The 111,784-nt window shown below is 53.6% G+C and overlaps 1 protein-coding gene across 5 annotated transcripts; it reads right to left on the bottom strand.

Moving 5' to 3' along the window:
• Positions 1–1,856: 1,856 nt before the first annotated feature.
• LOC138805062 (transcription factor ETV6) lies at positions 1,857–103,638 on the bottom strand. 5 transcript variants are annotated; one of them, XM_069989612.1, is made up of 8 exons: positions 103,302–103,638; positions 51,584–51,713; positions 17,962–18,126; positions 15,278–15,412; positions 10,402–10,941; positions 6,206–6,348; positions 5,267–5,367; positions 1,857–3,790 (listed from the first exon to the last, which is right to left on the bottom strand). In XM_069989612.1, the coding sequence occupies exons 1-8, from the start codon at positions 103,332–103,334 to the stop codon at positions 3,685–3,687; spliced, it is 1,353 nt and encodes a 450-aa protein (XP_069845713.1). In that variant the 5' UTR covers positions 103,335–103,638; the 3' UTR covers positions 1,857–3,684. The 5 variants fall into 5 exon arrangements, with proteins under 5 accessions (XP_069845713.1, XP_069845714.1, XP_069845715.1 ...); XM_069989613.1 differs by lacking the exon at positions 103,302–103,638 and adding an exon at positions 84,865–84,888; XM_069989614.1 differs by lacking the exon at positions 103,302–103,638 and adding an exon at positions 76,582–76,623.
• Between the last annotated feature and the right edge of the window lie 8,146 nt (positions 103,639–111,784).

Here is a 111,784-nt window from a genome sequence, read left to right as displayed (position 1 = left end):
TTCTCAGACACTGTCTTGCCTGAGACCCTGTTTCAGACCGCTTGCTAAAAACCCATGTAATCTTCCTTCTCCAGCTCTGGGCTGGCTGGTGTGGCTGAGAGGTGAGACATGGAACACTGGGCGGATTCCGGCTGTGCGGTGGCCTCCAGGCCTGGGGTCCTGGTCCCCCCCCCCCCGCCTGGTTCTCACATCTCGGGCCTGAGGGCTGATGCCCAATAGCAGCCTGGACCCCATCTCCGTTCAGAGGAGCCAGGACTGGCCTTCTTGTCACTAGACAGACACTTGGGACCTTGCACTTTTTTTTTTTTTATAAAAAATTTATTGAGATGATGTAATTATAGGCTTTTCTTTAAAAATTATTTGCAACTCACTGGCCCTGAGAAAAGGCATTTTTTTTTGTTTTTGTTTTTGTTACATTCATTTGATTCAGTCCCTTATAAACCCCACACCTCATAAACAAGAGATTAGAAACTAAACCAAAAAAAAAAAAGAAAGAACAAAAGAGCCTTTGAGATTCGTCCTGGCTTGCCGGTGGGCACGGAGAGAAATCTTCAAGAATGTTCTCTCGGCATAGTGAGATCAGGAGCTTACAGTGGCACAGCGTTGATGCAGACAGGCCGAGGGTGGGGGTGGCCCTTGGGGGCGCTAGATGGGTGGGATTATGGGGGCCCCGTGCCCCTCCCCAGGCCTCTGTCAGAGGAGGAGCGGCTGGCTGAGTGGACGGCAGGTCTAACTAGCACCGAATGCTTGGGCAAAGAGATTGCTTTTGTTTTCCTCTACTTCCCGAATCTTTTATCTTGGGTCCGGGCGGGCTGCGTCGGGTGCGGCTGCTGGGTAAGGTTTCACAGGTGTGCACGTGGGGTGGGCCCGGCCTGGGCAGAGGGCGGTGGGCAGGGGTGGCTGCCACATCTTCCCGCAAATTCCAACCGAAGCAGTGTTCTCATCTGTGCAATATGTAAAGGGCGTGCATCGAGGATTCTAAAGTACTCTTCTAAAAACCCATTGGCCCGTGGCTCCTCTTTTCCAGTGGGGACCCTCAAAGGTTGTGGGTTTTAGGGGTGCTGCTTTATGGGAGGCTCCCTAGTCTGGGGTCAAGATTGAGAGAGTGGTGTTACTCTGCACACCCCGTCTGCCAACCGCCACCAGCATCACTGGATCCAGCCCCGGCTCAGGGGAGCTGAGGCCGGCAGGCACCCCAGCCGCAGAGCAGGCTTGGCCCTGCTTCTTTCGCCCGCCTGCAGTCTGAGAGTCGCCATTCTCCTGATTGCCATGGCTGACGCCTTCGATGCGGTCCGGGGCAGACGCGTCGCCCCCTCTCTGCTCAGTGAGAGGATCCTGTAGGGAAAACGCGGGGGCCGTCCTCCAGTCCCTCAGGGTGGTGGGCGCGTGTGGCTATGAACTCGTCAGGGTCTGCAGAGGGCAGGCCCTGTGCCCCGGGGTGGCATGGGCGGAGGGGTGTCCATAGCGAAGAGGGGCTGGGACATCTCTACAGGGCCTGAAGATGGCCCTCGGCCTCACGTCCTCAGAGGATGCTTCAAGTCAGAACTCCCCGGCGAGGGATGTCCCCCCAGAACGCACTTGCGGTGCCGAGTGTCAGAGGCCCAGCCTTCTATGTGGCGAAGGGCAAGAATGAGCCTTGGCTTGCAGGAAGAGCAGCGTGGCGCCTGCTCTTGACTCCAGGGGCCTCGGAGAAGCTCCTGGCCTCTACCCACCATGTGACTCGGTGCCCTGGCCATCTTAGAGGCTGGACGTGGATCACCACCACACTTTTCTCTCTCTGCAGTTCTGGGGTTGAACCCAAGGCCTTGTGTGCACTAGGCAAGCACCTGACCACACTTGAGCTGTGTCTCCATCCCTTTTGCTTTTTTTTTTTTTTTTGCACGAATCTACTTATTCTGAGCTAGTCCTGAGCTCTTGATCTTCCTGCCTCTGCCTCCCAATACCCATGCCCAGTTCCCTGAACACTCTGGAAAGGCTGGGATCTGCTGGAATACAATCACCAAAACCCTTCACACAGAAAGCAGCGTCCTGTCCTCCTGAGGGTGGATCGGGGAAGCACGGGGTGCAGGAGTGGGCTGGCCACGTGCGTCTACCTGTGTCTGGTGGCCAGCCTGGGCAGAGCAGGCTCGAGAACCCCAGTTGGCTCAAGTCCAGTCTCTGGACCACCGTGCATCTCCCTGCAGCGGGGCTGGTGGCCGCTGTCAGTGAGCACAGCCCGGGCTCTGCCAACCGTTGCTCGTGGAACTCAAGTGAGCCCCGGGTGTCACGGAGGGAGCGGGGGAGGGGGGGGGATGGGTGAGGGGGGTGCTGTAAGGCAGATCTGGATTTAGAGACGACGCTCCATACACTGCTTCGCTGACCTCGCCCAGAGAGTAGCCACAGGCGGTGAAGCCGGGAAGAGAAAAGATCTGCAGCTGCTGCAGGCCTGGCTGCAGGAGGTGCTGCCCACCGACAGACAGGAAGAAGCGAGCGCATGGCCCTCTGGAGTGCAGCATGCGAGGGAGCAAAGAGCAAGGCCGTTGGGGAACTTCCTGTCTGCACCAGCTCGACAAACCCCAAAGTGGGAATGGACTCCAGGGTCCCCCTGCCCCCCAACAAGACACACTGTGATCAGTGGCTCCCAGAAAGCTTTAAAGAAGGCTGGGAACTGAAGTAAGGGGGAAAAAAAATCCACAAGGCCATGGAAAGTGACACCGGGCAGCCTTTGGAATGAACTGGAGGGGCTTTTCTTCCCACTAACCTGAATAATCTGTTTCAGGAAAATTCTGCCCAGTTTCTGGACTGCTAGGCCTGTGTGGCCTTTCTCTATTTCTCCTCTGCGGTCTCTGCGCGCTAAGGCCTGGGGCCCGGGCCTTCCAGACAGCCTGGGCGGGCGCAGATGGGCGCTGATCTTCCCCGGCCATGGTGGCCTCCCTGTGCCGCCTCCCTCTGATGAGACATCCAAGTCACTGGTCTGTTTAGGTGGCAACAAACTCCACGATTCTCTAACGAGCTGAGCTCTGTGGAGAGGTATAGAGTACAGCAGCAGGGGGGAGGGGGAGAGGGCGCAGGAAGGAAGGAGAGAGAGAGCAAGGCAGAGAGAGAAATGGCTTTTCCTTCCACGAGATCCTTGTTAAAAGCCTCTCTCCCCGTCTCCACCAGGACCCGCTGGGTCTTTGTCCCAGCAGGGCAGACCTAAACCACAAGCGGGAAGAGGAGGAAGTCACTCCTTCGGCAGTATTCTCTTTTCTGACCAGCTAAGCTGGCCGTACTCTAAGATTTGCAAAAATAATATATATAGATATATATAAAATCAATATATATTTCCATAGGAAAACAAGATCTGATGTCTTCCCCTGTATGAACGATGAGAATTCATGTCGCAAGTTCTTAAAAAATAAAAACCGGAAAGAAAAAAGAACACCACCGGAGAAGACGGGTCAGGGAGTCGTAGACGGAGGCTGCGGGGAAGGCGAGGCTGGCGGGCACCGCCCTCGGGAGGCCCGGCCGCTCCGCCGGGGGACCCGGGTGCCCGGGGCCTCCTGCTTGGAGGTGGAGGCGTTCCCGCCACGCTGGGTCTTTCCCTGCTGGCTGTGCCAGCGGGCCACTGTGCCGGAGCTCTGGTCGGGGCGGGCGGCGGCCTGGCCCAGCTGGGGCCTGGCGGCCCCGTTAGCGGTCGCTTCTGTGGCCTGGCCTGCGGCCCCCTCAGCAGTCATCTTCCTGGAACATCTGCTCATCCAGCTCCTGGGACTCCAGGTGCTCCAGCCGGTCCGTCCGGCCACTCATGATTTCGTCTGGCGTTTTCATGAACCTGGGATGAGGACACAGGAGTGAGGGGATTCCCGAGCCATCACCCGGAAGGCGGGGCCGGGCCACCGCTGCCACGGCCACCCAGCCACCTCGGCACAGAGCCGGTGATGCACACCTTCCTGCTGCCACGGCATGGCGATCAGCCGGGGTCAGCCCAGCACCGTGACCGGCGTGGCTAGGAGTCACAGAAAACTAGTTGCAAGATGGCTGGAGACAGGGCGGGAGGCGAGGCCCAAGCCCACGAACACTGGACCAGCAAGCTCGAGGGCTTGAGTTCAAACCCCAGTACCACCCAAAAAACCCCAGCGGCCATTCACCAGGACCGAGGTGCGGGGGGTGGGAGGGGGAGGCACAGGAACGGAGGGTCCCTGCCTTGTTCTATGCTAGGAATAACTGTGTCTACACACGCACCCATACGGCTTAAGTCTTCGTGTGTCAGCACGCCCACTCCTTTTGTGTTTTTCTTTTTTGCCAGTCCCTGGGCTTGAACTCAAGAACTCACGGCGTGGCGCTGTCTCTGAGCTCCTCTTGCTCAAGGCTATAGCGCTCCACCACTTGGGCCCCAGCTCTTCCTATGGTACAGTCTGATACCTCCAACCACATCCTTCCCGGTCTCTCTTTACAGAGTCCGTGCTAGCGCGGTGAATCTGCTCGGCGCTCAGCTCCTGGGTGGGTGACCTGCACGGGCGTGTTTAGCCTCCCCGCTGAGGTGCCCTGCTAACCACCATCAGGGTGCAATCTGCTTAGCTTTGGCTTCACTCAAGTTCACACATGAGTAGGAAACAAGTGTATGTTTCTCAAATCCTCACCAAGCAGCACTGGTATCCAGTTTGCAGTATGTACAGTCACACTGCTGCGTCTCCGAACAGCAGAGGAGGAGGAGGAGGAAGAGGAGGAGGAAGAGGAAGAGGTGGAGGAAGGGTAGAGGAGGGGAGGGGAAAGAGGAGGAAGGGAAGAGGAGAGGATGAGGGGGAGGAGGAGAGGAGGGGAAGGGAGAGGGGTAGAGTAGAGGAAGAGCAGAGGAGAAGGGAGAGGGGGAAGTGGAGGAAGGGAGAGGGAGAAGGAAGGGAGGAGGGTTGTGGGAGGTGGAGGAGGGGAGGGAGAGGGGGAAGTAGAGAAAGGGAGGGGGAAAGGGAAGGAGAGGGAGGAAAGGGGGAGGTGGAAGAGGAAGGGGAGAGGAGCAGGGGAGGAGGGGAGGAGGAAGAGGAAGATGGAGAAGTGGAGGAAGAGCGGAGGAGGAAGAGGAGGGGGAGTAGGGAGAGGAGGGGAGGAGGGGGAGGAATAGGGGAAGAATAACAGTAGGGAGAGGAGAGGGAGAGGGAAGGGGGGAGGAGGAGGGGGGAGGATGAGGAAGAAGAATAGGAGGAAGGAAGAGGAGGAGGGGAGGAGAGGGAGAGGATGAGGAAGAGAAGAGGAAGAGGTGGTGGAGGGAGAGAAGGAAGAGTGGGAGGAGGAGGAGAGGAAGGGGAGCACTTACCTGAACAGGAGCCTCTGGCCTGGCTCCTTCTTGATAATGTTGAGCTTGTAGTAATGGCGCAGGGCTCTGGACATTTTCTCGTAGGTCATGTTTGTTCTGTTCTGTTTGTTAGGAGGAGGAAGAGAGGAAGACATGATGAAGTAAACTCCGAAAGGCACTGGGGCAGCCATTACAGCCAAGCTCCTGCGGTCTCGGCGTGCCCGGTGTTGCACGCGGCCTGTGCCCTGCTCATCCTCCACGCTTCTCCGTGGGCCCTGGGCTTTCTCATGCGGGGCCATGTTCGGCCACCGCACCCCTTTGTCTGGAGGGCTGGGAGCTTTAGTGAACGCGGCCCAGCCCAGAGCGGCCTCCGGAGATGTCCCGCATCCTCTAACCACGCAGCAGCCGCAGCAGCGCTCATTCTCAGGCTTGTCTGTGGCTGTTGGGTTACGGACGGGTTAAGTCCAGGTTGGGCAGCAGAAACACAGTGGCTCTGAGCTCTGGGCTTTGGCGTGGCGAGGGAGCGGGCGCGGCGGAGCTGAGGCACCTGGCGGGGGCCTGGCCGTGCGGTCTGCCTGCCCCGGCCTCCCGCCTCGCCTGCCTCCCTGGCTCTCACTCGGCTGGGCCCCTGGGATGGGCTCTTCTGCGAGTCTGAACTACGGAAGACGTTGTTTTCAATTCTGATTCTTCAGAGCTCTCGCACTGTTTGTTGGGAAAGGGACTGATGTCTTGCAGACAGAATGGAGGTGACTGTCCTGACACCCCCTGTGGGTCACAGGACTCATGGGGGGAGGGCAGGGACCTGGTCCACGGAAGTGGCACAGGAGGGACACTGAGGCAGACCACCCGACGGCCCGGATGCACACACCTCCCTCTTCTGCACCATCTGTCCTGCGAGGAATCAGGCAGCGGCGGGCCCACCCCGGCCCCCTGGCTGAGGGACCCTGTGGCCCCTCTTACCTTATGGTTCCCCCAGAGTCGAGCCAGGCCGTTAGGATCCACGATGCGGAATATTTTGGACTCTTTGTCCTCCCATCGGATGAAGTTTTCGTACCGGCTGTCGGAGAGCAACTGGTAGACGTAATCCCAGAGCAGCCTGCAGTCTGTGGAGAAGGGGGTTGCTCACACCGGGGCCACGGCTTCTCATCCGTCACCAGGACCGGAGTGTCTTGGGCGACAGGCAGCGCACGGAGCCCTAGACGAACGGGCTCTGACGGCAGCCGAAGGCCTGGGGGGAGGGCAGGGGGGGGAGGGGGACAAGGCCTCCCTGCAGTTCAGACAGGGGCGGGGTCGCAGATGAGGCTGGAAGACAGCTGTGGCACTGGTGGGCGGCACCGTGGACGGGGACTGGGTGGCTGAAAGTGGCCAAGGAGAATGGGGGGGGGGCGTGTGGGAGTTGCAGCTAGTGTGGTTTTAATGAGACAATCTTCCCGTTTGATCACAGCCTGATGGGTGCTGAGGCAGACAGACTAGGCGTTCTAACCGGTGCACGGCAGGCCCCATTTGTGGGGTTCCTGGCTTGGTGGCTGGTAAGGGACCTCTGACAGACCAAGGACATGCTCAGCTGCGGCCCTGAGGATCTGGGGGTCCAACTCTGGGCTCCTGCACTTCAGTGTGCTGGGTTAGGCTGGGTTGGCGAGCTGGGAAGGGTGGCCCGTCCGGACTAGGAAAACTCTTTTGTTGGAGACAGGGTCTCACTACGCAGCGCAGGCTGGCCTTGAGCTCCCCACCCTCCCGCCACCGCCCACCCAACGCTGGCATTGTAAGCAGGTGCCAGCCACCGCACCCGGGTGAGACCCGGACTTTCCCACAGCCAACACAGCAAACCCCCCACACCCCCAGAGGCAAGCGCCCTTCTCTGTGGTCTACACCTAAGAGGGCGGCTCTTCCTTCTCTTTGGAACAATTCAAGGGACAGGAGATGCAGGAGGTGGGGTCCGAGGGCGCCATGCCGTCAGCTCCCAGCTTTCCATGCCCCGCCCAGTTTGGTAAGTCATGTCGGGCGCGCGCACACACACACACACACACACACACACACACACACACACACACGTGCCATGAGACTCAAGGTCTGTGTGACCTAATGTGGTCTGTGTTCTCAGAGAAGGGCACACACACACACACACACACACGTGCCACAAGACACACACACACACACACACACACACACACACACACACACACACACACACACACACGTGCCACGAGACTCAAGGTCTGTGTGACCTAATGTGGTCTGTGTTCTCAGAGAAGGGCACACACACACACACACACACACACACACACACACACACGTGCCACAAGACACACACACACACACACACACACACACACACACACACACACACACACACACGCCACGAGACTCAAGGTCTGTGTGACCTAATGTGGTCTGTGTTCTCAGAGAAGCCAGGAGCAGGAGGGCAGTCTCTGGAAAACCTTAAGACTGGCTGGAAAAATAAGATTCTACTTGACTCCTGCACTGTGAAATCCCTCTGTGAACAGTGTGAGGAGGAAGAAGAGAATGTGGTGCTGTCACCAGCTGAGCCTGAGCGCCAGCCACAGCCTTCCGCGTCCCTGCAGCCAGGTCTCCTTTCTTCGACCTGGGCCTGGGCCATGTGATGTCAGGACGATGGAGCGTCAGCCCCTCTGCCCTCAGAGCTGGCCCCTCTGTGTCCACCCATCCCGTGGTGGAGGGAGGGTGGGGGCAATCCAAGCCTCAGGACAGACCTGCCAATGTCGCCCTGGTGCAGACAGAACCACCTAGGCCACTGTCAAAGCCCTAGGAGGTGACGAGTTCCTCGGCCGCAGAGGACCTGGCAAACGCTCACAGCCTGGACACTGCCAGCCCTGTGGCGAGGCTCATGCTTTACTACTTGAGCCACATCTCCACTTCTGGCTTTTTTGGTGGTTAATTGGGGACCAGAGTCTTACAAACTTTCCTGCCTGTGATCTTCAGATTTGGCCTCCTGAGTGACTATTACTATTAAGGCGTGACCATCGGCTCCTGGCTCTACTTTGGTTTTAAAGCCCATTCTATTAGATAAAAGGCCCATCTTCCTTCTGTTCCTAGAGGCTCTGTAGACTGTTAGAGCTCACCTCGAATCTTCAGGCTTTGTCAATAAGATAACCTAGGAAATGATGGTCACCTCACTGGGCCCCGCCCAGCTGTGGACATGCTGAAGCAGAGGTGGGCATTTTAGAGAGATACTCCTTCCTCCAATGGTCTCTTCCATGAGGGGATGATTATGAAAGGCTGTAGCTTAGACAGAATGCTGTTTTGGGCTGCAGAAAGCGAGTTCTTGCTGTTTCCTGCCAGGTGAGGTTCCCCCCTCTCCCCGCTAACAGGTCCTGTAAAAACCCTTCTTGTGGCTGAGGGGGAAACGCTTCCCAGCCTGCCTGTGCCTCCTGCCAGGGGCCGAGTGAGTGTGTACACACTGGACAGGGACTACAAATAGGCGTGCAAGTCCCACATAACCAACAGCTTCCACGCCAGGTGGCTGATGCTAAGAATTCTGGGTAGGCAGGTTGAGTCATGGTGCCAGGGGATGCACGCAGAAGAGCGCACTTTGCGGTCGTTCGGTGTTGTTTTAACACTCAAATGCAGGACTTCAGGCACCAGGACAAGGACGCCAAGGGACTGTTTTTAGTCATCTGACCCTGGGTTCCAGCTACGAAGCAGGCAGAAGGCGACCTGCGACGAGGCTGCTCTGGTGGCAGCAGGCACTGGCCACGTGTGGATTTTCTGACTGTGATACTGGGGTGAGGCCGGGCGTCTGCCCAGCGTCTGACGATGTGCGGGCTGGTTCCCCGCCGGGCATGTGACCACACGGCTCACCCCCTTAGGCAAACTGGAGTTTCCAATCTTCCCAAGCCCTTCTCCTGTTTCCCACAGCCAGGCCTGGCAGGGTGGCTGCTGTGTGTCATCTTTTAGAAATACTGCCCTCACTGCCTTCTTTTCAGGGCACTTTGATTTCTGAAAATGAGTGCAGAACCGGCCCCCACCCCGAGGGACGAAATCCCCAGGATCAACAGCCCCGCAATCCCCTACCCCGCCCTCCAGGGCACACAGGCTGAGTGTGTGCAGGTGTGTGAGGTGTGGACCCCTTGCACCAAGGCCTTGCCCTGCCCTATACAGCATGCAGGCGAGTGTGTACACATTCCAGAAGGTGCTGGTATTTGACAAATAAGGTTAAAAAGTAGTAGTGAGGGACTGTGAGGAAAGAACACTCTGGAAGGTGTTGGTGTAGGAAGGGTCTGGAAGGTTTCTGACAAGTCTAAGTATAGGTGTAGAAAGGGCCAGGAAGGCTTCCCGATGGACAGGTGTAGGTGTAGGTATAGTAAGGCTCTCTGATGAACAGGTGTAGGAAGGCTCCCTGCTGGACAGGTGTAGGTGTAGGAAGGCTCCCTGATGGACAGGTGTAGGTATAGTAAGGCTTCCTGATGGACAGGTGTAGGTGTAGGTAGGCTTCCTGATGGACAGGTGTAGGTGTAGGAAGGCTTCCTGATGGACAGGTGTAGGTGTAGGTAGGCTTCCTGATGGACAGGTGTAGGTATAGTAAGGCTCTCTGATGGACAGGTGTAGGTATAGTAAGGCTCTCTGATGGACAGGTGTAGGTGTAGGTATAGTAAGGCTCTCTGATGGACAGGTGTAGGTGTAGGTAGGCTCCCTGATGGACAGGTGTAGGTGTAGGAAGGCTCCCTGATGGACAGGTGTAGGTGTAGGAAGGCTCTCTGATGGACAGGTGTAGGTGTAGGAAGGCTCTCTGATGGACAGGTGTAGGTGTAGGAAGGCTCCCTGATGGACAGGTGTAGGTATAGGAAGGCTCTCTGATGGACAGGTGTAGGTGTAGGAAGGCTCCCCGATGGACAGGTGCAGGTGTAGGTGGGCTCCCCGATGGACAGGTGCAGGTGTAGGAAGGCTTCCTGATGGACAGGGGTAGGTATAGGAAGGCTCTCTGATGGACAGGTGTAGGTGTAGGTGGGCTCCCCGATGGACAGGTGCAGGTATAGGAAGGCTCTCTAGACAGGTGCAGGTGTAGGTGGGCTCCTTCATAGACAGGTGTAGGCGCAGGAGGGCTCCCAATGGACAGGTTCAAGAATGCTCCAATGGATGCCCCTCCTGCTACCACAGCCCTGGGGCTGGTCCGCACTCACCTGCTATTCTCCCGATTGGCATGGCGTGCTCCTCTGGCGGGGACACAGACACCATGATGTGGTTCATGTACGCCAGGTCCTCGCGGTGTGACAGGTTGATGGGCTTCCCTTCCCTGTGCAGCCCGTCCTCGGACAGCCGCGACTGTTTGAAGTCCACCGTGTGCCGGGGGTTGAGGATCAGGGGGTGCATGATGGGGCTGGGCATCAGCTGGATGACGCGGGCGTTCTCGGGCCGGGGGCTGCCGGGCTTGGCGAGGGCCTCAGAGGGCGGCGAGCGGTGGTTGCTGTCCGCGGGTGACACCGACAGGGGGTAGGCCTCCTGGTGGTGGTTGTCCTGCTGCAGCCGCGGCCCCGGCGCCCGCTCGGCTGGGGACAGGCGGCGGAGCATGTTGTCCAGCGGGGACCGGAGCGGCCGCGGCTCGGGGTCGGGAGAAGGCCGGTGGTTGGTGGTGATGGGTGAGCGGTGCAGTAGCTCGATGGTGGGGGGGTTGTGGTGCAGGCTCTCCACGGTCGGCCGCGGCGTCCTCTGCACGCAGTTATCTGTGCGGTACAGGAGAGGGTGCTGGGTGCGTGCATGCTGGGGAGACCCTGTGTGGCACCAGGCTCCAGGCCCGGCCTACAGACGCTCTGCCCTGCAATCCCGGCGGCCTCTTCTGCTCCTTCCCATGCCTTCCCTTGGCTCTGCCTGTGGGCACCAAGTTCCTAAGGAATGTCTGCAGTCTCCCCCACCCTGGTGCTCTACCGCCTGGGCCATGCCCCTTGCCCTTTCTGCTTTAATTTCCACGTGGGGGTCTTGCAGTTTTGCAAGCCCCAGTGGCCCTCCAACCTACAGCTGGGAAGAAAGGTGTCCACTACCACGCCTGGTGTGTTGGCTGCAATAGGGTTTTGCTAACATTTTGCCCAGAATGGCCTTGATTTGTTAATTTTTCTGCATCTCTGCCTTGTGAGTAGCTGGGATTATAGGCATTACCATCCCACCTGGCCTATAAATACTCTGGTTGACTTACACTTCCATAACCAGATTTTTATATTCTCTACCTCTAGTTGTTGCTGCTAATAATAACAATGGTTAACGATGACTACATCCTACGCATCGGATCCTCCTGTTCAAGTCTTTGGACACTCAAGCCGGATGTGCGCTGCTCCTATTTCTGGATGAGGAAACTGAGGGGCAGGCAAATAAATGCACCCCAGGCAGAGTTGGGGATGAGAACCCCATGTCACTCTGTCACATGGAAACGGCTCATGCCAAGATGTGCTCAAAGCACCACAGTGGCCGCTGTTCACCGAATGGCAATGGTTTTGATTAGAGAAAGCCAGTCACCAGCCATGGGACAATGTCTGCACACAGAGCTCATCGTCACAGACATTGCTCTTGTTCACTGAGCAGAGAAATCTAGAGAAAGCCAGAGACGTCGGCCTCCTCGCTGTCCACAGAAAGAACTCACAAAGGAGACTGGAGAACACACCAGGGGATAAATGGAGACAGGGGTGGTAGTTCCTTTAACTTTCGTAATAAGAAAATGGAGATCTCTCTCACGTTCTCTCTCTCCTCCTGGGGCTTGAACGCAGGGCCTGGGCACTGTCCCTAGCTCCAGGTTAACACTGTGCCACGTGAGCTACTGCTCCACTTCTGGCTTTTTGGTGATTAATCTAAGAGTCCCAGGGATTTTCCTGGCTGGCTTTGAACTGCAATCCTCAGATCTCAGCCACCTGAGAGCCTGGGATGACGGGAGTGGACCCTAATCAACAAGACAGTGGACAAAAGAAATATTGCTTGTGACGTTAAAACAGCATCTTTTGCCACCAGTGCATATTCTTTGCTGCCAACTCCACACGAGTTCTTCATCACTGGGGTAGCTATCAGTAGGAAACTTGCTTGACACATCACAGATCTCAAAGTAATGGTAAGTAGCTAAGACAGGTTTATTCCGAACGTCTAAGCATTTTCTTCTAAATGCCACTCACAGAATCCTGATCTAAAAACTGAAGGTAAGGACAACGAAGGCCAGCTATTTCCTGGATCCATTTCCTGCCTTACAAATTTCACCTGTGGGCTCTCTCAGAAGTCCTGGCCAAGCGTATGCGCTCCGGGAGGCCGAGGAGGGGAACTCTCACGCCAAGGGCAAAAGAGGAACTGATGTCATGTCCTGGGGAAATTTCACTCTCTCCTGCCCAGATCTGTGGGAACAATGAGGGCAGGAGACAGCGCTCCAGATAATTCAGAGTCTACTTGTGACTCAGGATCCGGCCAGCAACAGGACTTGGAAGAACTTGATTTATTTATTTCTCCGCAGACCTGGCTGGAGGAGGAAGTACTTGATGAGGCTGATAGCATTAGAGTGGAGAAGTGGATCTGAGCGCATTTAATTCCAGGCTCCCGCTGGTCTGGGCACCGCCCTGGTTGAGGCTGAAAGGCTGGTCTGCAACGAGACCTTCCAAGCTTTGTTCTGGTTGGCAGAGCTGGCGCCCTGCACCGAGTGGGTGCTGGGGCTGCTACTCAGCCTGTTGTGGGGAGCTGGCAGCAGGGTTCGGAAATGCCCGAGACCAGAGGCGGCAGGCAGAGCAACTCTGGACGCCGGGGTGCACTACCCGGGGGGTGGTGCATCACCCCCCTCCCCCACCCCGCCCTGATATAGAAGCCTTCTGTTTAAATAAAACAAGGAGACTGTTCCTGACCAGCTTCCGTGTCTGTCTGCTCTTGGGAAACTGTCCCCAGATTCGGGGCACTCACGGGAAGAGGGAGGGAAAGAGGAATCAGCCCCCGGCTGGAGTCTCCATCTCTGAAGCTTGCCGTCTGCCCACTCCAAGCCGCTCTCCCTGGACCTCTGGGAGACGCCGGGCTCCTCCTCATGAAACAACCCTGGACTTCTGGAAGGTGCCCGCAGTTCCCACTTTCAGCTTAACTAGCACAGTCTCTTGTCTCTCTCTACTTGGAATTCCTGGAAATTCCATGCAACCAACTCATGTCCTAAGTAATGAATGCTTAGTGAATCTAAAACAAAAACTGCCTGTCTGTGGTCGAAGTCATGGGCGCTGACGGGGACGTGGGCACCGGGCAAGGCCCGGAGGTGTCCGTGTGGCACTCCTGGCTTCGTGGCTCCCGCCTGGGCGCCTCCTCCCAGCACCCCGGGTAGATGAGCGCAGACTCTGAAGGGCGCAGAGCCCCAGTCCTCATCTCCAGGGAACGGCCTCCCGCCAGAGATCCCAGGGCTTCTGGAGCCCTCGTTCCCACTCTTCTTATTCACCAGAGGCCCGCTGTCCAACCCCCGCTCTGCACAGCAAACCAAGCCGCTGGGACAGAGGTCATACTGCCCTGGGCCAGGAAACAGGAAGAAGAGCCTCTACTTCCCCATCGTTAAGAGTGGAAACAGGAAGCTGGGCAGGAAGAAGAGGCTTTGCTCCCTCGGCCCTTGGGTGGAGGCAGGAAGTGAGGACGGGTCTGTCCCGCAGTGGGGCGGCTCCGCCCGCTGCTGCCGCCATGTTCAAGGGCTGGTGAGGTTCCTGTCATCCTGGGTCCCCCCCACCCCCACCACGCCACCAGGCTGTGTTGCCCACAGTGGGCTCTGTTCTGCGAGTACTGAATGTTAGGTCTGCCTGAGAGCAATGGCCCCTTCCCTTGGCTTTCTCCCTGTGCACCACGTAAGTCCCTGCCCAGCACCTGTAACACGGAACTGGCAGGCCTGGGGGCAGTGGGAGCTCCCCAGGCTCGAGGTCACCGCTGCGGCGCGGCTGGAGGCTTGCTCTCTCCCTCTCAATAAACCTTCTTCCCTTGAACCGCGTGTGAGTCTCCTTTCAGCACCCCTTCTACTGCGGACGGGCCGGCCCTTCCAATGCAGCTCTGCAGGTGGTGCCAGCTCACCGAGCCCGAGGGGGAGGGGGTGACGATGGTGGAGGGGGCACAGGCCTTGGCCACGCATGTCCGTTCAGACATCTGAAGTGGAGGTAGGGAAAACCCCGCTATCATAGGGCACGACTCACAAGGGCAAAGGACAGGGACACCTGCTCATCACCAGAGGTGGCTGAAAGTCAAGCAGTGTAAGAACCACCAAAGAGTGGCAATGGCTAATGGCTCTCTGCTTGCTATCAGATGGGGTCATCCCAGCGGCCTTGGGCTCGGGACAGGAAAGCCTGTCCGTATGTGGAGTATGGCACACTCCACCTGCACATATACGACCTACATGGATACACGTGCAGTCATGCATGCACACATCGACATGGATATGTGAATACGCATGTGTGCGCACACAGATCTGGATATGCACACATGATCTGCACGGATATGCGTGCATGCCAGTATAAACACACCACTGCATACGTATTCGTGTTCTCAGGCAAGTCAATAGCAACACAAGCAGACCTGTGCCAGCACACTTTTCTGTGTCTCTCCATAATGGAGATAGGAATCTCATGTGCTTTCCCTTTCTAGGCTGTGATCTTCAGAGCCTAGCCTCCTCAGCAGCTTGGACTGCAGGTGTGAGCCACGGTGCCTGACTCGCTGGGAGCTGGGTGTGAGATGGAGCTGCCTGGTCCGCAGGTTAACCTGACCCTGGTCGGTCCCTCACACCAACACCCCCTGCTCGCTGCAGCACTTGCGTACTCGGTCTGTGAGGAGCTCTTAGAGCGAGACAGCGTTCCTGAATGGATGGGTCTACTCACGAGTGAAGTCAGGCTTCACCTATACGGTGACTGCTACCAGAGCCCGTTTTCCCATGCTCGTGGCCGTCTCTCCCTGCTTCACACCATGTCGTGAAACATCGTCTGCTCTATGCTACCGGGACTGTCCAGCCATCTCTCCTGTCTTACCGCAGGCCTCGACGTCACAGCCGGATGTGCACGGGAGGGGCGTGGGGGAGTCTGGTGGGCACAGGCCTACCTTCCTCATGGTTCTGGTGCAGCAGTGTGTCCGGCTGGGTGTGCATCGCGTTTCCCGGGTGGAAGTAGGGGGAGAAGAGGAACCGGGGCTTCCGCTGCTTCAGAATGTGCTGTAGGAGTTCGTACAGCACATCGCCTGCACAGGCAAAGAAAGGCATGGTGTTAGGAGCAGCATGGCGGCCCTGGGGCCACCTGGCGCGATGGAGAGGAAACCAGTGCAAAGCAGGGCCAGAGGCGGGGCTCAAGGGGTGGAGCGCCAGCCTGGCAATCTCAAACCTTAGCATGGGAAGAAACAGCCAGGTTTAAAAAAGGTGCAAACCAGAAAGAAAACTTAATCCACCCACAAACCTAGGTCTAAGAGAGAGATCGGTCTTGGTAATGCCACGTGGGGCTGGAGCTAAGGGTCCTAACAGTTCAGCGCCTCTTCTTGGCGCAATGAGGCGCCGCTGGTTCTCAGTGTGACTTACCATCTGCCTAAGAATGAGCATCAGAGCTTTAGAGGGAAGTTACATTGTCCTGGCTTTGTGCGGCTGGCTCTGCCTGCACTTCAGGCTGTGCTAATGATGAAGTCGTTAGGGAAGAGGATCTTTCTGCTCTAATCCAACTCGAGGTTCTTCACAGAAAATGTTCTTCCATGGAGGTTTCTCTACAGAGAGGGAAGCAGGCCTTTCTGACCCAGGCCAGCTCCAGCCGGAAACAAAGGAGAAGAGAACACTTCACCACCGAGGGCAGTGATGCGGATCATGCTCTAGAAGAACTGGTACATTCTGGAACGCTTCCCTTCCAAAAATACATCTGTCAGCCCCTGGCGGAGGGCCGGGGCTGGCTGGAGCTTTGGCCCTTCAAGGGTGGCTGAGTAGCTGATTAGCAAAAACACAGGGGGCCACCCCCACCCCCAGGCCTAGAGCCAAGGGTACAGGTGGAGGCTCTGGGGCTCTAGGACAATCAGGAAAAAGCCTCAAGCCTCTGACATCCCTCTGTGTGTCAACAACACCCCCAACAATGGGCGTTTGTCTCTAATTTTAGCTGCTTTTAAACAGATACTTTAATTAACAACTTAATTTAACTGCATATTTTGGGCTGTAGATACTGCTATACTTTCCCTCTCCAAACCTGGGAAACTGGCCATACTGATTCCTTTCTGGCTTTCCTTCCCTCCCTCCTCTGCCCCTTTGTCCCAGATGAAGCCCCTGACTTCTCTCTCCCTCCTCCTCCCCTCCAGAACACTGCCCCTGGCTGTTCCTTCCTCTTTCTCCACCTCTGACCTTTGGGAGCTGGGTATAACCACTGCTTCTGCTTTGCTATGATTCGACGGAGACTCAAGAACCCTGGACAGCACAGCTCTGGGGGTTTTGCTGGGAGGAGATGGGCAGGGGGCAGTGGGCAGGGAACAGGGGGCAGGCAGCGACCACGATTTTGGGAAGGTGGCTGCCCAGGTAGAACCTGTAGGAGACCAGGGGACCCCCGGCCTGCTGGGGACGCTGAGACTTGTCGTCATGGTGACGGCTCTGAGGAGAAGGGGACTCGGAGCCCGAAATACAGTCCTATTTTAATGGCTCGTATTTTCATCTCAAACAAAAATAAGTCCCTAATCAACACTTTTGGTTTTTGAGTTTTGGGCTCTGTGGAAGGATCATCTTCCTAAACTTTTCCTAATTGACTTTGCCTCATGCGTGCTGGATCTGATCAATGTTTTATTTCGGTAATACGCAGACTAGAAAACAAAAAAAAATTTAAAAATACATCTTGATGATTACTACTACTAAAAAAGAATGGTGGGTAATTAGCAGGCCCATTTTGGAGGGGGAGGTCAGGAAATGTAAATTTAGTGTCTGAGAGTGTCAGAGCTCCTCGCAGCCAGCCCGGGCACCTTGAAGTCCCCAGCCCTCCGCAGAACAGATGCCGCTGTGTGGGCTAGATGAACAGGGCGAATGAAGAGAGGGCTGGAGCAACGGGAGCCACATTCTCACCTATGTTTGTAGCTCTCTCTGTGTCAGCGGGAAGCGGGCCACACAGTGGTGTGGTCTGTGCAGGAGCTGGAATCAGCAGCAAGCACTTGTCCTTTGACAACTCTAGACCTGTCCCTTCATGTACAAAAAGGCAAGGTAGGGGTTGGAGGCATGGCTCGGTCGAGTGCCAGCCAGGGAGCGAAAGCATCAGGTGCCAAGCTTGAGTCCCAGTCTTGGACCAAAAAAAAAAAAAAGAAAAAAGAAAAAGAAAAAGAAAAAAGAAAGAAGAAAAAAAAAAAGATGGGGGCTGGGAAGGTGGCTCAGTGGTAGAGTGCTTGCCTTGCATGCCTGAGGCCCTGGGTTCGATTCCTCAGCACCACATAAGCAAAAAGTAAAAAGTCGGAAGTGGTGCTGTGGCTCAAGTGGTAGAGAGCTAGCCTTGAGCTGAAGAGCTGAGGGACAGTGCCCAGGCCCAGAGTTCAGGCCCCACGACTGGACCCTCCCAAAAAAGAAAAAAAAAAGATGGCAACATAGGTCAGGCATGGTGGCTTACACCTGTAATTCCAGCTACTCACGAGGCTCCAGGTGTCAGGTCATGAGGGCGCGGGATTCAATGCCGCTGTAGCCTGGGCTACTGACCTGCCTCATGGCTTGTGTGGGGGTCCAGGGCCTAGCATACACGCCTCAGAGCTGCAGGCCCACCTGTGCCCCAGCCCCCCTCCCCTGTCTGGCTCACCTGAGCCTGGAGAACGGTAACGGAAGTCCTCTTTGGTCAGCAGCAGGAGGGCTTTGCCGTTCATCTCGAATGTGTTGCTCTCGATTGGCCGTAAGGAGAACTCGTTCTCAGCCCACTTGAGCCACTGGGCTACGTCGTCCCTGCTCCAGTAGATCGGCTGCAGGCCTGCAGGAGACAAAGCTCTGCTCAGCATGGTCTGCATCCACTTCCTGGCCTCTGGTCAGCGCACAGGCTCTCTGCTCGCAGTCAGCCCCGGTGTCCATATCTTGAGGCCCTGCGTCTGCTTCCCAGCCTCTGGTAACGCCGCCAGCTTTCTAGGGTGACACTTCCAAAGGCACTAGGCTGGAAGCCCGGCTTGCAGAGCGATAACCCCTTTATACCACTACTTCGCAGCAATAAACCAACAAACTCTCTGGCCTCTTGGAGGGCTCCGGCGTGCGGTCAGGCAGAGAGAGGGGTGCACTGTCCACCTGGAGTGTCCGTATCGGGAGGTCTCACGCCCTGGCCCACGTGTGGCACCCCCCCCCCCCAGCATCATGACCACCGTCCATGCGGTGAAGGGGGTCCAGGAGTTGAGCTGAGCTGAGAAGGTAGGCCGGGTGGAAAAGAGTGTGCTCACCCTGGCTCTCCTACCACTGAACTAAGGCCCCTGGGCGGCTGAGTGGGTGCGGGGTCAGGGGCCCCTTTCTGGATGGTTCAGTCACCTGAGCGACCTGGGCCACTGGGCCCCTGGGCAGTAGGGGACAGTCAGGGAAGACCAGCGGCCCCGAGTGTCAAGGACAACTTCCGGCAGGTGGGGGAATGGCAGAGGGCAGGATGGGGAAAGAGACCCTAATTTTTTTTTCCTGCCAGACCTTGGGCTTAATAAACTCAGGGCCTGGGTGTTGTCCTTGGGCTTCTTTTGCTCAAGGCTAGCACTCTACCACTTGAGCCACGGCACCACCTCCAGCCTTTTCTGTGTCTGTGGTACTGAGGAATTGAACCCAGGGCTTCATGCATGTTAGGCGAGCACTTCACCACTGAGCCACCTGCCCAGTCCCCGAATTTAGCCTTTTTCAAAGGTGCTTTTCATCGTGTACCAAACGAGGCATGAGTGCTACAGTGTGGACACGGGGCAGGAGGTGTGCGTGCGACCTGTGTGCATGTTACAAGGTCACTGAGGTTGAATGAATGGACCTTGTCCGCAGGAAATAGTCTCACATGAGAACCCCAGGACCTGTGCACAGGACCACCCATACCCCAGGACACAAGTCACTTCACTTCTGCAACCAGCCTGGAGTCCAGTGTCTTTAGGAAAGGACAAAGGAGTATAGTGGAGAAGGCAGAGGAGGAGGGCGGAGGAGGTGAGCGGAGGAGGCGCTGGGAGACAGCAGAAGAGGTGACAGTTGGTGCTGCCACTGACTTGCTTCACAGAACCCTAGTAGTCCACCTGTTGGACTATCCTGGCCTCTAGTCCATCTTCGTTATTTCTCTTGAATTACTGGTTTTCTTCCCGCCTTCTGCTTTTCTTAAAAATTTGCCATTTGGTCAGATCGGTGGCTCACGCCTGTAGTCCCAGCTACTCAAGAGGCTGAGATCTGAAGATCACAGTTGGAAGCCAGACCAGGCAGGAAAGTCTGTGAGACTCTTCCAACCAAACTTCCCACCAAAAAGATGGATGTGGAGCTGTGGCTTAAGTGGTAGAGGCCACCAACCTTGGGTGAAAGAAAAAGGTCAGGGATGGTGCCCAGGCCCCGAGTTCAAGACCATTCCCTGCCGACCTCCACGGTGGCCCTTGCTCTGCTGTAGCTGAACGACACGACAATTTCTCTATACTTCCTCAGAGCTAAGGAGTTGCCACACCGGGAACGCAGAGACAGTGTTTGGAGAATGCATGTGTCTGTCTGGGGGGCTCTGGGGCATCAGGTGTGGGGGGACTCCCCCCACCTGCAGAACCAGGGGCGATCTCAGTGACTGTCTGCTTTCTTGGTGGGGAAGAGCCACTGGGGACCGACCCAACAAAGAGCCCACGCCATGGCTGCATGTGCACACCAGCTACACACAGTGCAGTCTGTGGCCGGGGTCTCTGCACACTAGACTGCTGTTGACGCTCCTCTCGGAGCCAGCCCTTCCCGCCCACCGTGACAAATCCCAGCTTCCAAGAAACGGGGTTTCATCACGGACGTCCCACACAAGCCTCGTGGAAGGGTCAGTGCCTCTGAGGAGCCCCAGGGTGTGGGCCAGGCCCAGGCCCCCGCGCCCCCACTGCCCTCTCCCCCTCGCTTTTCATCAGGGTCCCCTCTGGAACATGGGGTTTATCCCGAAGAGCCAGGCCCCATCTCCGCACACGGTTGTGTGTGTAACTGATGATTTTTCTAAATGGCCTTTGAAAGGCAGCCCTTGGAAACTCTGCCAGAAACAAATCGATCTGAAAGACTCAGGCTGAATTACTGAGCTTTGGCAAAAGGAAATAAATCTTGTCCATTCCCGCGCCGCGCCTGTGGCTCCGGCTTCCAGGAAGAAACGCTGTTCTTTCCGGAAAGGAAGCCTGGACGTCTCCCCAGGCCTCCCCGCCCTTCCTCTCCGTCCCCAGATGAAAACTCTCCACTTTCTTTGCTCCTTTGCCTCAGTGTGTGTCTGAATCAGCAATGCCCAGGGTCTGCAGCATGGTGGCCAGAGATGCAACTCAAAACTTTCCTGGGGTGCAAAGCTGACCTGGAGGTGCAAAGCGGAAGGATTGTGCTTACAGATGCTGGGGCCAGCACCAGGATGGGGTGATGCTGGAGATGGACGGATGAGGGACAGTGCGGGAAAGGGGGCTTCCTGCGGGGCATCTGCCACTCCGTTCGTTTCAGCTGAGTGGCGCCTTCACCTGGCCGGGCCCCCCAGGAGTTCACACCTTGAGGACCCCAGCCCCAGCCCACCCGTGCCGTGCCTGATGCCCAGCGTGGTGCGTGGTCCAGCAGGAGGAGAAGAATGTGAAGGCGCACACAAGTCCACGCACAGCCGCGGGGGGCTTTCTGGAGGGAAGGGTGGGGTGCAGCCTGACGCGTGCGCACAGGGCTCAGGGTAAGGTTTAGGGGACCCGCAGTACCGGGCTTGCTCTTGACTGTGTGCCCCTTGTTTCTGTTGCCAAGGTCCATCTACCTCCTTGCCCCCTTCCCAGCCCGCGTCCATCGGCGGGCCTAGCCCCTGTGCCCAGGGCACCGAGGTTTCGCCGTCTTTGTGGTCCAGCCCTCTCCCCCCGGCTGTCCCCCGTGGCCTGTTCTCAGCTCTGACCCTGCTGAACCCTGTCCCCCTTCTGCCCCTCCCTACTGGCCTCATCTCACCTAGAGAGCAAACGCCTCAGGATGAGCTTCCATCTCCCTGCTCGTGCCCACAGCCACGCGTTCCCTCGCACGAGCTCCAGCGGCCTCCACCCCAGGTGACCCTGCTGCCCGACAGACACTTCCGGAGCGCGTTATCTCCCCCACTTCCGGCTCATCATTGTACCGCCCATCCTGTGTGGCGCTCACTTTCATCAGCAGGACAACACACACCTTTGCCTGGATTTCTGGGGCCTCCGTTGGGCCTCAAGTGGGGGGGGGGCAGTGGAGGAGTGCGCAGGCATTTCTGAGTGAATGGGAAGCTGACCCGCCCCCAGATGGGATAGCACAGTGGTTAGGCAGGAGGTCTCAGAATCAGGTGTCCTGGGTTCAAATCCAGTCTCCCGACTGATTTGCCCAGTGACCTTGGGCAAGGTTCCTTTCTTCACTGTTGGTGCCTCAGTTTCCTCTTCTATAAAATGGGGATGGCAGCAGGGCCTCCGCAAGGGGGCTGTGCCCTGTGTGGGATGCACAGAAAGCCCTCGGAGCAGAAGCAGGCACAGATGAAGCATTGATCCGTGTCTCCTGCTATCAGGAAGGGCCTGGCCTGAGGACAGAGCCACCGAGGGACTCCATCAAGGGCATAACAGAACCAGCATTGTCCCCACTGCCGTGGGGAAGGGGGGAGGGGATGAGTCAGGCGCAAGCAAGGCTGGTACAGTGCTGGGGAAACAGAGGAGAGTAACTTGAGATGAATTCAATGTGAGGAGTCACTGACAAAACCCGGCTCTGCCCGCCACACCCAGGTGGACCAGTGCCGTCCACGCCAGGGCCGGGGGAGACACGGCATGCTAACCTGTTGATATGGGGTCACTGTGAGCTTACAAGATGAACTCTTAGAGAATGGGACCGCGGGAGGCAGGTCAGGGAGCCGGGTGTCCTTCAGCCCTGGCAGAGCGGGCACAGGCGGCGGGCGGATGGCCAAGGGCGTCCGGTGGACTTGGTATCTGGGGATGGGAGCCAGGGCAGAGGCGCAGGCCGGAGCTGGGGATAAGCTTGTGCCTGTGTGGATAACTCCAGATCTTGCCTAGCAAGGCAAAAAAGAGGCAGGGTGGAGGAAGAGAGCGAAGGAGAAGGCGATCTCCCTGTGCCAGCTGACCAGGGCACCCTGGATGTTATCGAGGAGCCGGCCATGGCCCGGGCAAGGAGCGTACACCCAGCAAAGCAAAAACCCGCACTCTCTAAAGACTGACGGTAGGCGAGTCACTGGCCCCTTTGTGCAATGGAACAAATCAGAGCCACCCCAGGGTTTAGTGAGAACACATCGTGTTCTCAGAAATCTCCCCTAAGAATTCCCCTGCCCCTCCGGGGGCCTGGCCGGAGATCAAACCCCCTGTGCCACCGTAAAAACAAAAACTAGAATTTGCTTCCCCAAGTTTGAGGTCCAATCATTTATAGGTTGAACCATAAATAAAAGCATAAAACAGCTGGGTTTGGCACTTCTGAGGAGCCTCCATGCCAAGAGCTCTTCTGAACAGGCTTTAATCTCTGGTTCCTGAGTGGGCAATTCGGGGTCTTAACTGAACCGTGGGGTCATGGTTACAAACATCAGCTGTCACCGTGCTGCTGAAATTTATAATGTGCCTGCTAATGATGCCTCTGAGATTCGCAGAAAATCAGATAATAGAGGCTTTACTGTAAGCAGGACGGTTAGAAGAATCAATGCCTTTTCCCAAACAGCCGGAGTCATTTCTAGGAAGTAATTCATGCGCCATTCGGGCCGGGCAGCACTGACTGCCTGGGAGGTTCCCGGAGCCCAGGGACGAGGGTCTCTACGTTTTCTTGCTGTATTGTTGCCAGCCTGTGTCCAGGGCTCCCCATGTCCAAGCCCCCACCCCAGGGAGTCATGAGCAGGGGGTCCTTTGTACAGCCCCTTGGGCTGGATTTGGTTATGAGTTCTGGGGAAGGGTCAGAAAGGGGAGGGCAGGTGCGAGGTGGGTGGGTCGGGGAAGACCGCAGGCCAGGCTGGCCTCCAAGGTCCAGCCCCATTGCCTGGAGTCAGCCACATCAATGCCTTGTGGGTGACCCAGGCCCTTGGGCAGCCCGTGGCTCAGTGCCCTGTGGGGCAGAGCACAGAAGTGCCCTGGGGGGAAGAAGTGGGGAGGGAAGGGAACAGTGGAGAAGCTGATTTCCTGGTTGTCTTCTCCACAGTCCACCTTCCCTGTGGGGGTGGGGTGGGTGAAGGAGTCTTGGCCACGCCCCTGCTCTGCAGCTCCACAGCTCGGGTTCCCAGCCTCCCACTCCCCCCGCTGGACAGAAATAAAGAACGGCTGTTCAGGAGCAGCTCTAGGGCAGATTTCTATTTTCCCCCGTGGCTGAGACACGGATTTCAAACGCAACGCAAACCAGCACGGGAGAGACGAAGCCCCTTAAACCTTCATGCCCCCCGCTGCACCCCACAGCGAGGCCACAGCAGCCTGTGTTGGGTCAGGACCAGGCTCCCTGGGAGTTGCAGGATTGGGTCCAGGGAGGCCGCCTGGCTGGGAAGCAGGGGAGCCCCCCCAGTGACACATGGGGTCCCCCTATGCTCCCCGAAGCTGTGCCAGAGAGGCAGGAGTGTGCTGGGGCGCATGATGGAGCACAGGAGGGGGCAGGGCTCTGCTTTCCTGGGGGACCCATGAGTGACCCCCGTGTCACCCCCTAAGGGTTGTGAGGAGCGGAAGAGGCAGACCCCCCCATGACGTCATCAGCCTTTGTTAACGTGTGAGACTGTTCAGCTCTGAAGAGTGAACACGCACATATACAAACGTGTGTGTACCAAACCCACACATGCACACCCACCTATACCATGAATGCACGTGTATACACACACACACACACACACACACACACACACACACACACACACACACACACACACACACACACACACACACACACACACACACACACACACACAACCTATTTTCTCCAGAATAGGGGAGCAGCTACAATAACAAACCAAAAATATTAGGAAAATATTCTGAATATGCTGTGGAGGCTCTTGAAACAAACACAAAGCGTTTTGTGGCATTACATGCAGTTTAGTTGAGAGCAGGCCAGGCTTCTCGGCGGCAGGAGGCAGGGGCTGCTAAGCGAGGTGGGAAGAGGCTGCTGGGCCAGCTCCCTGTGTCCCCCCCCCCCCGGCTCTGTCCTTGTCTCTTACTTAGTGTGGTGCCAGGTGACCCCCAGGCTTTCCTGGGCCGGTCACTTGTCTCCGTCTCCATTTTCTCGTCTAGAGGAACCATTGTAGCGTCCATGTGAACCTTCAGGTCATCCACCGGCGCTGAGGCTAGGCCTCACTCACCCCCCCCCCCCCCCCCCGCCAGCTTCCAGGACAGGGTCTAACAGTGATGGATGCCGTGAAGCAAAAGGCGGGAAGTGGCCTGAAGGCTGGGACCTGAGCAGCTAGACGGATGGCAGCCAACTCCCACGACAGGTCACTAGAAATGTCCAATCACCGCTTCCGGGAACCAACCACCTTTCCTTCTCCTGCCTGCCTGTGCTCAGACCATCAGGGCCTCTCCTGTCCAGCCGGGTTCTAAGTGAGAGCCAGACACCACTACCGCAGAAAGACTCTGGTCTACCTGCTTGGTGGGCCCTGTTAGCCTGACCACTCCCCCGGGAGCCAGCCAGTGGACCAGGAACCCACCGGTGTCTTTGAATCTCACACGGATTCTGACAGCTAGAGAGCAGGGGACAAGTCTGCTTGGTTGCTGTGACTGGAGGAACACAGGGAGATGCCGGCAGCGAGTCCAGGCCACGCTCGGCTGCCCGCGCGCGCTCGGGTCCCGTGGCTGGGTGATCCCGTGGCGGGGTGACCCCGGGGTCAGGTATTTGACGCGTTGGGCTCCCCAGAGATTGGGTGTCTGGAGGCTGCAGGAGACACAGACCTTGTGCGTGTGGCAGCAAGTTCAGAGGCTGAGCTGTCATTTTATTCCTAGTGAGAGCGGCAGCTCTCTGCTCAGTTCTTTAGTGGTTGGGATACGTCAGGCCATGGAGGACAATGATGACAACACCGAGACCCTTACACCCTAGGCTGTCTCTGTGGCTGCTGTAGAGTAGGTGCCTCGTGTGGCCAAATGGCCCCAGTGATTCTATAATGCCGTGTCCCAGACGGACTCCGCCCCATCTTGTTCTAGAACACAGCATCGCAGGGAGAACCAAATGTATTTGTACAACAGAGTTTAAACATGCCCTACTCTTCCTCTTCTCCTGACTTCCCCAATTTCAATCTCTGTAACAGGAAGACCATTTGCTTTTTCCTATTTCATGCTCACTCCGGGGGATTTCACAAAAATACTTTTGCTGGCCTCTGTGGGTGTGTGATGAAGCTGAAAACTCACCATATAGATGATCAGAGCTCGGTCCAAGGGGGGGGGGGTAACTTACTCTCATAATAAAGCTAAAAACATACACATCTTACATGTTCTAGAAACAACCTAAGTACAATTTCCTGTTCCCGGGTGACCACTGGTACTCAGTCATTCAACAAACACGAAATGGAGCTCTGTGTCTAAACTATGACTATCCACACTGTGAGACACTGTGGGGACAGGATGAGCACATCTCCCTTTGTCTTCAGGACACCACACAGGCAGCCTTATCAACCAGCCAAGTTCTTCCTTGTAACTTCTTTCAGGCTTCCCTAATCTGTCACAGGGAGCAGAGCTCCACCTACACATATTTAATTCACTGATTTATCCGCACGCCTGCTGAACCGTCCTTATAAACAAGAAAAAACAAGTCATGGCTGAGGTTGGAGATCTCAAGGGCATTAAATCTAGTAGGGAGGCTACCTAAACCAGGAAAAGTAACTATTCAGAGTTGTAGGTACTTGTATTTACTTGGGGCAAGTAAAGCCGTTAAAAGCTACCACCCAAGAAACTGTCTCTTCATATGGAAACAGAGAAGACAAAGCGTCACTTATTACACCACAAGGGCAGGACACTTCATACAGGCTTACAGGCCACTAAGGAGAATCCAGCCTAAGTAGGAGACAGAACTTGTTAAATAGAGCCAGGCTAGGAGGGCAAAGGAATGGCAGATTTCCCATCAGAAGAGATCTGCCAAGCTGAGATCAATCCTAAGAGATGACAGTTTAGCAAAGTCCATGAGATTTACCACCAGAAAGTCGGAAGTGGAGCAGTGGCTCAAATGGCTGAGCACCAGCCTTGAGTGAAGCAGTGAAGGGACAGTGCCAGGCCATAAGTTCAAGCCCAGTAATGGCACCAAAAACCCCTAAACAAACCAAACCACCAGGGAGGGTGTGTCCCTGGCCCAAGGCTGTCTTCTTCCTCATCATGGTGGCAAACCAGGATAAGCACCCAGAGGCCGGCAATCCAGACGCTGAAGCTCAAGAGGACGTGGCCCCTCCTGCAGGCCTCCCAGCAAACCTGGCTAAGATGACGGTGCCCATGCGGACCTGTGGAAGGCGCAGGGGAGCAGGTGGTAATGGGGACACCTTGCCATGGAGGCCCTGGCCTGCTCTAGCAGCTTTCTCCCCACAGGCTACGTGGAATAAACGTCTCTTCTTCTTCCTCTCCCCCTCCCCCTGGGCCTGCAGCTAATTGCAGCTGTGGTCAGGGGCTGGCGGCCAACAGTCCCACAATGCACCGCTCCACAGGAAGTTCCCAAGATCTCTTCCTGAACAGGAAATTTCCTGTGGTCCAACTGACATTCCTCGTGGCGTTTATCACTTGTATCCATTTGTTTCTGCAGGCCTGGGGTCTTGGGTAAGAACAACTAGAAACGGTTGTGGGGGGTGGGGGGAGCTACAGGGGGAAGAGGAGGGGGGGTAGGGATGCAGTTAGTGTCAGGGGAAGAAAGTGTGACTAAATTAACCCTGAAAGGACAGCAAACATTAGCAATGTGGAGATGTGCAGAGAATGTAAACATGGCTCACCCAGCCCCAGAGATGCTAGAATTGTCTGAGGCTCAGAACGCAGGTGTGCGGGAAGCTGCAGGGGAGTTCACACACAGTGGAGGCCAGTGTGGGCTTTGAGGGCTTGAACCATGTCCTTGTGCCCTAATGCCCAGTAGTTAGGGACCTGCTCACAGCAGGAAGGGCCGCCTGGCTGGGTGTCTCCCCAAGTTCAGCCCTCAGCTGGGCGGCCACAGTGGCAGGTTGAAGGAAATGCAAGAAGGGCCTACAGCACATCTGTGATTTTCCCAACTCACCTTTGTGAGTGGGCGTGCGCGTGCATGCATGCCTGTGTGCACACACGCCGGTCCTGAGGTTTGAACTCAAGGCGGCCCAGGAGCTTTCCCTGAGTTTTTTTCCGCTCAAGGCTAGTGTGCCCTACCATGTGAGCTGCAGCTCCTCTTATGGCTTTTTGCTGAACTGGGACTTTCCTGACTGGGCTGGCTTTGAACCGTGATCCTCAGACCTCAGCCTCCTGAGTAGCTGGGATGGCAGGTGGGAGCCACCGCTGCCTGGCTCATTTATTACTTATTCTGGAAGTCGTCGGTCATCTAGCTGACAGTTCTCTTTCAATGTCCCTCCATGGCTCTTGGCTGCCTTGGGGTGGTGTTTAAGTCCTTCTCTCAGCACACTGAGCGCCCCCCTCCCCCCCATCCTCCTTCACTGAAGCCACCAGCTTCTAGAAGGAACCATGCATTGCCGCCCTCAGGTGCTTCTGTAGTTTTTTCTTTCTTTAAGATGGCTTCAGCATGCTTTTCCCTAACTCAATCCCTTTCTTCTGCAGGCCAGTGAGCACCTCATGCCCAACACACAGGCTCTCGGATGAGAACTAATCTGACTTGCCTCTGAACATGCAAGAATTTGCAGAAAGACGGTCTCAAAACCGTATCCTTGTATGGTAATAAAAACTTAGGAATTTTCTTTTGTTTCTCCTATGCACTCACAACCACATCACACGGGAAGAGCTGGCAGCAGACACGGGATGGTCTCTAAGACAGAACTCCCTCTCCAACCCGCACCAACCTGGAGCGCTCATGTCTCGAGGACGAGACATCAGCACAGAACCCTTATCCTCTTGGCCTGGCTTGGGTTCTGGCCGTAGTCGGAGGCTTTTGGCTGTGGGCCTCGCTGGACACTCTATGGTTCACTCCACCTCCACTCCAGGCCCAAGCTGCACTTTTGGTCAAGATGACACCGCGGTTCAGGGAACCAGTATTTGGATGGGGTGGGCGTGGGGTTGGTACTGGGGTTTACACTCGGGCCCTCTGTCACCTGAGCCACCCCCACCCCAGCTCTTTTGGTTGTAGTTACTTTTTGACTAGGGTACTGTGTTTATGTCCAAGGTAGTCCTGATCTTCCTGATCTTTGCATGCTGAGTAGCTGGGATTACAGGTGTGAGACACCATACTCAACTTTGAGTCACTCTGGAACTGCTGGCTTTGCCGTGCCCGCTGCCAATTTTGGTCCCCCTTCACTCCCCAGCTCCAGAGAGGGTGAATGGACTCCTCCTGTTCGGTGGCTGCACTGTGCTCCCCGCTTCATACTGCTCCTTAGTCAGCTCGGGGTGACAGCTCAGGACGTAGCAGCTCGGGCCACTGCCTCCCACCCAGACTCAACCTGGCCTTCCCTGTTATCTGCTCCCGAAACTTCTCTAGTGAGTGGGTTCAGTGGGCACAGCCCACGCTTGGGAACGGTGAGGCCCTTCCAGGGGCTCATCCTTCCCTTCTGTTCCCAGTGCCCGGCCAGGCCCGGGCCGGGAAAGTGCAGGAAGACTGGCTCATTCCATGGTATCACTGAGAGGGGCTCTGCAAAGATGCCTCACTTTAGAGAGACATCGCAGTGCCTCTCAGGCATTTACCCACAGTCAAAGCAGCTCTCGCAGAAGGCTGTCCGAGCCACATCCCAGGTGGGCCTGGTGGAAGTGGGGCCTTGCCAGGGCTCTGGTTTCAGGGTGAGAGGAGCGGAAGAGCCAGAGCCGTCTCTAGGACCGCGTGCCTTTTGCAGCCATAAACATTGGAGGGCGGACAGAAGGGCCCCATGCTGGGGGCTCAGCCTCCAGCCAAGGGCTTTGGGCCAGGCCTTTCTAGCATGCCCACATTTAGAAGTAACTTGTCAGGCGTAAGCCGGTTAGCAGGTTAGCAACTCTGGCATCAGTTTTATAAATACCCCGGAGGTTTAAATCACATACAGGTGCACATATGCATGCTCTCGCACACCCATGTGCTCTTTCACAAATGAGCATGAGAAGGCTGCACCCATGCCCCTGCAGGGGATGTGTGGACAGTGGGGTAGAGGATGTGTGAGCAGTGGGGAAGGAGGGCTGGGGCCACCACAGAGCCCATTAAGGTGTGTGAGGATTGTTAGGTTTAGGGTCAGGTATGATGACTGTGGAGAGCGGGTACTCTCTTCATCGCCAGAGGAAAAATAAAAAACAAAAAAACAAAGGAACCTGTGGGGCGGGCTTACACCGAGGCCAGATACTGGACACGGTTGATTTCGGGGACCCAATGTCTGACCCCCACACTGTGGAATGATGCCCAAAAAGCCAGGACAACTCTCCCTCTTGGGAGTGACAAGAACCTAGTACCATGTAAGGCCTACATAACACCGAGCATGGCGCTCAGGATCAATGAGGCCAGCGGGTGAGAGCGTGACTGCGCCCAGTGCAGCTGACCGCCCTGACCACACGCTGACCACCCACCTACGATCTGCCCATCTGGACAGCTCAGCTGAGCAGAGCGGGGTGCTGGGTGTGGACTGGGTAGCCAAGGTGCCAGGCTCCGGAGCCTGCACTGGGCAAGTGGCTTGGACTCGAGCACTGAGCCGAGCAAGAGTGGCCTGAGGTCACAGGAGGCCAAAATAGCCCAGGCCCGGGGGTCAGGCGGGGGCGGTGTGGGCGGCACCTCCTGTCTTTGAGCTGAGCTATTTTAAGCAGTCTCGGAGCTATTTCACACCCACACGGAGTCCAGAACAGAGCGAGTGAGTGAGAGGAGGCTCCGCTGCGCACTCCTGACTTCCGTGGTTCCCACCGAGCTTCTAAGAAAGCGAATCTGGCCATGTCAGGGCTGTGGCTCTATTTATTCCCACCCAGCTGCCCAGTTGCTGGGAGTTCTACATCTACAAGCGGCAGGAGGAAAAGATGCTTTCCAGAGAGCCCACGTTCTATGGGGATGATTCTAGACTTCTCTCGGACGGTTCAGGGTGCACGTCCTTTTGACAAAGAGTGAGAAGAGGAGGAAGAAAGGAGCAGAGCGGGTGGGCACAGCTCACGATGGCCACAGAAGGGGTCATTTCCTCCCACGCCTGGAGGGGCAGCTCTGTGGTCCTGGCCCCTACTACCCAGTCAAGCCCGGCCTGGGAAGCAGGTCTGCCCGTCACCTGCACAGGCATCTGGGAGTTGGGGCTCCTATGCAGCCCGATCCTGTCCTCCATGGCAAAACCACTAAAGTTAACAGCTAGAGAGCCACCCCCCAACCCCAAGTCGGAGATGCTCCTAAACTTTTCAGCGCTAACTTCACACAGAAAACCTCACACCTGCCCCTCCATGACGGGCCACAGCCACAATGCAGGTGTGACCAATAAAATCCCTCAGACTCTGAGGAAGGGACGTGAGCGGGTTGTGGGTTCAGACTCAGACCCTTCTCCACAACATTGCGCAGAGTCCATCCATGTAAACCCTCCCAGCCGCAAGCATGTTGGATAAAAGATCTTTACCATGAAGCCAACGGGAAGCATTCTGCCGTTCTGGAATCTGATGCGTATGGAGTCCCGGCTGGCGGTCATGGCTCGGCCCCCTCTGTGTGTGATCTTAGGGCACTGAATGGAGTTCTCTGAGCCTCATCCCGACAGCCTTTATGGGATTACTGTGGGAACCAGACAGTGGCTCACACCTAGGGCATCTTCTCTATGCCTGGCCTTGTACTCACTCCGCCGCCCTGGCTGGCCTGCAAGTTGTGAGCTGTAGGGATTACAGATGTGCTCCCCTGCCGCTGGACAGGAATGAAGGCTTTCTGCCATCTGCATCTCCCACCTCATCCCTCAACCTCTCAGCGACGATTCTGACCAAATTATTTCCCCAAGACTACTTTATTAAGTGAAGAGTTGTTATTGATCCTCAAATAAAACAACCATTTAGAGCCTTCTAAGTCACTTACATGCATATAAAGCCGAATGCTTTTATTACCCTCCCCTCTCCCCCCTCCTCGCTCAGCCACAAATAAAGATCGCTTGGGTTTACAGCAGATGGATGAAAACTGAGCCCCATTAGCAGAAGAATCTGAAACTGACAGGGATTCACTTAAATGTAGTTCATCTCTGGGCCGTGTGGGCCCTGTCCGGTGATGTGGGTTTTCCTGAGGTAAACGCTCGGCTGGCTCTGGCCAGTGCTTCCGATCTGTCTCTTCTGGGGAGGGCGGGAACCCACCGCCCTCCCAGCCGCATGGACCAGGGTTATCTCTGCCTAGATGCACTTTGTGAATCACAGCAGCTTCCTGTGAACAGAGCTGAGTTCCAGCCAGCGGTCCCATGACTGAGAGAACTCTCACTATGTCCTTGGAAAGAAGGCAAGAGTACTGCCTTTCTCTCCATCCCCCCTTCCTCCTTCTCCTCATTTTAACGCCTTTAGGGTTGGATTTAAGACTTTTTTTCTTCTTATGGTGGGGACCAACCCCAGGGTGCCAAAGCCATCTCACCTCATGACCCGGCACCATGCGGACTCTTGGTGCCGCTGACATAGGATGCGAATCTCAGTGTCAGCTCCAGGTGTGGCCAAACACACATCTACTGAAACCATCGGAGACACAGCCCGCGGCCCATAGATAAATCCCTGGCTTTGACAGCGGAGCTATGGGAGCATGTGCTGTTTATCACAAGTTCTGCATTAGCAGTTGATGCCTCTAATTAGGCAAAAGTGGGAAAACAAATTAAGTTGTATGTAATTAATACAGATTTTTGTGGTTGGAAAAATATTGCAAAACATGGGGTTCAGGCATGAAGAATATAGTAGAATAGAGGCTTGATATGAAAAGACTGAAATGAAACCATGATACACAGCCCTCCATGATACACCGTACTGTGCTTCTCACTACCGGCCAGGGCACGGGGTCTACACTGCAACTGCAGCTATCTTTGTTTTATCCATCCATCCTTTACCCATCTATTATCCATCCACCATTGATCTATCATCCTCAACTCTCTCATCCATCCATCATCCGCCCATCAGCCTTTCATAAATCATCCATCTATCCATCTACCCACCCACCCATCCATCAGCCTTCCAAAAATCATCCATCCATCCATCCATCCATCCATCCATCCATCCATCCATCATCTATTTACTTGGCGATACTTATTAGACAAGTGGTCTAACAGCCATCCTCCTTGCACTGGCTATTTTGGAGACAGGGTCTCATTTTCTGCCTAGGTGCATACCCGGATCTCAGTCTTACTTTGTGTTTGCTGCCTGTTGCTGGGATGACAGGCGAATACCACCATGCTTGGCTTTTCCTGTTAAGGAGTCTCAGACACTTCTGCTCAGGATGGCCGGCAAGTGTGACTCTCTGGATCATGGCCTCCTGCACGCCTAGGATGACTGGTGCATACCGTTGCACCTAGCTCTGACTGAGAAGGGGCTTGTGAGTCTGCCTTTGCTGGCCTTGAGCTGTCATCCTCCTGATCTCAGCCTCCTAAGCGGCTAGGATTATGGGCCTGAGCCACTGGCACTGGCTTCCACATTGTGCCTCCATGTCTCCCCTGCCAGGGTATTTGGTCCCTTCTCGCAGCCAATGGCTGGGTTCTACATGGCAGCTTGCTCACACAAGTGCCAACATGAGATGCCAAGCACATAAGGCGTCTCCTGGCAGCGTTGGTCACCCGGTTCTCAAATCCCAGCCAAGTCCAATGTCCAGAATTACTAAAAGCTGGATCCAGGAGCTGTGAAGAGCGTGAGCTATAAAAAGACGCAGAGATGACGCAGACGGAGCGCAAGGCTGCCCGCCCCATTGGAGCCAAGAATGAGCTCCATGTGGCGCTGTAGTGACACACTTCTCTGCACACAAGATTCGCCAAGCTTGATACAGAAAGGCATATGGCAAAGCAAGGAACACTCAGGCTGCCATTACTCTTCCTAATTACACTGGTGGAGGGGGAATTGTGATAGAGACAGAAGGGTGCAACTCCCTAATTGATTCAACAAATGAGTGTCTGTCTCCTGGGACGCATACTGTCCTAGGCCTCGGGGGGCCCAACAGCAGCACAAAATGGAAAGCCCTGTTCCCAGAGAGCTCACGTGCTACTCAGGAAAAGACGCAACAATGAAACAGCAAAGCACGAAGTACGTACAGGGGTGCAGGCGTGACGGAGGGAGAAGGGCAGGGCAGGACAGGGCACGCCGCTGGGGTGGGGCTGGTGTGAAGGACTCACGTCAGCGCAGCTATCTGAATGGAGGGGGGACTGGCTGGGCCAGGTGTTTGGGAACAGCAAGCCACCCAGATCTATTAAACCAGTGGAGACAAGGGATCCCCACTCACCCGCCAGCTCGCCCATCCGACGGTGACTGGATGTCATTTCCACATCCTGCACCTCTGCTTCTGGCGGGGCTGGGCTGGAGCCCAGGGCTCCGTGTGGGCAGGGTGAGAATTCTACCACTGAGCTGCAGCCCTGACACATACGTGCAAGCTGAAGGCATTTGTACCATTGCAGCCAGTCCAAGAGTGCTATGGGCAAAATCCCCCAGAAGACTGTCGCACCATAGAACTTCCTCTCTCCCGCTTGCTGGGCGGGGGGATGGCATTTACTGAGCAGGGTCATTTCAACGCTGCTCTCAAAACTTTGGGGGACATTCTGTATTATTTCACATTCTCCCTTTGGCAGCAAGCCGAATGGCGGTGCACTTGAACCAAGCTGTTTCAGGCCTGGAAGCAATACTGTTCTGGGCAGAAAAGTAAAAGGTTTTGAAATGTAGAGACCATTCTATGCATCTGACAGCACCATCACTTTCTCCGTGCGCACCATCAAAAGCCCTCGAGCACATCACGGGGGTTCAAAGGGCTTCCAGGATGGAGGCTGGAACTCGGCAGGTTGGGCGTTGGGGCTGGGCCCGGTGCTCCTTTTCTGTCAAATGCATTTGCTGCCGTGCTGCTCTAAGAACCACCAAAGCACCGGCTGTGAAGTGGCGATCACTCGGAAACCGTGGGGGCTGGTTGTTGGTGGCTGTCTCGTCCAGGGAAGCGTGCGCGGACATCTGCCGAGATGCAAGGCGCACGGGGGAGCTGGCAGGCCCGGTTCCAGTGCCTGGTGGGAGCCCAAGTGCACTGAAGACACAGGCTCTCAGCTACTCAAGGCCAAGACGGGGAGAAACAAAAGCCACGCTTGTCTCTTACAATGCAGATCGGGGTTGGACTGTTGGGAAATAAAATAACCACCAGCCCAAGCTGACAGCATGACCATGCTCAACAGTACAACAGCACAGGCAGTGTGACCATGCTCAGCAGTACAATGGCACAGCACAGGCAGTGTGTAAAGCATGGTGTCTCAGAACCTCAGAGATGCTTTCATCCGAATGACTGGGAAGCAGAGCGCAATGAGGTGGGAGGATAGATGGAGACCAGGTGAGGAGCAGGACCCCCAGGGCTTCGTGTTCACCCCACATACGGCAACAAGGGCCCGCACTCTGGGTGGCTGGGGGCAGACCCCACCTCCTACTCCTTAGCCCGCTAGGGGCAAAAGTAATCTTGTACAATGCTGGAAGAAGTAATATGCAAGGAGGACAAGACATTACAGTCACGATCTTCTCTAGAGATAACTGCAATAACTATTTTCCTGAATTTCCTTCTGGTCTATTTCTATGGATAAGAAAAAAAGATCACAAGTATTCTGAGGAGGGCTATTTGTATCCTGCTTTTAAAATTATATTCAACGTAGCCGGGCGCTGGTGGCTCACGCCTGTAATCCTAGCTACTCAGGAGGCTGAGATCTGAGGATCGCGGTTCAAAGCCAGCCCGGGCAGGAGAGACCGTGAGACTCCTATCTCCAATAAACCACCAGAAAACCGGAAGTGGCGCTGTAGCTCAAGTGGTAGAGCGCTCGCCTTGAGCTGAAGAGCTGAGGGACAGCGCTCAGGCCCAGAGTTCAAGCCCCACGACCGACAAAAAAAAAAAAAAAAAAAAAAAAAAAAAAAAAAAATTATATTCAACGAACATTTAAAAAAACTTTTTTTTTTTTGGGGGGGGGGGGGAGGGTGCCAGTCCTGGGGCTTGAATTCAGGGCCTGGATGCTGTCCTTGAGCATTTTTGCTCAAGTCTGGCACTCTACCACTTTAAGCCACAGCTCCACTTCTGGCTTTCTGGGGGTTCATTGGGGATAAAAGTCTCACGGGGACTTTCCTCAGCTGGCATCCAATGATGATCCTTAGGTCTTGGTCTCTCGAGCAGCTGGGATTACAGGCATGAGCCATTGGTGCTCAGCACTCAAAAACATTGATTCTTAATTATTGTGCAGTTCTCCACCCTAAGAATCCATGTCTGTCACACATACACCTGCTGTGTGAATAGTGAAAGTCTGGGTGACCAGGTGTAAGTACATGCATACGTCTTAGGAGTGGATTCTATTGCCCTCTCCCCTGGTCCCTGTCTCGTGAAGAAGTGGATTCCGTCACCCCTCCCCTGATTGCTGGCTTTGGTGCCCTCCAGCTGACCAAGAGCTCTAGGCTGTGCATTTGTGTCATCATGGGTGACCTGCAGCGACCACAAGCTGGCTCAGGCTGCAAGATCAGAGCCCGGTGCTGAACACCAGAACTTGGAGATGTGAGTCAGGACGACAGTCCAGCCTGGACAGCTGTGTTGGACAAACAGGCCAATGCCAAAGCGCCTCACAACCCACTGATGTGTGCCAACCACCCGGTATCAGCCATCAGCCTGCTCAGAACCCACTTCTTGGGTTCCCTGGCCCGTATGTAGGGACACATTTCATAAAAAGGCCTCAATGCAGGAGCCATCTGAGCAAGGAAAGCCCCCAGAAGGTCCAGGCCCACGTCCCCAGCAGGCATCGGATGGTGGGATGGCAAATCTGCAAACAAGGTAAACATCTGCCCCTCATCTGGCATGGTATGTGCTGTTAATATTTGCTGAGGGGAGGCAAATGCAGATGCATGTAAAGACATGTTTACGGATTATCAGTGGCTGGTAGAGAGTTAGAGGTCAGCACAGGTCGGCTACGGCCAAGCAGGTCAGTGTCTGCTGTGGATGCCAGCCTTCTAGGCACCTGGTCAGGCCTCACACCTGTGCCCCCTCCCCCACTCCCGTCCATGCCCTCAGACCACAGTCCCAGAACCACCCTCTCCCCTGCCACATCCCAATGTGCTCTGGGCCCCCAACCACTCCTTGTGGAAGTCTCCAGCCACAGTGGACTAGAAAACTACACACTGACCTGGGCACAAGGCCGCCCCAAGCCAGCCCCAGCTGCCACACCAAACGCGAGCAGATCCTGTTGTTCCAATCCATGGCATTCCACCTTATCAGGAACCCACAGAAGAGGGGTTGTGCCTCAGTGTCCCCTCTTTCCCCACCTCCCTGCCAAGGCCTCAATCCCCTCCTGGGACTGAGTTCTGGGGACTAGCTAAAGCAGCCTCCCCTCAGCCACAGCTGTTCTACTTCCCGCCTTCCTTCCTTAGCAGTCAGGAAGTTCTCCCGAGCTGTCCTTCCAAACCCTCTCCCATTTAGTCCAACTCTCCCTCGCTCATGGAAAGCAAAGCACCAACCAACCCAACGTCTTTTTCTTCTTCCCTTTTCCCAGATGAGCCAACTTCCTCTTGTTTCAGGGGCCCTGAACCGCTGGCTGGCAGCTGGGTGCTGCTCCCAGTCTTTGCTCACAGCCATCTGGGCTCCAGGTCCACCCTCAGCTGTGTGATACCATCCACCCCTTGACCACAGCCCACCGCTGGGGGTATCCAGGAGACGCAGGAAAGTGTCTGGGCCTGGCGGCCTGGCAAATGCCAGGGTTCACCTGGCCCTTCCTTCTGTGACAACCCTGCTCACATCTGAAAACTCCTCTAGAAAATTCTTCTGATGCCAGCTTGGCTGGACTATGTCATTATAAAGTCTCCTTCAAGAGAAGTGCAACAGCCCACAATCTCCTCCTTACTAAGAAATAATTAAGCTAGGGGTTACCGTACAACAGTGTGTGATCTGCTCCAACTGAGAGAAGGTAACGTCCCATAACTAGAATTGTACAATGAGGAAACTGCTCTGAGATCTGAGCTTCCATCCCATCCACATGACCATCCTGTCCACATGACTGCCCATCCATGTGGCTGCCCGTCCTGTCCGTGTGACCATCCTCCTGTCTACTTCAAAACTTCCCCTCTTCATCTCAAGTCTCTGCACAGTTGAGACTTGGAAGGAAAAAAATGCAGCTAACATATGTATGTGCACACATATTATTTGACAAGAGCTATCACCTATCTATCTAACCTACCAATCATGTATCTACCCATCTATCAATCCTCCATCTACTCACCACCTCACATCTCCTCAGAGGACCAAAGAAGCATATCAAAATCACAACATGTCAATACTGTTGCTTTTTTTTTTTCATTTGGAGCAAATGGGGACTAAGAGTAACAAGGGAAGATATATTTTGTAAGACCGATAGGCTGCTAAAGAAAGTCCAAGAAGAGATTATATTTCACTACAGGAGAAACAACACTGTCTTTTTCTTTTGCTGTGAACTCCGAATGACACTAACAAGTGTTTTGTTTTGGTGCCAGAGACTAGCTCAGAACCAGAGCCCTTTGTCATCCAGTGCTGTGAAAATTGAATTGCTTCTCAGATTTTCTACTTGACGTCAAGTGTGAATTGAAAATAGCTTGGAAATCTGTATTAGCAATGGAAATGAGGGAGAAAAATGAATTCCGGAGCTGCATTGTAGTCAAATAAGTGAAGATACTTCGGACATCCAGTGTCATAGACCAAACGCTTATTTGAGCAGAGCTGAGAATTCATGCACCTTTCTGTGCAGTTAGGGAACGTGCTCGAGAATTCTGCCTGTTTGCCACCATGCTCACCCTTCCCCAGGGTATAGAAGAGTGCTGGTTGGGAGGGTACTTAACTGTTCACCTTCTTTGCTAAGTAATGACTCGCTCTTTACTTCTACAGCACCACGTGTGGTGGTTCTGTTGTCAATCAGTACTGGTTGGACAGAAAACGGAACTTACTTCAGCCAGCCCAGAGAGTCACAAACCGCTATTTCCAGGGAATTTCACAGCACCTTCCTTCATTTCTCCCTGGACTGTGGTCAGGGTTCTGTCCTTGTATACGGGCAGGGCCAGCCCCGGGCTTCCAGGACACACAGCCACGCTCAGGTGTCATGGGGGCTGTGTGTTCAATTCTGGTTCTTTCTCAGGTGCTGTGTGTAAGTAGGCAGTGGGGTCCACGGAGGTCGGACTGGGTGTGATTCTACGCTGCCTGTTTTGTGGCCTGGAGTGCACACCTCCCAGCTCCCAGCTCTGGTTTCTATGTCTGAGGGGAGGACAATGCTGCTGCTCTGAAGTCACAAGCCACACACCTGCCACAGGGCTTGAGCTGCTGGACTAGACACCACTGGGACTCCAGCCTCTGGACAAGGCTGTGACTGGAAAGGCATCTATGTGCAAACAATGCTTTGGACGTCTCCTGACTGCCTTGAGGGCCAGGGAGGTCCTTTGAGACAAGTCCTCCCGGGGAACAGCTGTGTTTAGCCTACTGTCCCAGTTATTTCACGTTGGAGTGATACCCCATGCCAAGTTGTCTCCCCTACTCGTGAGAACAAACCCTGCAAGCCATTGCAAAAGGCAGGGCCTTCTAAAGAACCCATGCTGGCATGCTTGAACAAGACTTTTTTAAAGTCATAGATCAATTCCTCCTCATTTTACAAAGAAGCAACTTGAGCCTTGGAACTTAAAACAGTTCATCACAAACCAGAGCTGTGGAGCGGCCACAGGCATGGTCCCTGACCTCTTCTTCCTGCCATGTCACCTGCCACACTGATTTACCCCCACCCCCGCCCAGCCATTCTGCATACAGAGAAAACCTCCAATAAATATCCCACCTTGATCTGCAAATCCCCTGTCTGGGCCCAGTCGCTCATTTCCACCTCCAGGCCTGTGGTGGTTCAATACCAACTACGGATGGCTTTGAGGTCTTTGGCGAGTATCCCTAAAACCATGACCCAATTCGCAGGTGACCCTGTGGAGGGGCATTCCTGTGCCCATGTCAGAGCTAAGGAAACGAAGGCCAAGGGGTCAGGAGACTTGCCCAGGTCATACTGCTGGCTGTGCTGTGTCGGGCTCGGCACCTGAATGGGTACACACAGTCATGCCTGTAATCTCAGCTACTGAAAGGCAGAAACGGGAGGATCACAATTCAAGGCCTGCCCAGGCAAAAAAAAGTTACCAAGACTCCGTCTCAAAAGACTTGGTGGTACAAGTCTGTCACCCAGCAACCTGCGGGGTAGAGGGAGGAGGCTGGTGCCCCTGAACAAAAGTAGGAGAAATGAAAATGACCCGGTAGATGGGTCAGTCTGCGGCGGGTCCGGCAGAGCTGCTTCCGGGACAGGGCGGACTCTAGACCCAGCTCCCTGGACCAGAACAGCATTGGCTTCCTCGGCCTGCGGAGGGTGGGGTTGGCTGGGGAGAGGGTGGCCAGTGTCTGGCTCCCAAAGACACCTTCATGTCATGCGGGAAGGGAGGAGAGGCCACTGTGGAGGCCATGAGGAAGGGCGGCGTGGGGCAGGAAGGAAGGGCACTGCCTCCTGCTGCTCGGCCTGCTCGGGATGGGGCTGGTGGCAGTGTGCGGGGTGGAGGCGGGGAGCAGGAAGGAATGTGGGGACGGAGGATGGGAGAATGGGCTGCAGAAGCCTGTCAGGATGGGATTTATTTTCGTTCTGGGAGGGAGGAGTGTCACAGGCTTCGCCAGGCTCCCGGTGGCTGTTTTGAAGTGAACCGGGCTGGTATGTCTTTAATTTGTCATCTCATTATGAAACCGGTTCCCTTCCGAGAAGCCTTCAAGCCAGGAAGCTGTCTGCCCACACAGGAAATTCCTTTGCTTCAACTTCCCCAAAAAGGAAATTTCCCTTAGAAGTGCGCCCAGCATACGCCTTTGAGCAGAGCTGTTTCAAGATACTCTGGCAGCAGAGTCCTGAACACACCCTGGGACTGGCTGTGGCCTTGGCCAGGGGCGAGCAGCTGAACCCTCGCCCAGCACGTGGGGGGCCCCCAAGCCCGGCCCGCCTGCCTTTTCTTCCCTTCACCCCAGACCTGCTGCAGCCTGGGATGTCAAGAGCGTGAACTCACCACAGGACTTGGTACCTGCAGCAGGGATGGACGGACAGATGGAGAGACACACATGCACACGTGCGCACACACACACGTGCAGCCCGGGACAATGCCAACACATCACTCCTACTCAGACCCAATTTGAGCCTTCTGCCACAAAGATCATGGCATCTCAAATGCCGAGTACACACAGAAAAAACCCAAAATGGTGACTCTAGACCCTCTAGCTGGGGTCTGATTTCTGGTGCTGGAAGGGGAAGCAACTCACATTCAAGCTGCAGCCTTGTGAAAATCACTCAGATTTGGCGGGATGATGAAGGCATAGGCCCGAGTGGGGGCCGTGAAGCTCTTCATGATGCCTAAGACCTGCACGTAAGTTTTTTGTTTTTGGGGTTTTTTTTTGGTCCGGTCGTGGGGCCTGAACTCTGGGCCTGGGCGCTGTCCCTCAGCTCTTCAGCTCAAGGCTAGTGCTCTACCACTTGAGCCACAGCCCACTTTCTGGCTTTTTTCTTTTTGCTTATATGATGCTGAGGAATCGAACCCAGGGCCTCAGGCATGCAAGGCAAGCACTCTACCACTGAGCCACCTTCCCAGCCCCCTGCACATAAGTTTTTAACAGCCCATTTCAAATCCCTTCATGAGAAAGGCCAGGCACCTGTGGCTCACATCTGTAATCCTAGCTACTCGGGAAGCTGAGAGCTGAGGATGAGGATCACAGTTCAAACCCACCTACCTGGGGCAAGAAAGTCTGTGAGGATCTTATCTCCAATTAACCACCAAAATGCCGGTATGGCTCAAGAGTGGAGTGTAAACCCTGAGCAAAAAAGCTCAGGTTCAGTGCACAGACCCTGAGTCTCTCCAATCCTCCCCTGCCTTTCATGAAAAGAAACATCACAAAAACCTAAAGGACAGGAGAGGGACAGCCCTGAACTTCAAACTGCCTATCAAGCGGTGGTCAGACGGATGAGAGATGTCTGAGTCTCCCTCTGTGGTTACAGTGCACAACGTCCGGATCTACGCGGATGCCAGCCAGGGCTGGCGGGAACTGCCCACTGGAGACAGGGTAGGGTCCAGAGAGAATCGCACAGCCCCCTAAAACCTAACTGTACAAACATGAGGGTCTGGGGTTGTTTGCTGCTGGCAGCTATAAAATTGCTTTGTCCTGTTTTTCTAGGCTTTATGACTTCCTTCACCACGGTGGGATCTCAGAGGAGGACCCAGCACTGTCTTCCAAAAACGGAGGCCACTTCTGACTGCCTAGAGCCAGCTGTGGGACTGGCCGGCCCTAACCAATCCTTACAGCTGACTTCCCACGTGTAGTGTACAGCAAAGGAAATGCAGGGATCACACCGTCACCACAGCTTCTTCCAGGGACTCACACCATCACCACAGCATCCTCTGGGGAGTCACACCATCACCTCAGTGTCCTCCAGGGATTCATACCCATACCCACAGCATCCTCCAGGGACTCACACCATACCCACAGCATCCTCCAGGGACTCACACCATCACCATAGCATCCTCTAGGGACTCACACCATACACACAGCGGTCTCCAGGGACTCTCACTGTCACCATAGCATCCTCCAGGGACTCACAATATCACCACAGCATCCTCCAGGGACTCACACCATACACAGAGTCCTCTAGAGACTCACACCATACTCACAGCATCCTCCAGGGACTCACACCAACCTGCAAAGTGTCCCCCAGGGACTCACACTGCTGGAACTGTCTGGAGGGCTGTGGCTGTGTGTGGCAAGAAGCAGACAAGCCCTGTGTAATCAAGGGGCCTGGATACTTCCCTCATCATACGTTGGCATCCTCTGTCAAGAACGCCAGCCCCAGGCAAAGCTACGGGTTCATCTCCAGCTCCGTCCCCTCCCTCGGTCCTCATCCCGGCTCTGCCCCCACTGCAAAAGAGAGATGAATTAATTTTCATACAAGATTAGGAGCTGGATCTGTTTCTCCTAGCTAAGGTACCACCTGCCCTCAGAACGGTCTTTAAATTAAGCAGAGCTAAGTGGGAATGTGCCCTGTGGGAATGAGGGTTTCGCGGGTGGAATTTCAGGTGCCACAGGAGAGCCTCATGTTTGAGAGGCTGCACGTCACTGCAACCGAGTGAGTACACTCCCCACTCCAGGTCCTGTTCACAGCCAGTCGCAAGCCCTCTGTCTCCAAGAGGACTCTGTCTGAGTCCTCTTCAGCTAACGAAGATCAACCACTCAACTCCACAGCTGTCCACACAACACCAACGCTGCCACCCCGGAGCTGTCCACATGCCAACGCTGCCACCCCACAGCTGTCCACACAACACCAACGCTGCCACCCCCCACTGCATTTCTCCACATTCCTTCCTACCATCACCTGGGCTGTGGGAGTCACTGCAGAGGTTTCTGGAAGCAGATAACTGAAGTCATTGCCAGGATAATTCTACCCAGCCCTGAGCACACCAAGAACCATCAGAAATAAAACTTTTATCTGCTTAAAAACCAAAACTCAAGCTTTCTTTTTTGAAGATTCCAAGATATACTTTTTGTTTTTTTTCTGGGGTCTGGTCCTGGGACCTGAACTTTGGGCCTGTGCGCTGTCCCTCAGCTCTTCAGCTCAAGGCTAACGCTCTTCCCCTTGAGACACAGCGCCACTTCCGGCTTTTTTTTCTTTTTGCTTATATGGTGCTGGGGAATCGAACCCAGAGCCTCCTGCATGCAAGGCAAGCACTCTACCACTGAGCCACCTTCCCAGCCCCTCAAAGATATACTTGATAAAGAACAATCCATGCCTGTTTCTGTCTCATCGCTCAGGACATTAAGGATATTGTCAAAATACCAACTTCAAACCTCTCTACTGCAAATAAACACAAAATAAATGCTTATAGCTCCTCCCTCCTAAGTCTAAAGTGAGGGAAATCTCTCCCAGGGGATTTCTACTGGTGTGATCCTAAAAGGCCTTTAAACTAAACCCCAAATATGGGTGTAGATATCAGCTTTGGCCAAGTGTTAAGTCACAGAACACATGCGGTGCCTGACAGCCCTAAGTGGGGGGGATGGGTAGGGGCTTTCCAGGGACCCAGGTGTGGAAGGGGGCTCAAAACCTGAGTCAGAAGGGAAAGTCACAGGTGATGTCCTCTCCCTGCTGTTTATGTCCGGGAGGACCCTTCCCCGAGTGGCTGTGCATCCCACTTCCCTAGCAACTGTCTGACAGATGGGGGACCAAGAACTAGGGAAGGAGACAGAACCCGGGCCTTCATCAGTCTGTTCAGAGGCAGAGCCTGGGCCTTCGTTGGTCTGTGTGGCCTTCACTGCAGCTCAAGGCCATTCTGTCTCCCTTTACTGAGCCTCTGTCCAGGCTCTTGGGTGCAAGCGTTCATGCCCAGGGCATGGCAGAAGATCCTCCCTGGCTAATGTGGATGGAAAAAAAAAGTCCTTTCAAACTCAGCATCAAAGGCATTCCTTCAGAGGCTGAGAACCTGCAAGCCCTTTGCCAACTGGGCTTTCCCCCCCACAATCAATTGCTGCAGTATTAATTGCTGAATGAGAATCACGTGGCCTATCTGCGTGGCCTGCCCATGCAGATCAGAGGAGAAAGATGCAGACACTAATGTGTGCAGGCTAAAGGAAAAGCAGGCGGGGACAGAGTTGTGAGGGGATTCCCACAGACCATATAGACGGGGCTGAGCAGTTACCAGAAGCCACACCTGTGCACAATCACTGGGCATGGGGACAGTGCACACAGGGTTCCTAGGGTGTGGGGGAGGGGAAGGGCTCAAAGTGGGGAGGCAGGGAGCAGGCCAGGGACAGGGCCACCACTGGAGACAGCACAAGGGACAAGGGACACACGTCACAGGCAGATTCAGAAACCCTGCAAGGTTTTGTGCCGGTTCCCATCCCACAAAAGCACTAACCCCATCTCAACTGCAGACATCCAGATGCTGGATTTCTGTATTTCCTAAGTTGCAGCTAAAGCAAGGACAGCCTTCTGCATCCTCAGAATACTGCATCTGCACCAAATCCAGGTCTACGTTCAAGCGGATGCTGAGTACCGGCAATCGAATGATGCTGTCATGATGTGCGTCTGCAGGCTGTGCCGCTCTGAGCACAGCCCTTGCAATTCTCTTCAGGAGCCCCGTGAGCCGGGAGGAGCCTCAGGGCCACATGTGCAGCTCCAGCACTACAATGCAGGAGGGTGACCCAGAGAGCTCTGTGGCCCAGAGGCCCGGTTCAAAGCACTGATTCTAGCCTCCTATGGGCAAGTGTACCAAGTGGGGAAACTAAGGCACCGAAATGTCAGGCAGTTTTCCTGAAGCATGTCAGCTTAAGGTAATCTTCATTCAAGCTCCTCCCTCACTGCGCAATGTCTTCTTGTGTGCTTGTCATCCCTTGGATGGAAAATCAGGCACAGTGCGAATCTGTCTACTTCGTTTGTTTTTCACAGCCCAGAATTTTTCAGCTATGTGAAAATATGTGTGGCCACAGGACTGGATTTGAAAATTTGCCTTCCAAGTGCAGAAGGTAGCTTGGCTCTCATTTCCACATCCCTGATTCATCCTTTTGGTCTTTTTTTGTCAGTAGTTTATATCAATTTTGTTCACATTTTTTCCTATGAAAAAAATCCATTTGCAGCTGGGTGCTGGTGGATTACAGGATTACAAGCCTGTAATCCTGGCTATTCAGGAGGCTGAGATCTGACCATTGCAAGTCAAAGTCAGCCTGGGCAGGAAAGTCTGTGAGACTCTTATCTCCACCCAATCACCAGAAAACTGGAAATGGCACTGTGGCTTAAGTGGTAGAGCACTAACCTTGAGCAAAAGAGCTCAGGGACAGCACTCAGGCCCTGAGTTCTAGCCCCACAACCATTAAAAAAACAAACAAAACAACAACCATTTTCTGATTTTCAATTATTTTCCTCCTAACCAGGAGCAAGAGGGAAATGAGTTTCAGGAGTTTAAGATGCAGAGCACTGGCTTTGGAGTCAGATGTGGACGTATGGTCCACAGGTGGTTGTGGGCACTTTGGGCGTGAACTTGGGAAGCAATACACCACTTGTAATATCAAGCAGACCTATTATCTGTGCTTCAGTGTTTGCGGTTACGCTGAGTAATTTGTATATAAGGTTCCTGAAGGTGCTCAGTATGGTGTATGGATGAATTACTCACTTGGGGTCCTCTCCAGAGACTTGGCTCCTACAAGCTGGCAGGAGGGGCACAGGGTTATTGCTTCAGTTAAAAAGGAGAGAAGGGGCAGCGGGAGGGGAGAACAGGAGGGGAAAGAGGAGGGGAAGAAGGGAGAGACATAGACGTGGGGGCAAGAAAGGCTACTCCAACACCTGTTCCAGTCACTTAAAAAAAGACTGCTATCTCTCTACTGCATCTCCTTCTGTATCTATACCACTACTGGATCTGAGAGCCCACGGAGTCCACGGCTGCCATGGTCCACAGGAAGTATAAACAGATGTGAGATCCATGGAGGACCATGGCTGCCATGATCCACAGGAACTATAAATGGATCTGTGAGCCATAGAGGACCATGGCTGCCATGATCCACAGGAAATATAAACAGATCTAGAGCCCATGGAGGACCATGGCTATCATAATCCACAGGAAGTATAAACAGATGTGAGAGCCATGGAGGATCCACAGGAAGTCTAAACAGATCTAAGAGCCATGGAGACCACTATGATCCACATTAAGTATAAACCGATGTGAGAGCCCATAAGGACCACGGCTGCCATGGTCCACAGAAGTATAAATGGATGTGAGAGTCATGGAGGACCAAGGCTGTCATGATGCATAGGAAATATAAACAGAGGTGAGAGCCCATGGAGGACCACGGCTGCCACAGTCCACAGGAAGTGTAAACGGATGTGAGAGCGATGGTGACCACGGCTGCCACGGTCCACAGGAAATATAAACAGATGAGAGAGCCATAGAGACCACGGCTGCCACGGTCCACAGGAAGTATAAACGGGTCAGTTTCAGAAGAGTGAGGCTTAGTCCACCCACCCAAGGTGGAAGCAGGAAGCACAGGCGGCAGTGACTAATGACACTTGGGAATCTACACTGGGCATACGGCCAGAGCCAGGCCAGGTCACAGCACTCAATGCCTGCTCTGCCCTGGCTTCAGAAGACATCGGAGAAAGAATCTTAAAACACTTACACTTGGCACAGCCGTGGGGAGTCAGCACCCACCTAAGATAGCACCAGGACAGCCAGGGCCGTCGGCTAGGGTTTACGTGTTGGGGGAAGCGATCAGTCACGCCTGCCAGGAACTCTAAGAGCCTCGCAGACCACACGAGGCTGCCTCTGCAGACACAGGGTGCCAAGAGACAATGGAGAAGTCTGAGGGTCGGCATGACCCAGGGAGACAGCAAGGAGAAAGAAACAGAAACATCAGCTGCCTCGTTTCCCTGTTGTCTCTACTCATCAAACAGACTCGTTCTCCAGATTGTTGATTGACTTGCTTTATCCTGTGCCTGTGCTGGGGCTTGAACTCAGGGCCTGGGCCCTGTCCCTGAGCTTTTGTGCTTCTACCACTCGAGACACAGACCCACTTTCACCTTTTTTGCTAGTTAATTGGAGATAAGGGTCTCGTGGATTCTTCTGCCCTGGAAGGTTTCAAACCATGACCCTCAGATCTTGAGTGGCTGGAATTACAGGCATGAGCCGCCAGTGCCTGTAAGGATCATTCAGTGTGGGGTTTAGACTAGAGATGGGTACCTCTGGGCTCCCGTGTTGAACCCTTGCCCCAGATAGGGACAAGCAACTGCCAATGGCTTCCAGATGTCTGGTTCAGAAGGCCAAGGAGGCTGAGAACCCTGAATATCAACGGGTGGCTGGTCTCTCCCTCCTCCCCCTCCCTCTGCAGCTCCGAACCAGGGTCGCTGTCCAAAGCTCACGCTGGAATAGCGCCTTAAATGTACACAACGTTCACTGTGTGAGATGCAAAGCGAAAGGAAAGGTCAGAAACCCCTGGTTATATGATTTTTTTTAAAGACATCTATAAATAGCCGCATTTATTGAAGCTGCTTCCTTATCAGGAAGCATAGAGCTAGGAATTAACGTCTGGCTGCACCGGAAATTCTTTCAGACAGCAAACCCAAAAAGGAAATTTCCCTTCCCTAGCATCCTGGCAGCTCTGCTGTGGGTGTTTTTTTTTCCTTTTTTCTTTTCCAAGCTGTTGGCAGCCAACCAGGACCCTTGTGCTTCACGGGGAACAGAAAGTCTTTGGGCATCTGAAAGCAAAAGTGAAGGTGCCCAAAAGTTGAAGGGGAAACAAAATGGAAGAGGTAGTGGGCCAGCATCACCCGAGGTCACGACTGCAGTACCCATGTGGGGACTGAGGATGACCTCTGAGAACCAACCACCTTCCCACCTCAATTCTGATGTCTCTGTTGGCCACAGGCACCGGCCATCCAGGGACAGAGGATGACAACAGGTCTGAAGAGAGAGGGGAAGGCCAGCGAGCAAGGAGACTCACAGACTGAGAACACCATGAAGAAAAATCCCCCAAGCCGGGCACTGGTGGCTCATGCCTGTTAATCCTGGCTACTTCGGAGGCTGAGATATGAGGATTGAGGTTCAAAGCCAGCCTGGGCAGGAAAGTTTGTGAAACTCTTATCTCTAATGAGTCACCAAAAGGCTGGAAGTGGACCTGTTGCAAGGGGTAGACTACTAGCTTTGAAAAAAATAAAGCTCAGGGACAGCGCACAGGCCCCGAGTTCAAGCCCCAGGATCAGCATATACATAGACACAGACAGATATACACACACGTTCACACCAAAAAAGAAAATACACATACAAACATAAGAAAAGAAAAAGAAAGCTCCCTACGGAGGGCCAGAGGTGAGGGCAGGAGGCCACCCCTGGATGGGGGGCCCTGGATGGAGGCTGTAAGGTAGAACTGAACTTGGACAAACCCTGGGCAACCATTAGAAAATGAAGCTTATTCCCTACATGACTGAGGAAAAACGATGCCAATAGTATAGAGAGAGAACCTGGGGTCCTTTCTTCAGTGAAACAAACAAGGAGGGGTGTGCATGATTCCCTGGCCTTTAAAACAGGGAGGCCAGCTGGTCCTGGAGCACAGGTCTCTCTGGATTAAAATCCTTTCTGCTGCCATGCCTGCTGGTTTCGAATGCTGGGGTCAGGAGGTCCCTCTGGGGACGGGCTGCCCTACCTGTGTACTTGGTTGAGCCCCTCTTTCCCCTACCATGGTCCTGTGGTCTTTATAACTGGGCTGCCAAGAGAAACTAAACTCCAGCCTGAGTTTACCAGAAAGTAGAGGGCACCGCGGCTGGTGGGCAAGACTGAATGGATGGTTTATGGCAAGAGGGTGGTTTATGCAGAGGGTGGCAGCCCAGGAGGGTCATGCATATCAGGGCCCAAGGGACATCCGCACGGTCCTGCCTGTCCTAGATGACCATCTCCACAGTCCTGCCCCAGCTCACCACCTCCATGTCCTGTTCCAGTTCAACAGCCAACACTGCCACTTTAACAGGTGGAGCAGAGCCTTGAACTCCAAGCTTATGAGTCACGCATGAGAACACTCAGGGATGACCACTGACACGGAAATAAATCTGTAAGACCCTCCCCCAAGCTGCATGCACCTGGTCATTTGTGCTCTGGTCACCCTGTCAATCAAATAGGAGCATCAACACACGCTTTAGGAGCTGTCACATGACTAAATGAGATAATAGTAATACCTTCTGTTGCTTATAACAGCATAAAATATGAGTATGTATTTGCTTCTTCCTTTGCAAGTAACTTGAATGTATACAAAACCGAGGCTCCACGTCCCTCTGTCTGTGAGGGTTCTATGTCTCTCTGTCTATGCAGGTTCTATATCCCTCTGTGCAGGCTCTGCATCCCTCTGTCTGTGCGGGTTCTAATACAGCTCTGCTTTGCTGTAGGACTGCCTGAAATTCCATCACTCTGCTGAGAATGCAGAACGGCAGAGTGGGTGAGCAGGGAGGTAATGTTTCCAAAGGAAGATGCTTAGCTGAATTATTAAGCACACACAAGCAGGAGGAATAATGCAAGAATTTCAAGAGATTTGCGAGGAAAGGTAGGAGGGCCTGGGGACCATTTTTGCTGTTCTGACTCTAGAAAAACAACGAGTGGTTATTATGGCTATTTATTAACCTGCAACGTTGTAAACTGTAACCCTATTAAATATGATGGATGAGCCCTAGGTTCCGCTTTTAAATGTCAGTTCATGGGGCTTTTAGAAGGCCAGAGAGACACTGTAAGATGCAAAGTCATAGGGAAAATGGCATAAAGTCAACCTATGATTAGCTGTGCTTAAATCAACAAAATGTGAGATGATAGAGCATTTAAGAAGAATTTAAAATAAGACATTCAATTATTTAAATTTTCACTGATACACCAGAAATGTATCTGTATAAGTTATTACTTGCTTGGCCTGGGCATCACCGTTTAAGGCATACTGTGATACAGGGCCCCTGTGACTGGAAGCCATGGCGCTAACGGACAGAATGCTACCACACGACACCTCACGACATACCCTTGGAACCCTTCTGTGTTTTCCCCACAAATCAAGGAAAGGTGGCCATCAGCAGACAAATTAAACTAGAAAGAAGGCCGTGATGAGAGTGGGGGAAGATCGGCCCTTTCTCTGCTGAGGGGACCTTGGTCCTGCGGGGTTCTAAGCTGAGATGGAAGGCAAAGGCTCTCTTTGAAGAAATCAACTATTTTCTCATGGCCTGCTACAACTGTACTTCAGCCTTTCTACCTTCAAGCCTGGAAATAACCTGTATCCCTTTATGGAAGAATGCCAGCCCTTTCTATCTTCTCAGCAAACATACTTGTGTCTGTTCCCAGGGCAAACAAGTTCTCCACAGCACACTCAAGGCACCGGCCCATACCAGAGTGGGCCAGGCCCTTCTGCCCACAGCACTGTTCTTTCCAGGTGCAGACCAGAGGCCTGGATGGTACTGTCAGGTCTCCACAATTGTATTCTCTCTCTGAATGAGACTTGTAGCAATTACACTCCCTTTCACGGAATATGTCGATTTAAGAATGGGAGGACAAAGGGTTAAGAGAAGGGCTTTGTCTGGAAGTCAGTGAAAAGAAGCCCCTGGGAGCCACACCAGGCTGAGAGTATCTCTTTAAAACGAGCTGCTAAATATGCTTTCAAGCCCGCCATACCATAAATGTCCGTCCTGCCGTCCTTCCACAGATTCTTCCCCGTACTTTCCATCTGCATTCCACTGGGAATTGCCTGGAATCCCAGCTCAATTCCCCTGACAGAATATTTTCCTTTAGGTCTGAAAACTCATCTGGGATGCATCGAGTGTGCGGCCAGCCGCAGCCGTCAGGGGGCCCTGGGCTCCTCCAGGCATCGTGAGCGGCCACGAGTCTGGGAACTGGGTGGGAAGGAGGTAAGTGGGCCTTGTTTGGGAAGCCCTGGCCAGGCAGGCGGCAGGAGCCTGGGAACCTCCACTTCCACAGGATTCGTTCCAGATGTTGGAGCCAGAGGTATCCCAGCAGGGCTCATGCAGATTACCACAAAGTAGGCATTTGGGCCAAACCACTGCTCTGACCTGAATCCATAATCTTAACTACTGATTGTGTCTCACAGTTCACAGTAATGTGCTATAGCTCTGCATGGTATAATCATCAATGTGAGGATCTGTGCATCCACTCATCCACCCATCTAGCCACTATCATTCATCTGTCCATTATCCAATCATCAGCCATCCATCCATCCACCATCATCCATCCATCTACCCATCATCTACTTATTACCCATCCACCCATCATCCATACATATCCATCCATCCATCCATCCTTCCATCCACTCATCATCTGTAAGCCTTTAAAAAATATGTCACTGTCAGAGATGAAATGAACGCAGAAAAATAAGACAAAGAATATCAAACTCTGCACAGCCATGTGGGACGAGGGCAAAGGTTCTGGAGCAGCCATGTAGCGTGTGTGACCATCTCTGTACCCCTTGCCAACCTGGAGCCCTGGCCCAACTCCCCACCACTACCCCACAGCCTATCTCTCCTTCCCTCCCAACCTGGCCCTCCCAGGTGGGCGGACACTCACGCAGGTGTGCGGGCAGGCGGATTGAGTCTTCTTCCATCCTGAGTGGCCGGGGCACTGGAACATGAAGTGGCGTTGAGGAAGCGTAGCTGGGTACCGGGCTCTCTGGAGGTGTGTATGAGATTCGTTCCTGCTGTTGTTAAAAATAAGAGGAGGAAAAGTAATGAACATCTGGAATGGAGATGGCAGGTGTCACCAGGAAGACCAGCTTCCCGAACCATCCCATGAAGATGGCCCATGCACCTGTCAGATGCCGAGTATTTGGGACTTTTTATTTAAAAACACTGAAAAGGGTGAAGATGGGGCTTCTCCCCTGGACCGCAGAGTGCACTTGGACAAGGCCCAGGTGAGGGAAGACGAGAGAGAGGGTGAGAGATGAGTGCAAAAGCAGCTATCTCAGAAATGTTGTCTCCAAGCTGCAGTCAATGTCCCACTGCATTAAACCCACGTTGCTTCTTGTCTGGCACGAGCCTCGGCTTCTGATCAAAGCACGATTCTCTACTCAGATCCACCAAGAGGGAGCTGAGCAGGGAGGAGGGATGGCTGGAAACAGGATCTGCATTAGCTGTACGTTTTCCATCACCAAGCTACCTAACCCCACAATACCCACTGTTTAGTTTTCCCTTCCTAACGTGAAGGGGTTGGCCCCTGCTTGTCCCTCTACCTGGCATGTTAGCGTCAATGAACACTTGGGAGAACATTTAAGTGAAGTATTGCTTAACTGAGTTCCTGGTGAGCCTACAAGGAGGGGGCAGGAGCCTCAGTAGATATAACATTTTCAGTCAAACAAGTGACGCTGTGGTTCATGTGGTAGAACACCTAGGCCCTGAGTTCAACGGTGCTCAGACCCTGGGTTCAAACGTTAGGAAAAGCACAACAAGCATTTCTGGGTCCATTAAAACAAGTCAGATGGCAAGGGAAGAATGATTATTAGTCTTAATATATTCCCAATTATGGCAAGAAGCCATCTGTTATACTTGTGTTTGTTTCCCCTCACGAGTGGGGGCAATTTACATCCTGGATCTACAAATCAACGAGTTTGACATCAATGTAACTTCAGTGAGTTTCTGTGGTTTAATGTGGGAGGAAAAAGACCAGTAAGATGCCTGTGAAAGGAGAAATCAGGAGTGAAAGAAACTCAAGATTAAAGCAAAGAAAATGCTTACACTTAAGAAAGATGGTTTTAATTTTTTTTTATCTCAAGTGTGCAGAGGAAAGAGAGGACCCCCCCTCCCCCGCCAGCCTACTCCCCCAAATTACAGCTTCTCTTCCTCCTCAAGCCTGAAAAGCTTGGTGGTTGTGGTAGGAAGTCTTAAGTAAACGTGGACTCGCGATTACCATTTCTAGGCAACTTTCACCTTCCTCAGACACAGCCAGCAGCAATAGGGTGGGTGGGGCATTTCTGTTTGAATATCCATCTTAAAGTTTCCTGGTGAGGTTCTTAATTCACAGCAGATCCAGATTTGATTTTTTTTTTTTCCATGTGCCAGTCCTGGGGCTTGAACTCAGGGCCTGGGTGCTGTCCCTGAGCTTCTTCTAGCGCCCTACCACTTGAGCCACAGCTTCATTTCCAGTTTTGTTTTTTTGGTGATTAGAACGGAATCTCATGCATTCTTCTACCCCAGCTGGCTTCAAACTGTGATCCTCAGATCTCAGCCTTCTGAGGAGCTAGAATTATAGGTATGAGTCACTGGGCACCCGGCTCAGATTTCATTTCTCACACCAAACACGTTTCCATTAAAGGTCTTCTGGAAGCAAAGCAAAATCTTCAACTTTACTTTTCTCCAGTTTTTTGAAGGGAAAGATGGGCAATCAGGGTATGAACTCAAGGCTGTGCACTTACTAGGTAGGCACTGTACCACTTCAGCCATGCCCACAGCCTTTTGTGTTTTGGTTATCTTTCAGAGAGTGTCTAAGTTTATGTCCAGGATGGCCTGGACCTAAATCCTTCTACCTATGTTTTTTTTTGTTTTTTTGTTGATCATGGGGCTTGAACTCAGGGCCTGGGCACTCTCCCTGTGCTCTTCAGCTCAAGGTGAATGCTCTACCACTTGAGCCACAGTGCCATTTCTGGTTTTCTGGTGGTTTACTGGAGATCAAAGTCTCACGGATTTTTCTGCCCAGGCCGGCTTTGAACCTTGATCCTCAGATCTCAGCCTCCTGAGTAGCTAGGATTACAGGCATGAGCCACCAGTGCCCAGCCTAATTTGTTTATTAAGTTCTTCTTAGCTTTTTTTTTTTTTGCTCCAGTTGGCCTCAAACAATGACTCTTAGCCTCCTGAGTGGCTGGAATTATAGGTATTTGCCACCACAACCAGCCCTCACTTTTCTGGAACTTCGCCAAATGGGACACATATTTTCAGCAACCCTAAGTTAAGGATGAGTTATATTTTTTCATGTTTGTCCTGAGTTGTTTGGGGTAAATGAGTCAACAAGATATAATCATGTATATGGGAAATGTGTATTAACTCTGCTGAGGGTTTTTCCAGGTGAGATGGGCGTTTATGCACCGCACAGAATCTGTTTTTCTCCTTTCGTAAATTCCCCAGAGTCCTCAGCCCTCCGATCCCATCATGGGTATTTCTAGCCACCGTTAACTTTATTCCCAGAATCGCTTTCTGGTTTTGTTATATGGGTTTTGCAGAAGTGAAACTGTTGGTAAAGAAAACATTGTCAGAAAGTCTTCAAAGGCCACAGCACAAGGGGGGTGGGGGTGGGAGGAGAAAAAGAAGGGAGGGAAAGGGAGGGGGAGAGCAGGAGGGAGGAAGAGAGAGAATGAAGGTGTACTGTGTAATACAAGGCTGTTCCCTTAACACTAGGAGAAGGCCGGACACCCAGATGCAAGACCACATCCTCCCAGCCTCTGGGCTCCCTGGGAACAGCCCTGACCTGGAAAAACCGCCTCCAGCCTCCGGACTGGAGCCCGGCTGAGCGTGGCCGTGGCAGTGTGAATCCCAGCTTCTCCATGGCTCTGTGCTGTACCTTCATGACACTCCAAAGGACTCAGTGAAGGTGCCAGGTAGTAACCGGAGAAAAGCAAAGAGCCAAGACCCAATCTGAAAAATAACCAAAGCAAAAGAGGACTGGGGTGCAGCGCAGGTGCCAGAACCCAAGGCCCCGAGATCACACCCAGCACCCTCTGCTTCAGCTGCTCTGAAGGCTGAGATCTGAGGACTGCAATTCGAAGCTGGCCGGGGCAGACAAGTCGAAGAGACTCTTACCACCAGTGAACCAGCAAAAAGCCAGAAGTGAAGGTGTGGCTTGAGTGGTAGGACACCAGTGTTGAGTGAAAAAGCTTAAGCAAGAGTGTGAAGTTCTGAGTTCAAGCCTCAGAACCGACCCACCCCCCAAAAGAAAGAAAGAAAAAAGAATAAAAGGTTCAGTGAAGGATGAAGTCACCTGTCAATAACAAAACAAAGCTACGTTGGAAAGGAGAACATCCAAGTCTGCTCTTAGGAGCTTGCAGAAGTTAGCAAAATCAAAGAGATGGAGCTGTGAGGATAGAGGGGCTTCAGGGACTAAGGTTCAGTGCTCCAAAGGGAGCCCTTCATCCTTACAACTGCACTTCTCCACTCTTCTGACCCCACAAAGCACCAACCGACAGCGCATGCACCCAGGAGCAAACTGTCAGACCGATGGAAACCAGAGGTGCTTTATTTTAACGTGAAGAGGGGCAAGGAGTTCCCAAGAGGGCTGTAAGCAGCGCTCTAATTAAATTAAAATGCTCCAGTCAGAGGTATTAATGCTGGGGAGCTTTGTCAGGGACGTGCAGCAGGAGGAGGTCAGCAACGTGACCAAACGTGCCTGCAGACTGTTCAGATGGGGAGCAGATAAAACGCGTGGGGTGCTCGGCTTTGCAGACACAGACCTTCAGAGACCCAGAGGCTGAAGGAAGAGAAATCTGTCACTGCCCAGGCCAGGAGGAAGACCCCTCGGGAAGGAGGACACGGACTTGAGCTCAAAGCTCTTAGTGAGAGAAAGTAGTTTCAGACAAGGGTTGATGTAAAAATTTTAGTAATCATTATGGTAACCGTCAGTAATGGTATTTTGGAGTGCATACAGAATGTTCCGATAAGAACTACGGAATCTTAGGTGATCTAAATTCCCCTCCCCCTTCACCCATTTAATTCCCACATTTTAATGGGATGCTTAGAAAGCTGTGAGCCGGAAACTTCCATGTAACACAGGCGTGCCCTTTCCACCCCTAATATACATCCCCAATACCAGATGTCACCAAAGAATCTGCTTTTCAGAATTCCTCAATGTGGAGCTTCAGCAAATAAGCAAACTGCCAGAGCGCGGGTGCAGTAGTATCTATCATAACTCTCTGGAAAGGCTAAGAGGTTAAGAAACTTTAGAACTTACAGTTAAATACTAACCTTCCTGGAGATTAAACATTCCAGGAATTGAGAAAACCAGAAAAGCAGGCAGACAACTTGCACAAAAGTGGTTTACAGGCCACCTCAAAGACTGATCTGGGTGCTGACAGTTCACACCTGTCATCCCAGCTACTCAGGAGGCTGAGAACTGAGGATCGAGGTTCAAAGTCAGCCCATTCGGGAAAAAGTTCATGAGACTTATCTCCAATTAACCACCAAAATGCTAGAAGTGGAGTAGAGCCCTGAATGAAAATGCTCAGAGAGACAGCACCCAGGCTGAGTTCAAGACTCAGGTCTTGGACATACAAAAAGACTCTGCTACTGCAGAGCTGAGATGCCTGGTTTTAGGAAACTTTTTCTAAAAATCACTCCAATTCTGTTAACACATGCCAAGGACGTTCCCCCCCCGCACACACATATACACACATACACACGTAACATGGCTTCTGAGGCCTTTGGTACAATCCTGGGGAGGGAGGGAGAGAGAGGACACAGGAACGAGATGATGGCCATCTCCTGCAGCCATGCTGTAGTGCCACTGGCACCTGGCCTTGGTGTTGGTGTCTCACCAACAGTCCCAGGGGAAAGGGCGGGAAACAGCAAGAGCCAAAGACACAGTGCTCACGCTGGCCACACTCCATACCCGAGGAAAACTCTCATTTCCAATCTGCAGGACTTGGGGTGTGGCCCTGGGCTGGATGGGACCCCACGAATGGAATGGAAGCTGTAGGACTTAGGGATGAGGCACCGGAGTGGACCCCGCAGACGGAACGGAAGCTGCAGGACTTGGGGACACAGCCCTGGGCTGGACCGTGCAGATGGAATAGAAGCTGCAGGACTTGGGGACACAGCTCTGGGCTGGACCCTGCAGATGGACCGGAAACTGCAGGACTTGGGGACACAGCCCTGGGCTGGACTCCGTGGACGGAACGGAAGCTGCAGGAATTAGGAGATGCGGCCCTCAGCTGGACCCCATGGACAGAAGTTATTTCTCCTGAACATGCGGTCACTCAAGGACAGTCCTCTGGCTGCAAAGCAATCAAGGTGCTAGGTTGGCTTCCATCCAATGCACTTTCACCAAATAAGCTTTTATGAATAAGCCCTAGCTGTCACCCCAAATCTGAATTAGCTAGAGTCTGCCTGCATGACTTACTAGGTTTTTGGCCTCATGGATACAAGAAACTAGCATTGTCTTGAAACTTAATTTCTAGCACTTGAAAAAAGAACACTGAATATCCTGTCCGTCCCCGGGTTCCGTAAGCTGCGTGAAAGAGCTTGAGAGAAGATGCAAACGCGGCTGCTGAAGATGCAAACGCGGCTGCTGAGAACACATGGGCTCTCCCCAGGAAGAGCCCAGCGCAGCCTCCAGTCAGAGGTGAGGCGGGATAGGACAAGTGTCCAAGCATGGATTGTAAAGTAAAAAGCAGAAGGACGTGGAGATGACTTCTTCTCATGTAGGAAGGACACGGAGATGACCTGTTCTCAGGCAGGAAGGATATGAACATGACCTCATACAGGAAGCACATGGAGATGACCTCTTCTTACCCAGGAAGCACAAAGAGATGTCCTCTCTTCATCCAGGAAGGTTCTGGATGTCCACACTATGGAGCCTACTGCTCTCCCAGACCAGCGGCCCTCTGTGGCTGCCGGATTCACATCCTGGTGTGAGGTGAAGGACTCCTGTGGGGGTGAGGAGGGAGCTAGTGCCTGGTGTTGGAATTACCTCCGTATTTCACCATATGGCCAGGTGGCTCTGGGGGAGACGGTGCACACCAACAACCATGGTCAGTGCTGCCCAGGGGCCCCTCCCGTCGCTGGCCTCACCACCTAAAACAGCGCCACACTTTTTGTGGACATTTATGCAGATGGCTCAGGACCGGCAATGAGTGGATTCTTGTTTAGAAGTGAAAACAGTCCCTTGCCTCCCTTCCTGACCAGGCCTACCCTACATCCAGAGGACAGCGCACTCTCCTGTCAAATCAAGCCATCTTAAGTCTGCTCTTACCAGACCTGTTACCTGCACAGTGATGTTTTCAGAAAAAAGACCAAAAATGAACACAACAACAGGTCCCAGATCAAGCCTGGCTCTGAAAGGGAGGTGAGATTGAGAATTTTTCCCTCGCTGTGATCAAGAACTATTCTAGCACTCACCTTGTGTTTCCTGGGAATTAGGCAAAATGAATTACATAAGTAGAACCCTGGAATTTCCACTGTGACCCCAATATCTAAAATTCTGTGTAGGGCTGGGTGTGGCTTGGTGGTGGAGGGTTTGCCAGGCATGCACAAGGCCCTGGGCTCCATCCTCAGCATCACAAACAAAAAAAAATTGTGTCTCTGTACCCGTCACTACCTGTGCACGCTCACACAGCTTAGAACCCAGGCCCCAGTTCTGGTAGAAGCTGCAGGAAGGAAGAGGAACGTGCGCACAAGCCTCCCTGTGGTACGCCTACAAAGAGGACATGAGTATCTCCAGGCTCAGGGAGAGAAACTGAGCATCTGAGCTGGTGCAGAGTTGAAGATGGTGGCAGTGGTGATGGCAGACTGGTGTCTGGACGGGGCCAATCTAACTCCACCCAGAACTGCTCCTGACAAAAAGTGCAATAAAAAAAAAAAAAAAAAAAAAAACCACACAGGGAATGCCGGCCGGTCCACATGGCTTTGCTACATATGGGGAATTCCGAGTGATGGGTCCATGCTTGTAAGAACTGCAGCACAGCCCGGGATGTTCCATGCTCTGCATCCAACACAGTCTGCAGAACACAGCCCCTGGATGAGGGGCAAAAGCGCTCAGCAGTGGCCATTAGAATGCATGCAGGGACACGTGGTGACCAGAGACACGAGGCGGCATGCTGACCCCTCACCTGCATCCTGCCTTTGCTGTGTCTTCAGTGTTCTTGGATTAAGTATCCAATTTCAACCCTTGTGTTTTCTTCAACCAGAAAACATTTCCTCAACGTAACTGTTCCATCTGCCCAAAAGCAGCCCTCCTCAATGCACAGGTGTGGGCAGCAAGGAGCCACCAATACCACATGGTGCCACGGTGTGTGGGGAACGCCGCTGTGTGGTGCTGTGGCCGGTGGATCCCTTGCCACAGAGTTGGGGGGGGTTACTGTAGTGGGGGAGGAGAGGGGGCTCTAGACAGGGCTTCCACAGGAGAGGGGCGCATGGGTCAGCCTGACGCCAGGACCAGGCCCCACCCCCTGCTAAGTCAAAGAGCTGCTTGGCTCCTTTAGTCCCCCAGGGCCCCTGGAGACCCCAGGGTCTCATCAAATATAATCAAGTTTCTCAAACTAGGGGCACCACAACCTAATCCTGAAATGGATTTCATTCCTGTTCGGATTTCATTCCTGTTCCCACTTCTTTAGACATTCTCTACTCCTAAGATGCCATGAAATCCTTTTCCTTTTTCACCTCCAGTTTCTTAGCTATTTCTAAGAGGTAAGCGGAATGTGCTGGTGCGACTCATTCTTGTGCTGGGCGGTTGAGGGAGGGCTACAGGCTTTCACTCAAAGCAGACTGCAGATGATCCGTGCGCCCTGGGGGCCATGGAAGTGCACTCAGCAGCCTGGCCTACCGGCGGGACAAACATCATATCCACACAGGATCAAAAGAGGCGTGCACCAAGTCCATGCAGGACCACGGCTGTCATTTCTGGGAAAAGCCAAGTCTTGCTGCTGGATTTACCAGAAATGCTGCTAAGCATTCAATCCATCTTTTGAGAGAGGGTCACGGAGCCCATTCTTCTTATTTCCAGCAGCACAAGAAACCAGGACTTAAATGCAGCAGCCAGTATCCTGGGCACAACAAAGCAGCTGAGCGGAGCTCTTTATTAGCTGCTTTCTCCTCCATTAATGCCACTGCCTTTAATGGCCGGCTATTACAATTAGCCAGTCTGCATAGTCCCTGCCTGGGGCTAGTAGTAATGAACTGGGAGAGTTACCAAGCTTGTACCAAGGGTGCCATTAGAGAGCAATGCACATCTTCCCACATACAAGAGAGGCCTTCTAGGCAGGTACCACAGGTAACCCATGGCCACATGGTAGCTCAAATGGCTCATTCAGACTGGGGTAGACTGAAAGCCTGCTCAGAGGAGAAATAGAGGAACTCCTACATGAACAAGAAGAATCCTTCCACCTGCCCGTGGCCTCAGTTACCCTCACCGCCTCCTCTAGAGCCACAGCACTGCTCTCGGCTTGGTGCTTGTTCCTTCTTTTCCTCAGTGGTTATGTCCTGGAAGTCTCACAAGAGGGAGAGAGAAAGAGATGAGAGTCGTGGGGAGGCAACTCAGACCTCTTTGAAACTACAAAGACCCTCTGGATGTGGATCTACATGCAGATTACATGGACCTATCATGTGTTCCAGCTATTCTGTACCGATCACATGTGCCAGCCATGGTGTACTGATTACATGTGCTAGCCATCCTATAAAGAGACTTCAGGTCTGCAAACCTAGGCAGCAGAGCAGGGGAGATTTGCATGCTAATTCAAATGCAGGCAATCCCAGGCAACACTAAACGAAGTTGCAGACAGTATACCACTGCGTACTTGTACGGCCCTCATGGATTTGTATAAGAGTCAAGCATCAAGTGCACACTTGTAAAACCCAGCACATTGGAGGCCAGGAGGATGGTGAGTTTGAGGCCAGCCTGAGCTCAGACACCCTGGCGGCGCACACAACCTGGCCTTGGATGTGGGGGTGGGGGTGCGGGTGGGGGGAGGCCAGAATGGGATGGTACCCAAGGGAAATGACCTCCTCTCTCAGGGCTGCAAAGGGAGATGGGGGGGGGGGGCATTTTCTGTGGCCCCTCTTGGGCTGTCAGCTTCCTGCTGCTTCCCGTGGCGAGGCTGGGCAGAAACTGAGAGCAGCAGCCCTGTTTTAAAAATTCTGAGCCAAGAGAAGCATCTACGTGCCGCTTCTGGTTTCAGAAGCTGAGAGCTATATCGAGGTTCTTCTTTTCGTTTTTCATCATCTACCGCCCTTGGGAATGGCGGGCAGCAGACCAGCAGGCAGAAGTTCTGCTTGGTGATGTCAGACTTGTCGGGAGTCTCCATGAAGTGACGTGCTTCACTGGGGCGGTGCTGCAGGCCTGTGCAGAGCCCCGCCCACACTTCCAAGGAAGCCCACCGGGTTTGGGGGCAGAGCAGAGTCCCTCAAGCAAAGACGACCAAACTGTCTGCCTTCCCAAATGGCCAGCCAGGGAGGTTTGCCTGGGACAAGTCGGTGACCTACACCTTCACCAGGGCCAGTGAGCTCGGGGGGCTGAAAACACAGCTAGAAGTCCCCGCTGGTATGGCAGCTGACTGGTAGGGATTGTGCAGGACTCTGAGGCGCTCAGGTCTTGGGGAGGAAGGCATTCTCTCAAAGCAGGAAGTGGCACCTGGCAAGGGTGACTAGCCCTGTGCTCCCTGCTCAGCCACGTCTTTCTGATGTCTGCTTTCCCCGACAGGCCAGGGAAGTAGAAGAAAAAAAATCATGTTCTGTCTCTGCTCTTAGAAAGGATGGGGGGGGGGATTTCAACCTGCCCTTCTTCTGCTTCCCCCCAAAAGGTACCCGAGAGCCCATAAGCTCTTGCTTTCACGAGGAAGTGCCAAGGGAGAAAACAGCAGCTATCGCCCGCCTACTAAGTTCCTGCTCCGTGTGATGAGAGAAAACTATCTGGTCAGAGTGGGACAATCCCTGACTTCTCTCCTACTCCTCGGCCAGTCAAGAACATTCCTGCAGAACACTGTGCCAATCATGCACACGGGATAAAGATATGCTTTTATTTCACACGTCCTGAGGATCAGGAGTCACACGTGGGCTGCAGTGGAGCCTCCCACCTGTACCCGATGGTGAGATCCAGGCTGGACACCCTTAGCCCGCAGCTCCTAGCCATGAAGACCGTGCCACAAAAGGCAGCCTGCCTCTCGCCTTTTCTGGGTTAACAAGGACAGTGGCGGCTCCCGTCCAGGACAGGGCAGGAGAGGCCCTGCTCTCTGCTGCCCTGTGCACACATTTTGGGGGGGGGTGCACACATTTTGCCGGGGGCGTGATGGGGAGGCCAGAACAATTTTAACGGTGGTCTCCAGATGCGCAGGGTGATGGGGAGGGGTCTCCGGGGAGGAAGGTGCGCAGGGCTGTGAGGAGAGGACCCTGGGGAGGGAGGGTTTCTTTTCCTTCTACTTCTATCCCAAGGGTTGATGCCTGTGTCTCTCGGAGCAGAAGGGAACAATCACGATGGAAGCGTGTCCCATGTCACCTGCATTCTGCAGTGGATGGAGCTGCTCACACACCTGTGGGAGGAGGCTGGGAGCTCAGGTCACAGGTGAGCAGGGCAGGGACAGCTGTCGGATGTCCACCCAGTCACTCCACCTAACAGAACCAGCCTCTAGACACAGCTTGGGCCTCCGCTGAGTCCAGCCTTTAGACTTGGTTCCGGCCTCCTCAGAGTCAGTCTTTAGACACAGCCCCAGCCTCCTTGGAGTCCAGCCTATAGATACGACTCTGGCATCCAAGTCCAGCCTCCAGATGCGGTTCTGGCCTCCTTGGAGTTCAGCCTCTGGACGCCCAGCCTCCACCGAGTCCAGACTCTGGATGCACCTCCCCTGGGCTGCGGGCTGAAGCTCTCGGGGCGTTGGTGACTTGCTCTTTTGTGCACACTACAATTGGCTTCTTTGTGTCTGGCAATCCCGGACCAGAGCCTCACTGGACCTCCTCAGTTTACACAAGACTGGCCAGGCAGGTTATGCCACTTTCCTGGCACTTGCCTTTCCAGATACCTCTAAAAAGCCAAGTTATCTGGGGGAAAGAGAGGGATAAGGTTCCCCAGCCATTACCCCGAAGGCTGACAGACCGGCTAGCTGGAGGCCCTCGGCGGTGTTCCTAAATGGTAGGGCAGGTTCCGAGGGACTTCAAGGGAGGAACTGTCCCCAGGAAGGTCAAAGTCAGAGGCTCTGTGTTTATTGCTGGCCTCTTTCCAGAGGGAGGAAAATGCACCTCTGGAACCCGAGGCAAGTCCTGTGGTTACATTAGTAATAGTTTTGCTTGAAAGGAAAAGCCCCCAGGTAGCACAGAGGTAGTCATGGACTACTGTACTCTGCAGATCCAACAGGCAGGGCAGAAGAGAAATATCTTTATGAGTCGACACAAAATCCTAGCGATCGAACTCAGGATCCCCAGGAGAGAACGCAGGGTCCCTAGGAGAACATGCAGGATCACTAAGAGAGAACGCAGGATCACTAAGAGAACATGCAGGATCAATGGAGGAGAACTACAAATCACTAGGCGAGAATGCAGGATCGCAAGGAGAAAACACAAGATCGCTAGAAGAGAACGCAGGATCACTAAGAGAGAATGCAGGATCACTAAGAGAGAATGCAGGATCACCGGGAGAGAACGCAGGATCACCAGGAGAGAACGCAGGATCACCAGGAGAGAACGCAGGATCACAGGGAGAGAACGCAGGATCACCAGGAGGGAACATAGGAGGATCCCTAGGAGAGAATACAGGATCACTAAGAGAAAATGCAGGATCAATGGGAGAGAACACAGGATCACCAGGAGAGAACGCAGGAGGATCCCTAGGAGAGAACACAGGATCACTAAGACACAGGATCACTGTTCTCTAAGCCCTTCACCCCACAGAAAAAATGGTTATTCTGTCCCTTTGGAAGAGCTGACCCTCTCCTTCCAACGTCTAAATTAGAAACAAACCTAAGATCTGAGAAGCCAGGTGCTAGTGGCTCACACTTGTCATCCTAGCTACTCAGGAAGGAGGCTGAGCTCTGAGGATCATGGTTTAAAGCCAGCCTGGGCAGGAAAATCGGTGATTTTTATCTCCAATGAACCACTAGAAAACTGGAAGTGGTGCTGTGGCTCAAAGTGGTAGAGCACCAGCCTTGAGCAAAAGAGTTCAGGGACAGAGCCCAGGCCCTGAGTTCAAGCCCCAAAAAAGACCCCAGAATTATTGTGGAGAACAGAAACATTCTTCCCAGAGGTCAACACAGAATCTAAGCAAGGTTGATACTACTGACCCCCAAGTTCACCCTGCTCAGAGCTGAGACTCAAGTTCACCAAACCTGAACACATACCTGGTACCACGCGCCAACCCATCCCCTCCAGATCCAAGACAGCGCCGAGCAGCTTGAAAAATCTTCTGGAAGGTTCTGTGATCTTAGTACTTCTACCCATAGGGGCATACCCGGAAGATGAGATAAAACCCTGAAAGCAGGGGCAAAGTACAACTGCCAGGTGCTACTTCCGGCCTGTGCCCAGGGCACACCCGGCCCTTTGGCATGAGTTCTCCCTGGTGGTCAGGAGGCAGTGGGAAGTCAATGCCCCCTTGCCTGTGTAGTCTCGAACTGAACTGCTCAGAGCACTTTATGCGGTGGCTGAGTTCAGTATGTCACAGAACCAGGAGACATGAGATGGTGCCTGTCCAACTGCAAATCCCAACACACACCATTACATACTGATGTGAGAGCAAATAATGTCAACCCTGGGACGTTCACATGTGACTCAATATTGCCAGCTATGGAACTTGGATGCGCACGATGCACAGACAAAATGTGAGCCATGCGCAGACAATGGTAAAGACGAGGAAATCGGGATGGGTGGTCGGCTAGAAAAAAGAAATCATTTAAGTGGCTTGAGCATTTAATAGACACTAAAAGAGCTCCAGTGGTTTCCCCTAATGAGAAATGTTGATGATTTAATTCCACAGCCAAGCCGTGTCATCCGTCTCCATTTGGAGGGGTCTCCCGGCAGCCTCGAAGCCACCAGGCCTCCCCTGTAATGGATCCGATTTTCTTGCGCGTCCATTTGGCAGGTGACACCCAGGGCCAGGTACTGCCTGGCGTCTCCCCCTGCACTGCTGCGTAGTGTGGCATCCAGCAAAGTGCATGGAGAGGAGCCAGCCCCCTCCACCCCACCTCCCGCCAGGTCCACTTCCTGACATCAGATCTCCAGGTCTTGTGACAAGGAAGAGGAGACTTGCTCGCTCCCAGGGCCAGCCAGCGAGGTCCTGTGTTTGCAGTCGCCTGCCCCCTGGCCTTCCCCACCTGTGTGGCATCATGAAGGACTTCCCGACTGGGGTGAGGGGCCACCCACACAGCCAGGCACCTGATGGGGAAGGAGGCGTGTCACCAGCGTGTGCGGGGCGGGTCTGCGTGACTCTACTGCTCTCTGTGGTACATCCACCCAGAGTGTGTTCGAAGCTGAGCCCGTGAGGATGGCATGCCCAGAGACCATTGCCCTACACCCGTCACAGCTGCTTTCCTCCCCTGGCATGGGGGCAAGATCTCTTTCTTCACCACGAGGCCCCCACCAGCCCCCTTTCTCTGAACTGCTGAGCCCATGGCTGCACAGGCTCCAGGGATGATCGCTGCCCTTGTGATACGGGCAAGTGACTCGGCCCTGGGGCCTAGCCACTCACCTGCAAACCCCAAAGTCCCGTGTCCCCCAAGTTCTTGCTGCACTGCACAGTGTCCCCCACAATCTCGGCCCAGGCACACGGCCCACCTGCCTAGCCCTGAACCTACGTGGGCCCATTATCCCCCTGCCGGCATGGCAATGCAGTCTCCTCATTGTAACCCCTGCCATTACCCGGTGAGCTGTGTGCACTCCAGCCTGGGCTGTGGAACGCGTCGCTTCCCACACACAGCACGTGGAAACGCTTCCTAAGGAAGTGCTGCAGCCCCTGCATGCTGAGGCCCTCCGCCTTCCCTGTCCTCATGCCTCCTCCAACAGACCAGCTCAGTGCCACATACGCTGCCCCTGAGAACTCTTCCAGGCTGAATTGCCCGGCCTCCAGCTCCCCGCCTCTGTGCTCGGCCTCCGGCTCCCTGCCTCTGTGCCCAGTGTCCAGCTCATTGCCTCCACACCTTTCTTGAGTTATACGCGTTGCTCCAAGTCGAGTGGGCCTGAGTCTGTAACTGGATGGTGAAATGGGATTCGAGTCTTGCAGTGAGGGGAGAGTGGGGTGGATGGGAGGCAACCTCCCAAGTAATGTGCTCAGACCGTCTCCACCTAGGGAGGAAGGGGAAGAAGAATCCAGCCAGAGAGCAAACTCCGTGGAAACTGTCGAGATCTACACGGCCTCTGAGACTGGCAATCCCCGCAACTGAAACAGCAGTGAAGGGACCCAAATCTTTGGCTTCAAAGGCCAATGCCACTCCAAAGAAACCTCTGGATGCCAAGTTCTTCTCAGCACCTTTCTCATTTGGGGGCTGCACAATGCAAGACAGGAGCATTTCAGAACAATTAAAATTTAGAATTCTGGCAGGGCACCCATGGCTTCTAGCTACCCTGGAGGCTGAGATTTGAGGATCATGGTTCAAAGCCAGCCTGGGCAGGGAAGCCTGTGAGACTCTTATCTATAATAAACCACCCAAGAGCTGAAAGTGGAGCTGTGGCTCAAGTGTAGAGTGATAGCCTTGAGCAAAACAGGTATGGGATAGTGCCTAGGCCCCGAGTTCAAACCCAAGGACGGACTGGCACACACCAAAAAATGGGAATTCTGGCCAATCCACTCACACCCATAATCCCGGTGACACGAAAAGTACTAGGAGACTCATAAAACCAACAAAAACAAAAACAGGAGAACAGAAGAAACTTCGGTCTTAACGGTTCCCTGCCTCTTCCTGGAGAAAAGGTGTGGCGTGACTTGGTGAAACCGGTAGGGGCGGGACAGAGAAGAACAGGGGAACCAGTCCCTGTTTGCCCCCCCCATGGTGTGAAGGCTGGGTCCCCAGGGGGAGTGGTGCTAGGTAGTGGAAATCCAACAGCCTAGTGGTAGTAACTGGGTCATGGGTTCTGCCCTCACGCGTGAATGCTGTCTCAGGCGCACACGTCCTCTCAAAGGGAGGCCTCTCCGCACTCCCCCCACGCCCTGGCCTCTTCTCCACGCCCTGGCCCTGTTCTCTCTGTCTCTCTGCATGTGGAAATGCAGGTAGGAAGGGATGGTCCTCACCAGATACCCTGCTGTTGGGGCTTTCCAGCCACCAGAATGGTGAGCCAGACCAAACTCTTGTTTATAAAGCACCCAGCCTCAGGTATTTTGTTACAGCAGTGTAAAATGGACTAATAAACATTAGTCCCTAATTAAGACACTGGAGAAGCCAGGAGTGGGAGGATCACCTACACTTCTATTCAAAACTATCCTGTGCCGGCCCTGGGCCTAATGCGAATCCAAGCCACCTCTGGGGCAGCAGCAGGTGGCTCACGCCTGGAGTCTCAGAAAATTTGGGAGGCTGAGATATGAGGATCGTAGTTTGAAGCCAGCCTGACGGCCAAACAAGCAAACTGGAGAAGTTCAAGTACCTGAGTGCCAGCTGTGAGCAAGAAAGCCAGGAAAGAACACAAGGCTCTGGGTTCAAGCCCTGGAGCGGGCATGCACACGCATGTTACCTATCAGAAGAGGAGGGGCTGCTGGCGCTCATGTGTGAGGCACATAGCCAGACACACCGGCCGAGATACACATCCAGTGCAAAACTGCAAAGCTCAACAAACGTCGCCAACACTTTTCTGGGTCAACGCGTCATGCCACTCCTCCAGGCTCAGCGAGTACCATCCTCCTCTGCCTCACCCATCCTTGGTAGCACACATGAAGGCCCTCTGGAGGCCTCCTGGCCCTGACTCTTCCCAGAGCACTGGGCAGGGCAGACCTTCTGTTACTTTATTTCCTGCTCAGTCAGACAAGCCAAGGGAAGCTGCGATGTACCACACACAGTGACTGACTGCCGCCTGTAATACCGGCTACTCAGAAGATGGCAGAGATCAAGAGGCTTGAGAGAGATCAAGTTCAAGGCCAGCCTGAAAAGATGTCACTTCCTGATAGTGTCTGCCTGGTGGACATGCTGATCGCTCACTGATGTGATTCCATTATCCACACTGATCACCTGGTCGACACAGTCAGAGGCTCAGGCTGCTCTGCTAGAGCTGCAGCTCCCCGAGTGAAAACCCCTCACTTGCTCTCCTTGTGAGCAGTTCTGATGAGGACTAGCACTTCATCAAAGGAGCTCCTCCCCATGGGAGGAGCGTGCACCCGACCCTGGCCGGCTGGCTCCAGCTTTCCCTGCTCTCCTTGCTCCCAACGAGCGCAGCCACGCCAGGCTCCAGGTGAACAGAAGCACCATGTTCAAATTCTGCAATTTCCGCAGAGGTAACCTCGGAGATCTTCCTTCAGTGACAGCTCTCAAAGGTGCTCAGGTTCTGGACCACAGCTCAGGGTGCTGGGGAAGGGTTGGGAGAGCCATGGCTCCAGACTGGCCTCTCCTACCGCCCTCGCTGAGAACGGGAGGCCGGGCCAGGCCTGCATCGCAAGGACACCACGTGCCCCGTTCCACAACCACCTGCACAAAGCAGCTCTATGACTGGTTTTTAGGCTTTATACAGAGAGAAACAGAGGCTCACAGAACTTACATCTCAGACTTCATGAGGACCAGAAGACAGAACACAGACCTTTGTTTTCAGTGTTCCTTCCCCTCCACGAGCAGCATGGACGGGACTTCTTACCCCCACAGAGCTGTGCAACGTGGCTCCCTAGGCCGGCGTGGGGACAACTGTACCAAGGGGCTTTGGGAGGCTGAGGCTTGTCCTGAACACACTGAGCGTCTCCAGTTATCAACTCCTCCCCTTCAGTGACCACCAAAGCCGGCCATGGTCCGCGCCTGGCCTTCCACCAGATCTGTGCACGCGCCCCCCCTGCCTGTCCAGGCCTCTGAGCTTCCTGCTTGGGGGGTGAGAGCCCCCCGCTTGCTGTCCCATGCTTACCAGAGGCAAAGGCCGATACCTCGGTGCTGCTCGCAATCCTGGTGCTGGTGAGGTGTCTGGGAGGACGCAGGAATGAAGACAGAAGGAGGGACCCCAGCCCCCCCTGCGCCACCGCCTCTGGGTTGGACTCTCAAACCTGGTGCCCCAAAGGAGTGTTCGTGATGAGTTTGTGGCAGTGAAGGACACCACTGCCCTGATGCCCGCCAGCGGGATCTTGAGTCATGGAGGGAGCGCCTCACGTGCAAGGCCGTGAGGGAGGCAGGCTGGCCTCGGTGTCTCACGCATGAAGGGGCTACAGGCAAGGGTTGTCCCCGGGGAAGCAGAGTCCCACGTCTGTGTCGACGGCACAGACTGCCCGGCCCGCACTGCAGACCTACCTAGGTCTCAGTGCATGCTGCCCAAAGCGCGTCGAAGGGATGAGATGGGGCCACAGCCAATTCTTCCTTCCTTCCTTCTTTCCTCCCTTCTACCAGACCCCTCAGGGCCTCTTACCTTGACCATTAATTCTGGCTCCAGGGCCCAGGCTTTAGAGTCCCTCCCTGTGGCCAGTCCCAGGGTGGCATCCACACCTTTGCTTTAATGGTGAGAAAGTGGCCACCAGGAGTGAGCCTTACTCCCTCCTTGGCCGGCACGGAGTTCAAGGCAAGGCAGCCTCCGGTTTTAATCTACTACTTACGTGTCTGTCCCAATAACTGAGCATGAACAGTGACTTTGCCATTTGTGGTGCTTGGCCCCCACGGACCCTGAGTGAAGCCACACGGGTGGTAGTAGGTCATCCGAAGTCTTCGTGAATTATTTACTTAATTGGCTAATTGGTTTCAGCAGGCCCCTAAATCGAATCTATGTGTGGAAGGCAAGGGCAGGGATGGGCAGAGTTGGGCAATTCATTATCTCGGGATCTCTGATTAGTCAGCTATCGCTCTGGAAAGCCTAGAGAGTGGAGGCCGGCCTGTGAGATGCTGACTGGGGCTGGCCGGGCTCCAGCTGGGAGCAGAGCCCTGGGAAGAGCAGCCCTGGTCACAGCGGCCCCAGGCTGGGGCTGGGCACCCCTGCTTCTTCTCCCACCTCCCTGGCTTCCCCCCCCCGCCCCCACCAACAGTAATGGAGTTTAAACTCAGGGCCCTGAGCTTGCTAGGCAGGTGCTCTACCAGCTGCAGAATGCTCCCAGCCTTCTCTTTTCGCTTTAGTTCCTTTTCAGATAGGGTCTCATGCTTCTGCCCAGAGTTAGCCTCAGACCACAATCCTCCTTACCTATGGCTCCTGCGTGGCTGGAATGACAGGAGTGTCCCACTACGCCTAGTTAAGATGGGGGGGGGGGTGTCTCACTAGTGCTTTGCCTGGACTGGCCTCAAACCACAAGCTTCCTCATTTCTGCCTCCGGAGAAGCCGGGATTACATACAGGCACGCACCACAGCACCAAGCCCCCTGAGGCCCCCAGTGTGGGTTCTGGCTCAGGTCATCTCAACTGGGACCTTGCTCAGGAGCAGAGTGGGACAGGGCAGTGTGGGGCGGGGCCAAGAACCTGAATTTCAAATAAACCCCAGTACGAGCCAGAGCCAGTCTCCGTGCACGCGCTCTTGTCAGTGAGCGTCTGGACTGCAGGGCAGCTGCTTCTCAACCTTCCTGCCTGGTCCAGGAGGTAACTAGGAGGCCACCAGATCCCAATGCCGTCTCTTCCCCAGAGCTTCTGATTTCACTGCCCCACAGGGCCCCCCTGGGTTTTTTTTTTTTAAAGGCTCCAAGCGGTGTCTAATGAACACAAAGGCTGAGAAAACCACTGTCCTAGCCGGATGTCGACAGAAAAGGAACAGAGTCCAGGCAAGTACTATGAAGGAAGCAAGGGACATAAACAGGAAGCACGAGTGTTCATGTCCCTCACATACAGAGAGAGTATACCTGAAATACATTCAGGAACAAGGCAGGAACCTCTGCACTGTGTGAAAATAACTCGTGCAAAGGCCCTGAGGTCAGTGTGCACTTGTAGCAGAAGAGCTGAGAGGATTAACATCCAAGGGCACTCACTAGAAGCATATGCAAACAGTAGTTAAAAATCATGGTAAAACAAGTGCTATCACCTTACGTTTATTTATTGGTGGTGCTGAGGTTTGAATTCAGGGCCCCCTTTTGGTAGGCAGATGCTTTGCCACTTGAACCACACCAGTCTTTAACCTGCACTTCTGTTTACTTTCTCCTAGGGCCCAGGTCAGAGTGCCTGTGCCTGTACAAGTCAGCCATCGGGGTGCTTCCTGCAAATCCTCCTTCAGCGACGGCAGAGGCGGCCAGGGCACCGGGCACAGGCCCGCCCGGGGAACAATAGGCCTTTTCTACAAAATACAGGTTCGTCTTCTTTTTCAAACCACAGGAGCTGGCCCTCTGGCAGAAGGGACGACCGGAGGGTACAAACTGCTCCTTGTGAAGCAGAGGGCTCCCAAACAGGAAAAACTAACCCGCAGCTCAGGTGTCCCACAGACAAGGTTTCAGCCCAGATTCCACTTAGAGGAGGCAAAAGGTAAACTGTGGGCTCTACCAGAAAGCAGAGCCAGGACAACAGCGTTCTAGAGACCAGTCCCCTGCCGGGAAGGCCTGGAGGAGCACGCCCCCCGTCCCTCCCACCCCCCACCCGGCAACTTCCCAATTCCCTAGGACATCACTGCCCTGCTCACACAGCGCAGCCCAACTGTCTGTCCCCTGCTTCTCTGCATAAACACAAGGCCATGGGAAAACCAGTGTGGGCCTAGACGAGGCTTCAGGGCTGTGTGGCACAGGAAAGCTGGGTCCTGGCATTGTCTTCAGGAGGTTTTATTACGGACCAGCTGTGATGTGATCCAGTTCGGCTCTTTTAGAGAAGAGACACCGAGTCTGCTCTGCTGTGCCCTTGAACCTCTGAGCAACTTAACCCTGTGTGCCTCTGGCCTCCTGCATGCCCAGCCTCAGCCACCCACCGTCCTCAGGATGCGACGCAAGCACAGAGAAAATGTTTCAAGAGCTGCCTTACAAATCAAAGGCACTATCACCTCCAATGCTTAGTGTGCACAAATAGGGCCTGAAGCCATCAGGGGCTGGCCAACGCCAGCAGAGGAGCCCTGGCTTCTGAAGAGCTCCTGCCACTTAAATCCAAGGCCCTCCAAATGTTCAGACGGCATGCCAGGCACCCATCATGGAGGCACAATATTCGTGCTCCCAGTGTACTAGAGTTACAGGTAGGAAGCCAGGCCCAAAGCAGACCTTATCTGAAAAATCACCAAGGCAAAAAAGAGTGGTGCGGCGTTGAGATGGTAAAGCATCTGCCTAGCAAGCCCTGAGTTCAGACCCCCGTGCAAAGAGGAGGAGGAGAAGCCATCAAGAAAGACCATCAGGAGCTGCGTTTCCCATGGCTGCATGACAAGGCTTCTTACCAGTATTGTGGGAAAAGCTGTAAGTCCAAGATGCTTTCATTTCTCTATTCATCCACTGGGACCCTGGCAGGTGAACTCACCCTCTGGGTAAGGGGTGCAAGGGTGGGGGCGTAGATGGGACCCTCACTTCCGTCTCCCCCCATGATGAGGGGACCCTGGAGTCCCAGGTAAGTATTTTCCTGGAAGCTGGCTGCAAAGTTTGTGCCCGCTTGTTTTCTTCTATTTCATTAATAGGTCAGAACTTGTTAATAGGTTAGTACCCTACGGCCGGGGCTTCACGTCAGATCAGACTACAGCAGGCCAGACCAGGTGAAATCCAGATTCGGTTTTGGCTGCTCCGGCTGAGAAAAGCAGAACAAGGAAACACAGGAGGTGAGCCGGCTAAAAGGTGCCCCCTTTTTCCCAGCGCAGATACTCTGATTGAAAGCTGCACAGAAAACACGCGAAGGCCAGGGCAGAGAATACAAATGAAAGATTCGGATACCCTCCCCACCCACCGCCCCCTGACCCCCACCCCCCATAGGATCTGCAAAGTAGGAATGCTTGGGTTTTAGGGTCATCTGAGACAAAAACCAAGCAACTTCACTGGTACCTCTGAGCACCAGCCCGTGGTGCGGGCATCGCGTGGCACCTCTCTTAACACATTCATTCTCCCAATGAAAGCAAGGACGAAGAGTGACAAAAAAGGCCTTGTGCTCACTCCCACCCTTCCTCCACTCTCCGGCATTCCACCGGGCGGATGTCCTTTCTCCCTCACTATGCCCACGTTCTTGAGGAGCAAACAGCAGACCTACTGTGTGCCGCCATGTGCTTGATGGGAGAAACAGGGCAGCACACAGAAAGAGATCTAGTTCCCATTTCCGTGGTCCGACCTCAACGTGGTGACACAGAAAGGTAGTGACTCAGGAAGCCTGTGCAAGCTGTCCCCTCCCCCTGCTTCCCTCCCCTCCCCTCGAGTCCCCTCCCCGCTCCCTGTCTTCAAACTGTACGCCACACAGGTACGGTTCAGGAGTTGACAGGGCAGTTAACTATCTAAGTCCTCCTAAACTTTACCATGAGCCCTACATTGAAAAGGATGTGGGAACACACTCTTAACCCCAATTCACAGCCAAGAAGCTCTCCGATCAGTCCGGCTCCGCCCAGTCAAGGAAGAAGAAACCCACCTCCTATGGGAAGCTATAAGCAGAGTGCCAGTGGGCTCTGGAAATCACCCAAATGCCTTCTACCCCGTACCGTGCCCTTCCCGGAACTCAGTGCCTCTGGGAGATGAGAAGCTCAGAGCCCACATCTTTACAGGGTCAACTGGCCAGTGGTCGGGAGTTGCAACCTCTTAGTACCATTCACACTGGTTTGGCCATATATGTTCTTTTGGTTTGTTTTATATTAAAGATGGTAAATGAGCCCATTCTAATTCCTGGGCTTCTCTAACCATTTAATTAATTAATTTTTGGTGCCAATACTATAGCTTGAACTCAGGACCTGGACATTGTCTCTGAGCTTTTCTGCCCAAGGCAGATGGTTAACGGGATAAGAATCTCCGCTCAGCCTGGCTTTGAACTGAGATCCTCAGATCTCAGCCTCTTGAGTAGCTAGGATTACAGGTGTGAGCCTCCAATGCCTGGCTTAGCCTTTTCTTCTATAATCCACATTACAAAGCTTAAATTATTTTTATTTCCTATCCTTCTATATTTATACATCTTTTAATGCAGTGACTAAATCAGGAAAAAAATACTCTAATAAGGAAGTAACTAATGTAAAGGTTAGCAAAAGGATTATTTTCCTTGAAAGCCCTGTATTTTTAGTGTATTTTGCCACTTTTCCCTTGCTCCTCTTTTGGGCGCCTTCTTTCAATAGTTACACCAAGTAGCGTTTCTCCTTCTTTACCTGCACTCCAGCTGCTCCTTTAAACACAATACGGTGTGTTAGCCCTTGCACATCAGCTTCCAGATGAGTCTCTTCCTAGCCTTAAGCAGGAATGACTGGAGTCCTGATTCCCATAGTGGGAACAAATTCACGAAATGCATTTAAACACCGGTCCTTCAACACAGCCGACGCATACAGTGCACCTCCAAGGCTGCAGCGTGCTAGGCATGAGAAGGAGATCAGGCTAGTTAAAAATAGCCACATCCTAGGGAGGACAAGGCACGGGTGCTAATAACTGTCGACTGCGCTGATCTGGACAGAGGCTAGAAAAAGAAATGTGAATGAAATAGCTTTAAAAGGACAACAGGAGTTCAGAGAAGGTTGATGGGGCAAAGGTGTCAGGTGCAAGGCCCTGTCCTGTCTGCATCTATGCAAACAAAGAGATGCGGTCCAAGGCCCTTCTATCTGTCCTATACTCTGGTTTATGACCAGGGAAGAGGCACACTGGGCGTCTGGCCGCACTGGCCCCTACGATATTCTTTTTTTTGGTCCTGGGGCTTGAACTCTGGGCCTGGGCGCTATCCCTCAGCTCTTCAGCTCAAGGCTAACGCTCTACTGCTGGAGCCACAGTTCCACTTCCTGTTTTCTGAGTGGTTTACTGGAGATAAGAGTCTCACTGACTTTCCTGCCCAGGCTGGCTTTGAACCTTGATCCTCAGATCTCAGCCTCCTGAGTAGCTAAGACTACAGGCGTAAGCCACCGGCACCTGGGGAAAGTCCACATGGCTTTATTTTTTGGGGGGGGGGGTCAGTCAGTCATGGGGCTTGAACTCTGGGCCTGGCCGCTGTCCCTCAGCTCTTCAGCTCAACGTAAGCACTATACCACTTTGAGCCACAGCGCCACTCCCTATGACACTCTTTTATCCTCCTGACCTCCAGAGAGGGCTCCATTCTACCACTCAAGAAAGAGCTCAGTAATGCACAAATCTCCTTCATATCCACCTCCCCTCTGTACTGCAACCTGCAGGACAGCTCTCTGGATTCCTGCAAATATAAAAGAACACACATCTTTGGATTTTTTAACACTAAGACTTCAGTCTCTAATACACACATGCATGCACACACACATTTCTGATTTAATAGCATTCTTGCAGTGACTTAGCCTTACTGGACCCCTAGAGCAGAGAAAGACAGGAGATCTCAATAGTACAGATAATCTCCAAAGTATGGGAGGGAAAAAATGATAGTGTTCTATGGTATTTCATCAAGCAAGAAAGATACCCAGAGGTTTTGTTTGTAATTTTCTTTTTCTCAAGTTATTTTCAACATAGTTAAGTTGGCCTTTCTGGGCACCAAACTGGGTGAGGGACCTTGTCCTGGTTTCAATCTTCTTGCCAAATCACAGGCCTTTGGGAGAGCCTTGAGGACTTAGTTTCAGAGAAAAGTTCTTCAATCAGATGCCCAGCTTGGAAACTCGTCATGAAGAAAGGTAGCTCAGGCCGAGCTCACTCAGGTCAGGAAGCTTCTATTCCAATGTCAGTTCCGAGGCCATTCTCTGTTTGATTGCTGAAATCTTCCAGCTCCTCTCGTGAATGTTCTTGCAATCCGTTTGGCCCGTGTCTCCTCTGGGACCCATACCCCAAGAGTCGGGAGAACTGGGAGACTTTAGAGTAAGGAGGTTCTTTGAGATGATCTGATGTTAGTGAAGGGATGTGAGCTCACAGAAGTCAAACAGCTCAGGTTCAAACGTGAGAGCCTTTGACCTTTCCCATGGTTTCCTGTGGATGGGTGAGTGTGCTCTCCCTGGCCTTCCCTTCCCCCAGCCTGTTCAGATGCTGACGGCCACTGTGGAGCTCCTGCCGTCAGGGAAGGACCTCAGTGAAGCATTGACCGGCCATGTGGTGTCCTAGGGTGGGCATAATGTTCATGAGCCACTGCCCACCACTGCCCAGCAATGTCCAGCCAATCATAGAAGTCATTATCGGCCTACTGTCCAGAGACTGGAGGCCAGCCCACGTGCATGTGTGCAGAGATGTCACCCACAATTTCTCTACCTCCTCCACAAGCACTGAGTACCGATCACGTAGCAGACACGTGGCGAACGAAAGTAAAAGGTAATGCAAGAAACTCTTAGAACTTGACTTAGGTCCATCACCTTTATGATGACAACCAAAAAAAATGCAAAAACTACTCACAGATCAGTACAGAAGCCAAATATCTCATCCCTACAATGAAAGGGAACATCTGAACATTTACTATGCGCCAGGCAGTTCTAAAGTGCTCTGGATGGTCAAGCTTCCCCTACAACTTGGTCAAGTCGTCTCTTTGCACATGCACTGACTCATGAGACAAGTACAGAAGTGTAACACGCCTCACCAAGTCTCACGCAGACATCTCTCAGGGGCCTTTGCCGACCATGTTCCAGGCTTGGCCCTGAGGCCTGGAGACAGCAGAGGGAAGAGATGCGCACCGCTGCTCTCCTGGAGTGTGTACCCCAGTGGCGGGAGACAGGACTCAGCAAACTACTCAAATAGTTGTCAGGGAATGATAAGTGCTGTACACAATACCCCAACCCCTCTACACCCTGGCGTCAGTTGGACCCGGCAGCACTAACCATCTGTGCTCGTGTTCATGTCTGGTGTCAGCTGACTTTTAGAGCCCGACGGCACTGCCTCAGCCAGGGAAGGAGCTGGACACCAGGAACTGCAAGGTCTTCAAAATATGGCGTTCCACAAGTGGATGCTGGGAGAAGGAAGGTCAACGGTCGGAAAGGTCAATGGAACACATGGTGCCTCTAACACACGGGTGGGTCAGGGGTCAAAGGTACCCCTGGTTTCCTGCTCTGGGGAGAGGTGAGGAGGCAGTGTGACAGTAGACATATACCCCACCAGGCCACAGCTGGGGACAGCATGGAGGGGAGGAGGGAGAATGTGCCTCAAAATTGGATGCCTTGCGTCTCAGAATCCATCAAGGGAGGCATGGGGGGCCCATGCCTCGTGTCCCAGAATCCATCGGGGCCTGGAACAGATGGCCTCTCAGTCCTCCAGTCCTCCCTCCAGTGTGCACCAGAGCGTTCTCCCTGCCTTACGTGCAAACCTGTGCCCAACCTCCTCCATGAGTGCCCCGGGCCGGCGGCTGCCCACGCCTGGCCGAGTTCCCACGGCAATGAATGAATCTACTCTTCTATGCAGTGGCTGGAGCCCCTTTCTCCTCTACTCCATCCCCGGTCTACCCCTGCCAGCGGCCCACTCCCTTCTCTTAGTTCTAACTACAGAAGGTGGAGAAGCCTCCAGCGCCATCCATTAGAATCTGTTGCTCTCACGGTGACTCCGTGAGTCCCGTGGGTCCCGTCTGGATTTGGGAGCATTACACCTCCAGTTGGGTGACAGGAAATGCACAGGACCGGGGCTGGGAAGGTGGCTCAGTGGTAGAGCGCTTGCCTTGCATGCCTGAGGCCCTGGGTTCGATTCTCCAGCACCACGTAAGCAAAAAGAAAAAAGCCGGAAGTGGCGCTGTGGCTCAAGTGGTAGAGCGCTAGCCTTGAGCTGAAGAGCTGAGGGACAGCACCCAGGCCCAGAGTTCAGGCCCCACGACCGGACCCCCCCCCAAAAAAAAGGAAATGCACAGGACCAAATCTCCCACACGGCTTGGGATCCTTTGACAGATTTTAGCCAACTTCCGCATGTCTAAGTTTCAGAGCTGACGCACATCGCTGCCCAGGTGCAGTGACGTGGCAGGGCGAGAGGCCAGCACAACACAGTGCAGATCCCGATGACAGTCACAGGATAGGCGCGGGGTTATCAACACACCACTGCCCCCCTCTCCCCAAACACTAGGGGCTCACTGCCTCCCACCACCTCCCCTGCCAGCCTGCACCCTGCTAGACTGTATGTTATAGCAGGCATCGCAGGTTACAGTTCTCCATCCTCACGGTGCTCCCCACAGGATCCCCATATCCTCACGATCCTCCCCCATTGGACCCTCCATCCACACAGTCCTCCCCATAGGATCCTCATCTGCATGGTCCTCCCCATGGGATCCTCCATCCGCATGGCCCTTCCCATGGGCTGCCCCCACCTGCGTTGTCCTCCACACAGGATCCCCCTCCTCACAGGATCCTCTGACTGTATGGTCCTCCCCATGTCCCCATGGGATCCCCTGTCTACATGGTCCTCCCCACTGGGTGCCCTCATCTGCACAATCCTCCCTGGGGATCCCCCCATCTGCAGCTAGCTATGTCTGAGAAAGGCAGTCATGACAGCTCTCTGATACCCAGATTCACATTCTGCCCTTAGTGAAGGACAAGCAAAAGCCACAACCATCGACCAGTGAGACGACCATGACACCTGGGTGTCTTCATGAGGGAGGAGATGAAGCAGGGATGGACTGTCATCTGCTACTTCGTGGCGATCAGAGTTGACAGGTCACCTGCTCCTGTCTGTGCACACTGTCCACATACACATTCAACGTGCACACAAAAACATGCACCGTGCACACACTTTCTCAGTGTCTATACATGTGTTTCCCACTTCCTAATTTTCACCTAGAGACAAAATATTTAAAGAGTCACGAGAGCTAGACAAAAGTAGCTCACATCTGTAATCCTAGCCACTAAGGGAGCAGAGACTTGGAGGACTTCAAGTCGCAGCCAGCCTAGCAGAAAAGTCAGATTTCACCTCTAATTAAGCAGCAAAAGCCATGCTGGAGGCACAGACCAAGTGGTAGACACCAGCCGTGAGCAAACAATCTAAATAAGACCCAGAGACCCTCCGGACACCAGATGAGAGGTCACAGGTTGTAAGAGTGAAGATGTATGTGTAAGTAGGAATCTCCTTTATGATGACTGGAGAACTTTCAGGTGTACACTAGTTCCTATGGCAATCCTGCCTGTATTGAAAGTCAAAACACTAACTGGATACATTTTTTCACCCTGAATCACTCTGGCCAAGGTCTCTCTGTCCAGGTGGCAGTACACATCCACGGAGCCACCAACTGGCTTTACACCACACTGTCTAGGTGAACAGAAGAGCGTGGAGGCAATTTTGCGGAGGGCATGTGGCAAGATGGAATCGTGTGAGAGGAAAGGGACAGAAGGAAAAAAGTACCAGCAACTTATTAAACTGCCCTGGGGAAATCTGCTCCCGAGTGTGTAGTCTGGTGACATTTCTAGGAAAGCAAACTCAAAACTCAGGTTTCCTCCGGGTGCTGGTGGCTCACGCCTGTCATCCTAGCTACTCAGGAGGCTGAGATCTGGGAATCAAGGTTCAAAGCCAGCCTGGGCAAGAAAGTCAGTGAGAGTCTTATCTCCAGTAAACCACTCAGAAAACAGGAAGTGGCACTGTGGCTCAAGTGGTAGAGCACTCACCTTGAGCTGAAGAGCTGAGGGACAGTGCCCAGTCCCAGAGTTCAAGCCCCATAACCGACAAAAAACACAAAAAACAAACAAAAACTCAGCCTTCCAGTGTGCTCTCAGTTCCTTGAGGTACAAAAGTCACAAAGTAGCAGACCCGAAACACAGTCCTGAGACAGGACTGCCCTCCTCTCTCTCCTTCCAGTCCTGGCCCTCGGAAGTCACACATGAATGAGAAAGTGCCCCAGTCTGGTGTGCATCTATCATGAACAAAACCAGACAGGTACCGGTGGCTCACACTGGGAGGCTGAGATGGTTGAGTTCTCTTCCTTTCCTTCCTTGTTTTCGGCTGAGATGGTTCTAATCCAGACTGGACAGAAAATCAAGCCTCCCTCTCAATGCGGAGCTGGTCACTGTAGGGCATGCCTGTAATTCTGGCTATTCCTAACACAGGTAAACTATTCAGGCAGGAAGACAGACGCTATCTCAAAAATTGCCAGCAGGGAATAGCGCTGGAAGCATGGCTCAGTACTGCAAGACAGAATGCATGGGCTCATTATTTGTGGTTTATGATATATGACAACAAAATACCAAGAGTTCCAGCAGAATGGGACATGGAATCTTCTGAGAGGTGCAAACAGGTAACTTTAATCCTGGAAATGCTTGTCTACAGCCACAGAACACCAATCGTTTGCATATGGCAAGAGAAAGAAAAGATGGGGCTGAGGGGCTGGGAAGGTGGCTCAGTGGTACAGCGCTTGCCTTGCACGCATGAGGCCCTGGGTTCGATTCCTCAGCACCACATAAGCAAAAAAGAAAAAAGGCTGGAAGTGGCGCTGTGGCTCAAGTGGTAGAGCGCTAGCCTTGAGCTGAAGAGCTGAGGGACAGCGCCCAGGACCAGAGTTCAGGCCCCACGACTGGACCCCCTCCCCAAAAAAAAAGAAAAGAAAGAAAAGAAAAAGATGGGGCTGTGTAGGCCACTCAACATAAGGCAGAAAGCAGGAGACATACTCAGGCAAGAGTAAAACAATCCGCAAGCCAGAAAGGGTGACAATTCATTTACCATGGACAGCTCGAGAGCCACGTAGACTCCCGATGGGCAAGGGGTCCAGCCTCACAGCTAGAAATAAAGGGCTCGTGGTTTGGGGGGTGATCAATGTATTTGTGGTTTACAGATAATCTAGCAATGGAACTGCCCCGTGGGCGCATACGCATCTTTTCATATCCCTGCTGTTTTCAAGCTAACTCAGGAGGGGTCAGTGGTGAACGCAGTTCTGCCTTTTGGATCATCACTCTGTGAGCTCAAAGAGAGCGGTAGGAAAGATGGAACCCCTCCCTGGCCGCATCTTCTCAGCTCCCGGAGGTCCAAGTGCCCTCAGAGCAGAGAGCTGTCGGGCTGGTGTCCCAAAGTTACTGAGAACGGCGACAATGAGGCCTTCTCCCCAGCACAAGCCCAGAGACGCTGTGATGCTAAACGAATAATGACGACCGAGAGATGTCTGAACTTGAGAACAGCACAGTGAAGCTGTGAGGCAAGCAAGATGTAAGAAAGAGGGCCACCCCTCCTAGAGCCCAGAGACCACCCAAGGAGCCTCGAAAGGTGAGTTGGAAAGCAAAAACCTTTACTCTGGTTCTGATACAGGATCAGTGAAGACACAAATATGACAAGCTTCCTAAAAGTGCCATTTTGTTATGTAAAGAAAGAAGAGAGGGACAATAGATGCAGTAAGGCACTGTGAATGGCCCATTTTGAAAAGTGCTTTTTCACAGCGCAGGACAATCAGTTAACACGCTCTGTGGTGAACTTCCAGGCAGGCCAGGGAAGAATGGCTGCAGGAAACAGGGAAGGAAAGGAGGGAACTTACAAGCCTGCCAAAGAAGGCAAAGGCACACTCTTCCTCAAGATGCCATCATCCTTTCCTTCACCAAGCCGAGGTCATGTTCCCCAGGGCTCTACACGGCTGGTCACAGCGGCTGTTTCTTTCCAAACTACCACAAAGAGCCCAAGAGGGGGAAAAGGGAAAAACCAATCCTTCAAGAAGACATGACCTTCTCCAAAGAGCACTGGCCCCTTCTTCCACACACTCAGACGGTGCTAGACTCTACACGCTCACACTCAGTGGGCAGGAGCTGACCCTACACTCAAATGATTTTTGTTAACACCTGGGATGGCTAATTGCAGACTTCCTATCTCACCAGCTCCCTTGAGCTCAGGCCCATATTCACCTTTTTCCTTTTTTTGTTCGTTGTGGGTCATGAACTCAGGGCCTGGCGCTGTCCCTCAGCTCTTGAGCTCAAGGCTGGCACTCTACCGCTTGAGCCACAGCGCCACTTCTGGTTTTCTGGTGGTTCATGGGAGATAAGAGTCTCACAGACTTTCCTGCCCGGGCTGACTTTGAACTGAAAGCCTCCTGAGTAGCTGGGATGACAGGCATGAGCCACCGGTGACTGGCAACCCCTTTAGCGTTGCATCCATCGCCTGGGCCAGGGCTGTGCTAATGAGGAGGGGCATGAGCAGAGGCCAGAGACTGGTGTGAGATAAGAGCACCATTTTCTTCATAGTATTCTTTCATTTAACCATGTCTAGGTCTCCATAGCGTCTCCTTAGTTTTTTCTAGTGATGGGGGGGCGGGGGGGGTGGGGTAGAGTGAGAATCCACTTATAATTTTAAAATTCACAGTTCCTATGTGCCAGCCAGCTCTAGAAAGACACAGAATAAGTTTAACAGGAGTGCAAGAGAGATGCCCACATTCCTGATATACAATAGTTCCAGTGACTAGAACGAAGGATTTCCAGGACTCTTTTTTTATTTGTTTGCCTTCTTTTTCTCTGTACTCCAGAGTACAACATGTGCTCCCTACATGGTCCTCAAAAGACGTTTTCTGGATAATTCTGAGACCCAGGAATGGTATGGGAAGCCTGCCTTATTCAGACTTTCTACCAAGAGTTCCAATCAAATCCCACACACTCACTCATAGCTCAGTGGATGTGGAAGTCCTCATTCTGTCCAGGTGATTGCTGGGGACATGTGTTCAGGCCACTGCACGATCTGCCCTTGCTTGTGGACACCTGCTCCCCAAACCAGCAAGGTTAACAGCTAGTGTGTTCACCTGAAGCACCAAGGTGCCATCTGGAGATGCGTTGAAAGGCAGACTGTCCTCAGTTGAACTTGGGCTGCACTGGGGGAAGGGGTTCAAGCACAGTAGCATGGGATGGCCAGCATGAAGTAAGGTCTGGTTTTGGTGGGTAGTGGGGGTTTCTGGGACAACGCGGGGTCTGGGTGAGTGGTGATTTCTGGAACATCACTGGCTGCTCCATGTGGCCTTGTTTTACCATGGATGTTCAGAACCTGTATGTAAGGTGTTAAGTATACTTGAGTATTTTCAGAGTCCTAGGCCCCTCACATCCTGGTCACCCATGGTTTTTCCTCAATTCCAGTCTCTGTGAGACCAAGTATCTGCAGATGCCAGGTGTTTGGGACTCAAAGAATGTCTTTTTAAGCCGAGTGCCAGTGGCTTACGCCTATAATCCTAGCTCCTCGGGAGGCTGAGATCTGAGGATCATGGTTCAAAGCCAGCCCAGGCAGGAAAATCCATGAGACTCTTATCTCCAATAAACCACTAGAAAACCGGAAATGGTGCTGTGGCTCAAGTGGTAGAGCACTAGCCTTGAAGAGCGCAGGGGCAGCGCCCAGGCCCAGAATTCAAGTCCCATGACTAACAACAACAATAAAAAAAAAGTCTTTCTATAGAGACAAATTGTGCCCCTTGTCCTGGGGGGGACCCTCCTGTGGCTACTGCTAGGTCTACAACTATTTACAAAAATGTGCACAACACAAAAACACAGGAACAACACAGCCCACTCTGGAGGGCAACAGGCCAGGACATGGCACGATTCTCCTGTCACCAGTGTGTGTCTGTGTGGGGACCCGACTTTTGTCCCACCACATTCCTCTCTCTCCCTCAGGGAAGCAGGAATTTGGTTGGTGTAGACAGTGCTGGCCTCTTGAGCGCCAGTGGTGTTGAGGGGCACAGAGCTTCCTCTCACCCCGCCATCTCCAGGAGACGGTGCTGCCTGGAAAAGCAGAGCAGGAAGCAGCTGGCTCTCTAACGCAGGATTGCACAACTGGGTCATTGTGGGGAAAACACCAAAAACAAACCTAAAAATTCCCTCGGGCCCCGCACCACACTGCGCAGTAGCACGGGGTCGCAGACGGGCAGCCATGCTGGGCTGTTTTCTGTTCACCCTTGCCGCACCCTCTCTGATGATTAAGCCCTCAAAGGCAGCATGAGGAGGGCCTTTTGGTATGTTCCAACTAGGTCGCTGGCCCAGAATTCCTGCCTCCCCTCATCCTCCACACCCATCTGAACACCTCAGTCTCTATAATGCTTTGGCCCGTGGCCCACGGAACTCACCAGCAAGCACTTAAGGCCAGAAGGAAAGGAAGGTAATGATGTGGACACTGCTCTGATGGTGACTGCCGGGCTGGCCTGCTCGTCCCCAAGGTGAGAGCCAGCTCATGGGTCGGGTGTGCACCACATTTGGTACCTTCTAGAGAAAGGTGGACAGAACAGTTCTCTGGGATGGATCTGCACTGGCAAAGCAATGGAACACCTGCTTCCAGCAAACTCCATTCTCTCTCTGTTTTATAGCCAAACTTCACTCCTAACAGCCAAGAGTCACCCCCAAAGCCAGTCTGGAGACTCCAGGATGGAGGGTTGGCAGGGCTTGAGGGGAAAAACAGCCATTCTGAGAGCAGTGGTCAGCAATACCTGGCCAGGATCAAACAGGGGACCTCTGTGCAAGCAAGCAAGCAAGCAATGGAGAAGGAGCCCAGGAGCAAGACAGACAAGCTCTCTTACGGAGACATAAACTGACATGTTTGGGACGACTAGAACTGTGACATTTGCAGGACCTGGGGTGGGGGTGGGGGGCAGAGGACAGAGTTCTGAAGAAATGAATTCTTCCATCTCGCACATTCTTCTTCTCATGACTGCTCAAGAACACTTCACGTGCGCTCTGCATGACCAGAGTCCAAGTGGTAGACCGGATTCTACTGTCTTTTTGCATCTAGACTCTTCCCTTCTACAACCTGCCTGGGCTGGTGGTGATTTCAGTTTTGAGACTTAAGACCTCTTGGCTGTGGTTGTGTGTGGCAGGCTGACCTCCCTCAACCCACTTCAACACAGACCTCTTAAAAGTCAGCTTGTCTTACACTGCCCCCCAACCCCCCCCCCGTTCCAGAGCTGCCCCTTAGCCAGTCTGGACTGGCACCCCTCCCCTGCTTGCCAGCCTGGCATCACCAGCTCCAGCTCTGCACACCACCTGCCGAGGGAACAGATACAAGAACTCCCCCCCTTCCTTCTACAAGCCAGGTTCAAGTTCAAGGCTAGGAGAAGCACCAGATTTCTTAGCTTGGGAAGGAAGAAGAGGCCAAGGGACTGCAGGTTTTCCCCATGGCTGGTGGACGGGTCAGTTTTGCTCCTGGGTGCCTCATTTTCATGGACCAGATTACTAGGCAATAAGCAAACGCCGGCGGGCCCCTACCTCCAACATAGATGTGGGTGGGGAGTGGCGAGATGTCAACAAGGCAGACGGGCAGCGTGGCTCCAGGGCCCTCCGTGCTATGCTTGGATGGGCAGCACCAAAGCACACGGGAGCCTGGACTCATCCCCTTCTCAGAGTGAGTGAGCGTTCCCAGCTACTTAACTGCCATGCTGTCATGTGAACGAAGTTGGAAGGGAGTGTGGAAAGAGTGTAGATCACCTTGGTGTATAGATATTTGTGGGGTTTATTTTTCCTTTTGCCAGCTTGTCTCTCTGCTTCAAGTGCCTACCATCTGCCTTTGAACAATCTAAGTGCGAGCAGATAAGGTTTTATTTGGAGGATGAAATGCTTAGAGCTCATCTAAGCATTTTCACATCCTGGTGTTCAGGGCATTTGCTGTTTAATAAGATCTCAGGGGCAACGTGGTTGGATTGGGAGTTGGCTCTTCCCATAGTCAGAGTGTACTAGAAAATTAAAAACCTCACGATCGCATCACTTCAACAGAAGGAACAAGATAGTTGGGGTGTCAGAACTTCACCCCTAATGGAGTCCCAGGGCTGCAGGGAGTGAGGCAGGGAAGTATCTTTGTGTTATTTCCTACTTGCTTTCTTAACCTTTTTCCCCCCAGCCCTGGGGCTTGAACTCAGGACCTGGGCGTTATCCCTGAGCCTCTTTGTACTCAAGGCTAATGCTCTGTCCCTTGAGCTATAGCACTACGTCTGGCTGTTTTGAGGAGTTCATTGGTGATAAGAGTCTCATGGACTTTCCTGCCCAGGCTGGCTTCAAACAGTGACCCTCACATCTCAGCCTCCCGAATAGCTATGATGACAGGCATGAGCCATCAGCACCCAGCTTCTTAACTCTTTTTGAAGATTAAAAAAAAAAAGTCAGATTCACACATGAAGCAGTTCAGGACCTGCTGACTGGTGGTGTACTTTCCGTGACCAATAAACACCAACGGAACAGCAAATAGATTCATTCAGCTCACTCCTAAGAGTCATGTGATTTGAAGTAATCTGCCATTTTAGAAATATGGCCTTAAAAATTCTAGACTTCTAGATACCAAGCCCTATGATGATGCCAAGAATAAAACATTCTAAAAAAAAAAAAAAAAGCTGGGTGCTAGTAACTCTCGCCTGTAATCCTAGTTACTTCAGGAGGCTGAGATCTGAGGATTGTGGTTCAAAGCCAGCCTGGGCAGGAGAGTCTGTGAGAGTCTCATCTCCAGTGAACCACAAGAAAACCGGAAGTGGAGCTGTGGCTCAAGTGGTAGAACACTAGCCTTGAGCAAAAAGAGCTCAGGGACAGCGCCCAGGCCCTGAGTTCAAACCCCACAAACCAACAACAATAGCAACAACGAGAGAAAGAAAGAAAGAAAGAAAGAAAGAAAGAAAGAAAGAAAGAAAGAAAGAAAGAAAGAAAGAAAGAAAGAAAAGGAAGGAAGGAAGGAAGAAGGAAGGAAAGGAAGAAAGGAGAACAAGTGAGCAAGAGAGAGAGAGAGAGAGAGAGAGAGAGAGAGAGAGAGAGAGAGAGAGAGAGAGAGAGAGAAAGGAAGAAAATACAGCCTTAATTAAAACTAACTTCTGAGTCAAAAACAGATACACCGGCCAGTAGAAGGCCTGGAGTTGTGCTTCTAACCAGCAAAAAACAGTGGGTTGCCAGGCACTGGTGGCTCATACCTGTAATCCGAGCTACTCAGGAGGATGAGATCTGAGGATCACAGTTCAAAGCTGTGAGACTCTTAATCTCCAATGAACCACCAGAAAACCAGAAGTGGTGCTGTGGCTCAAGTGGTAGAGCACCAGCCTTGAGCTGAAGAGCTGAGAGACAGCACACCCAGGCCCAGGGTTCACACCCCATGACCAACAAAAATAAAAACAAAAAAAAACACAAAACACAAAACAACCCCCCAAAACACAATGGGTCCTGAGCCCTTTGCTGAGCTACCCAGGCCTTGGGAAACCCAGTTACTACCCCTGGAATTACAGGAGCCCAGCAGTCAGCATGGGCTGGGCACACATCAGGATGCCACGTGTGAGTCCTTCCCCACTGGAAGGCTGAGAGCACTGCACAGCAAACCCTAGCTGGGAAGACTGAGGCTCCCAGAAGCCGTCAAACTGGAACTCCAGCTTCCCGGGCAGGGAACAGAGCCCACTAGATTCCCAGGTCTGAGTCTTCATTGTCCTTGAATTGCTAGGGAGGCTAGGTGACTCAACACCTGCCCCCACCCCACTGCCCTGAAAATGGGGGGTGGGGAGGGGAGGGAACCCTAAAAGCTACCAAGCAGTCGTGTTTTTGCTTACTCCAGCAAGACAGGTAAGAAAAGGCAGTAACTACACGTAATCCCGATCGCTCACCTTTGCCTCCACAATTCTTACACGTGGCTTTAATAAAATGCTACGGTTCTTTATTGTAAATGATCACTGCACAGAGGAGAGTGTTTAAACGTCCTAAAAGGCGAATTTCAAAGCGTTATGCCTTCAGAAATGTCGTGTGGTAGGTGGGATAATAGTATTTCATCTCCTCACTAAGTCCTGTTAAAGTTAGTAAGAGGTGCTTCTCATTTACAAGAGAGAATGAGTATGTCTGCCTGGTTTAGGTCCCAAAACTGACCCTCAAAGCCTCTCCTGGGCTCTTCTCCCATTGTTTGTCGGAGGGTAGGGACAACGCTCCCTCTGTTCCTAAAATGGTGCTGTGCTGCCGAACAGCAGAACCCAAGTAGCTGCTTTGCACTCCCCTTCCATCTACTCCCCCCCACCCCCGCCCGCCCGGCAGTGTGCTGTGTGTAGGACATATGGCAAACAAGCAGCAACAGCATCAGATGACACGCTGCCGACGTGTGAACAGGACACCCTGGCTAAGAGGAGTCCATTTCTACTACTTAACTACAGCCCGGTACCCCGTAATAAACTGCGGCAAAGTGAGAAAACGGCCAACACCACACTGAAACACATCATAAACATTAAAGCCCTAACAGCAGACATTAATTAGCAGTTGTTTCAATTTCGGCAACAATTCATCTCTAAGGCCACTATTTGGAACACTCGTGCACTTAAATGGGATTTCTCACTCCAAACAAGGGAAAGCTATCTTGATTACAAAGACATGACCTGCACTGTATAAAAATCAAATCAACTCCTCCTCCTCATTGATTATAAATTGAGTCATAATAATAAAAGTTACCAAAAGTCTCCTTTCAGAAGGACATACTGGTTACCCAATGCCATGATTGTACCCATTTAGAATCCAGCTGACCAAAACATACAATAATCTCTAGTGGGCAGCAGCGCCAGATAATTCCATCCAGGGAAGGAGTACTTAAATAAAACCATGAACCTACAAAAGGAACAAGCCGAACCCGGCAACAAAGTGATCTGAGAAGAGACAGGTCTAGGGACAGATGTGGAGAAGTGGGTGATTTCAGCCAGAATAAGAGCTGGTGGTGAGCCAGGCCTCTTCTCAAGACCTCCCTTCAGTCTATTCATTGTGCTGAGAAGGTTTGGAGGCCAGGCAGGGCATGCCGGAGGGCAGGGGTTCCTATTTGCAAAATACCAATGAATGCACAATGAGATGAAGGAGAAACAGAAAAGATTTGGTTATTAATGAAGAAATGAACCTCCTTAAGGTAGAAGGCTGGAAGGAGAGGACAAGGGAGAGCGGGGACTGAATGGTAAAGCTAATAATAGAGGAAGAAGAAAGGAAGTTTGCACCACAGGAGATAGAGGCAGAGGAAGAGCAGTGAGCCTGGGAATTGCATCGTGGGTAATTATCCTCTTGCACAAGCAGCAGCAGAGTCGGGGCCAAAAACGAAAGGGGGGGGTGGCGAGGAGAGAAAAGCAGAGGTTCACCCCTGTCCCTTCTCTCTCCCACAGCTTCTTCCCAAACCACTTGTAAGACAAGCTTGGAGACTGGCAGCTGCAGGCCTTGGCCAAAAGAACCTCACCACCATTTGTTTCCATGGCTGGTGTCCTGAACTGCCTGGGTATGGATTGGTGTGGGAGTTAAAGCAAAGTCTGGGAGAGGGAGCCCCACTATGGAAGCGTTATGTACGTGTCTGTGCCTGTACCTGTGTGTAGATACTAGGACCCCCATAATTCTCCTACAAAGGAGATCACAGGTGCCAGTGGCTCCTGCCTAAACTCAGGGGGCTGAGATCTGAGGATAACGGCTCAAAGCCAACCTGAGCAGAAAAGTCTGTGAGACTCTTTATCTTCAACAAAAAGCCAGAAGTGGTCCTGTGGCTCGAGGGCTAGAAGGCCAGCCTTGAGCACAAGAGCTCAGGGACAGTACATAGGACCCGAGTTCAAGCCCCAGGATGCAGAACAAGAAAAAGGAGGGGAGTGGGTAGTCCTGAAGTTTTAAGAACAACTTTTAAGCAACTTCGGATGAAAATAATTCTGGAGGGCTGGGAAGGTGGCTCAGTGGTAGAGCGCTTGCCTTGTATGCATGAGGCCCTGGGTTCGATTCCTCAGCACTACATAAGCAAAAAGAAAAAAGGCAGAAGTGGTGCTGTGGCTCAAATGGTAGAGCGCTAGCCTTGAGCTGAAGAGCTGAGGGACAGCGCCCAGGCTCAGAGTTCAGGCCCTACGACCTGACTCAAAAAAATAAATAAATAAAAATAAAATTCTGGAAAACTATCATAGAGTAGCAGAGATTCTAAGCTTTGTTGCTAGAACTCCGAGGATAACTCACCTCGAGACAAGATGGGGCTCACGACCGCTGGGCCCTCAGGTCCCTTTGGGTAAGGACCTGAGGGAACAAAGATGATCACACTGGGAGGGAGCCATACAGTCAGTGTTCCTCACAGGATACACTCACGGTGGCCATCTCCACCTTGGGAGCTTCATGAGTGTGACTTCACACTTACACATGCTCCCTGAGTGATCAAGATTGGGACCCCCGACAGCTCCTGGCATGCTGTACAGTGCATCCTTGCTGGAACCTTCAGACAGACCTCTGCCAGGAGAAGCTGGGGGGGGGGGGGGGGAGGACCCACAGCCTCACCAACCACCTGCAGCTGAGGTCAGGTCAAGGGCAGCAGAGAGCGGGCAGTTACCGTGTAAGATTGGAAGACAGAGCCCCGAGCAGGTGGGCAGTTTGGGGAAAACTGTAAAAGACCCCTTGGCTGGGTTCTGGAAGTTGAATCTTTCCATGTAGAACATTGGATAGTCCTAGCAGCAATCAACAAGAACCTGGAGAAATGAGCCTCTGGGCTCGTGTGGAAGGCCCAAGAGCATCCAGTTGGATGGAAAATACCAGGCCTCTCCTGGTTATGTCTCACTTGTCATTGTAACCCCATTCTCCTGCACCGCCCCTGAACACAATGGCAGCCACAGGAAAGGCTTAGGAAATGGTCTTCAAGACCGGCGTGGCTCAGGTAGTAGAGTGCCTGCCTAGCAAGCATGAGATCCTGTGTTCAAATCTCAGGACCAACAACCCCCGCCCCCCCCACCCAAAAAAAGAAGAATCAACATTTAATTATCCAGCTGGTAGAGTGCCAACGACTGTGGAAGGACCTCTTTCACTACCTTCATCCCTGGCTGGCTTCTGAGCCAGCCCTGCCTTTAGGTCAGCCTTTGAAGACCCACAGAACTCTTCATTTACTCCTCTTCCTCCCGGCAGTTTTATTTACTCTCCTCAGATTCCTGTCCCAGCAACCGCCACCAAGACAAGCTGTGGTCCCCTCTCACAGTAATCCTTCCCTGCCTAATGTGGGACAGACAATAAAGAAATGAAGGCCCAGCCGGGCCAGCAAACTCATCCAGTCCAAGGATTAGGAGAGACACCTGTTCTTCACAGCAGCTGCTGAAGTAGTCAGAAGCATGACACCCTAGTAACAAAGTTCTCTCTGCTAAAGGCGCAGCACTGACAGGAGCAATAAACCAGTCTCCAGTTACATCACCTGAACGTGAAAACAAGTTCAATACCAGCCTTGCTGAACTTGAGAACTCTAATACTGCTCTGATGATGGAGGCAGCGCCTGCTAGCTGATTATACAAATCTTCTATGGCATGAATGCTACAAGCAGCCGCTGTATACACAGGGTATAAGGAAATGGCTTCATGCACTTCGCCGGACACGTACCCCATGGCTGACCAAGTTCCCCTCTATTGAAGCCATTTTAAAAAACAGCTGAAAATTGCCCAGTCCAGAGCACAGACACCAACACGGGAACAAATAAGCAACATTCTAAAATGACCTTTTCACTCCACTCAGCACTGGACACACAGACAGACACAAGGACAGATGCACACACATGTGCACCCCCCCGCTCCATGACAAGCATCAACACTGCCCAGTCTAGAGCTCCAGTACTAACACAGGAACAAATAAACGTTCTAAATTGTCTTCTCAATCCACTCAGCATTGGACACATGGATGCATGCGTGCACATGTGCACGTTTGTGCGCGCGCGTGTGCGCGCGTGCGCACGCACACACACACACACACACACACACACACACACACACACACACACACGACCAGCACCAACTCTCCAAGTAAACTACTTCATCACTGCAATACGTACATATTACCTTTTCAGACCAGACCAGGAGACATTCTTGGAAACAGCTTGTTAACAGCCCCTGGCTTGCTGTTGAATCCGTTTATAGTCTATCAGGAAGACAGCCCTCCAAGGAGACGCATTTTACATCTCTACATAATACCGCCTTGCCTCAATAAGGCTGGGTTCTGTGCAAACCTTCCCTCTACGCTAGAGAACAATTTGGCTATAATTTCTATAACATACTCTCCCATGAGCATGCAGTACATACGCACATATGCAAACAATCACAAACCCTTGGAATAAAAGCAGAGTGGGGCCCAAGAAAGGGCAGCCATGTCACCTGGTCCTGATGGCCATAAGGACTCCGTCAGCTACCTTCCCAACTCTCCTCTCCAGAACCGACCTATTCTAACCTCCAGTGCAGGCTCTAAGGTGTGAGCTTTCAATGACTGCACGAGGGAACTTTTCTCCTTGGCCCACAGAAGCTGCTTTCCAGGTGTGGGGCACGATGAAATCTCTTGGTGTACCTTGATATGCAGCCCTCAATACACACAATCACCATTTTCCCCAAGCCTAACATTTGCCTGGGGACACTAGGACCAGCTGAAAGGTGACCAGGACCTGGCACAACAGATGCCCCTGAGGTACCAGGCATGCGCCAGACCCTCCCCCAAAGAATCACCATCTCATCCACCAACCCACTAGATTAGCAGGGGGCCCCTAATAATGTAAAACTCTAAGAGGAATCAGAGAGGTCAGCTTGGGGCGCAATGCTGTGAGGTGAATCCCTTCCGACACCATTTGGTGCCGTGCCCAGCCATCCCCTACTATGCCCAGAGAGGCCCATCTGCAGGCCATCCTGAAACATGCCCGGTAAAAGACAGGCATGCTGTGAACTTGCACTCTGCCCTATAACCTAGATTTAAGCCAGGCATGGGGAACTGTGGGTGTGGCAGCGTGCTGTGGGGTGCTGCCGAGGGTTGTATTCCCTCCATGGTCAATCTTTTAAGACCACAGAAGAAAAGGGATTGTCCATACCCCATCTTTCCTTCAAGGCAGCCTCCTCAACGCCAGGCCAGCCAGACACACATGTCACCCTGCTTGCGTCCAGAAGCTGTTCAGCTGTTTCACCGAGAATTTCAAGACCAAGCCTCAGGAAAGGTAGCTAATGTTTACATACTTACACCTTCTGGCTTTGCTGGGGTAAAAAAGCCCTACACTGGAGTGGGCCTGTCTCACCTGCAGTTTTTTGGGGGGGTAGGGGGAGAATCCTGGGGCTTGAACTCAAGGCCTGGGCACTGTCCTTGAGCTTTTCTGTTCAAGCCTAATGATCTGCCACTTGAGCCACAGTTTCACTTTTGGCTTTCTGGTGGGTACTTAAGAGTTCAGAATCTCCCAGCCTTTCCTGCCCAGGCTGGCTTTGAACCATAATCCTTAGACTTCAGCTTCCTGAGTAGCTGGGATGACAGGTGTGAGCCACTGACATCTGGCATTCCCCTAGCAAGTATGCTGCCTAGAAGATAATTAATAAGCTGACCACGCTGGTAGGCTGCTCGCTGTTCAGCTTCTGGGGGTAGGCAGCTTGGGGAGGCTAGAGGACCAGGAAGGGCTGACATGCGAACATATGTCCCAGCGGAGACAAGGAGCCAACACCCAGGCCCTCTCAGAGCATGCTGGGAACCTCGGAGCACGCTTGGAAGGCAGGATGGCCCATCACTCCAGCAGTCCTGCGCTGGCTCCCATGGTGTCCAGCGTCCTGTCACCTACAGCTGACCTCAGCCCACAGAGCCTGGCCCCTACTTACTAACTCCCAGCCCTGCCTAGAGCAGAGCTGAGGACAAAGAAAGCAGAGCAGGAATCTAGCAAGGGAGCCTTTGTTCCTCTGGTTCTCAGGGGGAAACCTGCTTACTTTTCTTTCTCTCACCCAGCAGCCCTGTCAGCAGACTTGGGAAGGAAGCACATGGGACAAAGTCAAAGGAGAGAGGTTGGCCGCTTTCCAGGGGGTTTTAGGTGTACTCAACGGAATCAGGCCCCGTTGGTGTCAAAGTTGGGGAATGGAGGAAGCATACCCAGACCTGGGACGCGGTCCAAAACCCCCCAGATTTTTTTCCTCAACAATAGCTCTCCCACTCTGAAAGAATACGGATCAAATGGTATCAAGTAGTAACCCCTGCCCATCCCGGCCACTACCCGGAGGGTCACCAAGACCCACTAGGGCAGAAGAGCTTGGATCTCCACAGTGTAAGACACTAGCCCAGAGAACTCACAATGCAGGTTGTTTTTTTTAAATGTCCCAGGCCACAAGTCAAAGTGGGGAGAAAATATACCAAGGATCCAATCCCACTTTCCCTAAACCCGCCATGCCAATGCCACGGCAGGAGCTTAAAGAGGAGTACACAGAGGTCTAAAGAGTAGAACTCACCTTTGTCCCTCTGGGAGCCTGCCCTGTGATCACAGATCAAACCATGGAAATAATTCGCTGGACCATACAGAAGCTCGGCAGACTAGGGACTATGGTTTGTTCTGGCAAGAGTCTGACTTGAGGGCCAAAAACAGTCAGATGGAAGAGGAAGACGAATGGTACAGGACAACAAAGCATTATGAAAGAAGTTATTCCTCCTAGGGACGTTCCTAAACCTCTTCAGGCTCCTGCTGCCCCGGCTTAGGCATGAGCTGAGCAAAACAAATGGATGGATGGCTTCACTCTAGTTTCTGATGCTGTGTGGATCTGCGCAAGTACCAGCAATCAGGCGTACTTCCCTGGGCTTGACTATTCTTCTCCAGGAACCCCACACAGGACCACACCTGCCACAAGGCCCCCACCGGCAGCTGTGAGGATGCTGGGCTGTCCCTCTTCTCACCTCCAGACCCTCTGGACTAGGGAGTAAGGAGGGAGAAGCCTCTGAGACAAACAAGCTGCTTTCTGGGGCTTGCACTTTTTTTTTTTCTAATTACAAGGTTGATTTTTATCTGCAGCTCATTTCTTCCAGGAAATACTCAGCTTCCTCATGTAGGAGAGCTGTGAGCGATGCAAGGATCAAGTGACCTCACACACAGACCGTCTTTGGGAGGATAATGACACCGCGGGTCACAGACTGTGCAGCAGCAGCCGTGGAGTGCCCCTGGAGATTACCAGGGCCCGTGGGAAGGAACAGCTCTCCTACGCCTTTCTTCATCTGCTGCTCCCACAGGTCATGGGTGGGAAAGGAGCAGGGAACGTTCTCCTCAGAGGACACGGCATATGCAGGTGAGAAGTGAGGGTGTCTTCAGATGACAATGAATGGGAATACTGCTACTGAACCCCCCTTCCAAGCTCTCCCCAAATCAAGAGTTCCCTCATAGCCCAAGGTAACAAGCTCAGCTTCCTCTAACTCTTCCATGCAATTACACTCTCCGAGGGCTACTCCTCCAGCTTATGAAACCAGAAATGCACCACCCCAAAGCCCCAGCGTCTGTTCTGCGGTCAGACAGAGATGGGATCCTGGAAATGCAGACAGACTGGGGAGCCTGTGCCATCTTTCAAGCCTCGCCCCAGTCCCAAAGAATGAGCAACTGTACGAACAGGAAGTGGGATACTGAATGCTGGGCGAGAACGCGGCCCTCGGGGACACAGGGATTTTCCTTGGCTTTTGTCTTGGGTTCAGAACCATACAGCTAGTTTTCCCCTAAACTCCCTGCAAGACTCCCTGAAAGGCATGGGCTCCCCTGGCTCATCTCTCTTGTAGCGGAGACCTGGGTTCAGTTGAAGGTGGTGAAGCAGGAGCTACTGAGTCCCGTGGAAAGTTCTGTGGGACGGGGACAGGAGTGCCAGGCTGGGCATCGGCCAACCCGGGAGGCCAGGACACCAGCCCTCAAGAGGACAAGGTGTCCAGGTCCACAAGCTGAGCAAGAGATACACAAAAGAACTTTGATTAGCAGCGTAAGGCACTGTTAACAGGCAATTGCAGGTGTTCACAGCTCTGAGCCGAGCAGGATTGGACCCCCTTCAGGCACCGAAAGTTCATGGTTAGGTGACCTGGACAAGTTCAAGTCCAAGCTCCAGGCCTTCCCGGGTCTGTGCCTAAGCTCCTGCCCTGGGTGTCCTCCGGGGTCAGTGGACCCTTCTCTTCTTCTCCACTACCCCTCCCCCCAAAGTGAACTCACAAGGAAGTGCCGGGGAACCTTGGAGGACAATAGCATGCAAATCTGAACCTGAGGCAGGCAGGGAGTCACCCAGCAGGGAGCATGTCCTTTCTGGGTCATTCAGGAAGTGAGGTCTGTTTCCTGGTGGCTAGCTTTCACACCTGATGGGAAGACTCACTTCTCAGCAGAGGGAAAGGCCTGAGGAGGCTGCAGACCCCTTCCTTCAATTCAACCCCTTCCTCACCTGGTGAAGGGGAGTGGACTTCAATAAACTGTGGGGACTTTTAAAACTCAACGTTTTAATGCCAGTCCTATTGTGGTTGGAGATCTTTCCAAAATACACTGCATTCTCTTCTCACTTCTTAACGCTCGTAAACCTGGAAGCCATGACTGCAAACATTAATATCACCAGCATTCTGTGGCGTCTGCGGCGCCCTGAGGAGGGATTTAACACTAGAAATGAGTCCTGGCCGGAGAGCCAGGCCGTATAAACTGTGTTTTCTTTTCCCTTCCTTTTTGGTGGTACTGGAGCTTGAACACGGGGCCTTATGGTTGCTAGGAAGGCACCCAGCACCTGAGCTACACCCTAGCCTTCTTGCTTTATTTTTCAGGTAGAGTTTGTGTAGCTGGGATTACAGATGTGTACCACCATGGCCAGATTAGTTGTTAGCAGGCTGGCTCCAAACTGTCATCTGCCCCATCTCCAGATCACACAAGTAACTGGGATTACAGGCGTGCACCACCATATCACTATGCAGTTGTATGGCGTTAGAGGGCATGAACAGGACACTTGGTTCTCACTCTGGTCCTCTCTAAGGGGTGAGGGGGGCCCTGGATAGGAACCTGCTTCTTACTCTGGCTTTGCCATGATTAACAATGTGAGCTTAGTCAAACTATTTATATACCACAGGACTGTTTCCTTGCCTGTCTCAAGGAAAGTTTGGACTGTGCTTTCAAAATGCCTTTGAACACACCTATAAACAACCTGTTATCTATCAATTACCTACTATCTCTAGCCTTCCCAAAATCTCCTCTAAAAAATTTCTGTCAACACTTCAAAATCAGAAGAAACGTATGAAGTCAGACAGCCAAAAGCTGTCTTCATTCAAGTACAATTAAAAGAACAAAGCCATGATAAGCAGGTAATCACAAAAGAAAAAAAATTAATGTTCAAGAAAAAAAATTAATGTCCGAATACCTACAAACACTTAAGTAAATTTCCAGAAGTCACAGTACTAAAGACACAAATGGGACAAATGACAGGTGCTTTTAAAGAGATTATTGTTCATGGGTTGAGCAGAAAATTTTTTCTAAAAAAGTTGTGTAAGTACAAGGAACAGAAGAGTAGTGATGATGGCAGGGCCGGCCTGCCGGGCTAAAGACAGCCTGAACACAGCCGTGGAAGACATTCATCCATGCATCCATCCATCTAGACATCCGTCCTTCCATCCTTAACCAAACTGCTGTGGGTCACTGGAGGGGGATAAAAACAGATGAAAAAAATTAAAAAAAAGGAGAAAAGTTTTGAGCAGAGTGAGAGTGAAGCAGGGCAGATCACTAAACGGGCATTGCCAAGGCTTGGTGGTACCGTGTGGCCATCTCCGCTGCCTGTGCCCAGCAGGCTCTGTCTGCCTCAGCTTACCCAGCAGCCCCCCCAGACGCTGCATCTCCTCACTTTCTTCCTTCATAAAAAGGGCTGTAGCCCTTGACAGACTCTGGTTCCCACAGTCCTGCACACAAGCCCACCCACATTCCGTAGCCTCCCCGGGCTTTGTAAAATGGGGAGGAAACTGCATCCCAGACAGAACCAGGACAGTGAATGACATTCTGCAGATAAAAGACCAACAGCACAAAGACACTAGTGACAACGAAGGGGGAGGGGCGCCCAGAAGAAGAGGAAGAGGAGGAAAAAGAGGAAGAGGAAGAGGAGGAAAAAGAGGAAGAGGAAGAAGGGGAAAAAGAGGAAGAAGGAAGTCGAGGAAGGAAGAGGGAAAGGAGAAGAAAGAACCTGGTAAATTACAAATCACTGTGCAGTTGTGAACTAGGAGCAGATACTCCAATGACACAGGATTTATGAACCCCAGGGGTCCCGTTTCCAGTTTTAAGGAGAAGCAGGGTGGCTCCAGGCACTTGGGCCCACCCTTGTTTATACACTAAGCCCCTCCTCCCAGCCACTGGCACAAGACCCAGCTACAGGGGATATTTTCACCCAGATGAAAGCACCACCTGGTAAATCTGCATCAAGTCACAGATCTGAGATAGGTCTCACTGAAGGCTGCGTTACAGGTGCGTAATACGCGTTTCCACCTAACAGAGAGGCCAGGCAACGCCACTCACCAAGCCCGCTCACCCCTGGTGCCCCGCACAGAACCTCTTTATAGTCTGGCTCCTGTAGGCCCAGAAAAATCAATAAAAATGTGTTAGCTTTTTAATAGGCTATAATTCGAACTTCTCACCGATTTAGTAGCTCTTCTCTCCCCAGATACTAGGTCTAGGGGTGACAAACAAGACTTCAAGCGGGACCCCGGTGGGCATGAGAACCCAGAAAAACTCACAACCCCACTCAATCACCACCCAGAGGCTGATTCCTTCCACACACCCAAGGAGAAACACTCCTTTCCCTGCATGAAAACGAGTCCAGTGCTGTTCAAAAAGTGGATTTCACCGGGGAAAATGCCTCTTGCATACCTCACCCCCAGGGGCTTCCTCTGACAAGGGTCCCTGAGCAAAGGGCAGGTTTTAAATCTGGGTAATAAAATGAGACTGCTCCCCAAGTGACCCCAGCCACCCCCCCTGCCCTGCCCTTCCTCGCTGGGGATAAAGGCCTGGTGAGTCTCAGTGCTTCCTGCTTCCTGGCTTGCCGTGTTCACCCCTTGCCTTACCTACCCTGAGGAGGGGACTTCCAGAACCGTCTTGGACCAGCTGCCAGGTCTGTGGCTTTAGCTGATAAACAAATGGGCTTGGCTAACCTTGGGTAACAGCTGGAGGAGAGGCAAGAATTCCTCAGAGGGGAGCTGATGGCAAGAACCAGTGCCGTCAGCCTGAGGCAGACCTCACTACAAAAATATTGCTGCAAGCCAGGCAAGGTGGCTCATGCCTGCAATCCAGGCTAACTCAGAAGGCTGAATTCGGGATGACTCAAGTTCAAGGCCAGACCTCATCTCACCCAATGGTTCAAAGCTGGGCAGGGTGGTAACTGCTGGTCATCCCAGCTGTGTGGGAGACTGATCTGGAGGAACAAGGTTCCAGGCCAGCCTGGATGAAGAAGGTTCCAAGACCTCCTTTCAACAGAAGAAGCTAGGCCAGCAGGAGGGAAAGGGTGTTATGGGGGAAGGATGCAAATAAAAGGGGTCCTGGGGGCATGGTTCAAGTGAGCCCCTGCTGAGTTCAAACACCACTGTTGTACAGTAACTAAAATATTGCTGCAAACCGAGGTTCCAATCCAAGTCCACCAGGCTCTCTGGCCTCATCCCTGCCTCCTACCCCTTCCTCTTCCCACACCTGTTGAGACCCTCCTGGCTTGAAGCCCCCACCACCTTCCCTGGTACATCCCTGGGGGCCCTGGGAGCAGCTGGCTAGAGATTAAAATGACCACGCTAGGAAGTACCAGGGATAAGGCCTATTGTATCGAGTTTCCCTGGCCTTTTATAGATGCTCCGTGAACCATAGATGTGACCTGGTGGCTAGAGACGCTGCAGGCCGGGGCATCTGGTTGAGCACCCACGGCCAGAGCAACACTTAGCTCTGGAACCCCATCTGTGAAAATGGAGTCCCACGCTCTCCCAACACTGAATGTCTGAGCATCCTATGATGCTACACCATGGGGAAAACCAGAACTCAAAGGCCCATGCTGCTGACCCTCACACCCATGACCGCTTAGGAACTGTGCTGTTTCTTAAGAGACAAAAGGAGAATTTTACCAAAATATTACAATGTTATATCAAAAGTTCCATTGCTCAAATCAGGCACTGGTGGCAAATGCCTGCAATCCCAGCTACTCAGGAGGCTGAGATCTGAGGATCGTGGTTTGGAGGCAGCCAGGCAGGAAAGTCAGTGAGACTCTTATCTCTAATTAATCAGCCAAAAGCTGAAAGTGGAGCTGTGGCTCCAGCGGCAGAGCATCGGCCTTGAGCAGAAAAAGCTAAGGGAGAGCTTGAGGTTCTGAGTTCAAGCTCCAGTACTGGTACAAAAAAAAAAAGAATCCTACCACTAGTAATCTTTGGATAGATACCTAGGGAAGAGGGCTCCAGCCCTGCTCAAGGCGCTTGGTTCCTGAGGGGACATAAGGACCCCGAGCAGAGATGGCAGTCTCCTCTTCCATACTTCATGTGCAAGAACTCTGGACCAGCTGCCAGGAGGAGAATAGGACACAGGACCACACCAAGCCAAGGAGCCCGAGACCCGGCTGGAACAATCCAGGTGGCCAGTGTCTTGGTGAGCAACAACTTCTTAAAAAAAAAAAAAAGTATTTCAGGCTAGTCACTAGTGGCTTGTGCCTGCAAACCGAGCTACTCAGGAGGCTGAGATCAGAGGATCACAGTTCAAAGCCAGCCCAGGAAGCAAAGTCTTAATTACAATTGACCACTCAAACAAAACAAAACAAAACAAAAACAGAAATAGAGCAGTAGCTCAAAGTGGTAGAGCACTATCCTTAAGCCAAAAGAACTTAGGGACAGCCCCTAGATGGACCAGGAAAAAAAAGAAAAGGACTTCATTCAGGGAGGAAAGTTGGCTGATAAGGAGGCAGGAAAAGGGCCAGGGCACTTGTTTATTGGCTAATTTCTGTATCCCAGCCCCCAGGAGGGCATGCGGTGACCCAGTCCACCACCACTTGGCTGAATTAAAACTGAACAGGTGACTTGAACTTCTTCCTTCTTCCTGGGACCAGAACAGGACTCTGAGAAAACATCTGACTTTATTTTATAGAGCAAGTTGATCCTGGTGCTATAGCTAAACACCCCTTAGGATCAGGAACTGGGGGAGAGGAGAGGAGGTCACGCTGGGCATCACGGAGAACACCCAAGATCAGGAACTAGGCTGGGTGACCTTGAACTGGGTGGAGGCAGGCTGGGTGACCTTGGGCTGGGCAGCGCCTGGGCACCGGGAAGAATATCTGACTTTAACTTCCCCAGGAAATGGAAGAATCACTTAGGAAGAGCAAAGAAGTAACAACAGCCCCCTCCAAAGGGGGCTAGACCCATTCAAAAACTTTCACCTTAGAAACCTGCTCCAATCAGAAACCAGCCTCTTCTAGCAGAAAACCCAGGTCAGAAGTAAACAAAGCACTTCCCTGACAGCCTTGGGCTGGGCTGGTAGGCCAGAGCTCCCACCCACCGTGGTTAGGGACTTATCATGTGCACCCCCACCCCCAAGGGGAAGGGTCTGGGAGTAGATGGGGAGGAGGAGACCGTGCAGCATCAACCTGCCCATCCACCTTCTCTACTCCACAGAAAGCGGATTCTTGGGACTCTAGAAGCCAGAAACCTGCTTCTGGCTCATGACAATTTTTTTTTTTCCTCCCAGCACCCTAAATGAAATGCAGGGTAAGTAGAAGCATCCAACTAGATAATATGTAAAGGCTGGGAGTGCAGCTCAGTGGTAGAACACTGGCCTAGCATGCCCAAGGCCCAGGGTTCCAGCCGCAGCACAGACATAAAAAAGAAAACAAGGGCTGGAAAGGTGGCTGGCTGTTAGAGCGCTTGCTTTGCCTGCATGAGGCCTTGGGTTGATTCCTCGGCACCACATAAGCAGTGCTCGTGAGTACTAGCCTTGAGCTGAAGAACTGAGGGACAGCACCTCAGGTCCAGAGTTCAGACCCCATGACTGGACCAAAAAAAAAAAAAAACACAAAAGACTGAGAAGCAATTAGGGGAGAATAATGATGTACAAATAGAAGATGCAATTCCTGTATCCCATTTAAGAAAGTTTGGCTGAAGGTGGGATGATTTGCCCGTGGTCTATGTAAGGAAAGGGACGGGTACTCTCTGCTCTTTCCAGTTCCAATAAGGCTCTAGAAACATGCTATTTCATTACCCACCCCTCCACCCCTCCTCAACACCCTCCCCCCGCCCGGCACACATGTACAAGGCTCACCAGAAGAGTGGGGTGTGGCACACCTGAGGCCACAGGGACACACTACTCTCTGGTCCTTACTGCACACATACGGCAGCATCTCTGGTCTGGGTTTTTCCTGGTGGCAGGTTTACTACCGCTGAACCAAATGCACTTAGTTCACTGATTTGATACCCTTGGATTTAGTGACCTGTTTTTCTGATGAAATATCAAATAAATGAGATTATCTATACCAAAAGATTTCCCCCAACTCCATGCAGAACCTAACTTATATTACAAAACAAACTGCCTTTGAAACATCCAACAACACAAAAGTTTTCCCCACCTCTCCTCCTGATCTGTTCAGACCCAGGAGCTGGTGCTTTAGTAAAAGCAAAAACAAAGGAACCCAAGCCACCTTTGGTGGGGTTTACCAGAGGCACTCTGCAAGCCAAGCCCAACTCCCAGATAAGAAAGCTCTGCTTCTAGTGGTAAAGATATAGTAAGCGGCAGGGCCAGGTGGCTCACGCCTGTAATCCTAGCTACTCAGGAGGCTGAGATCCGAGGATCGTGATTCAAAGTCAGCCAGCGAGGCAGGAAAAGTCTGTGAGACTCTTACCTCCAACTGACCACCCAAAAGCCAGAAGTACAGCTGTGACTCAAGTGGTAGGGCCCCTTCAGCGAGCCAAGAAGCTCAGAAACAATGCCCAGGCCCTGAGTTCAAGGTCCAGGACCAACCAGCTACAAAAAGGAGAAAGCCCAATAACCAAGTCTGATAAAAACAAAAACTGCCCAACAGAGACCCCAGTTCAACAAGTGTTAAAACAGGAAGTGTTTCCCCAACTCCCCACGGACCAAGAAAACGGCCTCCGTTGTTTCTTCAGCAGGCATTCAATTTAAACAGGCCGAGTGGAAACCAGACTTCTGCAGGGCCAGCGTCTGACCCGGACGATGTGCTGACCGGATCGGTGCGGGGAGAGCGAATGGCCAGGACGACGTTCTGACCAGATCCGTGCGGGGCCAGCGTCTGATGGGATCCGTGCGGGGGGCCACGAGCGACACAACCGGGGAGGTGGGCAAACAAGTCAGCCCAGGGCAGCAAACTCTGCCAGGACGATCTAGAAGCACCGACCTTCGGCCTCCCCCCCCCCCCCGGGGACACCCGCAGGCGTTACCGCGCACACAGACACAGGGCACGCGCGTCGTGTGCGTGCCATCCACACGCGCACACTGTATGCCGCACGCGTGTTGCACGCCTCGTGGGCGCTCCCCGCATCCCGTGTGCATCACACCCCCCTCGTGGGTCGCGTGCAGCGCGCACACGCCGTCACGTGTGTTGCGGGTGCCGCGCGTACGCGCCGTCCGTGTTACGTGTGCAGCCCCTGCGCACGGCCCGCGCCGTCACGCGTGGAGGAGCTACTTCTGTCCCCCCCTCCCCGCGGCGCGGGAGTCCTCCGCCTCCACCCCGCACAACTTTCTCACGCACGGAGGTAAAACCCACCACTCAGCAACTTTGTCCGCCCGTGGCGCCATCCCCGGGCGGGGAGTGACCCCGCGGAGCTCACGACGCGGGGGGGAGTGCGGGGGGAACCCCACGGGGGTAGCCGTAGCCGCCCCGCGCGCCCCGCAAGTCCGCGATCAGGAGGCGGGGGGGGGGGGGGTGGAGGGCGGCCCCGCCTTGAGTCCCGGGACCTGAGCCCCGCGCCGCCCGCCGCCTCGCCCCGCCCCGCAGCCCGCGCCGCCCCGCCGCCCCTACCTTGATGCCGCACGGGGCCGGCGTCTCCGACATGTCTCCGGCGGGCTCCGGAAGTTCCCGGCTCCTCCGCGCTCCGCTCCCGGCCGCGGGCGGCGGGCGCCCGAGCTAAGAAGTTTCCGCCGGCATCGCCGCGGGCGGCCGCCGGGGTGCGGGGCGGGCGCGGGGCGCGGGGCAGCGCGGGGCGCGGGCCGTGGAAGCCGGCGGCGCGGGCGCGGGGCGCGGAACGCGGGGCGCAGCGCCGGCCTCCGTCTCCTCCCACCGCGGCGGGCGCCCCGCCCTCGCTCGCTCTCCTCTCCGTCCCCTCCCTCGCTCTCTTTCTCTCTCCCTCTCTCTTGGCTTCCTCTCCCCCCCGCCCCCTGCTTTCGCTCTCTTCCCGTCGTCCGACTTCTCCTTCCCGGAAGGGAAACCGAAAGCTCGGCCGCGCCGCCCGCACCGCGACCCGGGGAGTTTGGGGCCGGGACTGACGCGACTTCCCGGCCCGGGCTCGGCCTCTTAAAGGCGCCGCCAGGAAGCGCGGCTCGGGTTCCCGCGACCGGCGGGGCGGGGCGGGGCGGGCGTGAGGACTGGGGTGGAGCTTGCGGGCGGGGCGGGGCGTGAGGGCCGAGGGCGGGGCGTGAGGGCAGGGGGTGGAGCTTGCAGGCAGGGCGGGGCGTGAGGGCCGGGGGATGGTGCTTGCGGGAGGGCGGAGCGGGCGTTAGGGCCAGGGGTGGAACATGAGGACGGGGCGGGGCGTGAGGGCTGGGGGTGGAGCTTGAGGGTGGGCGTGGTGGGTGTGAGGGATGGGGGTGGAGCCTGAGAGGCATGAGGGACGGGGGCGGGGCGAGAGAAAGGGCGGGGCGTGAAGGGTGAGCCTGAGAGGCGTGAAGGGCGGGGAGGGGCTTCGTGGGCCGGGGAAGGGGTCGGAGGAGCGAGAGGACCTGGTGCGAAGCCCGAGTGGCGTCAGGGTAGGGGACGGGACGTGATGACCGGGGGTGGGGCCTGAGAGTGGGCGCGGCGGGCTAGTGAGGTGGAGCCTAAGGGACGCGAGTGCCGGGGCGGGGCCAGATGGGCAGGGGTAAGGCAGGGGCGGGACCAAAGTTCCGGGTGTGGGGCCTGAGAGGCGAGAGGGGTGGGGATGGGGCCTGAGGCAAAGAGAAGGGGCCTAAGGGTCGTGACGCCCGGCTGTGGAGTGTGGGCGTGGCCTGAGGGTCGGGGGCGGAGCCTAAGATGCGAAGGTGGGGCCTGGGGGTCGGGAATAGGACTTGACCTGGGGCGGGACCTGAGGGCCGGTGGGCGTGGCCTGTGGCAGGGGCGGGGCTGGCCTCCGAGGGCGCCGAGTGCCGCCCGCGGGAGAACTCAGTCCTCGAACGCCGCTGGCGACCTAGAGTCAGTTTGTTAGACGGAGCCTCCCAGTCCGCGCCTGGGCCCGTGCCTTGGGCGCCGGGGCGAGGGCTCCGGGACGAGGGCCCGGGCCCAGCAGCAACAGCGGCCTTTGTCCGCCCCGTTCTCCCGCAGGAAGCGCGGCCAGGATTACCGCGGGCCCGGAAGCGGGGCGAGCGCTCGGGCGCGACGCGGAGACAAAGCCGGCGCTGCGGGCGGGGACGGTTTCCCCCAACACGCGCGATAAAGGGGCGGGGCCTCGGGTGGGCGGGGCCTGCGGAGGAAGGGGGCGGAGCCCTCAAGGGGTGACAGGGTGGGGCGGGGCCTACGGGAGGAGGAGGCGTGCGAGGGCGAGGTGGGCCCCCATGTTCTCCCCCCTTCCTGCCCCCCACCCGTCGCGGAGGGCGCCGTCCTGGGTCCTGCGAGGTGGCGCGGGAATGACCGGGGTTGGCTCGAGGCCCCGGGGCCTGCAAGCGCGCTGCCAGGGTCCGACCCGGGTGTTACCGCGTGTTACCGGCACGGGGTGCACGGGGTCCGTGAGACGCGCGTGTGGCCCCCACGTCTCAGGCTCACGTCCCGCGTGACCCCCCCTTGATCTCTTCCGACCTGCCTGCGTGCCCGGACGGCCGGCTTTGAAGACTCCGCTCACCCCGAGGGGGTCGGCGGGGTCACCCCTCGGGGTCAGGGGTCACCCCCGGGCCCCCCGATTTGCTTCTCCCTGACCCCCTGAGTCCTGAGCCTCGCTGCTCCCTTAGCTTCGTGGTCTCTGCGCTCGGGAACGGGAGGGACGGCCGTTCCCACACTCCTCACCCCGATGCCCCGGACCCCACACACACCCTGAGCCCCCGACGCCCTGACTCCCAGATCCCCTGACACCCCGGACCCACCGATGCCCCGACACCCCGGCTCCCCACATCCTGGCCCCCCCCGACGCTCTGAACTCCCAGATTCCTCCACCCCCACGATGCCCCACACCCCCACACCCCGACACCCAGACCCCACCGATGCCCTCACACCCCGACACCCTGTCCCCCCCGACTCCAAGATCCCCCGGTTCTCCCAACGCCCTGGATCCCCACACCCCGACGCCCTGGACCCCCACACGCCGACACCCTGGACCCTACACCCCGTCATACCCAATGCCCTGGACTCCCAGAAACCCCGGCCACACCCTGAACTCCACCACACCCTGAACCCCCCCCCCCGACGGCCCGGAACCCCCCCCCCCACACACACAGAAATTCTGGGCACTCTGGCCCCACCCCTGCCTGGCCCAGGCCTCTCCCCACACAACCCACCTCGGCCCCTCCCCTCAGGCCCCGCCCAGGCCCCGCCCCTGCCGCCCCAAGCCCCGCCCCTGCCACCCCAGGCCCCGCCCCTGCCACCTCAGGCCCCGCCCCTGCCACCTCAGGCCCCGCCCCTGCCGCCCCAGGCCCCGCCCCTGCCGCCCCAGGCCCCACCCCCGGCCCGGCCATTTCAATTCCTGCGCTGTCTAGTTTTTTATTCGTGAAATACCGTGGTGGCCGTAACCATGATCCGTGATCGTTCGCACCCTTCCTCAGCACCGCGTTCCGGACAGTACTGCCTGCCGTGCGTGTTGGGGAGTTTACCCCAGCGCAGCCCTTCCTTCCTCCGTGTGCACCGCGTTCGCGCCGCGCAGGTGCGGCGCAGGTGCACAGGTGTGGGGTGTTCGCGAGGCCTCTCTGCGCTGGTTACCCTCCCGAGAGCCCCAGGGAGTCCGCTGCCTCCACACGCGGCTGACCTTGTCCCCTGTCCCGCCGACATCCCCGCCAGAGCCGAGCTGTGTGCAGTCCGGGGACAGAGGAGCGAGATTTGCCAGAGAAGGCCTGACCCGCGGCCTGCCCGCATGGCTGAGTGCATGGCTGGCCCGCAAGGCAGAGTGCCTATGGTGGAGTGCCTGGCGGAGTGCGTGCATGGCCAAGTGCATGGCGGAGTGCGTGCATGGCCAAGTGCATGGCTAAGTACATGGCAGAGTGCGTGCATGGCTAAGTGCATGGCGGAGTGCGGGGTGCACCACTTAGAAGCAGAAGTCAGGTGCTGGTGGCTCCCGCCTGTCATCCCAGCTACTCAGGAGGCTGAGATCTGAGGATCTTGGTTCAAAGCCATCCTGGGCAGGAAAGTCCGTGAGACTCTGATTTCCAATGAACCACTAGAAGGCCAGAAGTGGCACTGTGGCTCAAGGGGTAGAGCACCAGCCTTGAGTGAAAGAGCTCAGGGACAGCGCTGGGGCCCTGAGTTCAAGACCCACGATTAGGAAAAACAAAAACAACACAACAACAAACTGAGAGGCAGGAGAGTCTGCTGGTGCTCCTCCAACCCAGCCCAGGAGAAACAGGCCAGAAGCAGGGTCGGCTGCAGAGTACGGTGCACTGCTATACAGTCATGGAACTTGAGGTCCCCAAATAACTTAAAAACCCAATCACACTCCATGTCCACACGGGGCAGCTGCGGAACAAGCCAGGCCAGCGGGGGCCATATGCCTGGCTTGCGTGAGGACACACGTAAGATAAAGAAGAGCTCACGACTTAGATTTACTGTCATTATCACACCTGATGGAGCCTACCCAGAGCTGGGACAACCAGACTGGCTGGGGGTGGGGGTTCTTGTTACTTTCTGTGCTTTTCAGTGAGGTCTACATTTGCACAAGATTAAGCAAGTGTCTGCCCTTCAGGTTCCTGGGTGGTTTCTCTCCTTCTGATTCTTGATCACGATTGAAAACTGGAAGGTCTGCGGTGGCAGTGGCCAGGGCAGAGCAGGACGATGCAATGGATACTGCTCCGGGTTCCTGCAGCCCCTGCCTGCCTGGGCCAAGTCACTGTATCATCCTGCCCGAGGACCCTCCTCCGCCCCCCACCCCCACCCTTCGTGGTGTCCGGCCCTCCATGAGCTTGATTCTGAGAGGGAAGCCAATTTGGAAGCCCAACAGACAATCTGCGGAAATTCCGGTGAAAGCAGGAAGGACGGGGTGACAGCCTCAATGAGATAATTTAAAGAATGACCCAGGAGGTGAGAGTGGGAAGTCATTAGTGGGAGGAAGAGGGAGGCCAGGCCTGTGTGAGGACAAGACCAGAAGGAGAAGCATCTGCAGAGGTCCGAGGTCAGGGGAGGAGAGCCAATGAGAGAACGGAACGGAGATGCCAAAGTAAAATGCATCCCCCAAACATTAGAAATAACAGGAGATTTCCTTTACAAGATTTATATGTGTCTGTGTTTGTTTCTATATTTATGTGCCTGTCCTGGGGCTTGAACTCAGGGCCTGGGTGCTCTTCTGAGCTTTTTTCCTTCAAGGCTGGTGCTCTACCACCTGAGCCACTGCTGTACTTCTAGCTTTTAGGTGGTTAGTCGAGATGAGTCTCTTAGGCTTTTCCTGCCCAAGCTAGCTTTGAACCATGATCCTCAGATCTCAGCCTCAGTGGCTTTTTATGGACCGTCCTTCTAGCTGTGTGATTGTGTTGAATTTGTACTTGGTGTGGGTTTTCTCTTCTTCCAAAAAAATCAGTTTTCTGGTTTTTTTCACATCATACATTCTGGCAATTTCAGGAGAGCAAGAATGGATAGAAGTAGGTCTTGGGCCTTTGGTCACCTAATTGATTGTGTTTGACTCAGCTGGCCCCATACCTTATTTGGAACTTCCCAATGATTCATTTGGAAATGAACAGGAAGTGAGTCTAGATTATCTGTGAATTACTATAGTCAAATGATGTTTACCCACTGTGTGAAAGAGTGTGTGCTCCTTTTCAGACATAATGGAAGCTATGGCCTGGAACCTTCCATGTATTTGCACACAGGAATTTGAGGAGGTTCCTGGGTTTTTTTCTAACTAATCTATGGATCGTGGTTTCGAACCCTACTTTACAAACTTCCTGTTTGTTACACCTGGCTCTCCACCCTTCCATTTCCTCTCTGAACTTCCTAAGGAATTCCAGCATTGTTTCCTTCCTGGTTTGGGGTGTTTTTTTTTTTTTCTTTCACATTTTTAATCAGCAACGTCCAGTGCTCCTGGAAGGAAACTTGAGAGACAGATTGTGCCTCTCATTTCCTTCCTCCCATTTCGTCCACTAGGAAACTCGCCTTGTTTGTGGTTGGACGTGATGTGCGTTGCCCTTCTCCAGCACAGGAGCCCCGTCCAACGGTGCACATGCCCCTGATGTACCCCCTTGGGGTCCAGTCTGGCTCTGCCCCCAGGGGCATTGTGAAATGGACCCTACCCTTGCATTCCAGCAGAGAGAACATCAAAAAATACATTTCGAGGTAAATGAATGAAGTTGCTTTGTTAACAACACACAGAAGCCGGTGAAGAGCAAAAGCATGAGCTTGTAGTATTTTATTTATTTATTTATTTTAATAAAGAGAGTCCCCTAGGCCTCCTGAGAAGGTGGCACTTGCCCCCTGTGGCTAAAAGATAAGCGAATGTTTGTTATGCTGTTTTCCTGGGAGAGTCATGTGTGGCCTCCCCCCCACCCCCCTTCTTGTGGCAGGGAAGGATGGATGCGGCTTAGGAAGTCAGCAACAATGTAGAGGAGTCCGGTGGGTGGGAAAGAGGGGTCCGAGAAGGTGGAGGGGAGCAGGGCAGGGCAGGTGTAGGCCGGGCTTTGTGGCCAGGCTGGGAGCACACGGAGATCTCAGATTCATTCCGCAGGTCCGCTCTTCACGCACCCAGCCTCACCCATGGTTCTGCGTGGGTTTTGTGGCTTCTAAGCATGTCCAGGAGGCACAGACCCCACACGGCCCTCTGTGTGTCCCGTCATTCCCGTCCGGTGAATTCCTGTGAATGCAGGGGAAAGGACACCGCTGCCCCTGATCACCAGAGGGGAGGGGGGCGTAGGGCTGCCCACTCCCACCTCCCCCCCCCAGCTCACAGCACCCACCCTTCCTGCCTGACCCCCAGTGAAGGGTACTGTGCACAGCACCCAGGTTGTGACAGTACCTGTTTTCTGAATAGGTAACTTCTAAGAGTAACACCTGCTGTACATGTGAACGATTTGATAAATGAATGTGTAACACACTTAGAATAGTGGCTGGCCCATAATGTATGCCATATAGGTGCCGGTTTTATTATTTATTCTAAGTAAGATGGGGGAAGGCACATCACCATCTGATGGGTACCCAGGGATTTAGGGCTCACGTTCCAAGAAACAGAGACTAGACCAGGCACATATGTCATGGGGCTTGAACTCTGGACCTGGGCACTGTCCCTGAGCTCTTCAGCTCCACTGTACCACTTGAGCCTCAGCTCTACTTCCGGTTTTCTGGTGCTTCATTGGAGATCAGAATCTCAAAGAGCTGGGATGACAGGCGTGAGTACCAGTGGGTCTGCATCCTCGACCCCGCCCCGTGCCCTCTGCCGCTGGGTCCAGAACTCACAATCCCATCCACCAGGTTTGGCTCCATTCTCATTCACTCTGCCAACCTAGCAAAACCGGGTCTAGTTCCACCGTGGCTCTGCCTGGTGGAAAAACCTAGGCTGGGCACTTTAAATATGAATGTTCTCAACACAGCTCCTCTGGAGGAGTTTGCAGACGGGGTCGAGTGGGATTGCACATAGAAACCGACTCACCAGTCCCAGTGAAATGATCTGATCTGGCCTTGTACCGCAGCAGAGTTCTGCTCACAGGTCACATTCTCAGCAACTTGCAACCCGGGGACAGTAAGTGCTGTTGTCTCAGCAAAGTTCCAATCCTGACACAAATGGGAGGGAGAGAGGGAGGTGTGGGAAAGAGAAAGGAAAAAAGAAATGAAAAGAACCAGGCTCTTTTAGACTCACGCCTGAAATTGTAGCTACTCAGGACTCAGGAGGCTGAGATCTGGAGGATCATGGTTCAAAGCCAGCCTGGGCAGGAAAGTCTGTGAGACTCTTAGCTCTAATAAACTACTCAGAAAAAGCCAGAGGTGGAGCTGTGGCTCAAGTGGGAAAGTGCTAGCCTTGAGCAGAAGAAGCTCAGGGACAGCACCAGGAACCTGAGTTCAAGCCTCAAGACCAGGGAAAAGAAAAGAAAAGAAAAAAGGAAGAAGGGAAGAAAGGGAAGGAAGAAGGAAATTAGGATGTGAAGAAAGGAAAGAGGAAAGGAAAAGGAAGAGAAAGGAAAGGAAAAAAGAAAAGAGGGAACAAACAGGAGAGAGGAAGGAGGAAGACAGGACATTTTTATGTTCTCAATGACGTACGTAGACTTTCAATTTCTGGACAGAACGGATGTCCAGCGGGACTTTGCTTCTGAGGCACTTTCTGAGGATGACAGATGCCCATTGCCAACCCCCACAGCTGATGCCCACAGAGCCCATGTGTGTCGATTCCAACACTGAATGTGCAACGGAAGAACCCAGCACCGTCTCCAGGTCTGGGTGTGGCTGGGGACTGGGGTGGATGGCCGAGCTTTGCTGATGGGAGCGGCGTGGGACAGAGGCAGGTCTGGGGAGGGACGAAGGGGGGGGGTGGGTGCTGGCACCGAGGTCTTCCCTGCTGTTCCTGTGAGCGTGGGTGGGGTGATTGCTCGGATTTCCGGAGATACCACCGCGTCCCTGCTTTTTCTCTTCCTGTCCCTCACTTGCCTTCTGCTGGCCTGTGCCCCCCGTGTTCCAAGGGGCTCTGTGCACTCCAGGAACGCAGACTCCTTCTGGGCTATAGTTCTGTTGTCCAGGTGTGCTAACTCCCTGCACGCTGACTGTCCATTCCTCCTCTTTCCTCAGCCCCCTGCTGGCTGGGCCGACTTTTCTGGACTCTTCTCTAGTAGTATCTATACCATTTGCTTTGTTGGGTCTGACACACACATACGCATGCGTGCACGTGCACACACACAGTGCAGGCTCTTCACTATGATTTTATTTTTATTATTATCATTTTGCATATGTGGTGCTGCAGAATCGAACCCAGGACCTCATGCATGCGAGGCAAACACTCTACCACTGAGCCGCCTTCCCAGCCCCTTCAGTATGATTTTAATGTGGCTTTTGGAGACAAAGGCCACTGGATGCACCAGTCTCCCACTGGACAGACACCCGAGTTCCTGAACTTGACATTCGATCTGATGTGTGGAAGGAAGCTTACAGAATGTCTTGGTGGGCCGTTGCCTGCAGGGAAGGGTCTGGAATCAAGAGAAGGCACCCCT

Source organism: Dipodomys merriami, unplaced genomic scaffold (genome assembly GCF_024711535.1).
Source record: "Dipodomys merriami isolate MVZ:Mamm:240054 unplaced genomic scaffold, mDipMer1.0.p SCAF_384, whole genome shotgun sequence".
Lineage (NCBI taxonomy): Eukaryota > Metazoa > Chordata > Mammalia > Rodentia > Heteromyidae > Dipodomys > Dipodomys merriami.
The sequence above is the reverse complement of the archived record's forward strand: the minus strand, read 5'-3'. Positions and strand labels throughout refer to the sequence as shown.

Coding starts and splice junctions, on each gene's coding strand:
- LOC138805062 (XM_069989612.1), bottom strand. CDS start 103,334: ATGTCGGAGACGCCGGCCCCGTGCGGCATCAAG. Junction 51,714..103,301: donor CGGCCCCGTGCGGCATCAAG/GTAGGGGCGGCG, acceptor TTTTAACAACAG/CAGGAACGAATCTCATACAC. Junction 18,127..51,583: donor CCGCCTGCCCGCACACCTGC/GTGAGTGTCCGC, acceptor TGTCTCCTGCAG/GCCTGCAGCCGATCTACTGG.